Source organism: Girardinichthys multiradiatus, chromosome 11, assembly GCF_021462225.1.
Source record: "Girardinichthys multiradiatus isolate DD_20200921_A chromosome 11, DD_fGirMul_XY1, whole genome shotgun sequence".
Lineage (NCBI taxonomy): Eukaryota > Metazoa > Chordata > Actinopteri > Cyprinodontiformes > Goodeidae > Girardinichthys > Girardinichthys multiradiatus.
In genome coordinates, this window is record NC_061804.1 from 25113467 (window position 1) to 25255572 (window position 142106).

The 142106-nt window shown below is 40.2% G+C and overlaps 9 protein-coding genes across 12 annotated transcripts; 8 read left to right on the forward strand and 1 right to left on the reverse strand.

Moving 5' to 3' along the window:
- Nucleotides 1–26475: 26475 nt before the first annotated feature.
- On the reverse strand, nucleotides 26476–48748 carry slc47a1 (solute carrier family 47 member 1). Its single transcript, XM_047380102.1, has 17 exons — nucleotides 48483–48748; nucleotides 48061–48162; nucleotides 42573–42641; nucleotides 42347–42495; nucleotides 41921–41963; nucleotides 38980–39024; nucleotides 38662–38759; nucleotides 37927–38024; nucleotides 37304–37417; nucleotides 34597–34664; nucleotides 34296–34404; nucleotides 33370–33445; nucleotides 33217–33286; nucleotides 33001–33133; nucleotides 30624–30718; nucleotides 28020–28124; nucleotides 26476–27904 (listed from the first exon to the last, which is right to left on the reverse strand). Exons 1-17 carry the CDS (start codon nucleotides 48693–48695, stop codon nucleotides 27530–27532), a joined length of 1962 nt encoding a protein of 653 aa, XP_047236058.1. The 5' UTR covers nucleotides 48696–48748; the 3' UTR covers nucleotides 26476–27529.
- Nucleotides 48749–55813: 7065 nt separating this feature from the next.
- On the forward strand, nucleotides 55814–62573 carry tmigd1 (transmembrane and immunoglobulin domain containing 1). Of its 2 annotated transcripts, XM_047378365.1 has the most exons (7): nucleotides 55878–55966; nucleotides 56746–56810; nucleotides 57044–57130; nucleotides 57226–57510; nucleotides 61060–61347; nucleotides 61490–61593; nucleotides 61678–62573. In XM_047378365.1, exons 3-7 carry the CDS (start codon nucleotides 57067–57069, stop codon nucleotides 61687–61689), a joined length of 753 nt encoding a protein of 250 aa, XP_047234321.1. In that variant the 5' UTR covers nucleotides 55878–55966; nucleotides 56746–56810; nucleotides 57044–57066; the 3' UTR covers nucleotides 61690–62573. The 2 variants fall into 2 exon arrangements, with proteins under 2 accessions (XP_047234320.1, XP_047234321.1); XM_047378364.1 differs by lacking the exon at nucleotides 56746–56810 and having other exon boundaries at nucleotides 55814–55966.
- Nucleotides 62574–67293: 4720 nt separating this feature from the next.
- On the forward strand, nucleotides 67294–72342 carry LOC124876476. Of its 3 annotated transcripts, XM_047379299.1 has the most exons (7): nucleotides 67332–67418; nucleotides 68241–68411; nucleotides 68533–68845; nucleotides 68939–69240; nucleotides 69358–69453; nucleotides 69992–70030; nucleotides 71427–72342. In XM_047379299.1, exons 3-6 carry the CDS (start codon nucleotides 68552–68554, stop codon nucleotides 70020–70022), a joined length of 723 nt encoding a protein of 240 aa, XP_047235255.1. In that variant the 5' UTR covers nucleotides 67332–67418; nucleotides 68241–68411; nucleotides 68533–68551; the 3' UTR covers nucleotides 70023–70030; nucleotides 71427–72342. The 3 variants fall into 3 exon arrangements, with proteins under 3 accessions (XP_047235254.1, XP_047235255.1, XP_047235253.1); XM_047379297.1 differs by lacking the exon at nucleotides 69992–70030 and having other exon boundaries at nucleotides 67336–67418; XM_047379298.1 differs by lacking the exons at nucleotides 68241–68411; nucleotides 69992–70030 and having other exon boundaries at nucleotides 67294–67418.
- Nucleotides 72343–73605: 1263 nt separating this feature from the next.
- Nucleotides 73606–81956, forward strand: cct8 (chaperonin containing TCP1, subunit 8 (theta)). The gene is made up of 15 exons (XM_047378316.1): nucleotides 73606–73763; nucleotides 74804–74894; nucleotides 74999–75078; nucleotides 75185–75334; nucleotides 76706–76886; nucleotides 76987–77048; nucleotides 77134–77271; nucleotides 78409–78587; nucleotides 79740–79806; nucleotides 79883–79970; nucleotides 80066–80181; nucleotides 80282–80353; nucleotides 80448–80612; nucleotides 80696–80815; nucleotides 81685–81956. The coding sequence occupies exons 1-15, from the start codon at nucleotides 73704–73706 to the stop codon at nucleotides 81754–81756; spliced, it is 1641 nt and encodes a 546-aa protein (XP_047234272.1). The 5' UTR covers nucleotides 73606–73703; the 3' UTR covers nucleotides 81757–81956.
- A 2916-nt stretch (nucleotides 81957–84872) lies between these two features.
- Nucleotides 84873–101025, forward strand: rskrb (ribosomal protein S6 kinase related b). Its single transcript, XM_047378815.1, has 13 exons — nucleotides 84873–85314; nucleotides 89365–89670; nucleotides 89759–89842; nucleotides 92328–92396; nucleotides 92860–92929; nucleotides 93611–93718; nucleotides 94460–94500; nucleotides 97290–97317; nucleotides 97558–97647; nucleotides 97791–97879; nucleotides 98080–98190; nucleotides 98470–98583; nucleotides 98657–101025. The coding sequence occupies exons 1-13, from the start codon at nucleotides 85285–85287 to the stop codon at nucleotides 98879–98881; spliced, it is 1365 nt and encodes a 454-aa protein (XP_047234771.1). The 5' UTR covers nucleotides 84873–85284; the 3' UTR covers nucleotides 98882–101025.
- A 2133-nt stretch (nucleotides 101026–103158) lies between these two features.
- aldocb (aldolase C, fructose-bisphosphate, b) lies at nucleotides 103159–112810 on the forward strand. The gene is made up of 9 exons (XM_047378814.1): nucleotides 103159–103315; nucleotides 108603–108719; nucleotides 109574–109785; nucleotides 110076–110130; nucleotides 110231–110391; nucleotides 110841–110924; nucleotides 111012–111186; nucleotides 111425–111624; nucleotides 111718–112810. Exons 2-9 carry the CDS (start codon nucleotides 108608–108610, stop codon nucleotides 111808–111810), a joined length of 1092 nt encoding a protein of 363 aa, XP_047234770.1. The 5' UTR covers nucleotides 103159–103315; nucleotides 108603–108607; the 3' UTR covers nucleotides 111811–112810.
- Nucleotides 112811–114836: 2026 nt separating this feature from the next.
- pigs (phosphatidylinositol glycan anchor biosynthesis, class S) lies at nucleotides 114837–123213 on the forward strand. Its single transcript, XM_047378359.1, has 12 exons — nucleotides 114837–115102; nucleotides 116597–116736; nucleotides 116820–116931; nucleotides 117032–117121; nucleotides 117234–117325; nucleotides 117595–117835; nucleotides 117940–118082; nucleotides 119680–119794; nucleotides 119881–120026; nucleotides 120219–120319; nucleotides 122347–122557; nucleotides 122675–123213. The coding sequence occupies exons 1-12, from the start codon at nucleotides 115084–115086 to the stop codon at nucleotides 122951–122953; spliced, it is 1689 nt and encodes a 562-aa protein (XP_047234315.1). The 5' UTR covers nucleotides 114837–115083; the 3' UTR covers nucleotides 122954–123213.
- A 4251-nt stretch (nucleotides 123214–127464) lies between these two features.
- On the forward strand, nucleotides 127465–130928 carry srsf1b (serine and arginine rich splicing factor 1b). The gene is made up of 4 exons (XM_047379514.1): nucleotides 127465–127883; nucleotides 129557–129759; nucleotides 129843–130015; nucleotides 130438–130928. The coding sequence occupies exons 1-4, from the start codon at nucleotides 127693–127695 to the stop codon at nucleotides 130618–130620; spliced, it is 750 nt and encodes a 249-aa protein (XP_047235470.1). The 5' UTR covers nucleotides 127465–127692; the 3' UTR covers nucleotides 130621–130928.
- A 6712-nt stretch (nucleotides 130929–137640) lies between these two features.
- On the forward strand, nucleotides 137641–139183 carry dynll2b (dynein, light chain, LC8-type 2b). Its single transcript, XM_047379515.1, has 3 exons — nucleotides 137641–137797; nucleotides 138216–138360; nucleotides 138450–139183. Exons 2-3 carry the CDS (start codon nucleotides 138229–138231, stop codon nucleotides 138585–138587), a joined length of 270 nt encoding a protein of 89 aa, XP_047235471.1. The 5' UTR covers nucleotides 137641–137797; nucleotides 138216–138228; the 3' UTR covers nucleotides 138588–139183.
- The last annotated feature ends 2923 nt before the right edge of the window (nucleotides 139184–142106 follow it).

A 142106-nucleotide genomic window follows, 5' to 3' on the forward strand; every position in this document is an offset into this window, starting at 1 on the left:
ATGTGGGGTTCCTATACAACTTACATTACAAAATTCCATAATTTTCCGAAATCAAATTTCCTGATTTTAAATACTTCCAGCTTGTTGGGTCTTATTATCTCTGTTTAGCTCAAACCTTAACACAACATATTGTTTAAGGGTCTTTTGTGCTGTGCTTTTGGCAGTAGGGCTGACTTAGACTTTTTAAAATGGACTAGATTACCCTGCATTAAATAAATAATTTGTGATATGTTATATTGTTATTTTAAAATAGAAGTTTCAGTCCCTTATTTGGTAAGTAAATGACACCCTGTTTAGGTTAAAACCCTGATGCAAGTATCACCCTTTTGTTTGGATATTTTATTTATTTTATGTTTATCTATGGGTTCTCTGTCAGGGATTTCAAAAGCAGAAATGATCAGTGATTTGTAAGAAAACTCAACCTGCTATGGTAAATCAAAGAATAAAAAACACCTTGTTTTATATTCTCGTGGATTATAAAACTATATTATTATATATTGTATGGAGATATTTTTTTATCTTCTAGATTAATTTTTAGTTGAAAGAGAAGAAATGGGTGACTTTAGATTGTGCTTTTTGTAATCTGTTAGGAAAAAAGGTCATTTATTTGTACAGCATATTTCCTTTTGTTATGACAATAAAGAATTTTAAAAAACAAAAACATATTTCAGTGCTTTCTGCTTTCATGTTTACCTTTAAATATATACATTGAAATGATTCAGACAAAAGGCCCACTTTTTGCTTAATTTCCCTTCCTCTCACGTCCAGACACATTTACCCTCCATGTGCACCAATTACACCCTAAGAGGTAGCAAGCCTCACGCTTAAACAATAGGACCAATCAGTTGTCCTCTTTGGCTCTCCCACTAGCCTTGCGTGCCCCTTTACTACACTCTATTTTTCAACCGAGAGTGCAGGGAGGATAATTTTGCAAACAACAGCATTGGAGAGTGGGGGAGAATGGCAGAGGGAATAAGAGGCATAAAGAGATAAAGACAGAGAGGGAAGGAGTCACAGTGGATTGGCCTGGTCACAGAAAGGCAAATCTGACAATTTAGCAATGAATGCAGATTTTTGCTCCTCAATAAACCCTACACATAGATTATTCAGAGGTGTGAAAAAGGTAGAATAAGAAGTGAAACATCTATTTAGATGACCATGCTACACAGAGCCCAATAGAGATTCCTGCTTTTGCATCTTTGGAAATGTATTACAGAATATTATATTTTCATATAACAAAATCGGGTATGAAAAATGTCTCAAGTAATTAAGCTGATTTTTATAAACCCAGATTTTTTCTGTTTTCCCTACTAGTAATTTACTTACATTTTAAAAATTTATTTCATCAATGATCAATTCAAAACAAGAATAAAAGTTTGTAAAACAAACCTTTGAGGGCTGGTTTTACAAAAAAAAATACGAGGGTTAATTATGTGCATTTTATCTACAGTTTTTATTTCTAGGTTTACATGTTTTTATATTAATTCTGGAGGGGGGTTCTCCCCAGCAGTTTTCCAGGTCTTTCAATTTAACGCCTATTTCCCCTCTCATTCATGTCCGCTATCATGAGTCGTCAGCAGCCACATCCCGAGGGAGGGAAATCCCAGCTGTCACTAAATAACTTTTCAGATCACACCAATGAAGCTAATGTCCATGGACGCCAAAGGCCGGGGAGTCCATTTAACAGCCACTTAATGCATGAGCACACAAGTGGCGCACAAGCACACATGAACGTGCACACACACTGACTCAGCCACGCAGTGCATTGCGGATTACCCCAACCAGGCTAATGATCTCCTCAATGGGACAACTGGGACTCTTCTGAGACTGTCTTCAGTCTGATGTCCCACTGGGAGCCTAGGAGAGCCTCCGGGGTAATAACAATGTAAATTCTGTGTGTGTGTGTGTGTGTGTGTGTGTGTGTGTGTGTGTGTGTGTGTGTGTGTTTTATCCTGTCTGGATTTGCAGTTCCCAAGATTAGGTTAATCTACTATTGTCCTTTTTGCCCAGGAAGGTTTTAGATTTGATGGCTTTAAAATCTTTGTTCATCAATTATCAGTGATTTAAAAAAAACACAGAACAACTCAATTGTGTGTTACATCTGGGTATTTTTATTTCAAAATATGACATATGTTTATTGTTTGAGCACTTCAATAAAGAAAAAAAGTAATGTAAAAACCCTAGACTTGGGGATCACTGAAATATGCAGTAAGATTAAATCAGCTTCTTTTAATTTCTCTAAGAAAGCTGACAGAGATATTTTAACAGCACCTGTTCTGCTAGGAATACATGTTTTTCAAATTAAATCAAACATTTAGCGCAAACGTTCAGAATCAGACTGGACAACAGAGAATACAATTGGGGGGGAAGGGAGCAACCGAGAAAGACGGATGGGCTAAATGGATGGGTGATGGATGGCAGTTTAAGGCAGAATAAAAGCAGAAAATTAGGTGGCATCCTCGGCTCCTTTTTTATTCTCCATTCTGCCTTTGTTTCAGCCCATGGCCCTCATCATCACCCCTCATCATCGTAATTGTTTAGCTCTCCCTTTCTTTATCTCTCTGTGTCACCAGCCTCTCGTCCCACCCCTTTTCTGTGGACCCCGCCACTTCAATCAGATTGCAACATGACATTATGGCTCATTACACCTGGGCTAAAAGCATTTGCTGCTCGTGGACAACCTTTTACTTTGTGACAAAGAAGCAATAATAATTCTCAAAAAAAAATAAAGATGCAAATGTTTGGTTTGCCTTTTCATTTCCTTTCATCTGTGCAACTAACCAGGCAGAATTACACATAGCCGAGTATCGGGTATTGTGTTCTGGAGTTGCGTGCTCGTGACACCTACAGGACAGCACTAATGGATAGCAAGAGGTTCGGTGCTGGGAAAAATAGAAACAGAGAACAGGAATCATAGGAGAGGCAGAAGTAGAAAGAGAGGCAGCAGAAAAACATTGTGGTCATCTGCAGTGCGATGAGTCACCTGTAGGCAATACACACACTCACAAGCCCAAAAAAAGAGCTGCCACAGCTGTATAGCTACTATGCCACATTATCTCATGGACTGCATCCACTGAAAACATTATACACTCAAATCGGAAACAGAAATTGGAGTAAACCGATGGAGTCTAAAAAAAGAATAGTAGATTGATCATTTGACCTTTCACAGCATCTCTGGTGAAACAAAAATGTTTGCCAGATGACTAACTGGTATCAAAGAGCAAAACTTAGTATTTGTATGATTTACTCCTGGAGTGATGTTTTTGCTATCTAATTAGTGGAAACAAAATATGTGGGTGAAATCACCCGTCTGCATCATGTATACGTGTTTTCCTCTCCATTCTTTCCATTTTTCTCCTTTAAGGTAGAAGCTAAAGATAGTCTGATAAGCTGTGTTTCAAAGCATTCTTTCAATTAAGGCATAAGCAAAAGCACAAACAGTAGATTTATGTCAAAGAAAGTTACCAGTACTTTGTTTTTCTGTGATTTATAATGCCCTTTAGAAGAGATTTAGACCAATGCTTTGAAAATAGTTAAGTGACATAATAATACGTGGAAATTGTGTGTTTTTTTATTTCCTGAATAATTTATGGATAAAACCTTTAATGCATCAGGATGGAAGATGTGTAGCAATACATACAGTTCACGGGACAAGGCAAGATTTTTATAATTTCTTGGGAAAAACTTTGTTTTTGTTGTCACAGCTACAGCAAAGTTTTTGCATATTGCAAAATGTGTTTTAAACAATGCCTGTTCAGTGTTCAATTATCCAGTTCAGTCAAATCATTTATATTTTGATTTAGGGATGATAAGATGCAGTCCAGACTCCCTTTTGTTTCTCCCAATAGGAAGCTGGACTTTTCCTTTGGTAGGAGCTAATTGTTCACCAGTTTCTACATGCTCAAACTTGCAAATTGTATGTAGTTTGCCAAACTGTCGCCATTTTTATTTCTACTTAGCACCTAAAATGCCGCCAAAGACATGATTGAGAAGTGGTGGAGGCTCCGTCAATGCTTCAGTAACCAAGTTTTGTCGACCTTCCCAGCTAGCAGTCTTTTCTTCAACAGGGCCACTCAAGAATTACATTATTTCATAGTTTAAAATAAGAGTCTCAAGCAGAAATACAACAGGATTTTAAAGCTCAAAGCACTCATGTTCATATCCGGACGCACTATGCACAGCAACGGGATATTGCTCACATGAAAGAGTACTCTGACGTAGCACAGATCTCCTAACTTCCATATAAGAAGCTTGAGGTCACCAACTGGTTTGTTAACTTTCATTTTTAAAACCCCAGTTTAGCATTCATTATCATCTTAAAAATACACAGGAAAGAAGCAAAAACACAGTAATTGACGCACCAAACTGGCAGAATAAAAGAAGAAGAAGGTAAGATTATTCAATTATTTTCATGTAAAAATGTTTCTGGTGTACTGGTCGTCTTAGATACATAGAGTCAAAACATAACGATGGGGGGGAAGGAGTAAATGTAGTCATCAATCGTTTTGATTCTCCCTGCGTTTAACTCACACCTCCTTCTCCCCCCACCTACCCCGCCCTCCATCTCGCTCTTTTCATGCCTCATCACTAACTCCCCCCACTCCGCCCCATCGTCACACTCTCTCCCCCTTCACAGTTACCCCCACCCATTTCCATATTCCTCAATGAGAATAGCGACTAATTCACCCTGTTTGCGTTAATAGTAGCTGCTTGCGCTGCTTCTGAACAGCGGCAAAAAAAAAAAGAAAGAAAAAACCCAAATCTTTTGAGGAGGAGTTGCTCTCGTGTTGCTATCGCCTGCTGCCTCCTTCGCTCCCTCCTGTGTGAATGCGATCACAGCTGCATCTTATGAAGCATTTCATTTAGGCAACATTTTAGTTAAGTGATTTATGCAAGTTTCAGGAGACGGGGAACATTCAGGTGAGAAAGACTGCAGAGAAGCAATTAGCCTTTTCACTGTGTAGCCAGGGCAACAGCGGCATTGACACACGTTCTGATTATTAATATTTCCCTGCCACTTAATGGGCTAGAAACTTTACAATGTTAAGAAAGAAAGCAATGGAAGACAAGTTGAGAATGTTCCTGCGCGGATGTCTTTGTCATCAGCACAGGAGCTGGTTCTCTGATATTTTTACATTTTCTCATTGCGACCTTCAGGAGCTGAGTCCGACCAAATATCCGGCAAAACTCTGTTTAAACACCAAGTGTGAGACACAGACAAACATCCACATTGGTACTAATCCTGGACTTGCCCCTGTACCATGTTGTAAAGCTGTTTCAGTTCAACTCTTTCCACTCACATTTATACTACAATAAACTTAGCTATGCTTAAAGAACACATTTTAAAACAAGTATATATCATATTGTTTATTCATCATGTTTTACAGCTTATCTGATTAAACCAGATAAGCTTTATTATTAGTTTTATTAGTGAAATTTTACATTGAAAAAATGTAAAACGAGGATGAATCACATGTTGCTCAATCATGCTAAAGGGACTGACTTATTACCTCTGCCCCTTTTCCGTTAGTACCTACTCAGCGTGGTTTGTCTTGGGTCAGTTTTACTCTACACGGTTTGGTTCATTTTCCACTACAGTTGAGTACCGTCTCAATGGGGGTGGATCGTCAATAGCAAAGCAGCCCCACAGTCCAAAAAAGTTACGTGATGTGACTTTTGAAGTTACGTGTATGCGCAATAATGTGCATTGTTATACACTGTCTACTCAAAAGATGAGAAGAAGAAGAAAATAACAAAGGAGTTTCTCACCAAAAAGTGCAGTGTTTGTATCATTGCTGCACCAGCATGAGAAATTAATGATTTTTACAGGGTAAAAATATATTAAATAATATTATTATTTTAGTATAGGTATGAATAATTATTTTTTTTCTGTTTTCAATAAAACATAAACTTTTGAACAGTTTTTAAAAAAACTTACATTTTGTTTATTTTTACACCTCTATGCACACACACACACTCACAACATTATGATTATATCTAAAAGAGAGTATTATGTGGAGGATATTTACAAAACAAATTAGTTTACATTTGGTTTTAATGATCAGATCAATAATGTTTTTATCCTTCTGTAGATCTGTGCCTTGACACAAATTCATGAGGTGTTTGTTGACAATTATCTCAAACGTAGAACCTTTATCTGACGTACACTGTTGGAATAATTGAATATAGATTTATCTTATATTTTCTCCTATTCTTTAACTTGACTATTTGATCTCATAACCTTTCATTATGTTTGTGTGAGTAAAGGATGTGTGAGTTGTCTGCAGGCAAAGGTCATAAATGGTGCTGAACTAGCAGAGAAGGAAGCAGTCCAGTTGAGGAAGTCATAACGATGAAGGCTGATTACACTCAACAAAAGGCACAACTGGCCCTGGAAGCTGAAAGGGGACTGTGGAAATGTGTTGTTAATGTATAAAGCTGTTTCTGACCTGTTTACGATGCAGCTGTTGTTTCCCATCCTTTAGAGAACAATGTTTTTTGTAAATAGGGTGCGGAGAGATGTTGTTCAGAGCGGTGCGAGATCTGTAACTGAGCACATCTGACCGTTCTCCTCGCAAAGCGAGTAAAAAACTAATACTTTGTCTCTCTTTTCTTTTTGTGATGTTAATATTGTTAGGTTGGTTAAACCTGACACTTTATCTGACGTACACCTTGATCCATATGGCCCTATGTAAAAGATTCCTGCCTAATTAAAAAACAGCAAACATGTGGAGTGCCTTTGTATTGTAGAATCATCTCAACAGCCATCAAAGCTAAAAACCATCGTAAAAGAAGGTAAACATTTTATCATGCATCATGTATGATTTACTGCACGAGCCAACCAGTGTATCAAAGGAAACTAAATATCAGAATTACAACTATGTTTGGAGCAAAGGTCCTGATGGCTTTTAGAGAAAAAACATCAAAATCACAAAAAAGCTGGCATACAATGTTTACATACCCTGTTAGATTTTCTGTATCATGAATCACTTAGGTAGTCAAAAGTAGAACAAACCAGAGGATGAAAACAGACTCAACACACAGGATATAGACGGTAAGTGAGGTTTATTTCTAGGGTAGGCTTGCCTAGGAAACTAAGTTGGAGTAGTCCAGGAACCAGGGGAGGAGGCCGGAATCCAGGAATCCAAGGAGAGAGTGCTGATGGTGAGTATATTTACAGTGCAGTCCTTAGGAGGGAATATTACCAGGTGCAGGCAGGCAGGCAGGCAGGCAGGCAGGCAGATAGGCAGGTCGACAGGTAGCCGGGCAGGTAGGCAGGCAGACAGTCCACATAACAGAGGTTATGTTCCAGCAAAGGCCTGTACCAGCAGCTGCCTTAAGAAGCCCCGTGAGCTCATCAGGAGATGAGTTGCAGCTGCTGATAACGAGCTGCCAGAACCAACCAGGAGGAGAGGAGCTGAGATCCTACATTCTGTTCCCAACAGATGCCTGATAAAAGATACAGATAAGATCACATCTTGACCAAACAATTTATCTGATGTATTTTCTTGACAAAACTTAAAAATTTTCAAAGAACCTATGTGTTTAGCATCAAACTTGAACTGAGGTGTGACAAAGAAATTTTGCAGAGTTATAGAGTTGCACCAGGTGGCAAGTTTATTTCTGCACAATATCTGCTCATTTTATAAAGTTACATTTAAGATCTTTGTAACAGCATCAAAATTTCAAATTGAAGACCCAGTTAAATAACAGAAAATATCTTTGTCATTTCAATCTTTCTTTTAGGGTCCTATCAAACATGAGGCCCAAAATCCTTAGATATAATTTGCTTTAAATATATAGTGTCTTGCAATAATATTCCTATTTCTTTAACTTTTTCATATTTTGTCATATTACAACTAAAAGCATATTGATTCATAATTGTAAGGTGAAAGGAAACCGGTGCATGGATTAAAAATCTTCACAATTAAAAATCTGAAAGTGTAGCATGCATATGTATGAAGGCCAATGAAGTCTGATGACAGTAAATAAAACATCAACCTTAATTGTTTTCAGTAGTCAGCCAAGTCTTCAGGCAATTCTGCCTGTGTGGTTTAATCACTGTATCAACCCAGCTGTTCTGTGAAAGCCTCACAGGTTTGTTTGGAACATTAATAAAAACAAACATTATGACTATCATCGTGAAGACAAAGGAACGCAGCAGACAGGTCAGTAATAAAGTTGTAGAGTTTAAAATATCCAAGGGAGCACTGTTCAATCCATACTACAAACATGTATAGAATATGGCACAGCTGCAAAACCTACCAAGACATGGCTGGCCAGCAAAACTGACAGGCCAAGAAAGGAGAACAGTACTCATAGAAGCAGCCAAGAGACCCATGGTGACTCTAGAAGGGCTGCGGAGATCCACAGCTGTTGATAGGACAGCTATTAGTAGTGCCTTCCACAAATCTGGCTTTTATGGAAAAGTGTCAAATTGCTGAAAAAAGGAATAACATGTCCCGTTTGTGGTTTACCTTAAGTCATGTAGGGAACACAATAAATTGGTAGAAGATGATGCTTTGGTCAGATGAGACCAAAATTCTACTTTTTGGCCTAATTGCAAAACCCTGAACACACCATCCCCATAGACATACATGGTGGGGGTAGCATCATGCAGTGAGATGCTTTTTTGCAACAGAGACAGGGAAGCTGGCCAGGGTTGATGGGAAGATGGATGGAGATAAATACATGGCATTGCTAGAAGAACACAATTTAAAGCAAGCCAAAATGGTAAAACACATAGCCAAAACTACAGTCAAATGAAATACTTTATCTGGTCAAGTGGAAAACATGCTTTAAACTGAAGATGTAATGAAAAAATGTGTCTTGAATGAATAAAGTTTTAAAGTTTAAGAGTCGCTCTTCCAACTCAATTCGTACACATGTATGCTACAACTGGAAAAGTTCTATGTGCAAATTTCTATAGGTAAACTGTTGTTTACACACAAAGGCCAAAGGAACTCGGCTCAGAGTGACAGATCATGCAAAATAATTTGACAAGAAATCCCTTTGTTTCCAGTCTGTTTACGAAGCCAGATTTAGCGTGACTGCTTTCACCAGTCTTCACATCATCGGCAGATCGATTCAAAAGGCTGCCTCTTCAGCCGTTCAAATCCACTGACGGTTTGAGAACATGATACGCCGCCGGTGAGGCCAGGTGCCGCCCGCTCTCTTTCCACAGCTCTCACGTCAGAGACGACGTCTCCCGCTTCACATCCATGGATGAAATTGAAAAAAAAGAAGCCCCGGAGGGTGAAGCTGAAAGTGAGAGAAAGAGGTCTGCCTTTTCTCCAAGGTGAACCAGCTGCCAGAGTCAATGAGCCTCTTCAGCCTGTGAGCCAACAAAAGCACGGAGTCACTTCCAACCATGAATTTGTCATCAACCCCCCACCTCCAAACTCACTAAACAACCACCAAACAAAAACACACATTAAACAGCTTAATGAAACACTTTTCACGGACTCATTAAAGATGTCCTCAAAAACCTGCTTGCTTCTGATTCTACAATGTTTTTTTATTCTATCCTGTGCTTCCTTTCTCATCCCTCAGTGGGCAGTCTCCATTGGCGCTGTCTGTTTGTATTTACTGCCGGGAAACCGACTCGGCACTTCTTTAGAGGTGTTACGGAAAGGACAGTGTGTCATGAGAATCCGAGCAGCATAGCGTCGCACTGTTTTGGACACCAGATGACTCACGGAAGACAAACCAGGGCTGGTGGCATTTGAGAGAGGACTCATCCATTGCATTAGGATGATGCTGTTAAATCAACAGCGCAATCATAATGTGTTCCTGCAGTGCCTGTTTTAGCAGGTCAGACATGAAATTGATTAAGGCATCGTCCAACCTAATTACGGGGAGAGGCTCCTTCACCTCCACATGTCGTGACTGTAATTTGTTATGTTTTTTATTCTCTCTCTTCATAAAAGATGATGAAAATCCCCAAAACGCTAGGGGAGTGCAGCATCAATGTGACTGTTTCATGTAATTTCTATATGACTCACCAGACTCACCACTCAAACATCACATCATGAAAAGAGCAAATTCTCGCCTGCTTTAGTCATGGCTAAATTACTTTTCATCTGGGCTGTCACTTCTTTTTGTAAGACATGTCTGTGCTTCAATTATTGGGTTCTTTAACAAAGTCTAAGAGTCAAGTGAAATGCTTGACAGTGTGTGTTGATTTATAGAGAAAATATCGTCACAAAATATGTTAGACTGACAGACCCCACCCCTGTCATACACCCTCCACGGCCTAATTGAGGTTTTTTACCACTATTCAAAATAATGGCTCTCACTAGAGTTCTCTTTCATAGCTGCCTTAGGGTTTTTTTTGTCCATATGACAAAAAGAAAATTACACAAGATTGCCCCTTATACAAGGAGGGGCAGCTTTAAATGCTTTGATTTTGTTTTTCACTCTCAGGTCACAGACACGTGAATGTCAAGTATATGCAGCTGAATTCATCCCTGCCTTTTTTGCTTCCATGTATCCACCTCTGTCTTCTCTTTGTGTCTCGCTGGCTTGCACTAACAACCCTTTACACACACACGTGTGCTGCCGACGTAGCACTGTCTGCGCATCCAGCGCGTGCCATGCGTGACGGCCCGTGACGTACCCTGTCACATGTTGTCAGGTTTTAGCACTGTGGATTTTTTGGGGGTTTTATGTTATCGTCAGTGGGCATCGTCGTCGTCGTCGTCGCTATCAGCTGGAGCAGACGTGGCGGGCTCCTCTGCGTCATTGTTCACTCCGAAACCTCTAAAACTCTCGCCAGTAGAGCTACCAATAGAAACCAATTGGGTAGGGAAGAAGGGGAAGGGTTGTGTTGGGAAGAGGACATCAAAATGACTCTGCTGCTCTTTTAGTTGTGTCTCTTCTCATGTATACCACCCATTCTCTTCACTCTAACCTCTGTATTAAATGCTGACTTCTTTTGTTTCATCCACTCTTTCTTTTTTCATCTCGCTCAATCTTTCTGCGTGACATCGCCCTGTCCTTTTCCATTCTCCGGCTCCACCATTATCTAAACCGCCTATCTCCTTATCTTTTGCCTCAATTCCTATCTCTCGTCGTGAGGAAGAATTTTATGTCCGAGGGAGACAGATAAACCCGCTACTACCATCAAAAGAAGAAAAGCTTAGAACCACAAAATGAAAAAGCCTTCCCTATGCACACAGTCACCCCCTGCACCCCTTCATCGCCACAGCCTTCTACCCTAATCCTAATCACACCATAACCGCTGTCATCAGCCCTTATCTCCCTCCACCAAATCTGCTCTGACTCAAAACAATTTCCTCTCATTTGCAATTTTTTTTTACACCACCCGCACCCCCCTACCTTAGAGAGCATCATCAGCCCTCCTATCTCCCTCAAAGAAAAACCCATATTCCTCAAAAGCCCCTAACATCACTCCCATCCAGCACAAACCACAAAAATGCAAGGGGGGGGGGGGGGGGGGGGGTTGCATGTTGCAAGGGTTGCCATTACAGAGTTACGCATATGTAAGCGGTGACTTGCCAGTGTCATCCAGCGGGGTGCATGAAGAACTGCAGTGTGACGTCACGGCGCACGCCAGCCATGATGGTTGGTGGAGCATATTTTACGTGTGTGATACTGTGTGTGCAGTTGGGATGGGGGCGATTTGAGAAATACAATTTGGTTGGTAGGAAGACCCGTTAGGCCTTTCTGCATCACTGAGCCGGGAAAATGAATGAGAGCCAACATTTAGTGCCACCGCCCTCCCCCTCCACCCCTTCATCGCCTGCTTCTCTCTGTAAATTTCTCTCCTTTTTTTCTGTGCTTTAATTCTCTTTTCCTCCAACCAAGGCAAAAAGGAGCAATTTAATCTATAAAAATTAACAGCGTTTGACAAGATGCTCTTCAGTCTTTTGAAGGAGACCCCCTAACTGTGTTTTGATGACTGAACCCAGCAGAAGGGGGAGCAAATATTCATTAAATGTTTGATGAACTGATAGAAAATCCATTCAAAGTTCAATGAAGCAGCCTGGTGTGCCAAAAATTTTAAGTGTTTTGATTTTGATCAGGTACAAAAACAGCACCACCCACTGGGAGAGTTTTATACGGGAGAGACACAGAGAGAAAGAGGAGCACTTCACCACGTGAAGCATGAAGTGTTACTATGGCAGAGCAGAACGCAATCTGTACAACATGACGGCTCAACGGGAAACAAGTGTGTGCATGTGTGATGCTTTAAAGGTGACAGGTTGTACAGAAAGAAAAAAATGAGTGTTCCTGAGTGGGAAACATGACATGAGTTTCTTCTGCTGTCTCTGCAGTCAGTGAATGCATTGCTGGATTTCACAAAGCTGTTAATCCCGAACAAATTAGTTAAAAGGCTTTTTGTTTAATAAGACCACTGACTTTGTACCACAGATGGAGTAGTAGAAGCATCATGTTGTAACCTTCATCTTCATTCCTATTAACCTGACTGTACAGTTTGTTTTAGGATTTTGTCATTTACAATACCTTTCAAAAGCATTCAAACATCTTGAACTTTTTCACATTTTGTCACATTACAGCTTCAAACTTCAGTGTTTTATTTGGGATTTTCTGTTATATTCCTTCAAAAAATAGTACATAATTATGATGACAGCAGATCTTTTTAAATTTTTACAAATAGATAAATTCCGGTGCAACTAACTGTTTTCAAAAATCTCTAAGTAACATGACAGTAACATTTCAGAGAACTTAAATGTAGGGTAAGGTTATGTTTGAATCTCCAGTTTTAAACACCACATGGAGCTTTGTTTAGTCCATCATCCAAAAATCGAAGTATATGACATGACTGCAAACCTATGATGACGTGGCTGTCCAGCTAAACTGGGTAACCAGATAGTTCCAGTTAAAGTAGTAAAGGGGCTCAGTGGGTTTTGTCTCTTATGGCGCAGAGGGCGCATTAATCAGAGCAGAACCAAAGAAGCTGATGGTAACTCTGGAAAAGCTGCAATGATTCACAGTTCAGATGGGAGAATCTGTCAACAGAAGAACTATACGTTGTGCACTCCACATATATGGCTTTTACAGAAGAGAGGGCAAAGAAGAAAGTCATAAATTCTTGCGTGCATTTTGCAAGCCATGTAGGTGACAAACATAAGGAAGAAGATGCTCTGATCAACATTAAACACTATCCGTGAGATAAATCTGATTTTGTTCGTCACTCTCAGTACACCATCCTCATAGTGCAACACAGTGGTGGCAGCATCAGGCTGTGCGGTGCCTTTTTTCAACAGAGGAGAAAACTAGTAAGAGTTGAAGATAAGATGGAGTTAATACAGGGCAACCCAGGAAGAGAAGCTGTTAGAGGCTACAAAAGACTTGAGACTGGGGTGGTTCACTTTCCAACAGGTCAACAAAATAAAATTAACTTTCACCTAACATTTGTTCTGTTTTTCAGTTTTATTTTATAAATTGGCTTCATAGTAACATATTGCAAGGTGAAAGCTCTTCTGATCATACATTCAGTTTGTTAGTCATTGATATTTATAATCTGACTTAAAAGTATTTCATATGAGCATTTATAAACCCTTAAAAATGTGACACCTATTTGACATTTGGCACAGTTTCTGTCAGAAGCAAGAAGCTTCTTTAGGCGCTGTAGCAGCACAACTGCCTGCTGTCCATTCTCAAAGTCTCGGTTATTGATTATCCTGCTGTTAATTAGATATTGATCCCTCCCAGCTTTCCTCTGTGTGTCTGATGGGAGATTTTAGCGTAAAATCATAATTTAGTATGGCAGTAATTCTTAATTTGTGCCGAACCTCATCTGAGAATGAAAGATTTAGAGAGCGAAAACAAGTGGAGGAGTGAATAGACGTACTGAAACAGACAAATCACCTTCTCTGCTGCTCTGAGTGTTGACTCATACTGCAGATCCTGCCTCACGAGCATCGAGCTCGGAGCTAAGAGAATGAAACGCAACTTTTATTGATATTTATACTTTGGCTGCTCGGAGAATCAGGAATCTCTGTCTGTTGCAGATGTTTGAAGATGACCCCTGCCAAAGGTAATCAGGTACCAGGAGAATCCACACGACGGACACTAGAAGGAAACTGGAAGAACACACGGTAATTTTCTTGAACCTTATACCTAATTTCAGAGGCTAGATGTCACATTAAGGGGCGAGGGGGGTATGTGTAACATTCCAACATTGAGTTCTGGTCTGGCTGAGCCTTAAACTCACCAGTAGATGATCATCAGTCTTTGCCACCAGCTGGAGACCATCAGAATTTTTCAGCCAATCGGGAGCTGAGCGGGAGAGTCAAGTCACCACCACACACACATACATACACCAACTGGAATCCCAACAATTGTGGGGATAACAAAATGAATCAATGTGAATGGTACAAATTAAAGCAATAGATGTCTTGCATTCACTTTTGCGGCTTGGGAACGGCCTGGATTGCAGGTTCCTCGTTAATCTATTTTTTATTTTAAAAACGTTTAAATTGCAAACGTCATTATTTTTCTGTCATTTTGTTGAAAATAAAACAGAGCATTTCAACTAAAAAAGAGCTTGTCAGTGATCTGATTGAATGACTTGAAGGCATAAGGCATAATTAATTTTTCATTTGTTCTTGAAGAAGCCATATGGAGGTTTATAGAAGAACAAATTATTTTAATTAAATGAATTCCTCACAAATAATCTTAATTTTCTAGACATGCTTTTGAATAACTGGCAGATGTTTTTGACAAAAGCTCAGTGCTTCGCAGGTGCCCTATTGGTATTTAATTTTTCACTGATTACTATTCATTGCACAAATTGACGAATTAATAGATGACGGCATTTAGACTACTTTGTGCAGACATTTAAAAGCAGAAGCACTTGTCAGAAACCTTCTGGAGCAATATTTTTTTATTAAAAAAATGAGACTTAATGAAAGAGTCTTAGAAACAAAGACTCTACGGCGAAGCCAGAGCACCCGCACATCAGCTGCCACTGCAAATAAGAGAGCTTTCTTCTCAAATAACCTCTATTTAATGATCATATCTATGAGATAATTTTACTTGTAGTCTCAAGATAGTGACTTTTTCTAACATTCCTGTTGAACTGCCTGTTTATTTAAAGCCATAGGCAGCTACAAAAATACGAGGTCATTCATATTAATCCCTTTATTTCCTTTATATCCGTAATTATTTATTCCACAGTTCAGTGTTTAATGTTCATCGTGTCAATGAAGTTTTTAATGGGAAATAGTTTTAACCTGTCAAATGATTACATGTGTTAAAATGTGCACGACAACTGTTTGGAGATAACATTTTAGTTAAGGAGGACCTATAAGTTCTCAGATGACACACAGGAAGAAATCTCTCTGAACTTCAGACTCCCTTTTTCTCATTGCCCTGGATAATATGGTGCAACTCCCACATAGCCCAAAGGTCTGTTCCAGATTGCTTTATTGGCCCTTGTTTATGTGGTCTGGATGGAAGAGCCAAGTTCAGAAGAAAGCTTTCATCCCAGTCAGAAGCCAGACCCAACCGAAACAACAAGGACTGATGCCTCTGTGGACTGGTGTTGCAATATTTGTTTGTTTAGTTTTTGAATAAGGCTTCACGTCATGCAAATTAAAATTTTTTCATTCAGATAGGTGTTTAAGGCTCCAGAAGCTTTTCCTGACCATGCACTCATCGCATAAATAATTTGGTTCAGAATCTAAAGTTAGGATTCAGCAGCCAGCCAAACCAGCATAAAAGACACAATCTACAGGTACATCTAAAAACATTTGAATATTGTGAAAACCTTCAATATTATTTGTTACTCATTTCAGATATTGAAACTCATATATTATATAGATTCATCACACATGGAGTTAAAAAAAAATTTCTCACAATTTTAGCTTACAGATAATGAAAAACAAAAATTCAGTTTGTCAGAAAAATCATAGTATTACATAAGATTAATAGAAGCTTGGTTGGGCTTCCTTTTGCATAAATTACTGTATTGATGCAGCGTAGCATGGAGATGATCAGCCTGTGGTTCTGCTGAGGTGTTTGTTTTCTCCTTTATCCCTGGTAATACATTTCTTACATTGCCTTTAGGATACTCCTTTTGAAGCTCCCCCAAATTCTTAAATGGATTTTGCTTCTAATACCTGTCACCTGTGCCCTCTTTCGTACTACATTTTTTTCTTCCACTCAACTTTCTATGAATATGCTTTATTACAGCACCCTGTAAACAACCAGCTTCTTTAGCATTAAAGAAGCTTTTGTGGCTTACCCTCCTTGTGGAGGTTGTCAATGACTGTCTTCTGGACATCTGTCCATCTGTCCTACTGACCCAGACTGAGAGACAATTTAGAGGCTCAGGAAACCTTTGCAGGTTTTGAGTTAATTAGCTAATTAAGGTGTGACACCACGAGTTTCCGATATTTAACTTTTTCCCAATATTCAAATTTTCTGAGATACTAACTTTTATGTTTCCTTATCTGTATGCCATAAATCATTAGAATTGTCAGAAAAAAAGGTTTATAACATTTCACTCAATGTGTCATAAATCCATATAATATGAGTTTCAGTTTCTGAAATGAGTGACATAAATGACGGCCATGGAATGACAAAAAAGTGCTTTCCTGTGTCAACATGTGACCAAAGAGATGACAGTAAGGGAGCCACGTTTCTGTGGAGATGCAGCATTGGTCCTTTGAACTGAAGACAGCAGCACTTGTTGGATCCAAGTGGTCCATTCCCCTTGTCCCATATAGATGCTGAAGTGAAAGGGGGCAAATTCTCTGGCAGACAACCATTCATAACTTCATTTAAAACCAAAGGAAATCAAAATTAATAATAGCTTCATAGTAAAATCATAACTGTGATCCCCAGTTAGAGCCTCAGAAATGATCTTCTTCTTGTCACATGATAATTAAACAGACACCTGATAAGTTGCAGGGTTTAATGGACTTTGTTCTAACTCTCTTTTGTGTCATTTACAATTGCTTGTTCATGTGTTTATTCTTTCTTTTATTAGTTAGTTCCGTTTAGTTTTTTTTATATTTTAGGAGTAAGTAATTAATGAATATTAAATTATATTTCTCCATATAACCTTTACTATACTGTTACAAGTTTTTTTTTTCATTTAATATATATCATAAAAAGAAATATCCCCTTCTTCCTTTAAGACTGTGTTTGTTAAAAACTTAATGAAAGGGCGTGATTCATGTTTCAAAGGTCATTCTATTGATAAGACATGAGACTTAGCAGGGAGTTAAGTTATGAATGTTAAAGCATTTAAAACAGCTGAAGTTTTTACGTATTTCACATTATAATTTAGTCCTGTGTGATTCTCTAAACACACTGTCTCTCTTGCTGGGTTGCTCTTATTAACATTTGCCCTGTTAGCTCGATCAAAGTGGAAGAATGCAGGTTGCCAGATGAACCTTTTCACAATATCAGTGCATCATATTCACACAATACTGCAGATTGGCTTCATTGCTAATCTTACATCAAGTAAATCAGAGTGAACTGTTTTAAGCTTATTTAGAATTTTCTCCTTTCTGGTTACCATAAAGACTCTGAGTTGCCTGCGTCGATCTTTATGGCGGCTCCGGGACTCAATTCAGCTTCTTGGCTTTGAACGTGTCTTTTTTTGTATCTGCATCCATACAGGCTCCACAGAACGGTTGCCGAGCAGCATTATCAGTCTAATTAACCCCATTTAGCTGGGTTTAATTTTGTAGCCTGCCTTCATTTGCCAGCTGCTGAAGAATATCTTCAGAATCAGGTGCAATTCAGGAGTAAAAAAAGTGGCTGCAGGTTTATCGAGGGCGGGATTGCTTTGTGTATTTTGTTAACCATTGTTGAAGCATCTTGTGGCCAATGCCAACAAAGGTATTGGTTGAAAATACTGCAGGTATGATTTAAATCCCAGTCGGTATTCTGGTTCTGGGAATTCTGTGACACCACTTTCATTGGCCGTCTTTTGTTTGCCTTTATCCACTCCAGAAAGCAAATCATTTATGCAGCTAAACTTCAACAGATGTTGTCAGTTTAGTCCTTATTCATAAATAAAATAGATATAGTGAATCAAACTGAAACCGGTTAGCAGTTGTGCCATAAGCAGTCAATGTGCTTTAATGTGTATCCTGAAATGACTTTTAAAGATAATATTTAGTTTGTTCTAAAAGAGGCCGGTTCAACTGATAATGTCTGAGTTTTCATTAGGTTCGGAAAAGTACTTTGTAGTAATTAATTTTGCCTTGAACATGTATACAAACAACTAACATACAAATAAAAAAGAATTTATACGTAAACTAAGAATTTACTTTATAATATATAACACCTTGTATAACACTCGTACTCGTACTCGTCGTCTTCCGCTTATCCGGGACCGGGTCGCAGGGGCAGCAGACTCAGCAGAGACGCCCGGACGTCCCTCTCCCCAGACACCTCCTCCAGCTCCTTCAGGGGGAGCCCAAGGCGTTCCCAGGCCAGCCGAGAGACATAGTCCCTCCAGCGTGTCCTTGGCCGTCCCCTGGACCTCCTCCCGGTGGGACGTGCCTGGAACACCTCCAGAGGAAGGCGTCCAGGAGGCATCCGGTATAGATGCCCGAGCCACCTCAACTGGCTCCTCTCAATGTGGAGGAGCAGCGGCTCTACTCCGAGCCCCTCCCGTATGGCCGAGCTCCTCACCCTATCTCTAAGGGAGTGCCCGGCCACCCTACGGAGGAACCTCATTCCAGCCGCTTGTATCCGGGATCTCGTTCTTTCGGTCATAACCCAAAGTTCATGGCTATAGGTGAGTGTCGGAACATAGACCGACCGGTAAATTGAGAGCTTCGCTTTTCGGCTCAGCTCTCACTTCACCACAACAGAACCGGCACAGTGCCCCCATTCCTGCGGCAGCCGCACCGATCCATCTGTCAACCTCCCGCTCCATTCTTCCCTCGCTCGTGAACAAGACCCCGAGATACTTGAACTCCTCCATTTTAGGCAGGAACTCCCCTCCAACCTGAAGAGGACAAGCCACCCTTTTCCGGTCAAGAACCATGGCCTCGGACTTGGAGGAGCTGGTCCTCATCCCAGCCGCTTCACACTTGGCTGCGAACTGCCCCAGCGCATGCTGTAGGCTTAATGATGGCCACTCGTTTTTCTTTACTTAGCTGCTTTTTCTAACAGTCTATTCAGTAGGACTATCAGCTGTGTACTGTATCCACCTCCTGCACAACACAACTGATGGTCCCAACCCCACTTATAAGGCTTGAAATCCCACTTAATAAACCTGACAGGGCACACCTGTGAAGTGAAAACCATTTCAGGTGACGACCTCTTGAAGCTCATCAACAGAATGCCAAGAGTGTGTGGAGCAGTAATCAAAGCAAAAGGTGGCTACTTTGAAGAACCTAGAATATAAGACATATTTTCAGTTGTTTCACACTTTTTTGTTCAGTATATAATTCCACATGTGTTAATTCATAGTTTTAATGCCTTCAGTGTGAAGCTACAATATTCAAAGTCATGAAAATAAAGACAACTCTTTGAATGAGAAGTTGTGTCCAAACGTTTGGTCTGCACTGTATATATATATGTACATGTATATATGTATATATGTACTGTATATATACTGTGTATATATATATATATATATTGTTTTGTGACCATTTAAAGCCAAAATAAAACTAAATGATATAATTAATAAATTACACAGGTCTAGTTCTTTAGTATGGACATCGGCAGGTTACTGGTATCAAGGAACAGCTCCTACCTGTGACCGGCCAGTTGGAAACTGGATAGATGTATGTGTTTTAGTTTCTGATAATAAAACTTGTGTTTTCTGCTCCTCTAATCTGAATTAGACACTAGTATCGAACCTACAGCAGATGAGCATTTCACAGCTGTTTGGTTTTGCATTCATACAGCTTTAGGTGTGGCAGAGGACCCTGTCTTTATTTGTCATCCATCATTAAATTCACACTGAATGATGTCTCCTCTGCTCTTCAGAGACAGCTGCTTAGTAAAACGGTGCTACAGCATTGTTACATGTGCCTTTTAAAAGCATCTTTCAGTTTGTCATGTCTGGTTAAAGCACCTTCTATTCTAGAGTAAAATAAAGTCAGGTTTTCATTTTAAACATTAGTCATAATGTATATAAAATGAAGAAATAAATGAAAATATAAAATATACTTTGTCTTTTCATGTGGACATTTTTTGTGATCTTGGGACAAGACATTAATTGTCTTTTTATAAAAAATTTGAAGGAAAGCCATAATTAAAAACAGCATTATTATATGTTGAATTCCTGCTACAGTGCATTTTTGCATGCATGCTTTCATCATCAGGACACAAAGGCAGTTTTTTCCTCTTTGATTTGTTTTTTTTCCTTTGATCTTTGTTGCCAAATTTGATTCTAATGAAATGTTGGTGTGCTCTCACTGCAACGCACCGGATGAAAACATATCCTACAGAGCAGATCAACCACCTGTTCCTCTGCCAGAGCTGATAACTAGCTTGCTAGGGCTTATCAGCAATGAGCAGGGTATAAATAAAGAATTTGACCTGGTTAACCATGAAAAATGTGTCTAATGTTTTTCTAAATGAATGGGTTTGTTGCTTGACTTTAAAAAAATGACTAATGCCATTTCTGTTTCTAAACAATAAACAGTACAAGACAATTAGGCCTAGGCCGAATGATGTAGAATACCACAGATTGAAAAAGTTCCACTTTTAAAACTTAAGTCAAGATCTCAAAAAGCAATATAACATGTCCCTACCTAAAGAAAGACATGAAAAGATGGGAAAAATGGCTAATTTCAGACTCCAGGGAACCACAGTAATGGCCATTGTCCACAAATGGACAAAACACAAAACACTGATAACCCTTCCCAGGATTGGCCAGCCTGCCAAAATTATTTCAAGAGTCCATATAGACTCACCCAGGAGGTCAAAAGGAACTGGACACACTTGCTTCAGCTAACATATTTGGTATTCAACAATAAGAAAAAAACAGCAAAAAGGGAATTCATAGGCCAGTTTCAAGATGAAAACCCTATAGACCTAAAAGCACACAAATGACTGTCTCATCTTTGTTAAATAAATATTTTGATGATCCTCAAGACTTTAAGAAAATATGCTGTTGATTTAAGAGGCCAAAGTTGAACATTACAGAAGTTACATTTGTCATAAAGCTAACATAGGAGAAGCAGAAATAGAATACCTTACTGACAGTCAAACATGTTGTTAGTAGCATGATGGTATTGGGCAACTTTGCTTCTTCAAGGTTTGGACGACTTGCTGTCATTGATAAAACCATGAATTCAGCTCTCAACCAGAAAATCCTGATTAAGAATCCCCAGCCATCTATTTGGTATGCAACAAGTCAGTGATCCAAAACACACCAGCAAGTCCACTTCTGAATTGCTCAAAAAACATAAAATGAAGGTTTTGGAGTGGCCTAGTAAAAGTCCAAATTTAAATCTGATTGAGATGCTGCAACATGATCAAAATTTCTCCACGGCATAATGAAACACTGATTTCCAATCATAAACTCTTGAACGTAACCAACTAGTTATTCAGTTTGGAGGGCAGGTACTTATTTACATAGGGCTAGATTGGTAACTTATTTAATAGATGAAGTTGTCACTTGAAAACTGCATTTGTATTTATTAAGGTTTTCTTGCCTGATATTAAAATCTGTTTGGTCATCTGAAACATTTAAGCGTGACAAAAAGCGGAAAAATAGAAAAAATCTGTACTCGTACTCGTCGTACTCTTCGTCTTCCGCTTATCCGGGACCGGATCGCAGGGGCAGCAGACTCAGCAGAGACACCCAGACATCCCTCTCCCCAGACACCTCCTCCAGCTGAGAGACATAGTCCCTGCAGCGTGTCCTGGGTCGTCCCCTGGGCCTCCTCCCGGTGGGACATGCCTGGAACACCTCCTGAGGAAGGCGTCCAGGAGGCATCCGATATAGATGCCCGAGCCACCTCAACTGGCTCCTCTCGATGTCGAGGAGCAGCGGCTCTACTCCGAGCCCCTCCTGGATGGCCGAGCTCCTCACCCTATCTCTAAGGGAGTGCCCTGCAACCCTACGGAGGAAGCTCATTTCAGCCGCTTGTATCCGGGATCTCGTTCTTTCGGTCATAACCCAAAGTTCATGGCTATAGGTGAGGGTAGGAACATAGACCGACCGGTAAATTGAGAGCTTCGCTTTTCGGCTCAGCTCTCTCTTCACCACAACAGAACCGGCACAGTGCCCCCATTCCCGCAGCAGCCGCACCGAGCCCCAGCGCATGCTGTAGGTCTTGGCTAGAGGTGGCCAGTAGGACCATGTAATCTGCAAAAAGAAGAGATAAAATCCACTGTTCCCCAAACCAGGTCCCTCCGGCCCTTGGCTGCGCCTAGAAATCATGTCCATAAAAGTTATAAACAGGTCCGGTGACAAAGGGCAGCCCTGTCGGAGTCCAACATGCACCGGGAACAGGTACCGGCAATGCGGACCAAACTCCTGCTCTGCTTATACAGAGACCGGATGGCCCTTAATAAAGGGCCCCCGATTCCATACTCCTGGAGCATCCCCCACAGGGCACCACGAAGGACACAGTCGAATGCTTTCTCCAGGTCCTTAAAACTCATGTGGACCGCTTGGGCAAACTCACATGAACCCTCGAGCCCCCTGTAGAGGGTATAGAGCTGGTCCAGTGTTCCACGGCTGGGACAAAAACCACACTGCTCCTCCCAAGTCGAAGTCAGCAGCTTCCCGCTGTACAAAAGTGTTGGCGAAGCACTACTTCCCTCTAATGAGGCGCCAGACGGAATGCCAGAATCACTTCGAGGCCAACCAGTAGTCCATCTCCATGGCCTCACCGAATTCCTCCCAGGGCCGTGGCACGCTTGGCCTCGCGCTTCCCGTCAGCTGCCTCAGGAGTCCCACATGCCAACCACAGCCGACAGCCGCCAGGCGCCACGACAGGCACCGCAGACCTTACGGCCACAGCTACGGGCAACAGCATCGACAATAGATGCGGAGAACATGGTCCACTCAGACTCTGTCTCTGACAGGTGGGAGTTGAATACGTCCCTGGCCGAGGGCTCTGCCAGACATCGCCAGCAGACCCTCACTATGCACTTGGGCCAAGTCTGTCCGGCCAAGTCTTTCCGGCTTTCTCCTCTTCCAGCAGCTCCAACTCACTACCAGGTGGTGATCAGTGGACAGCTCAGCCCCTCTCTTCACCCGAGTGTCCAAAACATGCGGCCGAAGGTCTGACATTAAGACAACAAAGTCGATCTTTGACGTCCTGCCTAGGGTGTCCTGGTGTCAAGGGCAGTGTTGGACACCCTTATGCTTGAACACTGTGTTCATTATGGACAATCCATGACTAGCACAGAAGTCCAATAACGAAACACCACTCGGATTCAGATCGGGGAAGCCATTCCTCCCGATCACACCTCTCCAGGTGTCACTGTTGTTTCCCATGAGGGCGTTGAAGTCCCCCAGCAGAATAATGGAGTCCCCGAGAGGGACACTATCCAGCACCCCCGACAGGGACGCCAAGAGGGCCAGGTACTCTGCACTACCACTCGGCCTGTAGGCTGAAATGATAGTCAGAGACCTCTCCCCAACCCGAAGGCGCAGGGATGCGACCCTCTCATCCACTGGGGTAAACCCCAACACGAGACGGCTGAGCTGGGGGGTGACAAGCAAACCCACCCCAGCCCGCCACCTCTCCCTGTACCACCTCTCCCTGTAGGCCACTCCAGAGTAGAAGAGAGTCCATTCCCTCTCGGGGAGATGGGTTCCAGAGTCCACACTGTGTGTGGAGGTGAGCCCGAGTATTTCTAGTCAATATCTCTCGACCTCCCGCACAAGCTCAGGCTCCTTCCCCCACAGTGAGGTGACATTCCATGTCCATAGAGCCAGCCTAAGCATCCGGGGATCGGGCTGCCGAGATCTCCACCTTCGTCTGCTGCCCAATCCTCTTTGCACCAGTCCCTCACGGTTCCCCCTGCAGGTTGTGGGCCCACTGGGGAATGGCCTCGCGTCTCTCCTTCGGGCTTGGCCCGGCCGGGTCCCGCGAGGAGCAACCCAGCCACCAGGCGCTCTCTGACGGGTCCCGACCCCAGGCCTGGCTTCAGGGTGGGACCCCAGCTCCGCCATACTGGGCGACGTCACGTGCCTCAATTGTATAGTCCTCATGAGGGTGTCTTGAACCGCTCTTTGTCTGACTCGTCACCTAGAGCCTGTTTGCCATGGGAGACCCTACCAGGGGCATTTAAGCCCCAGACAACATAGCCTCTAGGGTCATTCAGGCACTCAAACCCCTCCACCACGTTGAGGTGGCGGTTCAAGAAAAAAATCTCTAAGGAGACAAATACTCCATCATTGCACAATGCTGTCACCTGGTACAAAAAATTTTTAAAAATGTAATTGACCTCAGCCTAATATCTTCATTTTGTTTTGTCCCTTCACTTGCACTGAGTGTTACCAGGTATGAAAACTAGCACAGTTGTCTCAGCTAGTATTTGCACTTGCCAACATGGATGATCTGCTTCTTTATATGGTGCACATCTAGCTACATGTAAGTAAAGTACATATAATATAGTATAGTCCTGTCATGTTGAAAATAGTGGACAGCAAGGTTTCACTTTAGAGGATGTTGTTCTTTCAGAATGCTTACTAACTATATTACATTCTAATAGGTTGTGACAGGTATCCATAAAGTCCTTGACTGTACAGTATAAAGCCGGTTTCTACTGGAGACATTTTACTTGGAGCAGATACTTCTTTGTTTTAGTCCAATCAAATGCATATTAGTTTATTATTATTCAACATGTAAATCAGATTGGATTCATACATGGACACATTTTGCTCATCAGCGGAAATCTTGCCAGAGACTCCTCACAGAGACTGCAATCTTGGCCCGCCTACCTCTAGAGACTGCAATCAGTAACACGCTGTGGCATCATTAACAAGCGAAAAGAGGGAAAAATCCTTTGTCTTAATGTTATTGCAAAAAGTTATGGTGTACCGTGGTAGCTTATGAAATAATTTACCTCGTTTGTTGTCATTTTGTTGGGAAGTAATACACCGAAGTCATATAAGACCCTCTTCAGTTTGCTTATCGCGGGGGAGTTGGAGTTGCCATCGTACACCTGCTTCAACAATCCCACTGTCATCTGGACAATGCCAGCAGCACTGTGAAGATCATGTTCTTTGATTTCTCCAGTGCATTTAACACAATTCAACCTGATTTGCTTTGTCAGAAACTCCAGAAGACTCAGGTGGAGGCCTCAAGAATCTCCTGGATCAAAGACTACCTGACAAACAGACCACAGTTTGTGAGACTGAACGGTTGTGAGTCTAACCAGGTAGTCAGCAGCACAGGAGCACAGGAGGACTGTACTCTCACCATTCCTTTTCACTCTGTACACCTCAGACTTCCAGTACAAGACAGACTCCTGTCATCTGCAGAAATACTCGGATGATTCTGCAGTCGTGGAGTGGATCAGAGATGGACAAGAAGATGAGTACAGGGAGCTGGTGGACCACTTTGTGGCATGGTGTGGAAACAATCATCTCATCTTGAACATGAATAAAACAAAGGAGATGATTGTAGATTTTAAGAGAAACAGGAATAAGTCAAAAACTATTTCTATCATGGGAGAAGAAGTGGAGGTGGTGGAGGAGTATAAATACCTCGATGTTCACCTGGACAACAGACTAGAGTGGAGATGCAACTGTGAAGCTGTCTACAAGAAGGGACAGAGCAGACTGTACTTCTTGAGGAAGCTTAGGTCCTTCAGTGTTTGCAGCAAGATGCTGCATATCTTCTGTAAGTCTGCTGTGGAGAGTGATCTCTTCTGCCATCATCTGCTGGGGTAGAAGCATCAGAGCCAGGGACCTAAAAAAGCTCAACAAGCTAATAAAGAAGGCTGGCTCTGTTCTGGGGACTCATCTAGAACCTCTGGAGATCATTATGCACAGAAGGATTCTTCATGAAATGAAGAACATTATAGAGAACCCTGAGCATCCTCTTCATCAGACTGTCCTACAACAACAGAGTGTCTTCAGTCAGAGGCTTCTTCAGATGTGCTGTAAGACGGAGCGCTACAGGAGATCCTTCCTGTCCACAGCCATCAGCATCTACAACTGCTCTTTGAAGAAACCTTCATAATGAGCTACAACAACATTTAATTTCCCTTTGGGATTAATAAAGTATTTCTGAATTGAACTGAATTGAAATATAGCATGTGCTTATGTTATTTCCTAATTGTAAAGTAAATAGCTGAAATTCAGTTTTCATCTAAAAATAGAGCTCATTTTTCATGTCTGTGTACTATAGATGTCATGACGCTTGTATTTATTGTACTTTCTGCTGATTCTTATCCAAAAACTGCCACTATTTAAAAAAAAATAATGACATACTCTCATATTTACCTGACTGTAGTAGTTCACCATACCAAATTTTCTAGCTTCATTATATTTATTGATTATGTACATAAAACATACATGAAATCACAGTATTATACTATGTTTGTTTTATTAATCTAGTCAAGAGAAAACACAGGGAAAATTTGTAATGACAGAAAAAATACAACAATTATTTACCACTTATTCAGGTTTATGTATTTACATCTGTTCATGTAAATTTTGTACAATATAGATATTTACAATCAATGTTTAGTTTGTTAAAACATGAAAAATTTATTTAAGGGTCAGTCAGTAAGAAAAAGCTTTTACCACACTGGGCAATGTAAAAATAGATCAAAAAAGAATATGCCAATATCAATGCCAGTGAGGTCCAAAAGTGCCAAAATTCAAAAAATAAATAAATCATTAAATGAATACGTACTACATGATTTAATATTTTAAATGAAAAGCTAATTTATTAATAAAAAAACAATTATTTAAGTATTTATTTAGTCACTTTATGCTCCCAAGCTTTATTTATCTGTCAGCCTTACCCCTCAAAGTGAGGGCTAACACTACTTAGTGTGCAGGTTAACCAATGAGAAGTTAACAGTATTGTAGTCAAGACCACCTTACCTGAGTCAAAAGCAAAACATTTTTAAGGCCATTGCTAGAAGCATAATAATTTAGTTGTTCCTGCAAACATAAAAACAAAATTTGAGTTTTCAGGTTTTCAAAGTTAAAACTTGTTTCAACTTAAATGCAGCCAGGGGTTTTACACTAAGTTGTAGGGAAAAAAGGATGTCGCAGCTGTGGTGTTTAGCTGTATTGAGAAAAAAATCCTGTGACCGAGTAAAAATGCAGTTAAGACTAGATTTAAACAAAGACTGAAAAAGTGATTTCATCGCACTAGATGTTGGGGTCTGTTTGATGAGCCACTTTGTCAGTTTGAACTTTTTTATGGTGAACTTCACCACATAACTCCAGAGAAGCTGAAAACAATGCATAGGATTTTAATATGTAAAAACTTCATTTTTACTATACAATAATAGAATTATGAAGTTATTTAGTTATGAAGTTATTAAGTATATGAAGTTATTAAGACATTTGTTAACATGGAGCCAGTGCAACAACCACATGCAGTCAGCAGGTGTCTCCATTTCAAGTAGCTTACAAGCTTGTGGTCACGCTTAGTGCATTTAGTGGTGTAGGAGTGGAGAAATTAACCAAATTCAAGGTGAAGTTGGCCACACTCTGGGCATGGGGTTCTGGTACAGGAAAAGCAATCTGGAACGCAACTCCTGTGATCAAAATAAGAATTGAAAACAGCAACGTTAGTCCCCGACGCATAATCAGCTGAGAGGTGGAGAGCTTCTCTGCAGCTTTGTTGCCAGAAGATTCTTTGCTCTTTTCAGCGTCTCTCTCAGTTACTGCAGGATTTGTGTTGTTTTCCTCCGATTCATTACCCCTTTTCAGCTCCTGATCTTGGGTATTAACACGGCTGTAGCCCTCTGTTCTGAAAGCTGTTTCACTCTTTTCCTGGGCCTTTAGAGTAAATAAATAAAAAACAACATTGAAAAGGTAAGGCGAAGTCTGTGTAGCATTGTTCATAGACTGTATAAGGTAACTCAAGGGGCTTGACAGAAAAATGTGTACTTACCAATTCTGGGCTGTCAATGACATCCGGTAAGATCGCCTCACTTAGAACAGTACTAACAGGACGCACTGGGGCCACAACTACAGTTTTCCCAGCTCGCCTTTGAGCCTAAAGTATGTTGATGAGACATTCAGTTATACCACAAAGATTCATGTAAATTTGTCATTTACAGTAAACAATGCAGAAAATAATAAAAGAACTAGTTACAAAAACTGTAGTTTTATGCAAAACAACTTAGATGGCAGGAGTGAGTGTATGGGCAGTTAGTTTTTCTTTTTATACACATTTTGAATAACAAGATATTTACAAGGGGCTGGTCGTTTCACCCCTTTTGCCATTTCATGCCTTTGCACTTTTGGTACATCAATTTCAACCAGCCAAAGGCATTTTATCCCAGCTTTGATAACTGAGGATCTAGTGTAATTTCCGGTAATCTGCTCTAAATCTAGGGTGAAGAAATGTGGTTTTGTAACAAAATATTGGTTTTGTGTAAATATTATCTATCATAAGAGTAATTATTTTGGTTTGACTAATTTAGGTTTGACAATCTCTCTAGTAACCATTAACAATTTTTGTGCACCTTTCAACCACAAGAGCAACCTCTTTCAAGAGAGGAGACACAGCTACAGTCAGGTTTTGAACTTGATGTTCTTGCTATTAATTGTGATCATTTCACAGCGCTTACACTGTGAAACTGAATTATTATCACAAAATGAATCCTGTGAGGTGTGTCCCAGAGAAAATTAAAACTCACAGAGAAGCCGTAGCAGTGCCTCATTTAAAAATAATCTATTAAGTATTTTATATGCACCCCAAATTGTAAATGGTTTAAGACCCTAAAACATTATTTTGACTGAACAATTTATTTCTCCTATTCCCACCACTATACACAGACATCGATTTTTTAAAATCTATTACTAATAAATGTAACAGAAGATATTACATTAATAAAACTGTTTTTAACCAGATATGACTGAATTATAATATTGAAAAAATTAACATTGCAGTGCTTTGGTCCTGTAGATCCACAACACTCCACCTTTAAGTTCCTGGTAAATGAAAAGGTTTTGAGTTTCTTTGGTTTTCTTGGGTAAATTTTCACCCAGTTGTTTTAGTTTTTACCCTGATAAATGCAGCAGAAAGGAAATGCGGGAGGTTTATATTAGTACCAGGAAAACTACCCTGGTTCCAACAATTCCCTTCATGTGGAAAATGTAGCTTCAGACAGAGGAACAGAGAGAAACAAAACACAGACAGCTCTAAGCTTTTCTCTGGCTGAATAAGTACCGAACCTGATCAACTCGCTGGATTTGGTTGCAGTTAATCCTTTTGTTTGTACAGTTTGTTACCGTCATCTAATTTTTGTGTAAAGTTCCTGCAAAGTTTTGTATTATTTTCCCTCAATGACACATGCTCAGCATCCTCAGTGACTTTCTTCAAGCATATCATCAAGTTCTGTATCCAAAGATAGGAGCCTCTGGAACCAGAACCACCGAGCAAAAACACAAGGGAGTTCAAAGGATGCTGACCCACACAAGGAAAACCTCTTTCCTGTTTTATTCATTATTTTCTGCGTTAGTTCCAGGACATTTCTGAAACTTGCCTTTTCTTCTTTGTCTCATACAATTTTTTCTGACAAATTACTGTTAGACCTACAATCTAAGCTATGAAACCTTCTCTTTAAACTCCACAGAGACCAAGTAAAGTTTTGATAACACTTAAACCTTTAATCAGCTTACATAAGATTTTGAATTACAATTTCTTATTTCAAATGTCTGTAGAACTAGTGATAAAACTTGTGTCATTTTGTTTGTGCCTATTTAGCATCAATAAAACATAAACAAAATTGATCTTAGAGTCATTAATAATAGACACAGTTGTTGATTACGTGTAATAATTTTGATTATTAAAATCTTAATCTGAATAAATATCTCCTAGCTGAAATCATTCCCTGGGGTGGGTAAAGGACTTGTCCTTCAGACAAATATGTTACAAACTATGAGACTGAATATATTTATGTACATTGATATAGTTTAATGAAGCAAATCAATCTAATACATCTTAAATATTTATAATTGGCCAAAAATTAGCTGAAACACAATCAGTGTATACTTGGTGTAAAAAAGCCTTAAAAATGAATTGAAGTATATGTGAGATTTAAACATTTTTATGACTATTTAGCTTCATAATTAAACACAAAATACCTATGAAAAAAGGTATAAACTAACTATTATATATGGTATAAATAAATAATGAGAGAACTAAACTGATATGCAATGGCTTAAGTAAATGGGTATGTATTTGTTTGTTTATTTGGAAGTAGCAAGGGTAAAATGGCAATGTGTTGGTGCAAATAAGCACATGCAAACTCACCCAAAGCTTTAGAACAATTCAGATAATGACAAGAAAACTTAGCACTGCATAAAAAGCAGTCAATATGAATAGATAAACAACAGAAAAATTATGCTTTGGTCCAAAAGGCATAAATGGAGAGCCAAAATATCCGAATGTGGTTTGACCTCATAATATATATTTTATTATCATATTTAATCCACCTCTCATTTGGAAAGTTTTAGAAGTTTATAGAGAAAGAAGAGAATATTTCACCTTATGCGTCACTTTTTTCCAGTCGGCTTTAAAGATCAAAACAAGGAAGAAACTCGTCTGAACGAAAACACAAATTAGGAGACCGAGCCACAACCCTGAAAAGAAGCACACAGATTTTCATACATGATAAATTATTACCAGGTTCTTGTAAGGTTTTCAGTTAACATAAACAAACCACAAAATCACAGTTCATACAGAATACCATGTGTTCTAGAAGATACTTAAATTAGATATTTAGATTTTAGTAAAGGAAAGCAGGTCAACTGAATTTCATTTCAGTCTGCTGAAATATTTTAATTTTAAATCAAACTGAAATACTGATCAGGTCACAATTATGTCTACTACTTGCGCCTATTTTTGGATATACTTAAAGTAACAGAGCAATCAATAAGCATACAGATACACTTAACTTCAAATCCATCGCTTTAAAAAGCATTTTCCTTTAGTTAGAAAATTAAAGCAGAAAGTGTGAGATATATGTCCAAATTACTTTCCCAGCACGAGTCATTAATGTCCTAATTGCTTACTAAAGGAAATATTGGCAGAGGCTATAATCGTCTTGTTTCACAAAGTCAGAGAAGTGAAGCTCCTCAGTGCAGGCACACTTTAAGCAGACAGCAACGAGCTCCCCTGTGGCAGGGGGTAAATTGTAGACTGCAGGGAAGAGAACTGATGAATGGTTGGAAGAGTGGCGGATGGACTCGATGGGCTTTGCAAATCACTTTGAGTTTAAATACGGACGTTCAACAGAATTTCCAAATTATTTCTAAAACGGTGGTCATTAAGTATACAAGAACTAATAATGGTAAAGGGAAAGCTTCCCTCTGGGGTGTCTTCAGGAGGATCTAGGCCAACATACTAATTAATAAAAGCTGAATTTATGAGAACCTTTAGTGTGACAGCTGCAGAGTCATGCTCAAACTCTCAATAACTGTTTCTGCCAGGGTAACAGTACCATTAAGTAAGCACAGAACAGTTTAGTCTGACCTTTTAAAGCATTGGACTGTTTGCTTTATAAGTTCAATCCTAACAATAATGCTTGCCTAATTTGCTAAATATTTGATAAAATTATCAAAGCTATACCGAGCTCAATAAAGCTGCTTGTATCTATGATCTCACTCTTTTAGTCAGGATCCATATCTAATGATCGTAGCTAAAGACTGTAAAGTAGATGGACCAGTAAATCAGCAGCTCTGCCTTTCAGCTCAGCTCTTTCTTTGTCCCAATAGACAGGGGTGACACCCTCATCACTGCAAATAAACAAATGTTTTTGCTTGAGGCAGAGACTCCCCTGACACAGAAGGAAGATTCTAGCTTTTTCCAGTTGAGAACCCTGTCCTCAGGCTTCACACTCATCTGTGATCTGCACTGACAGGCACTGAATTGATTGGCTTGAAGATGCCAGAAGAACAATACAATTATGACCTAGTTTTGGAGAACCTAGAAGGTTGAACCCGGAAGTGTGTAAGTGCGGCAACTGGACAGTTTATTGTGCCCCTTTCCATTAGTACCTAATCAATTTAGATTGGGCCGGGCCAGTAAAATGGTTTAATTCATTTTCCATTACAGTTGAGTGCAATCTCAAGGGGGGCGGGATCGTTCATAGGAAGGTGGTCCCACGGTCCGAAGCGATGTGATAGAGACACAAAAATCACAAGAAGAGCCTAGACTGCTGCTACATTTACGGCTGTCATCAGACTTAGAGTGAAAGAAGAGAGCCAGAGAAGGCTCTGGGCAACCCGAAGGAGACCCAAAGTACTGTGGATAAGTACAGAAGAAAGACGGAAACCATGCCACATCAAACGGAAGGATATGAACTAGAGGAAGGTAAGCAAACACTACCTAATGCTGGCTTGCTATAATAGTGCTCATGTACACAATAAGCCTAACATAAAACGATTTAGCAGTTAAAAGTTACTGAAATATGCTTTGACTGGTGACACTGCCCCAGTGTCAGTGGCCAACATTCTTCTGAAGCCGAGTTTTTTTAGTGTGACTCGGAATGGTTGGAACCACAAGCGAGCAGTTACTAGAAATAGTACATTAAACCGTTACTAATGGAAAACCTGAAAAAGCAAGTTGAACGGTAAGGAACTGCTCTAAGTAGGAACTAGTGGAAAAGGGAGCCTAAAGGGCCCATGCAAAGCACACAGCAACTTCTTCACCAAAGGGAAAAAATACCTGGACAAGAACATATGCAGACTGAAAAACTAAAAGGAAATCAGGTAGAAGGGTTAAGTTGCAAACTCTAATGTAAACAGACTTCAACAATAAATCACGCATTTTACTGAAGAGCTTAAATAAAAATCTTTGTTAGGTGTTGATATAGCCTGCAAATTTGTCATGAATATAAAAAAAATTATTATGAATACAATACCTAATATTCTAAGCTGGGCAGCAAACATTAGTGCTATTCCTACAGGTAGGCCGATGAAGTAGTAAAACACCAGGTTTGATAGGGCAGCGATTTTCTGCATCCCACATCCGACAAGAATTCCTGAGCAGACACACTGATGGGTCCCAAAAAGACATGAAAAGACTTATTGATACAAAAATTTAACCTTCAGTGTAAAATAATTTAAAAAAAACATACCAAAACTGCATCAAGGAACTGAAGAAATGTGTAAACTGTCAGGTTTTCTGAAACGAGCCGCACAATGTTCCTGCATGAGACATGGTGAGATCATGAAAACAGAACTGCCTTTAAACAGCATGGGAATTAATGTGTTTGTGTGTGAAGACTCACTCGTCTGAGGTAAATATGTAGCCAATGACGGACTTACAGCCAGCAAGGATGAATCCCTGGAACACAGCGAGTACTCCTGCAGCACGAAGAAAAGAGATGACACTACAAATTATATGGTTTGAGACTGGTGTAAAAAAACGCACAGTTAAACACGCAGTTATCAGAACCACAGCAGTTCTTAAACCAGTGTCCAGTTAACAAAATTGTGCCTCAGAGTTGATTTTGATTTTAGACATTGCCTTACAAAAACATAATTTCAAGCTTGGTCTTTTCCACATTTTGTCCACCACAAACTAACATGCATGTCACTGATGTTTATTGTGACAGAGCAACACAAAGTAACCTAATGGTGAAGTGGGAAGAAAAGAATCACATTGTAAGAGTACCTCTTGCTGCAGGCTGCAATACCTCAGGTAGTGGAATTTGTTGGCAGGACAATTATTTGTCACACCAGCAAATCCAACCTTTACGGAAGATTCACAATGTAAAAGCAATGAGAAGTCCAGTTTGTAGTTTGCCACAGTCCTTGGATGGGACGCACAAGCATGTGAAAGAAGGTACTTTGGTGTGATGAAACCAACTTTGAACATTTTGTTTTACATGCAACATGTTATGCGTGACAGAAAACTAAGACTACACATCACCCTGAATGCACCACAGGGAAATATGGTGGTGCCAGCATAATGCTGTGGGGATGATTTTGTACACCAGAGACAGAGGAAACTGGTCAGAGTTGTTGTGAAGATGGATGGGGCTAAATACAGGACAATCCTGGAAGAAAACCAAGCATTTGTTACAAAAATGTTTTGCTGCAAAACACTTGTGACCATAGTGAAGGTTCACCTTTCAGCAGGACAACTACAAACATAAAACCAGACCTATTAATTAAGTTTTAGAAAACATGTATACAGTATGTATCTTCATACCTGATAGAACGAGAGCAACCTTGCAGGTGACTATCGCTCTGGATGTGTTGCCGGCCCCCAGAGCGTTCCCAACACGTACACAGGCTGCAGCGTGGATACCTAAAGGAAACTGCAAGAAGACATAGATTATTTAGGCCATGTTATGTTTTTAAATGAGACCTCGTTCTCAAACACTTTACCTTGTAAAAACAAAGGTCAATGAAAAATAATTATTGATGTAAGTAGGTATTTATACGGTCCAAGGAACAAACATATTTCCAAACTTATTCAATCATTTTGACACCTTTCTAATATTGCATACCATGTATGTTATGGCTCCTATTTCGACCATCACATGCTGGGCAGCCAGATCAACTTCTCCAAGCACACCTGAAAGAAAATATAATATTTTGGGTTTGTACGTACTAGTTTGAGCAAGAACAAATCAGCAGTTATTACTGGAGCGGTGCGAGAAGGATACAGTACATGATGACAAGTTGCATTCAGCTTTATTAATAAATAAAATGAAATAACTAATATTAATTGCAGTTACAGATACTAACCCATGTTTTTATACACCTAAATAGATAGGTGAATAAGTCCAAAAGAGTCTATAGACATATTCTGTATTATTAAAAATCAGCGTATATTAGGCTTTAAACCTTTTCCAATTGGAATTAGCAAGTACCTGCCGTCTGAGGTTTTTTGTCTTTGTTTTGGTGTGATTGATCAAATCAGTCATGCATCCTGTCGCCTTCTAGTTGTGTCATAGCTTGGCCTTACTCTGTTTACTAGAATGCCTGTGTGTGCATGTATCTGCAAACGTATATTTGTGTAATTGTCCCACTCTTCGGTGCAATTGAATGTTCAGGTTTTACTCCACAGAATAACATTCTCTTCAGTTAAAAGACTTCAGCAAAGAGAAAACGTGGGTTGGTCCTATCCAGAATATAAAACATTATCATATTTCTTTTATGGTACACTGCATTACTTTTTTGTCACATCTACTCTGACCCGAGCTTACTAGGTTCTTTTCTGTGGTTTCCGTTTTACAGAAGATTATCAGTAGTACATTGCCACCTACCTTAAACCCTGATAAAAATGACTGCAAACTTCTACTTCAGTGGTTCCTGACCTGTTTTACTGAGAGCTCACTTTCCTGCATCAACAAAACGTGTGTACCTCCCCATCACTGTGTCGGACATATGTACAATACGTACAAACAAACAAATAGAAATCTTTGCAAATTAATCTGATTTTATTGATAATACTAACATCTATTTTTTAATCTGTAAAAGAATCAGATATGGGATTTGGAGACATGTCCAGAATAGTTTTTGTGGTGATAATAAGCTGCATTACCCTACATGCCTTTTTTCCAATACCCTTCTGAAAACTCTTTTCTCCCTCAAAAACACCCTGGAATCTCATCACAGTGGAGGGATTTTATGTCCTCAGTATCATTTGAGAAGCACCCTCTGTCTAAAGCCTTCAGCCTGTTGATGAACGAGTCCAACTCCAAATCCTCAGTCTTTGCTTCCACCAGGGAAGGCATGACTGCAGGATTGAGGAGATCTTTGAAGTACTCCTTCCATCGCCCAATAATGTCCCTCATCAAGGTCAGCAGCTCCCCACCCCTACTGTAAACATTGTTGACGAAGCACTGCATCGGTCTCCTAAGGCACTGGACAGTTTGCCAGAATTGCATCGAGGCCAACCGGTAGGCCTCACCAAACTCCTCCCATGTCCGGTTTTTGTATCTGATACTTCCCGTGCCGCGGTACACTTAACCTCACAGTACCTGTCAGGTGTCTCAGGAGTCCCACAAGCCAACCAGAGCCGATAGGACTCCTCATTCAGCTTGACGGCATTCCCTAATTTGCCAGTGTCCACCACCAAGTTTGGTGTTCAAAAGCAGATGCTTAAACTGGCTCTAGAGATGTGGAATATCACCTCGCTGAGGGGGATGGAGCCTTAGCTTGTGAGGGAGGTTGAGAGATATTGCCCAGAAATAGTTTGGCTCACCTCCATGCACAGCGTGGGCTCTGGAACCGAGTTCCTTGAGAGAGATTGGACTCTCTTCTACTCTGGAGTGGCCCACGTGGATAGGCAGCGGCCTGGGGTTGGTTGGCTTGTCACCCCCAACTCAGTCGTCTCATGTTGCGATTTCCCCCGGTAGATGAGAGGGTCGCATTCCTGCCGCTTCAGGTCAGGGATAGGTCTCTGACTGTTGTCTGCCTGGTCAGTGCCCCTCTCGGGGTCTCCGTCATTCTTACAGAGGACTTCAACGCCCACCTGGGAAACCACACTGACACCTGGAGGGATGTGATTTGGAGGAATGGCTTCCCCGATCTGAACCCGAGTGGTGTTTCGTTACCGGACTTCTGTAACAGTCACAGATTGTCCATAATGAACACCATGTTCAAGCATAAGGGTGTTCATCAGTGCATTTGGCACCAGGATTACCTACGCAGAAGGTCCTGACTTTGTAGTTGTGTCTTCGGACCTTCACTGCATGTCTTGGACACTCGGATGAAGAGAGGGGCAAAGCTGTCCACAATCACCACCTGGTGGTGAGTTGGATCCGCTGCAAAAGGGGAAGCCAGACAGAATTGGCAGGCCAAAGTGTATAGTGAGGGTCTGCTGGGAACGTCTGGCGGAGCCCTCAGCTAGGGATGTATTCAGCTCTCACCTTCGGGAGAGCTTTGACCAGATTACGGGGGAGGTCAGGGACATAGACTCCGAGTGGACCATGTTGTCCATGTCTATTGTCGTTTCTGCCGCCCGTAGCTGTGACCGTAAGGTCTGCTGTGCCATTCATGGTGGCAATCCCCGAACCCGGTTATTATTTTCCAATATGTGCAAAACATGTTGACAGTCTCTTTGGCATCAAAGCCCCCCAAGTTGAAAATCACTGTTCCATGCCAGGAAACCAAACAATTCAAAGTCTAAGCTCTACCAAGTCTGCCAAGTAGATTGGTCAAATATCCAATCAGAATTATGATGCAACAATGATGAAAAATACAAACCTGCAAGAAAACCTCCAACCTCCCAGACCCACCACTCAAAACAGATCATGAATGCGCTGGGAACAGCCAGCTTCATGAAGGAACCCCAGCCCTGCAGACATTCGGTGGACCAGCCTGCAAAGAGTTTTATCCAGAATCTTAGTACAAAACTGCTTAAATGCAAAATACCACTAACACACAGGAACATCTGTAATATTTTTAATCTATCAGAAATGTATATTTTTCTTGTATCTTCATTAAACACAGAGTGGTACAGTATATTTCAAGCCTTTATTTTGTTTTTTATTAGTTTTGATGATTGTGGCTTATAGCTAATGAAATCTCCAAAATTAAATTTAATAAAAAAGTAATTTTTGATAGATAAATCCTGTTGTTGTTACACTACAGACAGTAATGTGGAAAACTGCTAACTCCACAATTGTCCAACAGACAGTCAAAGACACCCTCCATAAGGAGGGAACACCTGAATGAGGGAGCATCCGAAACAACTCCCCCAAAGTGCATTATTAATTTCCCTATCTGTGAAATTGATCTACATGTTTCACTTTTTAAAGTAAATTAATTGGATTAAAAATATATTTGGTGACAGACTAATTTATTGAAGTAACCCAAGTAGATCTCACCTCCCCATGTCCGCTGATGGAGCTTCTTCCATCTGATATAGCCAAACAATAGAAGGCAAATGATGATCTGAGAGAGGCTGTTGGCAACTGCTGACCCACTGCAAACAAACACGCAACAGAACAGATTTGTTTCTTAACCTGGTTTACTGCAGACAGTTAAAAGCTGTAATATTACAAGTGTATCTCTGCAAAATCATACAGAGGGAAAACATCCACTGTGCTTTGCACATAATGCAACGGTAAAAATCTTTCAATAGGCCCTGACAGTTAGCAGGTGTTCCTGCTTGATATGGAGCAAGACAGGAGGGGAGATACATGACCCAAACAGGGAGGCCAGAATGGTCAAATTGCTCATGAATCAAATGTTTGTCCAGCTGGAATCTGGACTGAGCTGTAGCATTTCTTTCTTCTCTGTCTTTGCCCTATTCTGACCCTTTCTCTCTAAATAAAGTTAAAAAATAATAAACCTCAGAAAACTGCTGACTTAGTGTGCAGAAAAAACAAATTACCCATGAAGAATAAATGATGAGGTAAAATGCAGAAAAAAGGGCTCTGACATGCTTCTCTTTGTTCTCTTGAATGCATAAGCACAATATTTTCTTTTCTCTGTGACTTTCCGCTCTATTGATGCTACTGATTATATTTTATCTGTTCTGTCACTTGAGGCTTGATACTATATCAGTCAATACAAAGTTCATCAAAATTTCAAAGGCAGGAAATGCCTGGCACACTTACATTACACCCAGCTTCAGCACAGAAATAAGGAGATAGTTGATCCCCAAGTTGAAAATGTTGGCCACTGCAGCCGTATACATCTGAGGTAGAATGATCCCCTGACAGACAAAAAACACATTGAATTCATAATAAGAAACCTGCCTTCAGAGGCAAATTTCAAACACTGGTTTGTTATTAAGTCTAAAACAGAAATGAAAAGTACTGAACTGATATTGATACTGTCAAACTAGTTTTTTTTCCCCTTTGAATGTTTACACAACAGTAAAATTATTGAGATGTAATTTCACAGATCAGAAGAATACTCGTACATAAACTTACCTGGTTTTGTAGATAAGAAACTTGCAGCTGATGTAAGAACATTGCCTGTTACACAAAGAGCCAAAGGTCAGTGTTTGTAAAACAAATCAGGATGGCATATCCCCTGAGATACAATATTCTTTTTTTAAATTGTGTTTATTAAAATAAAATAAAACATTACAATTCTGGGATTACACTGGGCCTTATGATTTTCAAATGTCTTTTTTAATGATATATGTGTACAGTAACTAGTTTTCTAAAAGGAAAATGTTAATAATGCTCCCATATTAGTGTGTTTTAATGCCATGTATCCTGATAGGAGACAGATGTGGACAAATTTGATGAGATCTCAGGTAAGGATGGGTAAAAAGCCTTAAAATAAATTGATCTTTCATCACAGTAGCATAACCTCAAATAAAGAGCACAATACTTTACTTTTTTACGTTGTTAGAGACCCATTTTGTCTAGCCACTGTAAAAAAAAAGACCCTAAAGCTTGCTGTTAAATATTGTCAGCAAAGAGCTGAATCTTAGGGTCACCAAATCTCCAACACAACCATTATCTACATGTCAACTGGTTGTGATGGGAGACATGCCAGGAAATATAAGTGATTATCATGATTTTTAATATTGAGATTTTTATTCAAAATATGGTGGCCTCTGCCAGGGAACTGAAAACTGATCACCAATGGGTCTTTCAGCAGGGTAACGATCCAAAGCCACAAAAATGGTTCACTATAAGCAAAACTGAGCTTCTTCTTCTCTTGAACTGGAACTGGAACTTAGGTCAGATAAGACTAAGATTGAGCTGTCCAAATGGGTTTAGCATAAAACAAAAAAAAATGAATATGTGAAAAAACCCAGTACCCAAGTACAGTGGAGAATCCATTATGCTGTGGGCCTGCTTCTCTTCTTTCTCAGAAAACCTAGGAGTGCATTGAAACACCTATATTTAAAACAAAAATATGATTGCCCCTTCAAAGAACTGAAAATGGGTCATCATTTGGTTTATTAAAATGATAATTTTCCAACACACATGGCCAAATTAACACAGAAATACTACACCAGAAACAAAATCAACCTTCTTCCATTGCTATCTAAGTCACTTGACCTAAATGCTACAGAAAACTCATGGGGTGTGCAGAAGAGATGAGAGCACAAGAGAGGACATTGGACTCTGTATGATCTCCAGAAGGATCATACATCCCTCTCTCTTGGCAAAAGAAGGCTTTACAACATATTGATACCAAATGTGCAGATATTTGGGCAGCCTATGATTTTGTTACAAACATTAATTTCCTAACACAGTTTTATCCTCTTAACCAGGGGTACCATTAAATATGTCAGAGTCTGCGCCCCACTTTTTGTTGGCATCCTTACATCTTTCCTTGTTGGAAGTTGAAACATTCCTGTTTGCTACTATTACGAAGACAAACTTATAAAGGTCTCCCAATGTTGGATGCTAAAAACCTGAAGATCAGCACAGCAAAATGGTGTTACCTTTTGTTTTCTTAGTTATACCTGACGAAATACATACAGTATAAATAAAATGCGATGGATATGAGAAAAAACACGATTTTGATGCTACAAGACAGTGGTCCAAACTGGGCCTGGTTACAGGTACATTACACTTGAAATGGAGAAGGACAACTCTCTGCAACCCAACTTCAGAAAAGAACAACATTTAGGAAAAAAGTGTGCAGTTACGTTTTATTTTATGATTTTTTTCTTGGACTGGGTGTGATATGCTCACTCATACAGGTTAATGGGGCCTCCAGTTTGCAGCACATTTTTTAAATAAGGCAAGATCAGTTGTTAAAAAGCTTTAAATTCATAGATGGCAAAAAGAGCTCGGGATTCCGTCTCTCTGGTACTTTGTAGAAAGTCTGCCACGATAATAGTTTAGCCCCCAGCATCAGCTTTTAAGTGAAAGCTGTGTTTCTTTTCCATCTCAGTGTGCATTTGAATAATTGCATTTACACTTTGACTGGATTATCTTAATTCATTAGAAACATGAATGAAATGATAAAGAGAAAAGACAAAATTATCATTCCAGCAAATTCCAAACTATTCTAAGCTGTCATTTTTGAAAGAAAGCCACGAAAGATAACATTTGCCACATGCTATGGATGAGACACAGGAAAGGTGGAAGAAGGTGCTCTGTCCAGATGAAACCAAAGTTGAACTTTCATCATGTTGAACACATCTTCCAGACTGTGAAACATGGTGGTAGCATCTTCATGCTGTGGAGATGCTTTTTGTTAGCATGAACAGAGAACCTGGTCAGTGTTGATGGCAAGATGGATAGAACAAAATACAGGGCAATCTGATAACAAAACCTGTTAGAGGCTTTAAAAGATTTCAAAATAAGGTGAAGTTCCCTTTTAGGGGGACAGGCATAGTATAATGTTAAGGTACCAGAATGGTCCAGTCAAACCCCAGACCTATATCTAATTTTAAATCTTTGGCAAGATTTGATCGTTTATGATCATAGACACACTCTAACCAATCTGACTGAGCTAAAGCTATTTTGCAAAAAAGATTGAGTAGAAATGTAATTATCCAGATGTGCAAAGCTAATAGATGTGCAAGTCCCCGGACTGACTTGCACCTGTCTTAGCAGTGAAAGGTGCAAATGCTTTTGAAAGATCTTCACTTGTTAAAAACTCTTGAAAACCATGCCTCCTTTTCTCTCCACTTTGCAATTATGCAACCCTTTCTGTTGGTCTGTCACACATATCCGTCTCTCCAAAAAACACACAATGAAGTTTATGGTTTAAACAAAATGTGGAAAAAGTTCACGTTGTGAAACTTTTGCTACCCACTGTAAATGCCAAATGTCGCAGAACTGCCTCTTCTAGTGCCTCCATTGAATTGTTTTACTTATTAAAAAAACTACTTTTAAAATGTGGATTTATGGTGGATATAAATACAAGTAGATGAGTTTAGTTTATTGTACTCACTGGAACAGCAGGAAGAAACGTCATCACATATAGATTGGCTATTCTGAAATATTGCAAAAGAAAAAATACTTTTTTTAAAAGTTCCAAAAACAGAAATACTTTTGACTTTTTGTACACTATTTCTGCAGTACCAAAACTATGTTTTCAAATCTATCCTTCATTGTGTTTGTATATGCAATAAATGAGCATAGCACCCATTGAATTAAAGATAGAAATCTGCACTTGGGGTCATACTAGATTTAATACGCTAATAAAATTGAAAGCTGAACAACAGAACATATAAAGATAATGTATCCGTCAGCTCTACTGATAAGGATCCCAGCCTTGGCTTTAAAGATTAAGATAAGCCTTCTAGCATTGATTTTCTAAACCACAGATTCTCCCAAGCACATTTTAAAGACAGTACATCAGAAATGTATGGTATACCGAGCTACTTCATGCTCTTGGTGGAGTAGGAGCAGTAAATTGTGAGAGTTGATGAGGAGAGCCCAACAGGGCAGGCAAAACAGTAGTAGGATCAGGGTGCTTTTCTGTAGAATAACTCCCACACGTTTCATGTTCCTGCTGCCATACGTCTGGAGAACAGAGACATCTCAGCACATTGTTTGAGACACACAATAACAGCAATTTACAGATGGAGCACTTCAGTCACCTGAGAAATGAGGGTGTCACAAGCCATCGTAAGGCCATAGCCTGTTGCAGTTGTGGTCACATTGATGGTCTGATAGCAGGAGACAAAAGCAGTGGGTTAGAACTTAGTTATGAAATGTTAGACAACTAACCTACCAATTCTTCAACTTTCAGATTTTGAATACTATTATTATATATGTAGGTTCCAAAATAAGTTGTTTTGTTATCTACTTTACAAGGTCAGTTTCATCTTAATACCGATTACTCAGGGATGCTTCCAGAAAGTTTTCTAAAAGGTGGTCGGATGGGGCCAAATAAGGACTTAAGGAAGTTTTTTATGCATTTAAGGCTGAGTGGCTGGGGTGGGTGGAGACGTAGGGGGTTAGCATATCTATAGGGGTTAACATCGCCACTTCAGTTGGTTGCGCAACCACAACTGCTACAGTTAACCCCAACATCATTAATATCCCTGTAAGATTTAGATTCAAAATAATTTTCATTCTTCCTTTAAATTTGTTTCTGATAGGAAATGAGAAAGGCATCTCCCAAAAAATAAAGTAATCTAGACAGGATATCATTTTTGCAAAACTGGCATGTCTAAAATTATTCATACCCTTCTCAATAATTATTAGCATCACAGGATTCCACCCTTTCCTGTTACTGACCAGCTTTTTGAGGATGATTCCCCTGATTTTGTGACAGTTTATGAGAAATGATAAGATTCAAAGACTTGAAAGGTCTCCATGCCATAACTCTACTTTTTAGCTCACTCCACAGGTTCTCTGTCAGATTTAAGTCTGGACTCTGGCTGGGTCACTCCAACATGTTAACATTACTTTCGTCTGAAGAAACATGTTGATAAGATTAAAAGATTAGTTTAAATCTTATCCCAGATGTATGAATAAGTTCAGGCTTAACTGCATCTGAAATGTGTGTATCCATCCCCAGGCTGACAGAAGCCATTGTCTTATATGTCTAGTACAAAAGGGCACACAAGCAAGGTTAATGACTGGAGATTTATGTGAAACATTCAACAGACCAGTGAGAGGCAGACACTAGTACATCTACTGATAAACCAGGACAAATCGTGTTTGCCTTTAACTATTTTAATTTTATCACTTTTATTGCTGTCTTGCTGCAGCATGTTTCAAGGTTTCAGACCATTCTAAGCGTCTTTATGTGTAATAAGTCACGTTCAGCCTCTGACACATCGTATTCTATACATCTGACATGCAAATACTCGGACACCAGGAAACCCAACAGTGTTCGGGATCTTTACCTGGAAACACGGGCACGTGAACAAAAACACTACACATCAACCACTTAATCAACAGCAGCACTGCAAGAAGTTTCAGTCCCTAATTCAGTCGCTAAAAACTAAAATTTAATTAGTCCTCAAGTACAGCACTAATGTAAACAAATTGGTCTGCCTGTGTTGCCCATTAGCTATTAGGAAGAAGAAGAAGAGTTTGAGTTAAAAACGCCTTATTTAGGGTTGTCATCATATCATTTCATTACCAAACAATGCACAGAAAGTAAACATATCCAGTTGACCAAACCAATCAAATCTACAACCCTGATCTATCAAATTTATTTCAGTTTTTATACAACTGAGAACAGGTTTATTATATATGCCAGGTTGTTAAGGACATCCAGAAACGGATTTGATAAAATATTGTATTTTATCCCCCTAAAGAAAAAGTTTCGTTTAAAAGGTACAGTGTTTTAGCAGGGTAACGGGGACCGTAATGATAACTGTAATGAAATACTTTTATCTGTTTCTTCTCTAATACACATGATGTACATGGAAGCTCATGTTTTGTCACGTTTTCTCTGGAAGTATTGTTAATGTTTTGGAGTGTCCTGGCCAGAGTCCTGTCTTGAATCTGTGAGAGAATCTGGGGAGAAAGTTACAGATTAGGGTGATGGCTATGAGCTCTGGCAACCTAGACTTGGAGCTCACCACCAAAGATAAATTATCAAAATACCAGTGGAAACGTACAACCCCAATTCCAGTTAAGTTGGGACATTGTGTAAAACAGAAATAGAAACAGAATACAATAATTTGCAAATCCTGGTCAACCTATATGCAGTTAAAGACACTACAAAGACAAGCTTTTAATTTTCAAATTAATAAACTTGATTGTTGTTTTTTTTGTAAATATTCACTCATTTTGAATTTGATGCTTGCCACACGTTCCGCTGGGACAGGGGCATGTTTACCACTGTGTTACATCACCTTTCCTTTTAACGTCACTCGACAAGCGTTTAAAAACTGAGGACACTAATTGTTGAAGCTTTATAGGTGGAATTCTTTCCTATTCTTGCTTGAGGTACAACTACAATTACTCAACAGTCTGGGGTCTTTGTTGTTGTATTTTGCGTTTCATAATGTGCCACACATTTTCGGTGGGGGAGACAGGTCTGGACTGCAGGCAGGCCAGTCTACTACCTGAATGATTTCACTATGAAGCCACACTGTTGCAACATGTGCAGAATGTGGCTTGGCATTCTCATGTTGAAATAAGCAGGAATGTCCCTAAAAACACTGTGTTGCCTGGGTGCCAGCATAGGTTGCCTTTCAACAATAATGGTGCCTTCACAGATGTGCAAGTTACTCATGCCATGGGTGCTACACACATACCCATACCATCACAGATGCTAGCTTTTAAACTTTGCTCTGTAACAATCTGGATAGTCCTTTTCCTCTTTGGCCCGGAGGACATATGATACATGATTTCCAAAAACAATTTGAGATGTGGACTCATCAGACCATAGACTCCTTTTTCACTTTATGTCAGTCCATGTCAGATGAACTCAGGCCCAGACAAGCCGGTGGCATTTCTGGACGTTGTTGATATATGGCTTAGGATTTGCATGGTAGAGTTTTAAAGTGCACTTGTAGATGTAGCGACAAACTGTGTTAACTGACAATAGTTTTGTGAAGTGCTCCTGAACTCATGTGGTAATATCCATTACAGAATGTTTGTTTTTAATGCAGTGCTTCCTGAGGGTTCAAAGGTGAGAGGAATACAGTGTTGATTTCCAGCTTTGCTGCTTAAGTGCATAGATTTCTCTAAATTCTTTCGATGATATTTTGGATTCTAAATGATGAAATCCCTACATTCCTTGCAATTGTACGTTGAGAAACATTGTTCTTAAACTGTTGGGCTATTTGCCCATGTGGTTGTTCACAAAGTGGTGAACCTCGCCGCATCCTTGCTTGTGAACAACTAGACCTTTTGGGGATTCTCCTTTTATACCCAATGTGACACTCACCTGTTTCCACCTGTGAAATGTTCCAAAGAGGTTTTTTGTTTTTTGAGCATCCCTCGGCCATCCCAGTCTTTAGTTGCCCCTGTCCCAGATTTTGTGGATGGCGTTGCAAGCATCAAATTAAAATCAGTGAACATTTGCAAAAAACAATAAAGTTTATCAGTTTGAATATTAAATATATTTTCTTTGTAGTGTCTTTAATTGAAAATAGGTTGAACAGGATTTGCAAATCATTGTATTCTGTTTTTCTTTACATTTTACACAACTTCACTGGAATTGGGGTGGTACAAAAATCTGGTCAGTAAGTGCTTTAATGCCGATAAAATTTTTCCATTGATTATTGTTTTAAGATCTTTGGAACAACACCCTTCTCATTACCCATGAGAAGCAAACATCTTGGCTGAATTAAAATAATACTGCCAGGTGTTTGAATAATTTTGGGCTTAACTGTATAGTCTTCCTATCGAAATCTGCCTTGAGGCTTTGTGGCCATAAATCGTAAAATGAATTTTGTTAACAAGTCTTTTCACATATATATCAGTCACAACGTCATGCCCACCTGCCTAATAGTGTGTTGGTCTCCCTTTTGCTGCGAAAGTAGCTCTAACCCCCTTTGAGAGGTGGACTCCACCACACCCCCAAAGGTGTCCTGCGGTATCTGGCACCAAGATGTTAGCAGCTGATCATTTAAGTCCGGCAAGTTGTAAATGGGGCCCCAACAGATTAGACTTGTTTGTTGAGCATATCCTACTTATGATCCATTGGACTGAGATCTTTTATCCACACCTCAAACTTGTTGTTCTCCTCAAACTATTCCTGAACAATGTTTGCTCTGTGGCAGGGTGCTTTATCTTCAGAAAATTATTTTCTCTTCCTAGAAGCTACACCTGACTTGACTCTGTGTCTACCTGTGACACCTTTCTGGACAGGGGAATCGTCCGAGCTTCTGCTGGCAACAACTTAATGCTCACCCTCTACCGATGATCCACATAGCCCTGTCTTTTAGTGTTTAACCCTTTCTCTCTCCTAGACATGGAAATTGACTGAGCTTTTACTGTAAGTAATTATATGTGCTTTCTTTCAGACTCCAACCTTGAAAACTGGATCAAAGTTCATCTTCTCAACTGTCTTTCTCTCCTAGATGAAGCCACTAAAAAGCAATAACTATTAATGTTTTACTTTTCCTTCCCATAGAAAGTACTCCTGGATCAGTGCTTCTTTGTTCTTTTTGTGTCTCTGCTCTGTTTTCTCAAACCCCCAGTCGGTCGTGGCAGATGGCCGCTCACACTGAGCCTGGTTCTGCTGGAGGTTTCTTCCTGTTAAAAGGGAGTTTTTCCTCTCCGCTGTCACTACATGCATGCTCAGTATGAGGGATTGCTGCAAAGTCAACGCCAGTGACTGTCCACTGTCTCTACATGCTCATCCAGGAGGAGGGAATGCTGCAAGTCACTGACTGGATGCAATCTGCTGGGTTTCCTTAGATAGAAAAACTTTTTATCCAATTTGAATAAAAAGCTAACTCCAACTGCACTGTTCAATTGTTAGGATTAATTGGAATGTATGTACCTGACTGTTGTGAAGTGCCTTGAGACAACATGTGTTGTAAATTGGCGCTATATAAATAAAACTGAATTGAATTGAAAGAGAACCTTCAAAATGTTTCCATTTTTTGCAACAATGATTAAGGAGGTGGTACATGTTGAAGTGACACAGCCTACCACTGGCTTGCCTTTTATTCATAATGCATTCCTGTGTCATATGCTCTGCAGGTAGATGTTATTGGGCTATATCACAGTTGTTTATGGCTACACCTAAAATGGATTTTTCTATAGTAAACCTAAGTATTTATTAAACTTTGGCATATTGGTAAAAACTCAAAACGAAAAGAAAATGCCTCATATAATGACCGTACTCTCTCATAGATGTAGAAAAACAAGCTAGCACAGGGTAGCATTCAAGTAATAACTGCCACGGGCCAGGAAATCATCATGGCTTGCATTAGAAGTCCCATTATGTCATACAATAAGACATACAATTAAATTTTCTACTTTACACCACTGGAAACAAAAACAAGAATCCCTTCTGTAATTCATCATTTTCTAAGCTGCATTTGGTGACATGTAAAAATCCACACACCAATAATTCAAATCCCTTTCATAGTTTCTAATCTCCTAACACACACACACTCATGTATACACATGGCATTGGTAATCTGCAAAAGAACAATTTCATACTGCTGAGGCAAGGGCATATCCAGCAAGCTCTGCATTTCCAATGTGACCACAGAATATGGTGATGACAAATGGCAGGAGGAAGTTCAGAATCCGGGACAGCAGCTGCGGAAACAGAGTTTAGGCTAATTTAGTTATTGCCACTAACTGCATCCAGGCAACTAAAAAGTAAAAAAGTTAGAAAGCAGTGCTGTGAAATCAGCAACCAAAGGCTAATTTGTTTCTATAAGATAAGCATGGGGCGTTTTTACTTACTGCACACTCAAAATATTCATTACATTATTGCATTATTACCCTGGGTTAAGCACAGCACATTAAACAGTAAATCTGTAGTACCACAAAAAGTGCAAGAAAACGTCCAATTGAAGCACTTTGCAAAATAAAGATTGCTCCCACAATCAACACTTTAGCTTCATTCTACTCACCAGTGGGCCTGTGAGTCGTAAGACATGATAAAGTTCTACTCTGTAGGCCAGTGGCAGCAAGCGATTTACACATGCACACCGAAACAGTTTAGAGCTGGCAAATTTTGCCCCCTCATCCACAGGAGGCGCTTCCATCTTGGCAACATGAACCTCAGCAACGGGCTCTGCACCCGGCAAGGGGAGTCCAGGTTCCAGAGAGCCCGGCCTCTCCATTCAAGCACAGGGAAAGAAGACAGGAGAGGAAAGAAAAGTTACAGAGGGAGGAACGGAGGGAGAGAGGGCAATGGCAAGTAGGGGGAGGGGGGGTGCAGGAGAGTTAGCCCATGTGAACTAAGAGACACAGCGGCGGTACTTTTTTGTTATTGATTGTATAGCTTTGTTTGAAGGAGGAATAAACTAGAATGAGAAAGCAGAGAGAGTTAATGGGATGTACAAAGTCATGATGGATGTACTGTTCATTTTCCCGACAGGCAAACAGGAATGATGACAAAAAAGAGGCTGGCAAGCCAAGTGAACTCTGTGCCAGCCCACAGGGTTTACACCACTGACTGGCAGAGGGGTCAAATCAGGGCCATTGAAGGTGGGTTGTTGTTGGGGAGCAATGAACAGTGGATGAATGTTTGAGCTGGATGCACACAGTGAGAGAGCAACTACTTTCAAAGTGCATGTTTTGGTGTGTGGGTCTTTGTGAATGGTCTTTGAGCCCTCTGTAGTAATCTGATGAGGAATGCCGGTTTGTTGCTCGTATGCAAGGAGCTCCAATGGCCGAAAACTCTATGGGTTTTAAAAAATTGCAAGCTAAATCATGTTTGTGTTTGTGTGAGTATTGGCATACTTTTTCCTCTGTTTTTTTCTCTTTCTTTTATTTTTTGCACACGCATTAGGCACTGATCTTATCTGACTCTGACTGTACTTTGGCCCTCACCTAGATGCCCATGTTATCCCTCCTCCTATAACGTCAACACAAAGAAATAGTCACATGCGCACACAAACCTGCTCTTATCCATGTTTGATGACAGGGCTCGGCAACTTGATAGAAACATTTAAAGGTAACTTTAAAAGATGCTCAGGGAATGGGTAAACTAGTTGATTCAATCATGGAATGCTGATTGTGGATGTGAGTGTAGAAATGTGCAGCAAATAGATTACAAATCACTATCAAATAGCTATAGTGTGGGTGTGTGTGTGTGTGTGTGTGTGTGTGTGTGTGTGTGTGTGTGTGTGTGTGTGTGTGAAAGGGACTTGCAGTATGTGCATAGGTTTCAAGCATGCAAGTAGTGCAGTTTAACATATAGAAGGACCATTCATATGTGTTGAAATGCAGCTGATCTTTGACCTTTGATGAATATAATGATTTCCTGAAAATAGAAATGTAGAGTTTGTTATGGCATAAGAGAGCACATGAGCAATCAACAGTTAAGTTTGAAGTAGAAAATATTCATTAACTGAGCATACATGCTCTGCCACCTCAAAACGAAGGGTTTGGGACTTTTATTAAAAAGAGAAAAAACAATGTGAGCAGTGAGACCTTTAATAAGTTCTAGCTTTGAATTAAATTGGAAAAAAACATACAAGTTGAATTTTTATCTCTATATATGTCAGTCATGCCTATTGGGAGTCCAGATATATATGTGTTTCTCTATTTTTAGTACCATATCTGCTTGGAAATAGAAGTACCGTAAGAATCTGTTCCACAGTTGGTGGATGCTTCTCCCTGGTGGGTAAGCCAGAAAAAGCTCAATGAAACGTTTAAAACAGCCCTCATAAAAGAGCCCTTCAATCCTGTGTTTTATATAGAAGAGATAATGAAGGCAGATTGCAATATTTTATGGTTCTGTTTAAGTGAAAATAACACAAGGGCAATAAAATAAAGTTGAGACTTGAGGGATTTTGTTGTAAGTAAATTCTCATTTTTGTTTTTATCCTCTAGCACATTTGATTTTCCACTACTTTTAAAAAGGTATCAATATGCAGAAAAACATCTTGCTGTTAATGAAGTTAAACAACAACAAGTCAGTTAAGTAATAGGCCTTGGAGGGATTTTCAGGAGTGAATCAGGTAAACAGCAAAACAATTTATATAATTTCTGAAGATTTAAACTAATTTAATTCACTCTAATTGTGAGTGTGAATCTTGAATTAACAAATCTTAGTCACTGATTCCTTTAGGATGATAGTTTGTCATTTCCGGCAAAGGTGTTCCTGCAAATAATCATTACCCAGTTAAGGCAATTCAGCAAACTGACACTGCTGGGAAGATGTTGTTAGGTCACCTCCTGCTCTGCTCAAGCAGTTTTAGTTTGCAACAAAACAGGTAAAACAGGCATGTATACTTGGCTGTAAATCTTTGCAGTTTATATTCATTTCAGTCTTGGCTGATTGATTATTGTCTTTGTGTTGGTCTTTACTAGATAAAAGAGAACAAAGACAATGCTCTCCCTCAGGGAGTCCTCCTAGAATGAAGAAAAAGTTGGAGGGAAAACTAGAAAAGGAAAGCGAACTTGAAGGTTCCATCACCATGAACTATCATTAAAAAATTCATAGAATCTTAAAAAACATCCTAACTAAAATATAAGGCTAAGATAGTAATTCTATAAAGTTTTATTGTGATAAAGATTTTTGAGAAATTACAAAAAAAATAAATAAAAAAAATAACAAGAATAAAACATGATAGCATCAGAACTGAGTTCCACTAGTGAATTTAGTGTAAAACAGCTTTAGCAAAAATTATGCACTTATTGCAAATAAAACTCACTTTTTTGCACTGGGAAATGCACTGAAGTTTCACAATAAGTAAAAGTGTATTTAGCATGGACGAACACATAAAAACAAAACAATTTTATCTTATGAATTGTGTACAGTAACAGTCCCTGTCATTAAAAGGAGCCTTATTTTGATGCAATAACAATAATTTTGGTAGGGTTCATTTTGCATTAGGATATTCAGCACCTTATTTACATGTTAGAAATCACAACATATGTATTCATGATATATTTATCAAATTGTACATTTAAAATAAGATAAGAAAGAGGGAGTGTATTCCCATTTGCACTGTTTTGCACTCAGTGCTGCACTAAGTGGCCCCTTTATTAATTACAGCTGATCAATTGGTGGTTAACACATGTAGCGAATCAGAAACCCAATAATTAAATGCATTCAGTCACATGGATGCCACTCAGTGCATTCTGGCATCTACAGTGCCTTGCGAAAGTACTCGGCCCCCTTGAACTGGTCAACCTCTTGCCACATTTCAGGCTTCAAACATAAAGATATACAATTCTAATTTTTTGTGAAGAATCAACAACAAGTGGGACACAATGGTGAAGTGGAATGAAATTTATTGGATGTGTCAAACGTTTTTAACAAATAAAAAACTGAAAAGTGGGCGTGCAATATTATCCGGCCCCTTAACTTTCAGTGCAGTAAACTCACTCCAGAAGTTCAGTGAGGATCTCTGAATGATCCAATGTTGTCCCAAATGACTGATGATGATAAATAGAATCCACCTGTGTGTAATCAAGTCTCCATATAAATGCACCTGCTCTGTGATAGTCTCAGGGTTCTGTTCAAAGCGCAGAGAGCATCATGAAGACCAAGGAACACACCAGTCAAGTCCGAGATACTGTTGTGGAGAAGTTTAAAGCCGGATTTGGATACAAAAAGATTTCCCAAGCTTTAAACATCCCAAGGAGAACTGTGCAAGCAATCATATTGAAATGGAAGGAGTATCAGATCACTGCAAATCTACCAAGACCAGGCCGTCCCTCTAAACTTTCATCTCGAACAAGGAGAAGACTGATCAGAGATGCAGCCAAGAGGCCCATGATCACTCTGGATGAACTGCAGAGATCTACAGCTGAGGTGGGAGAGTCTGTCCATAGGACAACAATCAGTCGTACACTGCACAAATCTAGCCTTTATGGAAGAGTGGCAAGAAGAAAGCCATTTCTCAAAGATATCCATAAAAAGTCTTGTTTAAAGTTTGCCACAAGCCACCTGGGAGACACACCAAACATGTAGAAGAAGGTGCTCTGGTCAGATGAAACCAATATTGAACTGTTTGCCACAATGCAAAACGATGTTTGGCGTAAAGGCAACACAGCTCATCACCCTGAACACACCATCCCCACTGTCAAACATGGTGGTGGCAGCATCATGGTTTGGGCCTGCTTTTCATCAGCAGGGACAGGGAAGATGGTCAAAATTGATGGGAAGATGGATGGGGCCAAATACAGGACCATTCTGGAAGAAAACCTGTTGGAGTCTGCAAGAGACCTGAGACTGGGACGGAGATTTATCTTCCAACAAGACAATGATCCAAAACATAAAGCCAAATCTACAATGGAATGGTTCACAAATAAACGTATCCAGGTGTTGGAATGGCCAAGTCAAAGTCCAGACCTGAATCTAATCGAGAATCCGTGGAAAGAGCTGAAGACTGTTGTTCACGAACGCTCTCCATCCAACCTCACTGAGCTCCAGCTGTTTTGCAAGGAAGAATTTCAGTCTCTCGATGTGCAAAACTGATAGAGACAAACCCCAAGCGACTTGCAGCTGTGATTGCAGCAAAGGGTGGCGCTACAAAGTATTAACGCAAGGGGGCCGAATAATATTGCATGCCCCACTTTTCAGTTTTTTATTTGTTAAAAAAGTTTTACACATCCAATAAATTTTATTCCACTTCACGATTGTGTCCCACTTGTTGTTGATTCTTCACAAAAAATTTGAATTTTATATCTTTATGTTTGAAGCCTGAAATGTGGTAAGAGGTTGAAAGGTTCAAGGGGGCCGAATACTTTCGCAAGGCACTGTGTCTAAATTTCTTCATTCAGAGGATTTGCTGAAATTCAAAGTGAGCATCAGAATGGGGCAAGAAAGTTGATTTAGGTTAGTTTGAAAGTGCCATGTTAGCTGGTGCCAGATGTGCTGGCTGCTGTATTTCAGAAACTGATCTGTAAGAACTTGCACACTTTGATTTACAGAAAATTGTGTCAAAAAGAGGCCTGCACTGTGTTGCTCAGCGATGGGCTGGCGACCTGCCCAGGGTGTACTCCGCCTCTTGCCTCTCGAGGAAAATGGGCAGACTGGTTCTATATGACAGACAAGCAACAGCAGCTCCAAGTCCTACTTGATACAACCAATGTTTGCAAAATGCTTTCTCTGCATGAACAACATGAGAAACCTTGAAGCAGATCAGATGCAGCAGCAGAAGAGAACGCTGGGTACAAGTTAGCAAAGGACAAGTAACTGAGGCTACAGTTCGCAATGAGTCACTGAAATTGCACATTAACAAAGTAGGAAAAAAGGTTTCCTGGTCTGAGGAGTCTCAATTTCAGCTGCAGCATTCTGATTGTAGGGTAAGGATTGGCTTGAACAAGAAAGCATTGCTTATTGGTGCCTATATCAGGGGATATTTTCTTAGCAAACTTTGGGTACTTTAGTGACAACTGAGCATGAGTTAAATGCCACAGCTGCTGACCCTTTCCATCCCTTTTTGACCATGGTGTATCTATTTTCTTTTCGAAACTTTCTGCAAAAAAATCGAATCATCTCAAACTGGTCTTCTGAAAATGAGAATGAGTTCACTTTACTTCAGTGGCCTCCATAGTCACCAGATCTCAATCCAAAAGAGCACCGGATGATGTGAAATGGGAGATGCGCATTACAGATGTGCAGCCAACAAATCTGCAGGACTTATGTGATGCTGCCATCATGTCAGTATGGACCAAAATCTCTGAGGAATGCTCTTGACATCTTGTTAAAATAAACGCAGTTCTTATAGACTTGAGGTAAAACCACCCGTTTAAGTATGGTCTTACTTTATAGTATGATGAAATATAGCTCTTTTAATGCTGTTTTGCTATTGTTTCTATTGATCTAAAAGGATCCTGAAATGTAAAAGTGTAGGCAATTGTGGCTCTCAAAAGCCTCCACTTGGCTACTTTTGATACTGAGAGGTATAAGTTTACCACATAAATGTATTGTCCAGATACTATCACATAAACCGCTTTGCAAAGTATTCATATTAAGTCCAGATTGCAGTTTGCCACTAGCCATGTAGGGACACAGCAAACATGAGGAAGAAGATGCTCTGGTCAAATGATACCACTTTTTATTAATATAAATCACCGCCTACTGTCATGCCTGTTCTTGTGTTTTTGTTGCCGTAATTATGGTCTCTCTTGGCTTCCCCATCGGGTGTCTCCCTGAACCTGTCATGATATGTTTCACCTGGTTTTGCAATTACCTGTCCCCTATTTAAGTGTCTAGGTTTCCACCCATCTTTGCTAGTTTGTCTCGACTTGTGTCAGCATTCCAGGGTTTTTTTTCTTTGTCCTGTCTTGAACCTTGGATTTTTGACCTTTGCCTCGTATGGTGAACAACCCTTTCTGGATCTCAGACTATTGTTATAGACTCTTTTATCCAGTAATAAATACCAAGTCTGTACATTGGATTCTTTTCTGTGTCCCTGTCACCCACACGGTGAAATGTGGTGGTGGTAGCATCATGATATGGTGACCCTTTTTCTGAGCAGGGATTGGGAAGTTGGCCAGGAATACAGGACAATCAGAAGACCTATTAGAGTCTACAAAACACTTGGGGGACAGGCTCACCTTCCAGCAGGACAACTGCTATATTATAAAATGACCTGGTACAAAAACAAGACCTGAAGCTAATAGAGAATTTGTGAAATACTTAATATTTGATATTCAAAGTTGCTCTCCATTTAATCTGATCAAGCATTTATTAATTTTTCTGGCCCCACATATATATCAGAATTGTCTAGGTGTTGCATAATGCCAGGCCAGGGACACTGCACTGTCCACTGATCTGTTGACGCTGTTGGCAAATTGAAGCAAAACCACTGATCTTAGCTCACTAATCTTAGTTTACAACAAATTATCTGAGTTTAACAAGAAAACAAGGAATCAAACAACAAATAATAATTCTCCATACATTCAGACATAACTCCTAAGTCCTTGTTCTATTGTTCAGAGGGTTTAAAAAACGTCCCTCACAATTTCTGTAGATTCATTTTATTTTTAGCAGAAATTATAATAAAAGAAAGAAACATTTTGTTGTCTCGTGTTTTTTTTTAGTTTTTCTAAATGGAATCTATGAGGAAACATCAAAGCCGTAAAAACAGATATAAAGAGTCTCATAAAATGTAGAATTTCAGTCCTCTATCCACACCCAACAGCTTTTATGCGACTGTAATGACTATTGCCAATAAAAATATTTCTTGTGTCTGCACATTATAACAGCATCAATAAAGAGAGGAATGAAATAAAACCAGGGTGGAAGGACTGTGAGGGTATTGACAGGAATGGGTAAATAGAACCGAGAAGTTATAAAGGCGTCTTGAGGGGTATTTAAGAGCTGCTGAGGATTCAGACTGCATTTAATTTTTTCATGTTCACACACACACACTGATCAAGGCAGGGAAGGCTTGGTCATGATAAAATAAGAAACAGAAACTTTCAGGTGAGTAAATCTTTTTTAACCAAAAGCTTCCATAAAGTTTAGGAGACTGCAAATGTATTTTAAATGCTTTTAGTTGGGTTTTTTCACTTTATTTAATGAATAAAGTCTCAGTGTGATTGAAAACACTTGTTATGTAAGTAGTAGTAATGCCAAGGATCTAGCATCTTACACAGAATTTCTTTTAAAAAGGTAATATTTTTTGAAAAAACTGGCATCGGTGCAAAAACTAAACAAGTTTGTTATTTATTGAATAATTTTCTGTTTAAAAGAATGAAGGACATTGAAATTAACCTCTTTGTAAAGATTGGATGTTCTCCAATCAGGTCAATATAAAACTGATGTAGTGGCAGTTGTGGTCTTTGTTTGCTCACATGCTTTGACGAAATTGGTGGAGAAGTCCTCACATAAAAAAAATAAGGAGATATAGCTATTTATTTTTATATACTATACTCCATGTATGTACATTTGCCTATTGTCAGGTACTGCATTGTTTAAGTTACATAAATTTCTTATGATTAAAACAAAATCTTTTTATCATGTGATTGCCTGAGTATACACACTAAAGGTAAAGAAAGAAAATAGTTGCCTAAAACGTTTAAAAAGGTATTTGTCATTCTTAGTAAATAACCTTCGCCAAATATTATTTAAAAAATTATCAATGATTTCATTAATAAAGACAATGGGAAAATATCCTTTTAGCAGTTTTTTCATCGGAACGTTTGTGTAGAAATTGCATTGTAGAATTCAGTTATTCACATTAAGTCCTTTTATGTCTTCAGGCTGCAGATTATGCACTTAAGGTTTTTTTAAAGGGGCATCTCTACTCTCTCTCAAGTTTCATTTGGTAAGAGCAGAGACAGAATTGCTCTTTATATTGTAAACGTTGCTGATCTCCTCCCTAGAGTCTTTACTGACATATGATCAGATTAGAATCACCAATCAATATAAGCCAAACATATTTAGACTGGCAAAGGAATCATGACCAGCAGTTTTTATTAATGTGCCAAACCTAATATATTACAATTTGAAACACATTGTTTGGGTGTTTTAATGAGTATCCTTTATTTATTAATTCAGGTTAATCTACAAAGACCATAAAAATGAAGCTGATGTTCAGTATCTCTCTTTTCCTTTTGCTGCCCTACTGTACACGTCAAACATCAGGTAAGCTGTTCTAGTCACCTCTTTACACTACATAAAATCTTTGTTCCTTCCCTACTTTTGCGTCAAGCTCCTCCTTTGTGTTTCTTCTTCCCAAGACGTCATAATTGAGTCCACTCCTGCATCAAGCATTGGAGGTGTAATTCAGACGGAGCTTGAGAAGACGGTGTTTCTGGTCTGTACTCTTGAAAGTGGCACTCACGACGATAAGGAGTTGGTGTGGCTGAGGAATGAAGCTGCTGTTGATCTGAAGGATGGAAACAAGGAGAATCGCAGCAGTGTGTGCATCAGTCCTGTCATCATTGAGGATGAGGGTGCTACTTTCACTTGTCACCTGAAAAGCAACGCCTCCAACAAAGCGTCTGTCACCCTCAATGTCACATGTGAGTCCCATTAAAGGATGTTTATACTAAACTAATAATACGGAGGCTTCAGTCATCGACGAAGCAGTCCCGGGTTCGGGTCCCAGCCTCAGCGACATATGTTGCATGGCTGACCCCTCTCTCCACCCCGTTTCCTGGCTGCTTGTTTTCAGAAAATAAAGTTTTGCAAGAAAATCTTTAAAAATAATAATAATCTTAAGGTGTACTTAACAATAGCTAATGTCAGAAGTTCATAGGTTGAGATGATTTTATTATCATTCTAAAGTATGAAATGAATTAATAGTACTAACTATGGCAAACGTTAGTTAAATATTATTAGCATGGTCTTCTTCATAAAACTATTAATTTCTGTAATCAGCTTAGTTTTTTTATCTATGGAAAATCAGACACTTTAGTGTGGATTTCTAAGTGAATTCCATCAGGAGTGATATCCTCTGGGCGTGGAGGTGGCACAGGGGTTAAGCATGTGACTCCTGTACAGACGCCTTGGTCCTCGTTGCAGCTATCATGGGTTAGAGTCCTGGCCCGTTAACAGTTACTGCAGGTCCTCCTCCTCTCTCCACCCCATTTCCTGTCAGCTTACCTTTGAAAAAACTGAGAAAAATAAAGGAAACTAGTGCCAAAAAAAAACAAAGACTAATATGCTCTCCATGCGTTTTGGCTATATTCAGTATTAATCAGGCCAATAACCATTTCCTGTTTTTCTCTAAGTTGAACCTGCTAAATCAAGTGTAGTTTTTCTAAGAACTATACTAGAATACACAAAATAAAAAAATGTGCTGCAGGTTCAGTGATTTAAGTGGTAGTTTTAAATCTAAGAGAAAAAGAAGAAATTAAAAGAATCTATTCATCAAAGCATATATCTCTAACCTTTATCTGATCTGGACAGGTTCTGCTGCAGCAAAGCCCAAACTATAACACTTCCTCCATAACACTTCACAGCTTCTTTTTGTAGAATGCTGTTTTTGACTTATTCCAAACATGCTTTCTGTTCTGACATCCAAGTTATTTCATTTTATATTCATCTGTCCAAAGAACATTATTCCAGAACTCCTTGTCTTTGTCTATGATCTCTCTGGAAAACTTTAGTCTGGTCTTCATATTGCTATCATGTCATTTAACACTGCATTGGGTCACTTTGTTTTCAGTTTAAAGTAGAATCAGAAAAGTCTATTCTGAAAACCATAATACAGGTCCTTCTCAAAATATTAGCATATTGTGATAAAGTTCATTATTTTCCATAATGTCATGATGAAAATGTAACATTCATATATTTTAGATTCATGGCACACTAACTGAAATATTTCAGGTCTTTTATTGTCTTAATACGGATGATTTTGGCATACAGCTCATGAAAACCCAAAATTCCTATCTCACAAAATTAGCATATCATTAAAAGGGTCTCTAAACGAGCTATGAACCTCATCATCTGAATCAACGAGTTAACTCTAAACACCTGCAAAAGATTCCTGAGGCCTTTAAAACTCCCAGCCTGGTTCATCACTCAAAACCCCAATCATGGGTAAGACTGCCGACCTGACTGCTGTCCAGAAGGCCACTATTGACACCCTCAAGCAAGAGGGTAAGACACAGAAAGAAATTTCTGAACGAATAGGCTGTTCCCAGAGTGCTGTATCAAGGCACCTCAGTGGGAAGTCTGTGGGAAGGAAAAAGTGTGGCAGAAAATGCTGCACAACGAGAAGAGGTGACCGGACCCTGAGGAAGATTGTGGAGAAGGGCCGATTCCAGACCTTGGGGGACCTGCGGAAGCAGTGGACTGAGTCTGGAGTAGAAACATCCAGAGGCACCGTGCACAGGCGTGTGCAGGAAATGGGCTACAGGTGCCGCATTCCCCAGACCTGGGCTACAGAGAAGCAGCACTGGACTGTTGCTCAGTGGTCCAAAGTACTTTTTTCGGATGAAAGCAAATTCTGCATGTCATTCGGAAATCAAGATGCCAGAGTCTGGAGGAAGACTGGGGAGAGGGAAATGCCAAAATGCCAGAAGTCTAGTGTCAAGTACCAACAGTCAGTGATGGTCTGGGGTGCCGTGTCAGCTGCTGGTGTTGGTCCACTGTGTTTTATCAAGGGCAGGGTCAATGCAGCTAGCTATCAGGAGATTTTGGAGCACTTCATGCTTCCATCTGCTGAAAAGCTTTATGGAGATGAAGATTTCATTTTTCAGCACGACCTGGCACCTGCTCACAGTGTCAAAACCACTGGTAAATGGTTTACTGACCATGGTATCACTGTGCTCAATTGGCCTGCCAACTCTCCTGACCTGAACCCCATAGAGAATCTGTGGGATATTGTGAAGAGAACGTTGAGAGACTCAAGACCCAACACTCTGGATGAGCTAAAGGCCGCTATCGAAGCATCCTGGGCCTCCATAAGACCTCAGCAGTGCCACAGGCTGATTGCCTCCATGCCACGCCGCATTGAAGCAGTCATTTCTGCAAAAGGATTCCCGACCAAGCATTGAGTGCATAACTGTACATGATTATTTGAAGATTGACGTTTTTTGTATTCAAAACACTTTTCTTTTATTGGTCGGATGAAATATGCTAATTTTGTGAGATAGGAATTTTGGGTTTTCATGAGCTGTATGCCAAAATCATCCGTATTAAGACAATAAAAGACCTGAAATATTTCAGTTAGTGTGCAATGAATCTAAAATATATGAATGTTAAATTTTCATCATTACATTATGGAAAATAATGAACTTTATCACAACATGCTAATATTTTGAGAAGGACCTGTATGATGGCAGCCCTTTATGCAACTGGATAAACATCCCAATGCTTTTGATCCTTTGGTGTTTTTTGTTGGGTTTGGTTCTCATTTGTGAGAGTTTTCATTATTCCTCTGTTTGTTATTATGTTACTTATTCTTGTCATGATCTATTCATTTCTCTGTGTTGTTTAGTGTCAATTAGTTCTTTCCTTGTTAGTTTGGTCTCTTAGTTTATTCCTGTGTTCTAATTCCGGTGTATTGTAGTTATTCCCCTTAGACTGTTATTTGTCTTTTCCTCTTGATTTAGTGCTTCTATGTGTCTCGGTTCAGCTCAACTCCTATTAATCAGTCTCCCTCCCTCAGCTGCTCTGCCTGCTTTCTGCCTTATCTGATCCACATATCCCACAGAATACTCAAACTTGCATTCTGGTAACGGTATTTAAGCTCACCTGTTGTCATTGCTCCCCACCTGGATCCTTCCTTGTCACTCATCCTGTCTATATGCCTGTGACTCTCCCAGTGTTCACTGTCCTTTTCTCCTTGTGCCTTCCTGTAAGTTTTCTTTGTTCATCAATAAATCATTATGTTCATCCAACGCTCCTGTCTGCACCTAGAATCCTAGAACCATGAAGTCTGTAGCTAATTCTCGGGATGGCATGATCAGAAGTTTATTTCAGTCAGAACCACTCTGGCCACGTAGCACATTATTTTAAAGCAGAAAGAAAGCTGTAAGAAAATTTATTCTGTATATAAAATATGTTAAACCTGGTCATTTGAAAAATGTTTGCATCATTATGTTTTTTCTAATTTTCCTCAGATCACACAGACATCTCTGGTTTAGAGGAGGTTACAGTAGAAGACGGGGAATCTCTGGTCCTGCAATGTCACATGAGGGCCAACCCCATGGTCACGTCGGTGACGTGGAAACTAAATGGAAGCCTAGTGGATCTATTAACAAGTAGCTTCATCATAACCAGTGACGGCATTACCAGCAAGCTACAGATCAACAAAGTGGAGAGAAGCCTGCATGAAGGCCTGTACCAGTGCACAGCAACCTCTCCCGTCTATGGAGAACGTAGCAAGTCTTTCCAACTCACTGTCACAGGTCTGTTTCCCCGCTGAGCTCTTTAAATGTTTACAGAAGCTTTATCTTTGAGTTTAATGCTTTTCTTGTGCGTAATCTACATATAAAATATCCCACTCAGGGGTGTCAGGGATAATCTAATGAAATTCGTCTTTGTCAACAGAAAAGACCCTGAAGTTCCCACTTATGCCGATGATAGCAGGGCTGGTGGTGGTGTGCCTCACGGCTCTTCTTGCCATAATTTCACGATGGAGGAAAATTGCACGGGTAACACACACAGAGCAAATGCAAACATTACTAATCAGATTCTTACTGCACAGGTTTCTCAAGGCTATCATTCTCTTTCAACAGTGCTGCAAATAAGTGATCCAAAAGAACCCGGTCTTCTGCATTTTGATCAAGTGAGACCAACCATGGAGGCATCATATTGCTGTACAGTGCAAGAAACTCTGATTACCAATTTTTTTGTTATTTCATTTCTTTCATTTTTGGACTTTTCACAAAGCCAGATCATCAATAAAATGAAAACCTATAGTAGTATTTTCTCAAAGATCGAACCTGTAAGTCAGTGATGGTGTTATGTTATGTTTTTAAAGGGGCAAATTTTAATAGATCAAGACCAGATTTGTTATTGTTTTTCCTTCATTCTTCTCTTTTCATTCATGCTACAAGCACTGTGTTGTTATTGCTTCTTGTTTCTGGAGAAACAGTTCAATAAGCACTTTTACTGTGATAAATATTGAGATAAACTTCATAGTCTGACAAAATGTGCAAGCTTTTGTATTAGCAGTTAGGTTTATATAATGAGAGATTTCACAATTGTTCAACAAGACATTAAATAATGCAATATATGTTGTATAATATTAAAATAAATATAATGTAAATAGTTAAGACAGAAAAACAAAATTCAGAATGAAATTATGTTTGGAGTCAAATTTTGGTTTGAGATAAAACATTTTCCCAATCTTGTTTTTTTGTTATAGAAATAAAGATAAAGTTTTAATGTTGGCAACATTGTAATATCACATTCACAATTTGAGCTGTTTTTTAAGGTTGATAGAGTATAATCAAGAGACATACAACTTTTTACAAAATGTCGTTGTTAAAAATTCCTATGAACTATTACATTTGTGTAAAATGCTGGCAAAATGTTTTGCATACATTATTAAAGTCCATTAATTTAACATATAACCATTCAAAGTAAACAGGCTGATAATAAATGATAATAAATGTAATTGTATAATGTATAGGTATAATTATTATTATTATTATTACACTGATCCATTTTTTTCTCTCAAGTATAGGCCAGAAAAAGTGGCTGTCAAGAAAGCATGATATTAGCTACAAGACGAAAGTGAGAAGCTCTGTGATCGCTCAGGTTACTATTTTTAGGCTTCATATAGTGTGATAATATCTGCTGCTTTTAATCCAACCAGAATATTATATTTTGATGTCTTGTAAAGTATAATCTTGAAAATCTAATTTTTAATCCCGGTGTCCACTTGTCCACTGAACTTTAGCTCCTGACTCAACAATACAGCCCAGGCTTGTTAAAATCATGTTATACATTTACTCTTAATGGGACAAAAGGACGGGGATTATGAGGTTGTGTGGTTCAAGGTCTGGATCTTTGTGTTCTTGCCCATCAACAAACTCTCAGGAAGGTCACACGAAACAATGCAAACACAGAATGTACTGCTCTCATATCATCTACATCTGTTGATCATATAAACAAAATTGAGACAAATTTGCTGTGAGACTTTTGTGAACAATGACGAATCTGATTATTTTATAATTTAATAAAACTATGAGTTGAAAAAGGAATCTCCAGTCGGAAAGCCTCAGGAGCTGCAGCGGCTGCTAAAAGCCATGTTTAAAAGCAGCACCATAGTAGAGAAATTCAACATTATGTGCAAGAAGATTGTATATATTCACTGATATGAAGTGTGAAAATTGTGTAAATTAATAATACAATATCTTGTAAGTTATTATAAAGAAAAAGGTTAAGTAGTAGTAGATTGTACTCGTACTCGTACTCGTCGTCTTCCGCTTATCCGGGACCGGGTCGCGGGGGCTGCAGACTCAGCAGACGCCCAGACGTCCCTCTCTCCAGACACCTCCTCCAGTTCTTCCAGGGGGAGCCCAAGGCGTTCCCAGGCCAGCCGAGAGACATAGTCCCTCCATCGTGTCCTGGGCCGTCCCCTGGCCCTCCTCCCGGTGGGACGTGCCTGGAACACCTCCCGGGGAAGGCGTCCAGGAGGCATCCGGTATAGATGCCCGAGCCACCTCAACTGGCTCCTCTCGATGTGGAGGAGCAGCGGCTCTACTCCGAGCCCCTCCCGGATGGCCGAACTCCTCACCCTATCTCTAAGGGAGTGCCCGGCCACCCTACGGAGGAAGCTCATTTCAGCCGCTTGTATCCGGGATCTCGTTCCTTCGGTCATGACCCAAAGTTCATGGCCATAGGTGAGGGTAGGAACGTAGACCGACCGGTAAATTGAGAGCTTTGCTTTTCGGCTCAGCTCTCTCTTCACCACAACGGACCGGCACAGCGCCCCCATTACTGTGGCAGCCGCACCGATCCGTTTGTCAATCTCCTGCTCCATTCTTCCCTCACTCGTGAACAAGACCCCGAGATACTTAAACTCCTCCACTTGAGGCAGGAACTCCCCTCCAACCTGAAGAGGACAAGCCACCCTTTTCCAGTCGAGTACCATGGCCTCGGACTTGGAGGAGCTGATCTTCATCCCAGCCGCTTCACACTCGGCTGTGAACCGCCACAGCGCATGCTGTAGGTCTTGGCTAGATGGGGCCAGCAGGACCACGTCATCCGCAAAAAGAAGAGACAAAATCCACTGGTCCCCGAACCAGAACCACCTCCGGCCCTTGGCTGCGTATAGAAATCCTGTCCATAAAAGTTATGAACAGGACCGGTGACAAAGGGCAGCCCTGCCGGAGTCCAACATGCACCGGGAACAGGTCCGACTTAGTGCCGGCAATGCGGACCAAACTCCTGCTCCGCTCGTACAGGGACCGGATGGCCCCTAATAAAGGGCCCCCGATTCCATACTCCTGGAGCACCCCCCACAGGGCATCACGAGGGACACAGTCGAATGCCTTCTCCAGGTCCACAAAACACTTGTGAACCGGTTGGGCAAACTCCCATGAACCCTCGAGTACCCTGTAGAGGGTATAGAGCTGGTCCAGTGTTCCACGGCCGGGACGAAAACCACACTGCTCCTCCTGAAGCCGAGGTTTGACTATCGGTCGGACTCTCCTCTCCAATACCCTGGCGTAGGCCTTACCAGGGAGGCTGAGGAGTGTGATCCCCCTGTAGCTGGAACACACCCTCCGGTCCCCCTTCTTATGAAGGGGGACCACCACCCCAGTCTACCAGTCCAGAGGCACTGTCCCCGACCGCCACGCAATGTTGAAGAGGCGTGTCAACCATGACAGCTCTACAACATCCAGAGACTTGAGGTACTCAGGGCGGATCTCATCCAACCACGAAGCCTTGCCTCCACAGAGCTTTTTAACCACCTCTGTGACTTCAGCCTGGGTGATGAAAGATTCCAACCCCGAGTCCCCAGCCTCTGTTTCCACCACGGAATGCGTGATGGCAGGATTGAGGAGATCCTCGAAGTACTCCTTCCACCGCCTGATAATGTCCTCAGTCGAGGTCAGCAGTCTCCCGCCCCCACTATAAACAGTGTTGGCGAAGCACTGCTTCCCCCTCCTGAGGCGCCGGACGGTTTGCCAGAATCGCTTCGAGGCCAACCGGTAGTCCTTCTCCATGGCCTCACCGAACTCCTCCCAGGCCCGAGTTTTTGCCTCTGCCACAGCCCGGGCCACAGCACGCTTGGCCTCACGGTACTCGTCAGCCGCCTCAGGAGTCCCACAAGCCAACCACAGCCGATAGGACTCCTTCTTCAGCTTGACAGCATCCCTTACTGCCGGTGTCCACCACCAGGTTCTGGGATTGCCGCCGCGACAGGCACCGCAGACCTTACGGCCACAGCTACGGGCAGCAGCATCGACAATAGATGCGGAGAACATGGTCCACTCGGACTCTATGTCTCCAACATCCCCCGGGATCTGGTCGAAGCTCTCCCGGAGGTGGAAGTTGAATACATCCCTGGCCGAGGGCTCCGCCAGGCGTTCCCAGCAGACCCTCACTGTGCACTTGGGCCTGCCAAGTCTGTCCGGCTTTCTCCTCCTCCAGCGGATCCAACTCACCACCAGGTGGTGATCAGTGGACAGCTCAGCCCCTCTCTTCACCCGAGTGTCCAAAACATGCGGCCGAAGGTCTGATGATACGACATCAAAGTCGATCATCGACCTCCTGCCTAGGGTGTCCTGGTGCCAAGTGCACTGATGGACACCCTTATGTTTGAACATGGTGTTCGTTATGGACAATCCGTGACTAGCACAGAAGTCCAATAACAAAACACCACTCGGATTCAGATCGGGGAGGCCATTCCTCCCGATCACGCCTTACCAGGTGTCACTGTCGTTCCCCACGTAGGCGTTGAAGTCCCCCAGCAGAATAATGGAGTCCCCGGGAGGGGCACTATCCAGCACCCCCGACAGGGACGCCAAGAAGGCCGGTTACTCTGCACTACCACTTGGCCCGTAGGCTGAAATGATAGTCAGAGACCTCTCCCCAACCCGAAGGCGCAGGGTACGACCCTCTCATCCACTGGGATAAACCCCAACACGAGACGGCTGAGCTGGGGGGCAACAAGCAAACCCACACCAGCCCGCCGCCTCTCCCCGTGGGCCACTCCAGAGTAGAAGAGAGTCCAACCCCTCTCAAGGAGATGGGTTCCAGAGCCCACGCTGTGCGTGGAGGCGAGCCCGACTATTTCTAGTCGATATCTCTTGACTTCCCGCACAAGCTCAGGCTCCTTCCCCCCCAGCGAGGTGACATTCCACGTCCCTAGAGCCAGCCTAAGCATCCGGGGATCGGGCCGCTGTGGTCTCCACCTTCGTCCGCCACCCAATCCTCTTTGCACCGGTCCCTCACGGTTCCCCCTGCAGGTGGTGGGCCCACTGGGGGATGGCCTCGCGTCTCTCGTTCGGGTTGGCCTGGCCGGGTCCCGCGAGGAGCAACCCGGCCACCAGGCGCTCTCCGACGAGTCCCGACCCCAGGCCTGGCTCCAGGGTGGGACCCCGGCTCCGCTGTACCGGGCGACGTCACGTGCCTCGATATTTTGTTCTTCATGAGGGATTCTTGAACCACTCTTTGTCTGACCCATCACCTAGAGCCTGTTTGCCATGGGAGACCCTACCAGGGGCATTTAGGCCCCAGACAACATAGCCTCTAGGATCATTTGAGCACTCAAACCCCTCCACCATGTTAAGGTGGCGGTTCAAGGAGGGGAGTAGTAGATTGTTTGCGTTTTCATATATCTATGAAGTCTTTGAATTTTAAAAATAACAATCTTAGTATTCAAGAAATTTCACATGCATATTTGCAAAAATATTATTTCTATGATGAAACTTGCTTCCATCCATAAAATATTAGTTTGTGGTCAACAACCCCAATACATTACAAACTTCTGTTAAATTATTAAAACTAGGATAATTCAAGTAAAAACAAAATGGACTAACCAGTTGCACTGTTTTTACATAACAACCTCTCTAAATTAAAAAGAAACAGATTCTGTTAACTTAAATATGTCACTGTAGCTAATATAAGTAGAATAACAGCAGAAAAAACAGCATAAAACAGTAAAAGCATAAAATAATTTAAAAAAAAGATAAATCAAAATGATTACAAAAAGGGGTGTGGAGGCTATGTTAACAATTATCTTTATGTAAGCACTCAAAAATTGTCTCATAGCAATGGAAGATATGTCAAAAACTAGTTAAGATCCACATAAAATACTAGAATTATGTCCCTTTTTTAAAGATTTTACAACACAACCGTCTATAAAACGTAACACGCGTTACGTCACCGTCTTGCGTGGAGAGCGTGGTGATGTGGTTACGCTGTGGTCCACCGCCAAATTCAAATTGTGAGGAAAAACTGGGAGAAAGGGAGCAGCTGCAACAGAGGAAAGACGATTCTCTCACGTATCCGTTTGCGGGTGAGATATTTACGCAGCGGGAATGCGTGTTTCTTATTTTAAAGGCTTTTTAAGAGGTGGCTCTTATCGGAGAAGGTTGAGTTATTATTTACTTAGCTAGCAATGTTTTCACGACACAAACCTCTCTAAAGTTAATGGCTCTATATTTTTTCTAAGTTTGAGGCACCGTTGCTACGACATGTAAAACCTCTGTAACATTTTACACGAAGAAGAGCGTTATTATTTGCTCTGGTGACGTCTGGAAAGCGTTTATTCTCGGCTGCAGTTAAACAGGGCAGGGCAGCCTGCACGGCAACACACACACACACACACACACACATTATCCTGAAACAACAAAGGAAACTGAGCTTTCACTAACATGAATGTCGCTGCTTGATTGTGAAGGTTGTTACGGGTCATTTTTCACACTTTTTGGCAGTAGATAGCCTCTCTTTGAATTCTCCCTTTTAAAAGGAAACGACACAAAAATAAATTATTGTTAATGATGACTATAAATAAAATCAGAATAATAGCATTAAAATAGACTGTCTTTAAAATCTAATTGTTAACATCTTTTTCTAAAAATAGTCGACTGAAAATTCTTGTTTATACCCGAACCATCAGTTGACAAAAATAATCAAAGAGAAATCAGTATTTCTAATTGAATTCCTTTAAAAACTTCTAATGTTCGTATTTGCACACAGTTTATATTTATTTGGCTTTGTTTGCATGTTGGTGCTGCATTCAAAGTAATGCAGCACTGCCCCTTGCTCACCTGTTGCTGCACACTCCCAGTCAGCTGGCTGAATGAAAGCCTTGCTCATTTTTTCCTTTGGTTGCCAGGATGACAAATCTGGCTTTTTGGAAATTATTCTTGGTGTGAAAAACACCTTGCGAGTGGCATGTTTGTTAATCACCCAACTTCAGACTGGCTGCCTGAACCGATAACCTGACTTATTAAGAAAGATGCAACAATCTGCTTTTTCTGACCATTACCGATTTCTAGTTTTTGATGTAAGTATTTATTGTTTTACCTTGTTAATTGATCCAAGTTATGCTTAGAGCTAAAAGTGTTGGCCAGAAAACAAGTTGTTGGTTTTAGATTTTTTTCAACATATTTTGCGGTTTGATTTAGTTCTACAGGCAGTACAGTCATGGATGGGCTTGGAAGAGCTGTGGTTGGGGTCTGGCGGGCGCACACAACCCTGGATGAATCTGATGGAGCAGAGAGCTCCCCAGAAGTACCTGATCGTTTCCGTAAGATGCGCTCCTCATCCTCGCTCGGCTCTCTGCGGATGTCCTTGCGGAACCGGCTGCCGCTGCGCACCGTTCAGGCAAACTCCCTCCCGGAGACTTCAGCCTCAGAAATCCAGAAGGACCATCCCAAACCCAATGTGGCCCGCAAGCTCTCTCGCAGCGCCAGGAACTCGATCAGCGGAATGTGTCAGGTGAATGTTTGGATCAGAGATTGCCAGTCTGTCCTCCAGTGTATGTTCTTCAATTATGCCGTGAAGTTAAATGGGTTTGTCTTATTTCCTCAGAGGTTTCAAAGGACTAGAGAGTTTTCACGTGAGGAGTGTTTGGTGGCCACCCCTGGTCGAGATGCAGAATTTGCAGGTGCATCATCTTCTTGCACTCCACGTCGTACTCCTCGTCGAGCTGCAACACCCAGACGCACCCCTAGATCTGCTGCCAAACCCAGCCGCAGTCCGGGGTCTAGAGAACGGAAGACCCCTGAAGCGTTTGTACATAGGGTGAAAACAGCTAGAGGCAGGAGGCAGCTGGTCCGAATGGCTGCTTTGCGAAGTCCCTTTTCTTCTCCCAACACAGAGAACCAAAGACTGTGAGTTACATTACCAGTTATATACTTTTTTTTTTTTTTTTTGTGGAGCGCTTTGTTAGTTAGTCCTGATTTTATAAAAATTTTTCTGTGCTTGTGTATTTTTATTGCTACATTTAGAACATTTGACAAGGATTTGGAGTCAGTTTCCAGTGGAATCAGAAGGCTGAAATATCTGTCCAAGGCTTTTGATGACATAATTCGAAGAGAAGATAGGTAAAGTTAAGGTTTGCTTAAATGTGTTTTTATGTTTTGTTTTGGGGGGTTTTTCTTGGCAAGTGCTCTCTTAATGATATAGTGAAGAACAGTTTACAGTATTTTGTAGTCAAGATTTGATAAAGAAAATGTCTTTGTCTTCATGGATAATTTGATTATCCACGATTATCTAATATGTCCCCTCCCATCTGAAGAGCCCAGTGCACATTGTGGGTCTCCAGACTTCCTCCCCTACGCCCGCCGCCCCCCTTGACATTCTTCCCGCCTCAGTCTGAAAGCTTGTCTTCTGGTATTCGGATTTAGGGGGGGGGTTGAAGCCAGATGAAATGACAAAAATGTGGGTGCCTTTTTTGCATCACTTCCTGTGTTGACATTCAAAATCCAACGGCAGCGGCAGAACCACAAACAATCAGATACAATGTTAAAGGCGGAGACGCATATGAACAGTGATCTTGTATAATATCTGTTAAGGATGCATGCGGCCAGTGGTGATCCTCACTGTAAGGAAATGCCTATTTAGAAGTTTATTTCTCTACAGGGAGCTCAGATGTCCCCTGATTGTGGAATAGGACCAAAGGTAAATCAACTTCTGGAAAGAAGTTTAGCCACACATGGAAAGCTGTACTCTTTGTTGCTAACTTCAGCATGAAAATGCATGACAGAGCTCCTTCCCCACACACGCCTATATGCCTGGCATCACAAACAAAGCTTTGAAAATCTAACAATTCTAACAGTTTTGCATTTAATGAATAACTCACGGTTCAAGCAGAAGATGTTTTTCTTGTCAGTCTGACTTTTATTTTCCTCTTTCGTTTTCCGTGTATGCAGTTATACTCACAGGTTTCAAAAGAGCCTTTAGGAACTTGATGTTATTAAAACTCCTGATGAAAGATGAAAGTTGGCAATATAGAAAATCCAGCATGTGTTGCAATGTGAAAATCAGAAAGATTTTTTTTTAGCTATTAATAAAAACAGTTTTACACTAAATATTTAATGACAGTTTAATACTTTTCAAATGTATTAATTTTAAGTATTTGGGGATATACAGTGCCACTCACAAGTTTAAAAAAGGTTAATACAGGTGGATACATTGGTTTTTATAGTGGATTTTCTCCAATTCAAACTGGGTCAAAGTTATTCATACGAGCTTAAATATGTTCATCCATCCCCCCTAATATTTAGTTAAATTCCCTTTAGCAAGTTTTGCCTTTACCACATGCAACCTCCTGACATACTGCAGACTTAACATTTGACCCCTGTTCTTTAATGTGATGATTTCCTTGCACAGACTAACTAACTCATACATTTTTAGTATAATTGAGGTAACGGTCTTCTAAAAGCGTATTGTAACCCTGTTTATCAACTCCAAAATACGGTTGGAAGTGTGGGTGTTTTTGGGTGGGTGGGTGGGGGGTCTTACCACTGATAAGACATTTAGAGGAGTCGGGGTGAAGCATTCCAACTTCACTGTACCAATGGTCATGTATGGTGGTGGTAGCATCATGCTGTGGGAGCGTTTTGATGTCCGTATTAATAGTGCCGTGCACAAAGCGGCTATAATAAAATGGAGAACTACCTTGTATTTCATCTTAATCTAAAACCAAAAGCTTGAGAACAATGATCTCAAACAAACATCAAAACTGGTTTTGGAACAGATGGAGCATTCCTAGCAATAATCTTTTAGGAAACCTTGGCCCCAAATATACAGGATGTTTTTGGAAAATGCTTAGAGGACGGGTCAATGCCAAGAATAACTTTCCATTCTGAAAAATAGGGGGGTCAAATATTCAGCTTTAAGTTTGTGCGTACTAATTCTTGTTTTTCAAATTCACTGAAGTTTTATAACAATTCCCCCCTGCAAAAGTAAACGACATTCATGTCGATAATAGGTGTGTGTACAGTTTTGTGTACATAGATTTAACAATCCATACATTAAACTAATATTCTGCTGCCTGTTTTTGTGTTCTGAACAGGCCTGGGTCAAGCAACTGTCCTGGAGGGGCAATGATGAGAAAGTTGGACCCTCGCGGTAAACTCAGTCGGTCAAACTTCACACGTCGAGCATCGCACCTCTCAAACACATTTGGAGGATGGGCTAACACAGCTGTGAACACTATTCGGAAACCCAACTGAACTACACGAGTACAAGTGTGTGTTAAGTGTAGGACCTTCTGTAGCCATGTTTTAAACGTTTCATTGTGGATTCACTGTTACCTGTACAGAGACTTTTCTATAGCTGCTTGTTTCTGTGTGTTATGTGTATGTTTAGCATTATTTGTGAGTCTTGTGTTTATATGTCTCAGGTTAGCTCTGTGTGGGTTGAACATCCTCATAACTACCAAAGGGAGTCCATCTTTCCTGATGAAACAATATTTTTAGTTACATATTTTAAATAGTTCAAAGAAATGCTGCACTATAGTCAGATTATAGCTATAAAACTAACAGTAAGAGGACAGGTTGTTTTTCCTTACTTTACTTTATGTATGCAAAAATCCTAACCTTTTTATACCATTTTCTTTATTTTCTTTTTAATAAACCAAATTTGATATCATGCTTTTTTTATATATAGTCTGGGTAGTATTTAAATGGGCACTTTCTAGCAGAGGTTGTTGCTTGCAATGGTCTGTGAATGATTCATGCACCAATACAGTACACATAAATCATCCGATAATGTGATGGGAGGGTTAAAGGCTCATTACCAGATGACGGAAGCGATGATGATGTTATGATGAAGAATCCAGCAAGTTATTAGTGTAGCGACAGCCTCAAATGAAGCAAAATGTTCTTTTCTTTCTTTCTTTGCTATGCTTCCTATTTCTGGCTTAACGGGGGAAATGGGAGAGGCTGTGCCTAAATGTGAAACAATAAAAACTATGCTAGCCAACAATACATCTAGTCTCCTTTTGTTCTTTGTTTTTGCTTCAAATCACATGTAACGTTCGCCGTGTAACCTAAAACAATACTTGGCATTTATTTACATGGTACTGGTATCATTGGAAGCAAGTCCCCAGTACTTCAGAGATACGTCTTGGGTTCAAGTTCTCTTTTTTTTTTTCTCTCTCTCTACCTACACAGATGAATACATTTAAACATTTTGGATTAGAAACAAAGGGCTTGACTTTGGTTGACATGACATAAAGAATGAAGGACTTTCACCCCAGTTAACCACCTTTTTTGCAACACTTTTTATGCAATTATTTACTAGAAATCCTGAGGTGATACCTTTTTATAAAAGCACCTTTCACTTTAGTCAGCAGCAAGCCTTTTGGAATGTCTTCATCTGTTCTGAACATCTAGAGACTGATGTTTCTACCTATTCTTTTCAAGATATCTCCAGCTCAGTCAGATTAGATGGAAAACCGCAAGTCTTTCCAGACATATACAATTGCATGTCTGGACTTTGACTGGGCCATTTTAAAATATTTTTATGCATTTGATTTAAACCATTCTAGCTGTTCTTCTGGAAGGTGGGCCCTGTCGGAAGTCTTGCAAAAAATTACAATGTCTTGAGACTTTCTTTCAAAAGCTGGAATTATAGTTGTCCTGTCAACTGCTTCTCCATCTAAGCTGCAGATGTCTGCAGCTCCTCCGGGGTTACTTTTGCTATTTTGGCTGCTTCTATGATCAATGCTCTCTTTGCCCAGCTCGTCAGTTGAGGAGAAAAGACATGTATTGGGAGGTCTGCAGTTGTGCCATACACTTTTCATTTATACATGGTGGATTGAACAGTGTTCTGTGATATGTTCAAACCCTTTTCCCTGAACTGTCTGTGGTGTTCCACTGTCTTCCTGGTGCTGTTTTTTTTTTTTTTTTCCACTAACATTTTCTAGCAAACCTTATAATTGTGAGGTGACAAAATGTGAAAAAGATCAAGTGGTGTGAATAACACACAGAAGTGTAAATGATGACAGTATTTACTGGACGTAGTGCAGTAAATAGTTTAAAATACTTCATTTAAAGATGCTTTCAGAAAATGCTGCAGCACTGTTATGCCAAGCAGTAAAATGTCTAAGTTATCAGTAAGGTCACGATCAGTGGTTAAAAGAAGAGCATTTCTAATAGTAAAGTACTGCCCTCATGTGGTGTATCCTGGTCAGATCAGCTGAAAGAAGAACCGCTCCGTTTGTCCCACGTTGGTACCCGTACGTTTCAGGTTGCACCTCCTCCGTCTCTCCGGCTTTGTACCCCGAGCTGAAAACACGCTGCGGACACCTTCTCTAGGATACCGGGGCTGCAATACATCGGAAAAAATGGCTCTCCACGTCCCCAAACCCCCGGGGTTCGCCCAGATGTTAAAGGATGGCGCAAAGGTCAGAATAAATAGGCAAATAGACCTATTGGCGCACTTTAAACAGGGCGAATTGTAAATTAGCGTGCTAGCTAATGTTAGCCATGAGTTAGCATGTTCATTCACAGTCATGTGGGAGCTTTCTAGAAAGAAGCAGGCCGCTGGAGGAAAGCGGTCCCGCAGCTGTAATAATGCACACAATTCGGTTTTTTAGCGCCTTCAGTGACATTTCCCGATCAGCGTACATGTCAGCATCTACGTCTGTTGGTTATGACGATGTTCCAGTAATAAATGATTGTGAAGCTGCAGTCACACCCAGTTAGCCTACAGTTAGCTGTCACCACTGAGAGTCTGATGCTGACAACCCTTCATGTCTCATACATACATGTTGTATTAGGGCTGAAGCAATTAATCGGATTAATAGATTATTGAAATAATCGTCCACTAATAGTAATGGAATAATCGTTAACTGGAGCATGCAGGCTCCAAAACATGGCATTTAATGAAAGAATTCAATCAGAACAGTAATTAGGCAGAAATTGTAAAAGAAAATGGATGCATTTCGCATTTAAGATGAGAAACCTTCTTTGTCTGTAAAAATGCTCTATCCAGAACTCTTCAAGTGGCATAGTTTTAGCTTCCTGGTACAAATCCTGTAAACAAAATCTCCTATTAAGCACCTTCTGCTATCTGATTATTAATCGATTAATCAAAAAAATAATACTTTCTAGGTAGATAGATCTAAAAACTTGAGATACTTTTAAAAATGTGTATATAGTAACCCTTAAAAAGTTTAAGAGTTACTAATTTTAAAACTGAATGTGACTAAGTAACACAAAGTAAGTTAAATATCCAATCTTCATCAGTTTAATCAATAATCTGTTAAACATACAAATAATAAAACCCAACTAGCTAAGTGTTAAATGTTTTTTGAAAGGAAACATGTTCTGTAAATTCATAGTAAATGTAACAGAATTTGTTTTATTAATATAACTGAAAATTCTTAAACTTTATATTAATGGAGCCGTTTAAAAAATGTATTATTTTCTTATGTCGATACAGCACTTTTCAGGACTTGAAGAGGCAGTCTATCGTAACATCAGAGCTTGCAAGGAGCTTTCTCAGACCACACGCACTGCATATGGACCCAATGGTAAGCATATTCCTCTAACAAGAGTATATTCAAAGACATTAGCAATACAATTCCAAAATTAAATTCAAAGGCAATTATTAAACTGTCAATATGGTGTTTTCCAGGTATGAATAAAATGGTTATCAACCACCTGGAGAAGTTGTTTGTCACCAATGATGCAGCAACCATCCTCAGAGAACTTGAGGTGAAGAATCTGTTCTAAACATCATCTCCTGTCTGCTGAAAATCTACTCAATAATTGATAAATGTGCAAATGTATGTGTCTCTTTCTATGCACCGTTTTTGTTCAGGTGCAACATCCAGCAGCCAAAATGATAGTGATGGCATCCCACATGCAGGAGCAGGAAGTAGGAGACGGCACCAACTTGGTGCTGGTGTTCGCTGGAGCTCTGCTGGAGCTGGCTGAAGAGCTGCTGAGGATGGGCTTGTCTGTGTCAGAGGTGATCAGATGTAGCTGTTGAACATTTGTAGTTGGTGAGATGGCATACCATTGGGCGGCTGTATGAGAGTTAATGTGGGAAACTAAAAACCGATGGAAGTTTATTGGCTCTGGCTTATAGATGTATTCCTGACAGGTGACTTAGAATATTAAATTTGAAACATTATATTAAACAGTGTTAATCACATTTACTGGCAGCCCTGGTAAAGATGTGTGAACAAAATACTTAATGTTTACTGTCATTGCAGTAGCATAATCTAGCACTGACAAAATATTGAAAAAAACCAAGCCTTAATTTTAATACATTTATTTAGAGTAGAAAAAACATTAATGTTTTTACTAGTTTGATGCCACATGTATTGGTACCCATGTTGTGAATATTTCGTATTCTTGGAGTCTTCTCCTATAACATTTCACAATTTTGGGGAGCTTACAAAGAGAGATCTTAGAGCATTTCTCCATCCCCTGCAATTCTAAGTCAGGGTGGCCTACTCCAATCCTTAGGAGCCAGTGTTCTGCCTGTTTTAGATGTGTTCCTGCTCCAACACAGAGGAATGTATGGCCGAATTACCTCCTCAGCATGCAATCAAGTTCTGCAGAGTCTTTGCAATGAACCATCTATTTGATTCAGATGTGTTGAAGCCGGGGAACATTTAAAACATGCAGGGCACCAGGTCTTGAGGACCAAGGTTGGTCTTGGACCTATCTTCTCTTGGAACTGGGATGTCCCTGAAAGAAGATTGATTTTGCGTCTGGTGAACCATTTCTGTGTTGATTTTCCCCTTTTTTTGTATCATTGTGATGACCCATTTTCAGTTTACTGACAGAGGTAACTGGATTTCTATTTCAAATCTCTTGGTATGACAAAGAGTTTATAATGCCATGGAAAAAAATAATATTTATTTAAATAAAAATTAAGTAAATTAAATGTATGAGTATATTATGAATTTAAACAGCTGGAGGTTTGGAGAAGCTCAAAGCAGTCTTTGATAATAATTTAAGTAACTGTATATTAATTATTTTCAACTTGGGTCTTAGGGCCCTTAGAAGAGAAACGGGTATCAAGAAACTCTGATCAACATAAAAAAGGAAAGTTTAAAAAAAAAAGTAAAAAGCTTCAGATGCATTAATTTATTAGCAACTATAAGAGGTACCATAAATTGTGCCGCCAATGGTTTTGTATTTAACATGTTTATATCCTCACTCAGTGACCTGTACTCTAACAAAAGATGAGATTTTCAGTGTGAGATGTCAAACGTTCTTTTCCCCATCCGTACCTGGAATGCCAACAAATGTGGCCAGCTTTGAATGTTCCCCAAAAGAAAGCACATGAAGCCCCACTTCATCATTATACATTTTCCTCTGGCCTCAGATCATTGATGGTTATGAGAAGGCATGTAAAAAAACCCTGGAGATCCTGCAAGACTGCATATGTTCCTCTGCCAAAAACCTCCACGACATAAACGAGGCCACGGCTCTCATCCGCACGGCGGTCATGAGTAAACAGTACGGGAACGAAGACTTCCTCGCCAACCTCATCGCTCAGGCCTGTGGTGAGTTAGCAACCTAGACTACCTTAACGAGGATTAGCTCGTCTTTCAAAACGTGTGTAGATAACAGTGTCTAACCTTCTCTGTTTGGTTTGTTCTTTAGTGTCCATTTACCCAGAGTCCGGCAATTTCAATGTTGATAACGTCAGAGTGTGCAAGATTATGGTGAGGAGTTGATCTTGTTTAATGCTGGTTCTTTTAAGGTTTGTAGTTATTTTCTCGCAAGTATTTGAATGTTTTGTCTATTTAGGGTTGTGGGGTGACGGCATCCACCGTGCTTCATGGCATGGTCTTTAAGAAGGAGGTAGAGGGAGACGTTACATCTGTTAAAGACGCCAAGATCGCAGTGTTCTCCTGCCCCTTCGACTGCATGGTGACGGAGACCAAGGTAACAAGGACTTATAAAATCAGCGTTTCCGCTATTTGCTGTTGTCATTATTTTCCTTTTTTTTTGTTTTTTTGTTGCTGTCTTTGTGATGTTGTTTCCCTGCTTCCACCTGCCATCGCCTCACCTACTCCTTACAATCGTCCCGGGCTGTTTCATTTGCTTGCCTGATGTACCACCTATTAAAACTGTCAATTATGCAAAAGGACCAGTAACTTACTTTCTGCCTTTTGTAGCTCAAATTTGACCTGACCTGCTGGGCCAAATCTATTTCTTTTTAAATTGTTTCCCTAAAAATATCAGTACAGTATTGCTGCAACACTGTATAGCTATTGTATGTAATTTAGGATAATTTGAGTCTTTATAAAGGATTTATAACTTTACTGTTTTAGAATAATGACAACACAAATAACTGCTGTTTTTTTTCCTCTGAAATGGCATTACAGAGCAAAGTGAATAAGTAAGATCAATAGGTTTTCAAATTAAGCTTATTTAACATTACAGTAAGACAAATCAACAACCTTTACACATAAATTTATTAATAATGGGTTTTATCCTCATCCTGCTTTAGCAGGGGAACACAGCAGCATGTAAACCCCAACAACTGATCTAAATATGTGCCTGTAGCACAGGGAAAACGTGGGTATCTTTACGTAATGTCCCTGACCCACGTAAGGTTCCATAATAGTCTTAATATTCATTAGTTTAACAGGTTAAATAAATAAATCAAATATTCCAAGACTTTTTTCCAAATTCAACATTAAATCCATCTTTCAATGAATACTACAGTTTCTTTGCACATGAAGAGTGGGACTAAGATTCCTCAGGAACCTTGCCAGAAGCTGGTGTCTTGCTTATGATAATTAATGGTGTTGGAAAATACATTATCTTGCCGGTACTTATACGGCAGAATGAATGATGAACGGATTTCATGAAGTTGCTTCAGTGTCATTCCCGTGTCCTTTATTTTGGTTCAGTCACAGAGCTTCAATTTACTAAAATATTTTATGTCAAAGCTCCGTCGTTCGTTGTGAGCCTCATCTTTGGATTTCCGTCAGAGTAAAAAGAGGCATTTTATTTGTTTAAATCCTACTGAAGCTTTCCAGTTGGTTGCTAACATCAGGGCTGTGTTTTCCTCAGGGCACCGTGTTGATAAATAATGCACAGGAACTCCTGAACTTCAGTAAGGGGGAAGAGGACTTGATGGAGGCTCAGGTGAAGGCTATCAAAGAAGCTGGAGCCAACGTGGTGGTTACCGGTGGCAAAGTGGCCGACATGGCTCTGCACTACGCCAACAAGTACAAGCTGATGGTGGTCAGGTAAGAACATGAGCTCAGGTAATCGAATCGGATTTACAGTCAAAGAAAGAATTTACAGATAGGGTGAAAACAAACTACACCGTCTTTTTATTTAGGGTTTTACGTGGGGCTGCAACGAATGATTATTTTGCTAATGGATTAATCTGTCGACTTTTTTTTAAATTAATAATCGGATAACAAAAGAAGCTTAATAGATTTATTTACAGAATTTGAACCAGGTAAAGCTAAAGCTATGTCACTTGAACAGTTCTGGATAAAGCATATTTACAGACAAAGAAGGTTTTTAACTTGAATGCAAACTGGATATATTTTTTGGACAATTTTGGCCTAATTACTGCTCTTGGTGAGTTGTTCTTTCAGCAAATGGCTTGTTGTAGAGTCTGTATAATCCAGTTAATGATTATTCAATTACTAAAATGGTTAAAAATTATTTCAATAATTCATTAATTGTTTATGCCCTACATATTGGGTCATAGTGTAAAGGGTTCTGGACTTTTCCATTTCTCGAACAATCATGTGATTTAACGGGGAAGTCGCAGCAGCAAGATGCTGCTAATTAAATGCACTAATTAACTAAACAGCAGCTAGTGGGACCAGACCTCTTACCATAATGTTATTACTAATAAAGCTGTTTTTAGAAGTAGACAACTTTTAAGACTGTTGCCTGCTCTCAATGTTAATTATTGAAGCTCAGGACAGCACAATTAGAAAAAGGCCCAATGTTAAAAGAATAAACCAGCAGGACTTCAGTTTGCAAAGTTGCTGAATAAATCACTAAACTTCTGTAATTTGTTCCAGTTTTTCTTCGGACAAACTGGAACAAATTAGAGAGGTTTGGTCCTAATGCGAGGTGTCATGTTTGCTGAAAACCAAACACAACATATTAACACAAACACCTCATATCAGCTGTTAAGCACGGTGGTGGAGGGATGATGATCTGAGCTTGTTTGTCCTTCAGTTGTTGAGATGACCAAGAACATCTCAGACTCCCAAACCAGGTTTTTAATGGTAAAATGATCCCAAACACAACAGAACAGCTAAAAGGAAAAATATAGAGGTGTTTCAATGGCTAAGACTAGGCCATTCATCTTAGGAGAGAGCTATTGACTGTATTTTCATGTGTGAAGTTTTAACACTAAATCTTTCCTTCAGGCTAAACTCCAAGTGGGACCTCAGGAGGTTATGCAAGACTGTGGGAGCTGTGGCTCTGCCCAAAATGGTTTGTGAACCCGTGTTTTACCATCATCAGATATGAGAATTGTAACTAAACTGACCTTAATGTGGTGCACTCCTAGATGGCTCCGACTCCAGATGAGATTGGTCACTGTGACAACGTTTACCTAACAGAGGTGGGAGACACTCAGGTGGTGGTCTTCAAACATGGCAAGTCGCTTTTTACTCAATTCTCATTTTCAAACTTGATTTATCCTTCAAGAGATTTTCATGCATGACTTATTGTTTGGTGTGTTTTTCAACAGAGAAGGAAGACGGCACCATCTCGACCGTGGTCATCAGAGGCTCCACTGACAACCTGATGGATGACATTGAGAGGGCTGTGGATGATGGTGTCAATACCTTCAAGGTTCTGGTCAGGGTAAGTTACATATGTAATATAAAGGCCCGTGTACTTATAGTATTAACAAAGCTCCGTCTGCACAGCTGCTACAGTTTCTCCCATTTTCTCCCATCTCCAGGACAAACGACTGGTTCCTGGAGGAGGAGCCACAGAGATTGAGCTGGCCAAACAGATCACCTCATTTGGAGAGGTATTAGAGATTTGATTTCTGCTTTTTGTCCTTTGATTTCCACACCATCTCTACCTGATGAATTACCTGTCTCCTTTCTCGTCTCTTCCTGTAGTCCTGCCCTGGATTGGACCAGTATGCCATTAAAAAGTTTGCTGAAGCCTTCGAGACATTGCCGCGTGCCCTGGCTGAGAACTCCGGAGTGAAGGGGAACGAGCTCCTCTCTAAACTGTATTCTGCGCACCACGAGGGAAACAAAAACATCGGCTTTGACATCGAGGTTAGTAGACGGAGATGAAATTATTTTTCCAGTAATTTTACCGGTTGAAGCATCAGATGGTGTGGGTGTCATGCTCTCTGCAGGGAGATGGACCGGCTGTGAAGGACATGCTTGAGGCCGGCATTCTGGACCCCTACCTGGTGAAACACTGGGCCATCAGGCTAGCCACCAATGCTGCCATAACAGTGCTGAGAGTGGATCAGGTCTGTATAAAAACACTTCACGCTACATATGAACAATATAAGAGTTATTGTAGTTGATATTGAAAGCAACTGCTTTCTAACCTCACTTAGTTAGAAAATAGATGAGTTTATGGAAGGTGTTTACTTTTATATGGGTCTTCCTCCAGTCTACGTGGTAATAGCCAGATTTTATACAAACATATATGTATATGATCCAGATCATCATGGCTAAGGCTGCGGGGGGACCCAAAGCTCCCAAGCAGAGAGGCCACTGGGACAAAGACGGTTGGGATGAAGAGCCTGATCATTTTGAAATCCACCATTAGAGGGCGTACTCGCAAACCGCTCTGTCAGTAGGTCTTCGAATGTGTGTAAAATGTACCGTAAAACGTACTCGCACACAGAACACAGACGTTGCAAGATGTTTGGACTGTCACTACTAATGTTGAATTTCACACAAATACATTTATTAGAGATTCAGCTTTTTCCAAGTGTGCCTATAAATAACAACACTAGGTTTGCCACTGTGTGAACTTGCACAAAAAGGTGAATGGCGTGATTGCATGCTGCATGCACTTTACTGGAAACAGTGCAGGATAGTGTAGTACTTTGCGTAATTCTGTTTTTATTACATTTGGAAAATATTTTTGAGATGCTCGGTTGATAGAAATTAGAGATTTTTGCTGTATAAATATTAGCACTTGGGCTATATCTGACCATAGGAGTAAAGCCACATGTTCCTTTTAGGAACATAATAATCTTACAAGGACACATAGCAGACCTGCTTTGACAACTTTCCTTGAGACATTTCAGCAGCTGCATGGACCTCAGTGCTTTAATTTCCTTTTGGGTAAAGATTTACATTTCATTATATATTTTTTCTTCTTCAGATCATCATGGCCAAACCAGCAGGTGGTCCCAAAGCTCCCCGGGGCAACAAGGACTTTGATGATGATGACTGAACCTAAAGCTTCTCATGTGATGTTCCTGTTGCATTCACAAATCTTTTCTACTTGTTTATTTAAAGCTCAACTGTTTGGTTTGTTTTGTAGACAACCTCTGGTTGCATTGATCAACAACATATGTGAAAGAAGAAAGTACAGATGGCTTTGTTTGCTTTTTATGTTCTTAGGTCCCAAATAAAAGGCACTTGTGCTGTTAATGGCTGGTTGGACTTTCTTCATTTTGTGGTTTTCTTTTTATGCACAATATGTTTTTATTTTTTAACAATCTAATAATTCACTGAACAAAATCCTACCCCAAATACTCCAGAGGAGAGATCTATAAACTAGAAACATAAAATGGTACAGATATGTATATATATTTAACATTAAATGCGCTAACATGTTGGTAACATGTTGTGTTTTTTTTTTTTTTTTTTTTTACCCATATGCTATTCACATCCAATTTCTTATGGCAGTCTGAGGGACCCAATTCCAGTTTATTTCATCTCCAGGAAAATCAAAATTGTGCAGCTTCTATATGTGGTACTAAATCGGATGCGTATCCGATGGTTTTCAAAGCTTCCGCTGTCTGAACGGTATTGTCACATTTAATCCGACTTTGACATCATTGTCCTGGCTCCGACTGCGGATCCACACACACTTCTCTACAGAAGTAGCAGTCACTGCCCTACAAAATGCCATGGTAAATACAGGGGTTGGACAAAGAAACTGAAACACCTGTCATTTTAGTGTGGGAGGTTTCATGGCTAAATTGGACCAGCCTGGTAGCCAGTCTTCATTGATCGCACATTACACCAGTAAGAGAAGAATATGAAGGTTCAATTAGCAGGTTAAGAGCACAGTTTTGCTCAAAATATTGAAATGCACACAACATTATGGGTGACATACCAGAGTTCAAAAGAGGACAAATTGTTGGTGCACGTCTTGCTGGCGCATCTGTGACCAAGACAGCAAGTTTTTGTGATGTATCAAGAGCCACGGTATCCAGGGTAATGTCAGCATACCACCAAGAAGGACGAACCACATCCAACAGGATTAAATGTGGACCCAAGAGGAAGCTGTCTGAAAGGGATGTTCGGGTTCTAACCTGGATTGTATCTAAAAAACATAAAACCACGGCTGCCCAAATCACAGCAGAATTAAATGTGCACCTCAACTCTCCTGTTTCCACCAGAACTGTCCGTCAGGAGCTCCACAGGGTCAATATACACGGCGGGGCTGCTATAGCCAAACCTTTGGTCACTCATGCCAATGCTAAACGTCGGTTTCAATGGTGCAAGGAGCGCAAATCTTGGGCTGTGGACAATGTGAAACATGTATTGTTCTCTGATGAGTCCACCTTTACTGCTTTCCCCACATCCGGGAGAGTTACGGTGTGGAGAAGCCCCAAAGAAGCGTACCACCCAGACTGTTGCATGCCCAGAGTGAAGCATGGGGGTGGATCAGTGATGGTTTGGGCTGCCATATCATGGCATTCCCTTGGCCCAATACTTGTGCTAGATGGGCGCGTCACTGCCAAGGACTACCGAACCATTCTTGAGGACCATGTGCATCCAATGGTTCAAACATTGTATCCTGAAGGCGGTGCCGTGTATCAGGATGACAATGCACCAATACACACAGCAAGACTGGTGAAAGATTGGTTTGATGAACATGAAAGTGAAGTTGAACATCTCCCATGGCCTGCACAGTCACCAGATCTAAATATTGAGCCACTTTAGGGTGTTTTGGAGGAGCGAGTCCAGAAACGTTTTCCTCCACCAGTATCACATAGTGATCTGGCCACTATCCTGCAAGAAGAATGGCTTAAAATCCCTCTGACCACTGTGCTGGACTTGTATATGTCATTCCCAAGACAAAGTGACGCTGTATTGGCCGCAAAAGTAGGCCCTACACCATACTAATAAATTATTGTGGTCTAAAACCAGGTGTTTCAGTTTCATTGTCCAACCCCTGTAGTTGTCTCCTTTTCCTTACCTTTTTTCATCTTGTTAGGATGTGGTGATATTGTCTGTTCCCATTGCTCAACAGCTTAAAGAATTACACCTAGACACCAACATCCATTTTTCCTTCTGTAAGCGGTGTGCTGCTGTGCGACGTCAAAATTCCTCTCAGCATGCAAGTCGATTTGGGGTTGTAAACAGTTCAGACCGAAGTCTGATGGTGGTCGCACTTAAATAGTTTGAACAACCATGCAAAAGAACAAGCTGATCAGCAAAAAAATATGAATTTAGCATCAAGACCTGCTGTGTGAATGTAGCGTTTTTCATTTTTTTACTCTACAACCCCAAATTTTTATGCAAAACAGGGCTTAACTGCATATAGGAAGAAAAACAAATTGTATTTAATCAACTCCCAAAGCCCTGTTGAAGAAAAGCATTTCCACAGCATGATCCTGCCAGCACCATGTTTTACAGTGGTGATGGTGTATTCAACGTGATGTGCAGTGTAATGCTACTCAGTGGTTTGTATGTTTGCCAGAATGTTCAATTTTGTTCTCCTTTGACCATCTTCCACATGCTTGCTATGTCCCATACGTTTAAAAACTGTAAATGGGTCTTCCTATAACTTCTGTCCACTCTTCCATAAACACCAGATTTGTAGAGTTCACATTTTCCCACCAGACAGTGCAGCTTGAGCTTGGGGTTGACTGTTAAAACCTTAAAACCTATTCCTGCTTTAAACTTCAAAACTTTGTGTTCATTGAGCTTTATGATGCTGCTTTTTCACTAATGCTCTAACAAATCTGAAGCCTTCAGGTTTGCAAAATGAACTTGTTCAGGGTTTCTTATTACATTTATTTTAGGTATGTACATGGCTTGGTAACTTTTACTCATGTTTGTATTTACTTAAATGTTTTAAATAATCGGATTATCATGTTATGAGTTGACTTGGCAAAATAGGTTAGCTTTGGTTTTACCGGATTTTACTTGATGGTATCAGACTAAATGGGGTGTAATGCATTTTCCTTTAATGCTACCCTGTGGGTTTACCTTTTGCAAGCTAAAACTAGACGATTCTGCAAGCACCGGCTTATTTTTAGAGGGTATCTCACAAGGTTCCACTGAATGCTTTCTTTGTTTACTTATATGTTCGTGGATTTCTGGTAATCATAATTATGTGAAAAGGATTCAGATGCATGGAAGAAGCAGGTGTAGAAAATGGATGGATGATTCAGAAGAATTTAGATGGATAGTTTTAATTACACCCTAGCAGCAGAGGGAGCTAAACTCACTGAGTGGGCGGATTTGCTCTGTCGTTGCCCACATTCGGGATTAACTTGTTTTTATGTCGCCATATCGCTCATATTTTTACATCGGTAGGCCAGATGACTTGATGATTTTGAGAAATATCGCTTTGCTTCTGTAGGCCATTCATTTGAGCCTTCTGTGTGCGTTGGACTTGGGAAATGAGACGTGGATGTCCTGCGGCGCAGATTGAGAGGCTGGTTGAGGAGCAGCACTGGAGTCGCACTGACCGAGCGTACATCGCTGATGTCCCGTCACGCTGATAATAAGAATAATAATGGGGGCAGACGGAAGTAAAAACAGGAAGGTGAGTGAAATGAAACTCCTGGTTGCTAAGGTGTGACGCTCTACGTGGTTCCCTGTTTCTATGACGATGGTTTGGTGTCCAGGATACCAAGACGGTTCCTGTTCAGCCAAGAACGGCCGCATTAACCTTGTTTTAAATCGGCGTACTAAACTAAAGTATAACATTTTTGGTTAAGGGTTAACCCCCATTATCGATTACATTTTGTTACAGTGTTTTTCCCCATAGTATCAAGCTTTTACCTTGAAGGTAAAAAAAATAAAAAAATTTGCTGATAAAAATATTGATACATTAGGTCTGCTGCACCCTGTCTCTCTAATGCACTATGATGTGGCAGTAAATGTGTTTTAGATGTGTTCCCTATTTTAACTTAACCAAAAACAGCCTGAGATCTGTGCTCAATGGTGTAAATGAATAACAGTACTAGTTTGGATACATTAAATAAAAAATAAAATAAAAAAACAGTTGTAATACTGTATGCAAATAAAATTACAGTAATTACTGTAAATCACTTACAGTAGTGATTGTAATATTCCAAATTAAACTGCCAATATTACTGTAAGTAATTACAAAAACCCGGTCTCCCCATCTTGGCCTATTTATGACCTCTTAACTTTCTTGTTTGAATCAGAAACAGTCTTAAATGCTTTTAAGCCAGTAAAATGGAGGGAAAATCTCTCTTTTTTTCCCTATGTGTATTGCAAATCTAAACAGACACCGCAAGACAACCAGACCTGTTTGTTTAGGCTCAACAGCTCACTGGATTTCTTCACTAATAACCAAGGTGCACAGCAATGTTGCTAAGATAAGACTTTGAGGTTGAAAGCAAAATAAAGATGAAGCAGGACTAAAATCCCAGTTTACCTTGAGATAACCTGTATGCTGTGCTAAGTTTTGATCTGGAGCAACTTATATAAACCACAAAATGCAGTGAATAGAGCTCTGAATAAGCAAACATAAATTTTTCCTAAATTAAATACAAGATTATGGAAAAATATGAATCTTGTTACGTTTTCATTTTTAAAAAAAAGGCCTGTTAAGAACTAGAACTTGTGATAAGCATTTTAAACAACAATGGTGGACGATAACAGGGTCTTTGGCTAAAACTAGCCCTACAAATATAGACCAAATAATGCAACTGGAGTTTGCAAGGGTGTACAGCATTTTCCAAACAATTTAGAATCTCGAATATTTGGATACATTTACTTTTGGGCTATGAAAATTAGTCAGACCACTGCTGAAGCAACATTTTGTTTAAAGACAAAGAAAACATGGATGTCAAAATAAAAAAAGAAGTATGGCAATGGTCTGGGTTGGCGCTCAGTCCTCAATAAATGACACAGATTGTAATGTGTAAAAGCAGGATAACATCAGGAGCTATTACAAAAAAGTGCGCTGTAGGGCCACAGTTATTAATTGTTGTCAAAAAGCTCAAATTTAGACTGATGAGGCTCTGAACTCCACCCAGAGAGAATCTGGTGATGACAACTACACTGCCTGGCCAAAAAAAAGTCGCCACCCAAAAAAAAAAAAAAGGACATTCACTAATATTTCATGTGACCGCCTTTAGCTTTGACTACAGCATGCATTCCTTGTGGCAATGTTTCCATAAGCTTCTGCAATGTCAAAAGATTTAGTTCCATCCAGTGTTGCATTAATTTTACATCACTATCTTGTATTGATGATGAGAGAGTCTGACCGCTGCGCAAAGCCTTCTCCAGCACATCCCAAAGATTCTCTATGGGGTTAAAGACTGGACTTTGTGGTGGCCAATCCATGTATGAGAATGATGTCTCATGCTCCCTGAACCACTCTTTCACAATTTCAGCCCGATGAATCCTGGGATTGTGACCTTGGAATATGCCCGTGTCGTTAGGGAAGAAGAAAATTGATGGAATAACCTGGTCATTCAGTACAGACCCATGCAATAAATTGGGATATTTTGGAAAAGTTCATTTGTTTCAGTAACTTAGATCATTAAGTGACACACATTATATAGATTAACTGCACACAAACTGACATTTTCAAGCCTTTATCTCTGTTCATTATGAGGATGCTTGCAGCTAATGAAAATGTGACATTTAAGATTAAGAATATTACATCAGATGAATAAAAAAAAAAGTTTTTAAATACACAAACATGGGCTTTTTGAAAGGTATGTTTTATACCCGGTTAAAGGTTGTTATTTGCAAAAAATACCCGTAAGCTGACAAGCAATCCTCGTTGGAATACATATTGTAATTTTTTGAATATGACTGTATATGCAGGTGGTCAACTGACCTCATTCTTTGGGCACATAATGTTGCTGACCCTAGACCTGACCCACTGCAGCAACCCCATATCATAGCAATGCCCCCACAGGGTTTTTACAGTAAGAACAAGACATGACTGGCACATCACTTCACCTGCCTCTTTTGTTACCCTGATACGCCCATCATTCTGGAACAGGGTAAATCTGGACTAATCAGACCACACAACCTTCTTGCAGTCCTCCAGAATCCAGTCTTTATGCTTCCTAGCAAACTGTAGCCTTTTTTCCCATCAGCCTTACTGATCAGTGGTTTTCTCACGGGTACACAGCTGTTCAGTCCCAATCCCTTGAGTTCCCTTTGCATTGTGCGTATGGAAATGCTCTTACTTTCACTAACATACCCTTGAGTTCTACTGTTGTTTATCTTCGATTTGATTAGGCCAAGTGTTTAAGAGATCGTGATCACGATCATTCAGGATTTGTTTCCCCAAAACATTTCTCCCTCAAAGACGATGGGTCCCCACTATCCTTCCAGTTTTTAATAATGCGTTGGACAATTCTCAAACCAGGTTTAGTGTTTCTGCAATCTCCTTAGCTGTTTTCTCTGCTTGATTCATGCCAATGATTTGACCCTTCTGAAACAGACTGATATCTTTTCCATGACCACAGGATGTGTCTTTCGACATTGTTGTTTAAGAAATGAGAAGCTTCTCATTACATCAGCTGGGGTTAAATAACTTGTCGCCAGCTAAAAGATATATATAAGTCCAGGTGGCAACTTTGTTTTTGGCCAGGCAGTGTATTAACCGTGCCCTCCACAAATCTGGCTTTTATGGAACAGTTGCAATAAGTCCGATATTATTGAAAGAAAGCTAAAACCAAAAGAAGAATCATTTACACTTTGTGTATGGGACAGAGATCAGAGGTTCACCTTTCACTAGAACAATGACCCTAAACCTACAGCAATGAAATGATCAAAGCATATTCACGTGTTAGGATAGCTTTGTCACAGTCAACACAATATCAGAATCTGTGACTCTGAAAAGACTCTGAAAATGGATATTCAAACATGCTCCCCATCCAATCTGTCTGATCTTGAGCTATTTTGCAAAGAAGCATGGGAACAAATTTCAGTCTCTAGACATGCAAAGCTGGTAAATATATACCCAGTAGATTTACAGCTCTATTTGCAGCGATGGGTGGTCCTACAAAGTACTGACTCTGACCAATTTTTATTTGTAAAATTTTTGAAGAACCATGTTTCTTTTTCTTCCACATCACAATTATGCAGTAGTTTGCATTGGTCTATCACATAAGGTTTCAACAAAATACATTCAAATTCATGATTGTAAAATGTGGAAAAACATCGCAAGGCACTTAATAACACCCTGATAGGTTGTTGTAACAATATAAAGATAATGAAACTGTGTAAATGGTGCTCAAGTTGAAAGTATGCTGTTATCCATGTATTGTGCAGCTCAGCTGTAAGTAGATATAAAGCAGTTCTTAAGAAAATCTCCTTCTTTAGATAGAAAAAGGAAACAATTTAAAGACTTTTCTTTAATGTCTAGGAGCTCTTTCCACATCACCTTGAGGGAGAAAAAAGCTTTTAGTTATTGCATGCCTTCCTTGATAAGTGCTAATAGTCATTCTTGGATACAACAGGTAAAGAAAAAACATTGTTTTTCAGTTTAACAAATGAGAGTAAAACTGTGTCCTCTTATATTGTTCACTTACTTCATTCAGAAGATGTAGCACCTACTAAATTTTGTGTCTGTCTCCATCCACGTCCCTGATCCCAGCTTCTGCGCTATCAGAGGGCCTCAGGGGAGGTGGAGGATGAGCACATCCCGTCTGGGTGGCGAGGTCTCCTCTCCAGCATGAGCCTGTCTATCCCAGCAGGCCTCTGTCGCCTGGCACCGCCTGCCCTGCATCTGGGTCAGCGTCGAATGCTCCAAGGCAAGGCCCCCGAGGTCCCGGAGCACGTCCTGAGGTTGGCAGGAGTCGGTCCGGGCAAGTTGAGAGCAGAGTGGAGCCTGCCAGGGTTCGTTACCATGTTCCTGCCTGAATTCCCTCAGAGATCGGTGCCTGGGCACGAGCACTTTCAGGTAAAAAAAAAGCTGTTCCAAAACTGTCACTTTTCAGAAAGTCTGTCTTTTATGTCTTTCTGGATCTTTACTCTTTTTTTCTGATAAGGTGCTGGGTTACATTGCCAAAGGTTCATTTGGACCAATTCTGAAAGTGAAGGACAAGGCCAGACAGAAAACATATGCTGTTAAAGTAAGTCTGCTACCTGAATCTTATATTTCAATTTGTTTATTTAGCTTATTTTGGCCATGAAGTAACACTCAATTTTTGTCCTAATTTAGAATTATGCACAGTTAGCATAGGTTATGATTTATTATTTATAAACACTATTTTGCCAATTGCTTGTAGTGACTATAATATTTTATATTGCAATGATAATGCAAATGTACTGTGTTAATTCAGACAAACTGTTTTATATTCTTGCTCATTGGTACAGATTTTCTTTTTCTATAGACTTGTACAAATTGATATTCATAAATCACATGTTTCTTTTTTATGGCCCATCACTTAATACCTTCTGTCTGAAACGCTCTTTCATACCTTAGTCTTTTTAGTGTGTTTAACATGTCCAGTGCCTCCTGAAATTATTCAGACGAACTGAACCTTTAGACATTTTGTCATGTTACAACAAAACATTTCACTGCTTTTCATTCTTATTTTATGTGATAAACCTACACAAACAGTTATTTTTGACATATAATAATCTACATGTGCATTTGTATTTCGACCCGTTTAGTCTGATGCCCCGAAATAAAATCCAGCACAACCTGCTGTCACTGAAGGCCCCGTAATTACTAACTAGGATCCACCTGTGTGCAATATAATCTAATTAAAAATTACTACGTTTCGGGAAGGCCTCAAAGGTTTGTTAAAGAACATTAGTGACCAAACAGTATCATGAAAACCTAGGAACCCAGCAAATGTTCAAAGCTCAAATGGTTTGGTATTTAAAAAAAATCCCAAACTTTAAACATGTTATGGATCATTAGATGTTCAATCCATCATTTGAAAATGGAAGGAGTATGAGACCACTGTAAACCTGACAAGACATGGCCATCCACCTAAACTGACAGGCCAGAGAAGAGCGGCAAGAAAAAAGCCATTATGAAAAAATCCATAACAAGTCCAGTTGGAGGTTTGGAACAAAGCATTTAGGGGACGTTTAAAAATGTAGAAGAAGGTCCGCTGTCCAGAAGAGGCCTAAAATTCATTCCTCAGTGAACACCGAGGTATTTATACTCCTCCACCACCTTCACTTCTTCTCCCATGATGGAAATACTGTTTGACCTATTCTTGTTTCTTTTAAAATCTACAATCATCTCCTTTGTTTTATTCACGTTCAATATGAGATGATTGTTTCCACACCATGCCACAGTCCCCTGTGGTGCTCCTGTGCTGCTGACTACCTGGTTAGACTCACAACCCTTCAGTCTCACAAACTGTGGTCTGTTTGTCAGGTAGTCTTTGATCCAGGAGATTGTTGAGGCCTCCACCTGAGTCTTCTGGAGTTTCTGACAAAGCAAATCAGGTTGGATTGTATTAAATGCACTGGAGAAATCAAAGAACATGATCCTCACAGTGCTGCTGGCTTTGTCCAGATGACAGTGGGTTTGTTGAAGCAGGTGTATGATGGCATCTTCAACTCCAACTCCACAGCGATAAGCAAACTGAAGGGGGTCCTGATAGTTTATTGTTTGCTTACTCAGGTGGGCCAACAGGAGTCTCTCTAGGACCTTCATGATGTGAGATGTCAGGGCAACAGGTCTATAGTCATTGAGGACTGATGGGTGAGTTTTATTTGGCACTGGAACAAGACAGGAGTTCTTCCACAACACTGGAACCTTCTTCTGGTCCAGGCTAAGGTTGAAAAGGTGCTGCAGAATCCCACAGAGCTGCTCTGCACAGGCCTTCAGGACTCTAGGGCTGACATGATCTGGACCTGCAGCCTTATTCCGGTTCAATCTTTCCAGTTGTCTCTTCACCTGACTTCTTGAGACACACAGGTGGAAGGGGGAAGCAAAAGGAGCATCAGCATCTTCTGATATGGCTGAGGGTAAACATGTAGAAGCAGAAGGGTCCATGGCTGAGGTGGAAGATAAAACATTTGAGGTGTGACAGAAAGGCTGTGGGTCAAAGGAGGGTGGGATGCCTCTTTGGCTGTGAGCCGGAGAGGAGGATGCTGAGCTTGTTTCTGAACTGAATGTGTTCAGTTCATTTGTCCCTTACTGACATCCATATCTTCCTTCTGCTTGAAGCCTGTGATCTTCTTCATCGTCTTGGAGCCTTGTCAAAGTCCAGACCTAAACCCTAATCGGAATTTTTGGTGAAACTTGAAAATTGATGTTTACATATTCTCTCTATCCAATCAGACTGATCTTCACCTATTTTAAGTCTAAAAATGCAGAAAGCTTTTAGAGATATACCCAAAAGACTTCCAGCTTTTTCTTGGGGTAGCATTTTCCTTCCACTTTACAAGCATGCACTGCTTTGTGTTGCACTATAGCATGATGTTCCAGTAAAATGCATTGGCGTTTGTGGTTTTGACTAAGTTAAATGTGACAACATTTAAGGGGTGTAAAGACTTTTTATGGCATTTCAAGTTACTGCCCAATTGTCATGTAACATAAACTTTAGTTTTATCTATTTTGCTCAGCATGTTGTTTTTGTCCACCAATAGGTTATACCTAAATCGGAGATTTTAAGACTGGCGGTTTTGGAGCAATCAAAAGAGGAAGTTATAGTTCAGGTGAGCACTGCCTCTGAAGGTCTTTAAAAATATTCTTATTTTGCTTTGCTGCAATAATGTTTAAATAAATGCATGATTGAATATTTCATATAACAATAGATTTCAAAATATAAATATTTGTAATAAAATAAAGTAAAATAACATTTTTTAAGCAGGTGTGCAGTCGGTATCTCATATTTAGTAACCTGTGAGTTTTTAGGCTGAAATGTTTTGAATATAATAGTTCAAGAAATGTTGTTTGGTGCCATTTACTTGCATTATAGTTTCATGTTTGTCTCCCAGACTTGCTGAGGTTTTGAGTTATTTCACACACATGCGCACACACACACACACATGTACACACACACACATACACACACACACAAACACAAAAGAAAGTGATGTGAAAACTAAACAACAAAGCAACTGAACCCTCAGGATTGAGCTTTTTCAGGAATTTAATTTTTGACCTTTGCCCCCGCAGAGTCAGGTCCGTCACCCATTTGTCCTCGACCTCCAGGACTGCTGGCAGACTCAGCGCCACCTTTACATTAGTGAGTCAGCCAGCTAGCAGTGACCCACTCGTACTCAGATACACAACCCAAGAACCCCTCACTTTACCTTCTGTCACCTCTGCTTTAGTGATTTTAATTAGGATCTCCCCACAATCCCAAACCCAGCAACCAGAGCATAATAACTAAAGTGCTGTTGTTCAGGTCTTTAAATTCTGGATTGCACCTAAGCTCCCAACCCTTCCAACCCTCACCATACCAGTTCTGCAGCCACAGTGTGCAACTGTGTTGCTGTGTGGCAGTTTTTCCTTTCCCTCCAGAGCATTTATCCCTTTTTGCAGAATTATTCACTGACTCAGAAAGTGTGACCCATTTAGTTTGCCTCCCCACCCCCTGGTAAAAGACAACTTCAGTTCGACGAAAACACATGCCACAGTCAAAAGGGAAGGCTCCGCTGCATGCTTTAAACCAGAATCCTCTGAATAAAAAGCGTAGCCATGCTGCTACTTGTTAAATAGCAACAGCACAATGGTATTATGAAAACCAGAAGAGCCTCTCCTTGATTTCTTTTTAAAAATATATTTTGTTGTTCTTCGCTTGAGCTCAAGTTTCCCCTCTCTAAGTTTTTTACCAGTGGTTTTCCCTTCCTCTGCCCCTCTTCAGTGCGTCTCACATGTCCCACGGCATTAGAGGCTCTTGTTAAAACCTGTTCTGCTTCAACAGTGTGTGACTACTGCAGCACAGGGGACCTCTACACCTACTGGCAGATGATTGGTCAGTTCTCAGAGAAAACCGTGCAAATATTTGCAGCAGAGTTGGGATGTGCACTCGGTTTGTATGCTACATATTAATATAAACATGTTTGTTTTACTGTCAGGAAGGTGCACTGATTTATAAGTCAGTTAAACTTTTTGTTAAAACGGATAACGTAAAGCATTAAAAATAGATGGTGTCTTTAAACTGAAGAATGCTATTACTCAGTGAGACATGCTGTAAAAAATTAGTAGTGGAACTAAAACACTGGGAAAGTTTTATTCTGGTAACAAGCACCTTAAGGTACCTTTTCAAGTAGTTGTTTGTTGTTTTTTTTTTTTCCATAGAACGTTATTTTTTTAACTTTCTCTTATACGCAATCGTTTAGAAGAATGATAATACTTATCATAAATTAAGAAGAGGCTAGAGCCAGAGTATATATGAAGCATAAAGGGGGGAAAGATTTGCTAAGAAAATGCTAACATTATAATATTTGGTTTATTGTGCTTTAAAAAAATCTTATGCTAAATCTTTAGAACCCTCTTTTAGCAAAATCTAAACTGAGCATATTTCTAAACAATCACATTCATCAGTTTCTATGACTGCTGTCTGGACCCCATTTAACTGATGATTCTAAACAAGGCTTACATTATTTAAAGATTTCTGAACATTTTTTGAATTTTTCCAATGTATTAACTGTTAAAAGTGGTTTAATAAAACTGAACTGCTACAGGATCTCCTACAGATTAGAAGCACACATCATTATAGACAGTAACCTTGTTGTTGTCCTTGTATTTTTTCTTAATGTTTGTTTCACAGGGTTTTTGCATGACTTTGGGATCATCCACAGAGATGTAAAGGTAAGACAATCAAGGAGGTGACACTTCTTACTTCTTTTAACATGTGCAATAATATTGCAAAACACTGGGCAAATCATTTTGAACCTTACACAAGGTGTTTTATGCAACATGACTAATTGTAGGAAAACAACAAATTGTGCTGCACATTTTAGAAAGAAAAGCAATACTTTCTACCATTAGTTTGTCTTCAGGAGGGAGAGAGTTTTTTCTCACCTCCCAATCTTTTTCTAGAAATGCATGTTCCACTTTTAAAGTTTCAGTTGTGAACTAGTCTGGCCTTGGTTTGCTTCATTCATTATCTTAGTGAATTGCTGTTCAGAGCTTATTAAGCATTATTTTGTATTGTTCTGACTTGACCTTGCAGTCTGAATACTCTGTCATTAGTGTTTTGAACAGATGTATCTACTACCTTAAAATATGTTCCAAAAAGCCTATTTCTTTATTTTATAACTTTTTTCCTGTTTTTTTGTATGTTAAAGCAACATTATATGCAATTACTGTATGCATTGATGGGTGTTTCCTGTCCTGATGGCCTAGACAAACAGTACGGTGGGTGCGGTTGCCTTACAGTGTCAGTGACAATGGTTTTCTCTACAAAATGAAGAAATTTAGACACAGTGCCTTGCGAAAGTACTCGGCCCCCTTGAACTGGTCAACCTCTTGCCACATTTCAGGCTTCAAACATAAAGATATAAAATTCTATTTTTTTTGTGAAGAATCAACAACAAGTGGGACACAATCGTGAAGTGGAATGAAATTTATTGGATGTGTCAAACCTTTATAACAAATAAAAAACTGAAAAGTGGGGCATGCAATATTATTCGGCCCCCTTGTGTTAATACTTTGTAGCGCCATCCTTTGCTGCAATTACATCTGCAAGTCGCTTGGGGTTTGTCTCTATCAGTTTTGCACATCAAGAGACTGAAATTCTTGCTCATTCTTCCTTGCAAAACAGCTGGAGCTCAGTGAGGTTGGATGGAGAGCGTTCGTGAACAGCAGTCTTCAGCGCTTTCCACAGATTCTCGATTGGATTCAGGTCTGGACTTTGACTTGGCCATTCCAACACCTGGATACGTTTATTTGTGAACCATTCCATTGTAGATTTGGCTTTATGTTTTGGATCAGACTCCAACAGGTTTTCTTCCAGAATGGTCCTGTATTTGGCCCCATCCATCTTCCCATCAATTTTGACCATCTTCCCTGTCCCTCCTGACGAAAAGCTTGCCCAAACCATGATGCTGCCACCACCATGTTTGACAGTGGGGATGGTGTGTTCAGGGTGATGAGCTGTGTTGCTTTTACGCCAAACATATCGTTTTGCATTGTGGCCAAACTGTTCGATTTTGGTTTCATCTGACCAGAGCACCTTCTTCCACATGTTTGGTGTGTCTCCCAGGTGGCTTGTGGCAAACTTTAAACGAGACTTTTTATGGATATCTTTGAGAAATGGCTTTCTTCTTGCCACTCTTAAATAAAGGCAAGATTTGTGCAGTGTACGACTGATTGTTGTCCTATGGACAGACTATCCCACCTCAGCTGTAGATCTCTGCAGTTCATCCAGAGTGATCATGGACCTCTTGGCTGCATCTCTGATCAGTCTTCTCCTTGTTCGAGATGAAAGTTTAGAGGGACGGCCTGGTCTTGGTAGATTTGCAGTGGTCTGATACTCCTTCCATTTCAATATGATTGCTTGCACAGTGCTCCTTGGGATGTTTAAAGCTTTTTGTATCCAAATCCGGCTTTAAACTTCTCCACAACAGTATCTCGGACCTGACTGGTGTGTTCCTTGGTCTTCATGATGCTCTTTGTGCTTTGAACAGAACCCTGAGACTATCACAGAGCAGGTGCATTTATACGGAGACTTGATTACACACAGGTGGATTCTATTTATTATCATCAGTCATTTGGGACAACATTGGATCAGAGGTTGACCAGTTCAAGGGGGCCGAGTACTTTCGCAAGGCACTGTATTTCTCCTGGAGCACTATTGACTTTATCAAAGTAATGGCTCAACATGCTGCATCTGGTTCAGAGCAAAACAGCTACAGACAGTGATGACAAATGTCAGAGAAGAACAGATGGAGGGAACTGGGGAAATGACAAAAATCATTACAATAATGACAAAAAAAACAAAAATACTAAAGCTGAATTGAATGTATTTGAATTAATTTGATTTAGATAATACAAATAATAAAATAAGATATTTCTGTACCCACAACAATATTAGTCCTAAAATAAAAATCTCAGCATCTTGTGTGCAATCTTAAAAGTTAGATGTAAAATATGTCTGTAAAGTACAGATTTATGTAAGTAATTCTGATCCACTGGAATCTGAGTTTTGGATAAATTTGATATTCTAACTATAAAGTTTTGTAAGTTATTTGTTTTGCTGACCAATAAAATGTTGTCCTGTGAATTAAAAGACAATCACATTTGGACTGATGTGTTTGATGTCTTTGGATTTTTTTTTTATTATTACACAACACGCAAAACTGAAAATGGGCTTCTGAAAATTTGAGAAATTTAGTTCAAATACAAAAAAAAAACTCACATAATTAGCTGGATATAAAAAATATTGTGAATTCAAAGTCTTTTTTAACATTCAGAATTGCTTCTTTTTATTATTTTGTCATTATCAGGCTTTGTGTGATTTCCTTTTAGTTATTTGTGGTTTATTCTTTCTCCTCTGTGTCATTTTAATTCTGGGGCTTATTATATGACAGATCCTGTATGTATTTATTTATCAATACAAGTAGACACTCATTTAGATTTTCTTACCTTACTTTCAGATGGAAAACATTCTACTGACAGACAACGGTAAGTGAAACAATCACCAGCAAAGAGCGGCATACCTCAAAAAACTCAGCACAAAAGCTACCACAGAGCCTCTTTACTGTCAAGCTCTCAATTCACGTTTCATACTTTTTACGATGAAATCGCAATTTATTAGAATAGAATGTTTACAATGTCCTTGTCTTAACTGCTTTAGTATGCTGAATGTTTTTAGAGAATCATTAGAAATGCTTATAATGATGCTGAGAAAATGGTCCTTTTTAGGCCACCTCCGCTTGGCTGACTTTGGTTTGTCCCGTCGCCTGGAGAGAGGAGGAAGAGCCTTCACCATCTGTGGAACCATCCAGTACATGGGTGAGGAAAAACTGCCAGAGCTGCGGATGCTGTAATGCATTAATGCACCAATAGTTTGAGGGTTGTTTTTAAATTTTCTCTGTTCTGAGGTAAAGATGTGAATGTAAAAAAACTTCTGTGTTTCTCCTTTTTCTGCTCTGCAGCTCCAGAGGTGCTGAGCGGTGGACCCTACAACCATGCAGCCGATTGGTGGTCGCTGGGAATTCTGCTTTTCTCATTGGCTACTGGGAAGGTGAGCTGTTAATTCCCATGAGTCTTGCATGATATGCAAGTCATACCTACAGGTAGACATTTGGGGACAACTGAGCCTAAAGTAGGCTATAAAAACAGAAACGTTCTGGTTTGGGCGTCATGTAAGAGCTTTGTAAAAGTTAAATGGATTAAATAAACAAACTATATTCTTAAAATATGTCTCTTTATGTTCCTCTACAGTTCCCTGTGCCTCCAGAACCCGACCACTGCAGTATGCTGAGGAAAGTAAGGTGTTTTCCTTATGAAATGCCACTCAGCCTCACTTCATCGCTCTCCATGTTAATAACAGAGGTACTTCCTCAGTGTGTAGACATGCAAAAGTCCCTTCAAAAACTGTGTGCAAGTGGACCTAGAAGAATTGATGGTGTTTTGAAGGCAAAGGGTGGTCACACCAAATATTGATTTGATTTAGATTTATCTTTTGTTCATTCACTGCATTTTGTTGATAGATGAAAGTAAATGATTAATACTTACATTTTTTGAAAGCATTCTTTGTTTACAGCATTTTTTCACACCTATCACATCATAGTCTGACTAATTTAAAGCATCATGATACTTTTTTTTTTCCAGCTTTTGTGCAAAAATCCCCTGCGCCGCCTGAGGACCCTGGAGCGTTTCAAACGTCAAACGTTCTTCTTTGGAACATCTTTTGACCTCGACCTCCTTCAGCGTCAGCCTGTGGAGGTAACCTCCAAACGCCTTGCAGGAAGCTCAGTTGTTTTCTTGCTAATCTGAAGGAACTTTTCTTCTCCTTCAGGTGATCCTGGAGCTGAGAGAGAGACCAGACCGTGCTGCCAAAGCTCGACGGGGCCTCACTTTGTCCCTTCTGCCTCTCAAGGGCTTCGACTTTGACTCAATGCTCAGCCCTGCCGCCACGCCGGACACACTGCTGGACGGATACACACGCACAGCTGTGCCGCTGCCTGGCCCCTCGCTGCAGCCCCCTCAAGAAAAAGCTCCACGCAGGGAAGTCTTTGTATGACAGACTTTATGTCTGGTTGCAGTGTGGACAGGAAAGGCCAACAAGTTGTGCACAGAGAGCATCTGACTTATTTTATACAACAAATAAGAGATTAAAAGTAAAGGATTTAGGTACAAAGCCCAATGTCCCCATATTTACTGTTCCTTGCAAAAGTATCAATACAACTTGAACTTTTTTACATTTTGTCACATTGTAGCCTCAAAACAGAAATTTATGAGATAGATCAACTCAAATTATTGCATAATTGTAAAATGGAAGCACAAATATACACGGTTTCAAATCTTTTAAAAGTAAAAATCTTCAAAGTTTGTTATTCATTTATATTCAGCCAACATAATAATATAAAATAAAGTTTGTGGTTGTAACATGATGCAATGTAAATGATTCAAGCCTAACGAGTACTTTTTATTTTATTTAACATGTCCACCTTTTTACACTTAACATCTCTTTAGTTGTATTTGTTCACTAGTTGTGTGCCATTACCCATTTAATTAAACACCAAGATTCTTCTCCCGGCTGGGCTGGCAGTACATTGTGTTTTAAAGATAATTCAACCCTACACTGAAATGTCAAACAAATACAACTTAGATAGAGCTACTAGACTAACTTGATTTGTTGTAAAACCCAACCAAACTCCTTAAGAATGAAGAGCAGATTTTTGAACCTTTGCCTTTATTTGTTATGTTGAGTGATCATGAATCCATTTTTTAAACAATTGGACAAAAGAAACTCTGTCCTGCCTGTAGATTTAGCTGCAGGAGGAACTTCTCCCCTGCTCTCAGTGTGAAGCATTCAACACAGCCTTAGCGTCTGATGAGCATGCTTGCAGCTCTGCATTTATTGCTCACAACCTGTGACTCAGGGGTGCATTAGCTGGTTTTATTATTTAGCTTCATTTTTCGCACCAAGTCAGACTCTAAAACAGTGATTTAAATATGTGCTAAACAGCTCTTTGAGCTTCATTTAATGCTTTTATAAATACGAAGGCTATTTTTTATTGCATTTTCCACACTAAAAAAATGTTTCAATATTTTATGATTTTATAAATGATGCACTGATGTTTACCCAGAAAGCTTCACACGCACAAGTCTGAGCTTACATTTTGGATCATAAATTGCTTGTGTACATATTTATAAATATTTAAGCATATTCCACTTTATAAAAATGAAATGGACATTTTGGAGAGTATTTCCTCGTGTTATGATGTCTTTTTGCTGTAAAAATGTAGCACAAACAAGATGAAGAGTTCTGAAGATTTCTTTTGTCTTTTTTGTGTGATGAAATGATTTTGTTTGGCTAACTTTCCCCAACATTGTGCCACATTATTGCATCACGTGTTTGCTGAGTTAAGAAATCACATTCTGCATTTACTTTGTTGAGTTACTCAACACACTTTACTCGCAGATTGACATTTAAAAGCTTAAAATAAGCAGAAATAATATGTGTCTATTTGAAGAGCCCATTCTTATATTTTTCTGGAAAGCTTTAGTAATACTTTTCAGCCATCTATGCAAACACAGTCAGTCAGTCAGTCATTTTCTACCACTTATTCCATAGTGGGTCGCGGAGAAGCTGGTGCCTATCTCCAGCAGTCTATGGGCGAGAGGCGGGGTACATCCTGGACAGGTCGCCAGTCCATCACAAGGCAACACACAAACAACCACGCACACTCACTCACAAACCTAAGGGCAATTTAGAGTGACCAATTAACCTAACAGGCATGTCTTTGGACTGTTGGAGAAAGTACTTCTAATAACATGGGCAAATGCTTTTACCAGCATTCATTGTGATTATTATTATTATCATTGTTATTATTATCAATATTGTGGAGGACACTCTAAGCCCTATCTGCTTTAGATTTAATCCGTTGACTTTCGTAATTAAAAAAAAATCGAATTTACACATAAAAATAAAAAATTGTTGTTTGCTCTTAACAGTACCGATTATATTTGATTAAGTATTTATTAAACATCTTTTCTAAAAGAACATGCATATTTGATGTTTACATGTCTAAAACCAGTCCAGTATTTTGGCTACAAAATACTTTGTCTAGATACAAAACACACTCAATGTCCCACTTGGAAGATGCTTGTTGTAAGCCAAAATAAAGCTACGATTCCATTTTGTCACATTTCAACCACAAACTTCAATGTGTTTTCTTCTGTTTTTAGTGTGGAAACCGACACAAAGTGGGACATTATTGTGAAATGGAGGGAAAATGATTGACAATTTTCAAATGAAAATATGAAATTTTTTAAAAGTGAAGTGTGCATTTGTATTCAGCTTGCATGAGTGAATACTTTGCTAAACTAATTTTGCTGCATCTACAACCTCAGATAATTTAAGGACTGTCTCAACCAGCTTTGCACATCTGTACTAAAATTTTTATGCTAGTTCTTTAAAAAAATAAAGCTACTGTCTGTAACCATCAGTTTTAAAGTCCTTTTATAGTTTCTCAATTGGATTGAAGCTTGGGACTTTGTTAGGGCATCTCTAACACATGAAAATCCTTTTGTTCTAGACCATTCCATTGTAGCTCTGCTCTGCATGTTTAGTGTTGTCCTGCTGGAAGGTGAACCTCCATCCGAGTTTGAAGTACTTTGCAGGTTTTCTTCAAGGACCATCCTGTATTTAGCTCCATTTATCTTTCAATCATCCAGGTATACCAGCTTCCCTGTCCTTGAAGAGAAATCTCCCCATAGTATGATGCTGCCACCACCATACTTCCCTGTGGATGTGGTGTGTCCATGGTGATGTGCAGTGTTAGTTTTCCACCACACATATGGATTAGCATATGGGCTTAAAAGTTCACCTTTGGCCTCATCTGACCAGAGCACGTTCTTCCAGATGTTTGCCAACTTGTTGCAGACTACAAACAGCCAGAGTTTCTTACAACAGTGGTTGGAATTATTTAGACCAATAGTTGTCCCGTGAACATATTCTCCTACCTCTGTTGTTGATCTCTGCAGCTCCTCGCGAGCTACCGTAGGGTTTCTGGGGCTGCTTCTCCGATAAATGCTCATTTTTATAGCCCGTCAGTTTAGATGGACCTTCATGTCTAGGTAGGTTTGCAGCTGTGCCGTACTCTTCCCATTTTCACATGGTGAATTGAACAGTGCTCAGAGAAATGTTCAAAGATTGGTATATTTTTTAATTACAAACCCCACTTTAAAATATCCACAACTTCATTGATTTTTGATATAAAATTTGCTGCTGGCATCAAATATAAAAATAAACAATAAATAATTCTTGCAATAGTATTTAAACCTCTAGAACTTTATTGCATCCACAAATTTCAATGTATTTCCTTTGGAATATACATTGAAGTAGTGCAAAATGGTGAGGTGGAGGGAAATTATATGATTTTCCAAGTGTTTTAGGAATAAATACCTGTAAAAATAACAATGTGGCATGTATATATATTTAGGCTTACTAAGTTAATACATTGAAGGACCGCTTTTTGTTGCAATTACAGCCGCTAGTCTTTTGGGGTATTTCTATGCGCATCTCATCTAGTGATGTTTCAGATATCCATTGCAAAATAGCTGAATTTTCCCTGCCTCTGTTCAGAATCAGCATCCCCCACATATGTTGCTGCCACCACCATGTATCACCCTGTTCATGGTGATGTGCTGTGTTAGTTCTTCTCCACACATCGCTATTGGCATATAGCCTAAAAAGTTTTATTATGGTCTAAACTGACTAAAGAACCCTCTTTCATATGTTTTCTGTGTCCTCAACATGGCTGGTGGTAAACTTTATACTGGACTTTCTATGGTTTCAATAATCCCTTTCATCTTGCCGCTCTCCCAAAAAGCCCTCGTTTGTAGATTGCATATATGTGGTTGTCCTATAGTTGTCCTCAAAGCAGCTTATTTTACCTGAAATTTGGATCTCTTCAGTTCCTCCAGAGTTACTACATTTTAGTCTCCCTTCCTATTTGGTGTTGACTGATCTCATAACATCCCATTAAAAACATATAAATTTGTCACGTTACATTGTCCCCACTGGCTTATGATTTATAAGTTTTTATTACCTGTTCTTCTAACATTCTTTCCTATAATTCACCTGCATTCATTCTGTAAATGTTTCGCATTATTTGGCCAGATACTCTGCCTTTATTGAACTATTTTTATATACAGTCCATGTGTATTTTATTAGAAGCCCGTTTTATTATTTCAGATTAAAATTAGGCAGCCAGTGTGGAAAAGATGCACAATCATGCTGCGTTGTTCTCCCTCTAGATGATGATTTCGGCGCATGCGCGTTAGAGGTAGTTTTGCTTCATCACATGACGCAGGGGTATTGGCTCCTCCCCCGGCTGGAAAGGCTTTGTAAAGGGTCACGTTGCGCGGCAGCAGAGAAACAGAAGACGGTTTCGCATCTCTGACATACAGCTCACCTACTCTGTGTCCTGAAGATATCCACCAACAGGTAAGAAGCTACTTTAGACTGAGAGTTATGACATCTCTACATTGTAACTGTTTTAGGTCGGACCGCTGTAACTAAAACGGCAGAATTGATGCTGAGGGGAATGTGATGCTGCGCTACAGAACCTCAAGCTAACGTTGTCCTCCTAGCTTGTTAGCCACAAATTATGCCTACCGTTACTATGACGCGTGTCTCTTATGTTGTGCGCTAGTTACCTAAAAACAGCCTTGAGCTCTCAAGCCTATTTAACACAATTTTGCCCAAGTTGCGCATTTTGAGAATCAACGAAGTACGCAACAGGAAGGGCGTTAAACCTTTGACCTTCAAGGATGGAAGTGAAGGAGAGGGGCCCGGTTCTCTCGGTTTCTGTATTAAGTTAACGTACCAGGGGCATGAAGTTTGAACGTTGATGACACATTTTGAGTAAAAAAACGTGGTTGGCGGCTGTGGAAGGTGATGGGGGAGGGTGATGATGAAGTCGTTTCCTGTCAGAGTGTATCTGTTCAAGTGCACGTAGACCTCTGATGTGACGAAGGCGGGGCGGGGCGGGCATACGCCATTATAACCGCAAGGACATACATATGTAAAAGATGCTTAACAACTAAAGAAAAATCCAAGTATTCTATCACAAAAAACAAACTTAATTCATATCATTTTACATATTTAATGTTTACTAATGTTAAAGAAATATTGTGTGTGTGTCTACGCCATTCTTTATTATTTATTTTGTATTTTCAAGAACGCCATTGGTCGCTCACAGGCCATACCCGTTGCTATTTTTGTTGCTAAGCAACATCCCAGCCTTCAATGGCTGGACTTACTGTTTCCCAGTCCCTAATATAGTTCTTTAAATTCTTAAATCTTAATCCACTTCCTTGCATCTCAGAATTGTGTAACATCAGATGCATTCAACCTGCCATACTGAATGAAAGTAGATATAAGGCAGACTATGTTTAACATGAAAATGTTGCTTTTGTATAACCTGCACATTTTCACAAGTGTCAACCTCTCTTTGAACTGCACCATGCGTCATAGTCTTCACATCTGCTGTAGGCTCCTGTATCAGTGAGCAATGGGCAGTGCTCCGGCTAATGCTGCTGGATCAAAGCCTGAAGATGGAAACAGCCCAAATAAAGGAACGTGCATCAGCTCCAAGGCCAGCAGCCTGTCTGGTAAAAACGCAGCACAGCAAACAAGCAAGCAGGCTTTTTGTTTTAAGCCATGCTGACTAGTGCTGCTCAGCAGGAGCCATTTCACCTCTATAGCTTGCAACCTTGAGGCAACAACAAATCAGGGTAAGCCTCTGGGGGGCGTAATGATGCAGGCAGTACAGCAAAACATAGATCCAATTTCCCTTCAACTGTGCCATCCTCTCCCAAGTTGCTTATTATGAAAAGTAATATATTCATATGTGCAATTCAAGCCTTATTTAATTTGATGCCAGCGCACCCAGTCCCTGCTTACAGCCTTATAATGCAAGGCAATATAGTTTGCAAGCCTGAAGTATGTTGTAGTTCAAAGCTTGCTGTAACGTGTTCTGTTGGCAATTATATTTAATAATTTGTGGTCTTTGGCTACCTTTTGGATGGTGCTTTGCAAGTTAAAAATGAATGCATCAGACATGTAATGGTTCAGTGTCAGGAAGTAATAAATGCTATTGTGTCCATCTGTTAAGTTTTGATTATACCCAATAAAGTGATTCTTTAACACGTTAACTGTGAATGGTACAAATTTTGTAGGGGTCAACTTTTTCAATTAGCTAAATCATGTGAAGGTCTTGGTTGTATTTCACACCTTGTGTGTAATTACCATACATTTTGGAATTCAGTGATCAAACTGGCATATCCTGATACTTTCTGAAGGGATTCCTTATGACGCAGCAGGGAGTTGGCCAGTAATCTTGATGTCGCAATGCAGACATGGTGTTTGTCTGGTTGAGGCAAGCCACAGTGCAACAGGCTGGAGTGAAAATTAGCGACGTGACCAGGAAAAAGTCAAGCTGCTAAAAAAATAATCTCAGCTTCTCTCGAGTAAATACCTTGTGCAAAACTATTTCAAAATACCTTCTTTTGAAAATGCCTATGAATGACATGATGGCAAAGGTCACTATTTAAATCGTGTACTGCAGCAGTGTGCATTTTGTAAGTACAGTGAGTTTTCAAAGATTCATGTACTCATTTTCCCTTCTAAGGTACCCTTCAGCAAGCATAGGAGCACTTCATTCTTATAAGTTTAACCAACCACCAAAGATTATTTAAAAGATTAAAATCAATCAAAAACATCACCTGAGTAGGTATTTAAGGTTAATGAGTTATGTTGTGTGTTTTAACCCCCTGGCCAATCAGCCTTTTAAATGCAAAAACATATTTATATTATGATGTAGGAAAAATAAACAATGGGGGGATTCATTTAGTAGCATTTTAGAATTAAAGTAACAAGAAAGAAATATGGATTTGCCCTATCAAGTAAATCTTTAATCCCATCAGTTAAACATTTTTTTTTGTAGTATTAGTTTGTCCTCCTTTGGCATTTCCCTTCTTTGCTACAGGAACCGTAGCCACGTTTGAAACTTGTGTAATCAAAATTTCAAGTTAGGTTTTTCTGTCCTGTCTTATAGCAGTCCACGTTTTAAAACGTTCGATGTCTCACAGGGACCTTCTTGCATGTTTTGGCTGCTGGTTCCATTAAGACCAGTTCCATTTTAGGGAATGTTTTGTGGGCACACCATCGCTGGGCTCAGCAGCCAGTTACGATAACTTTGATTTCACTGCACACACTGGGTGTGTGGAACAGTTATCTTCATATTTCCCTTTCATGCCCCCCAAATGCATCGAGTGTTTTCTTGAGACAATATAAGAGCAGATGTTAAAATAAAGACGTCAGTGTTTCCTGCAGCTTTACCTATAGGGGTATTACAGTGAGCAAAGTCATTTGCATCTAGTTGTCCTCTGCCTCGTCGCTTTAGTAGAGTGAACTGTTGATGTTCAGTTATTTTGGTCAGTAATATCAGAAATAAATGGAAGCACAGTGGCAATGAGAGTAGGCAACAAAGGGAACATGATAAAATCAATTTTTAGCTACCCTTCAGTGACTTTTAGCAAAGGATATACCAATACACATATTTATGTAAATATCCCCCATTATCCTATGTTGGAGACCTTCCAGATTTCTACTGCATTCATTAAGCAATAGACGGGGTCAAATCTGGTCAGGTAGATTTTACTTTTTCTATTTTTAATTGAATACTAACCCAAGACATGATCCCATAAAGGAGCTTAAAGTCTGAACTATATTTGGAAAATTGTTTCTTAAAACTGCTGAAGTTTCCAACTGATCTGCTCACCCGTGTCTGAGCCTGGGATGGTTGGTTGTGACAACACTAGGAGTAGGTAAATGAAATTATCCTTTCCTCGGTGAATTATAGCATACTGAGGTGTTTCAGTTTATTGTCCTTTCAGACAGTGGAGGTCCACTGTCTGTTGTTCATACATAAATTAATAAAAAAGCTGGATAAAAGATGTGGATGAATATTAGAATAGGCACCAATAACAGTTTTTCATTAGTTTCATTTGGCTGATCATGTTTGATCTCCAAGCTGTGCTGCCTCTGACACATGATCAGCTTCAATCCTTCTTCCTCCAGGTCTCCTGTCCTCTTTCAATATAAATGTCACCTGAAACCATATCAATGTGTGCACAAGGTTTAACAAATACTCTTTCTTTTTACTTGCTCATGGCTTAAAAAAGAAGGTAGATTATGCATGGATTTTGCAATGTTTTTTTTGTTTGTTTTGTTTTCCGTTGAAAACCCGAACACACTGCAACCCAAGCCAGTATAAATGCATTGTTAAGGCACGCAGGCGTCTCACAAAAGATAGCCGATATCTGCGGAGCATGACTTTTTGTCTGGCTAACAGAACACTGAAATACACACATAATGTCTTTAGGTTTCTATAAACTGTTATCAAGTGTAAATATTTCATTCAGTTGACTGGAGATGTGTGCATGTAGTGCAGACCGCTGATCAGATGTCTCATTACAGCTTTCAGACCCGGCCTGATTCAATTTCACCTCCCTGCAGAATTTGGTTAACTGTTGTGAACTCTTCCTGCTGAGAGAACTGTCTGTGCTCCTTAAATGATGTTATCCCATAGCTTTAATCTTAGGATTAACAGGGGACGTGGCCCTCGGTGTCCTGTCACAGCAAACCAGCCTCAGTTAAAAACTGGCTAGCAGACAAAGTAACCCACTGTTACTTTGTCTTTTATTTAGTTTGTGTTTTTAGGAAAATACAAACTAGAAAAGGCTGTATTTCTAATCATTTTAGCCCAACCTTCTCAATATGTCTTACTCTTTCTAAACAAACATCATTCTCATCATTCTGGAGCTCACTGCAGATAAACCTCTGGTCCTCTTTTTGGCCTTTTAATCCGTTGCTGATCCAAAATGGTAACAGCATTTTACTTGGGCAGCTGTGAACAAAACTATAATCAGTGAGGCCTTTGCAATTGGTGCAGTCAGCCAGATCGACAAGCCAGAGCATGTCCTCATTCTGCACGTGTGGAGTGGAAATTTCCAACTATTACATGGATTTATTTTGCATTAACGGTGCAAAAAGGGAATTGTAGTCACAAAAAACAGTGGCAATAGATGTGGGGGTTAAAATGTTGGAAGCACACCACATTAATCAAGGCGATTAAATATAAGGCATATGTAGGTTTAAGGAATGGAAAAACCTGCAATGGCGTTAACGGAAAAAAGAACAGAAATGTTCCTATGGGAGACGAAAGCGAGTCGTGCTGCATCCAGACGTGCAGCTGAAATGTCGCCTGGCAGCAGAGTCTGTGAAAGCGTTCTATAACCCCCACCCCCCTCAGCCTGTTGTGATTCAGATGCACGCGGTGGGGGTTAGAGTTGCGTAACTGCTTACTTACTGCAGAGTGGAGAAGGGAATGATCTGGAGGGAAGACTGAGGATGATTGTTGCCACCAAAACGGACCAATCCTAAACTATCAGCATGGTCAATTAGGAAAGGGCACAAATTTATTGTTATAGTGTAAAAGAAGAGCATTTCCTTTCCTGCAGGAAGCAGTTTGCTGCATTTGGATTCATCATATCTTTGCACATGCTTTATCACTGGATTGTGTGAAATTCAGTATTTTCAGTGACATCTTGCTAGAGTTTTGTCATTCTTCTCCAAATCCTTATTGCAGACAATAGAAGGGCATAAAAAGGGGCCAGAGGTGGGTGGTCAGACAACGCTAAAATGTCGTTCTCTGGTTCTCTTTCAGCCACCATGACTCACCAGTACCCCGCACTGACTGCTGAGCAGAAGAAGGAGCTGCAGGACATCGCTCAAAGGATAGTAGCCCCAGGAAAAGGCATCCTGGCTGCCGATGAGTCCACCGGTATGTTTAAGATATCCTGTTGATTTTTGCCTACCCCAAAAGATAAATGTAATCTATGCTTCAAAAATTGTTTATAACAAAACTAGCAAATGTAAGAGACGGATGAAGACCATTTTGGGCAAAATAGAAGTTTACTTTAGAGCTGAAACAACTAATCGATTAAAATCGATTATTAAAATAGTTGTCAACTAATTTAGTCATCGATTAGTTGCTTTGTAATCACGTTTTGCCGTATGCGGTCATTTTTTAACACAATCTGTTACATTTGTGGCCAATGTGTGGCAGTAATGGGCCACCGAACGCTGTGATCTACTGTTAGAGCAGTAGAAGAAGAAATCAGCTAATAGTTGGCCTTGTTTTGCATGACATTCCACGCGCATTAATCTATACACGGCACAAACGCATTTGCACTGAGCAAGATGGCGGAGCACGAAAAGTTATGGAAGAAAAGGGGGACAAACGAGAAAACAGAAGAAAAAACAACACAAACAAAGACATCTAAAGCATGGGAGCACTTCACCCTAGATGCAGTAAAAAGAGGAGTGACCTGCAAAAACGATCTGGCATGGCACGGAAGCATGACTTCACATGAACATCTGAGACGAAAGCATGTTGGAGTTGAAGCGGCGCGGTGAAAAAAATATGCCTAATAAGAAACTAAATACTTTTAATGTTAATTTGGTGTTGCAGAGGTGGGTGCTGCTTTGTTAATGACAGTAACTGTAAATATAAAAACCGATTAATCGTAAAAATAATCGACAGATTAGTCGATTATTAAAACAATCGTTAGTTGCAGACGTACATTTGTGTGCAGGCATGGGGTGAATTACTTTTCATATTTGTGTCAATTTCAGGCAGCATGGCGAAACGCCTGAACCCAATTGGGGTTGAGAACACTGAGGAGAACAGGCGTCGCTACCGCCAGCTGCTTTTCACCGCCGACCAGCGCGTCGACAGCTGTATCGGAGGTGTCATCTTCTTCCATGAAACCCTCTACCAGAAAACCGACGATGGCACCCCTTTTGCTCAGCTCATCAAAGACCGCGGCATTGTTGTTGGCATCAAGGTATGCGGCGCAGAGTCGGTCCGAGATGAGACACGTCAGACTAAAACGCAGTGCTCTTAAACCTGGTGCAGAAAGTTCAACCTTCTTTGGTTGAGCTTTATAACAGTCCCATAGTTTGGCAGGTAAAACTGGAAACTATGCACAGACCTTATGTTGGCATGTGTACACAGAACATACCATCAGTTTAGGTTGTAAGGATAAATGGCCCTATAGAGCTTTCATGTATGTTCAGGAAAGGGAGAAATTTATCACATTTTTGGTTAATGGCAATTTCTTTTTATCTGTTTTAGGTTGACAAAGGTGTTGTGCCCCTTGCTGGAACAAATGGAGAGACCACCACCCAGGGTAAGCCAAAACTGAAGAAAATGTCTGTCTAAAAAAGCTTCACAAACTTTAAAAAGTCAGAGCGTAGCCGTAACTCTGGATTGTTGTGTGTGGGGAGCAGGTTTGGACGGGCTCAGTGAGCGCTGTGCTCAGTACAAGAAGGACGGCGCAGACTTCGCCAAGTGGCGTAGTGTGCTGAAGATCAGCGAGACTACACCATCTCAGCTGGCCATCTTGGAGAATGCGAATGTACTGGCACGATACGCAAGCATCTGCCAGCAGGTTGGTGCAAAATCGTGGATATTTTAATTTCTGGTTAGACACAAATCTTTAGACACTTCTAAACAACTTGTACGGTTGGACTTTGCCTTGCAAATGTGTTTTTCTCCCCTGAACCTTTTTAAGATTTTGTCACAAAGCAACCCCCAACTATAATTATGTGTATGTGGTAGACCCAACAGAAAGAAGCGACTGAAAAACTTTACATGGTTTTCAAAATGCCTTTTAACTAATGATCTCAAATGTGGCGTGCATTTGTTAGGAAAACCAAACAATGTTTTTTTTATTTGCAATACAATACTGCACAAGACCTAGTTTAAAGCCACTAATGCTAGAGGATGCTGTTGTGAGAATTATGAAAATGTATCAGTTTGGGTGTCTGTGCTTCATAAGCAAGTTGGTAGGTGGCTGTAAGAATCTTGGGTATTTTACATTCATATTTTGCCTTCCAGAATGGCATTGTCCCAATTGTGGAGCCAGAGATCCTCCCTGATGGGGAGCACGACTTGAAGCGTTGCCAGTACATCACAGAGAAGGTAAAGTATGAGGAATTATCACAAACTGCTCTCTACACAGAGGGTACTTTTCTAATCTAATGGTGTACTCCTCATTCCTGCTTTTAGGTCCTTGCTGCAGTATACAAGGCTCTGTCAGACCACCATGTGTACCTGGAGGGAACATTGCTGAAACCCAACATGGTCACGCCTGGACACTCCTGTCCCACCAAGTTCTCTGGCGAGGAAATCGCCATGGCTACCGTCACTGCCCTGCGCCGCACTGTACCTCCAGCAGTTACAGGTTAGACAGACATGGAAATAAGAGAATTTAGTAGTTTAAGGCTCACAAAACATTCATGCTTAAGTGTATTAAAATTCAATGCTATGCAAATTAATAAAGGAACCTTTACCACCTTTTTAAATATCTTTAAAATAAGATGTGTGACCTTGCGTTTAAGGAATAAAAATTTTAGTTTGTGATAATCTCTGAAATCCACAGGCAGCTAAATTTTATTTTATATTTTTTTCCACCCACACAGGTGTGACATTCTTGTCTGGTGGCCAGTCTGAGGAGGAGGCCACCGTGAACCTGAATGCCATCAACACCTGCCCTCTCGTCAAGCCATGGGCCCTGACCTTCTCCTACGGCCGTGCCCTGCAGGCCTCCGCCCTGAACGCATGGAAAGGAGAACTGAGCAACGAGAAAGCTGCCACTGAGGAATTCATCAAGCGTGCCCAGGTCAGTCAAAACGCCACCCGTCGGAAGCACCCACATGTGAAATCCTTTTGTCTTTTACACTAAGCCTTTTTGTTTCCCTTCTGTCTTCTCCAGGCTAACGGGCTGGCTGCTCTCGGAAAGTACAAGACCTCTGGAAGTGCTGGCGCCGCTGCTAAATCCCTCTATGTGGCTAACCATGCTTATTAAACATTCAACGACCACGTTCAGCTGTGGCCTAGATCTAGTCTTAATATCTGCTCTGCTAATTCCCCTCACTGCTCCATCAGTTACTGGCCTGTGCTGTCTAGTGTACTTTGTTAAGAGTTATTAACATTACATTATTAGATGTCTATTTAAAATTATATGTAAAATTGCAATACTAAAGGGAACAGGCTTTTATTGTTTTTATTTCAACAAACAAATCCAGACAGTTTTGAGACAATGACTGAAGTGTTGAATTTCATGTTTAGCTGTTGTTAGATTCTGAGGTTATCTCAGAATAAAATCCAGAGAGTCTATCAGTATTCCTTTCATGCTTCTTCATAAGTGCTCCTCTCTCCACATCCGGTTCTTTCTCCACGTCGTCCCTCTCGCGTCAGCTCCCCGGCAGTTCAGATCAGCACGTGCACGTCTGTGTTTCGCTTCCGTCAGAACACAGCGTTGGCCCCTCGTTTTAAATGCTGTACTAACATTCACACTAACTGTGGGACCAACCAAACAATAGTGGCATCAGTACATCCGATTAAGGGCAAAACGAGAAGCTGAGCACCATGAAATCAATATGTTAAACTGAGTTGATCTGGTGTAGTTCATTGGTGGCTCCAGCAGAGGTCACTAGACACGGAGTACTGTAATAACCCGCTGCACACTGATAACCTTGTTTTGTTTCTTGTGCTCTTTATTACCATTATCAACAAAAACAACCATCACGTGTGTCTTCTCAGTGTAACATTAGCTTTGAATTACACTCAGTAAATAACGTATTTAGTTGTGTGAAGGTGTCGATATGTGATTACTGTTTTCCCCCTGCCTGCCCCACGGGAAGATCAGATGGATCTCTATTGATGCAGACATAACATGGACCAACACATGAGGTCAGCAGCGCAGAAACAGTCACAGCTTTATTGGATTAATGTGGTGTTTGTTATGTTCTTGAAACAATCAGTGTGTCAAATAGTGGAGAAATAAACTAAAATACACATTGAAACCAAACGTCTCTTGTTTTTTTGTAAAACAAACTGAGGTCTGCTGTAATCACATGTTCTATGTGTTGCTAATTTAAATTGGCAGTTTTCTGGTTGTATTCAAATAAAGTGAGTGTTTTAAACTTCTTACAAGTTGAATAATCTTCAGCCCACCTTGTAGTGGGTTGGACCAGCAGCAGTTGAGTGTTGTGGAGTTGATGGCATATTGGTGGGGTGGGGGATTGACCCTGATATGAATTAAACCAACTCTAACAGGCAGGTTGTAAAATTAATACAACTAGGCCATAGCCTCAAAAACTGTAGTCTTCCACTGAAAATTTGCTTTATCAGAATATACAAACTGGCACCTGGCCACAATAAACATATCAAACAATTTTGTAGAATCAGCACATTCCTCACTAGCAAAGGCCTCCAGTTCATTAATGTTCTCAGGTTTGTCTGCTGCAACCACCTCCTCCAAATCCCACCAGAGACTTCCCAATACAGTTCAAGTCACGTGAATATGATGGCCTCTCTAGTGTCTTCCAGGAAATCTGAAACCAGGCCTTGTTGGACTGTTTGATATGTTTGGGACCAATATCCTGTTTGAAGATTTAGTGAAGCTGAAGCTTCATTACAGGCAGCATTACATTTCTCACAGGAGTTTGATATTTGATTGAAACCATCTGAACCCTCACATGCTACAGGTCTGAAGGTCCAGACAAAGCAAAGTATCACTGAGTTGCCACCATGCTTCACAGTAGCCATGATCTTTTTCTCAGAATATCTTCATTCTTCTTCCTCCAGACATGCAGGTGATCCATGGGCCCAGAATGTTCCAGTTGTGATTCATCGCTCCACAGAACAGAATCCCAAAACCTGTTTGGCTTATAGTCGTGAGGAAATTGGCACTGATTTTTCTTGTGCTTGTGGGTCAGTAGTGGTGTATGGCTTGGAGTTCAGGCAGAGAAACCTTCAGTGTTTTATATGTACCTTATAGTGGTTTGGGATCTCTGACATTTTTAGAAAAAAGTTTTTTGACCACATTCCCAACATACAATGACATCCTATCATCAACAGGCCACATATTTAGGGTGTTCTAGCTCAAGCACACCTGATGAGACTAATGAAACCCTTGAGTATTTACATCAGATGTTAGACCACATCTGATGATGTAAATGTGTGCTCTTATAAAGACATCTATTCAGGAAATTGAGTAATTATGAGACCGCAGTAGTCATGGAAAGTAGGGTTTAGTGCTGAATTTCAATCAAATCAATATAATATCTGTTTAACTGAAAAAACGGTATTGTAAGAATTTGTTTATTAAAAACACCTGAGCCATTTTAATTTTTCCAATTATCCTAATTTGCAACATGGTTTGAATAATTTGAGATGCACCTGTCGATATAACTATCTTTTACTCTATAACATAACTTCAAGCTGTTTCTGCTCAAATTTTAGATTTATTCTAGAAGTCCAACAGAGAGCTTATAACATCACTTGCTGGTGTGCATGTGAAAGTACTTTATTAGTACCTTTTTAGTTATTAGTCTCTTTTGTAAAACCACTGTTTTTACAAAACTTTAACTCCCTCTAAACCTGTTTTGGTACAGAGGGAGTTCTGAGCTTCACTTAGTATATTTGTCTTGCTCTGAGTTGTTTTATGAGTAAACAAAGATATTAATGAACAATTCAGACTATATTTAAATTGCTAAAATTATGTGGATTTTGTATGTTTTAGTCTCCATACAATCTATTAGTTTTCTTTAGTTACTGTAAATAAGAAATTACGCATCAGAGTTTGTCAAATGGTTCTTTTACATATTAAATAATTCAAACTTAAAAATAAACAGAATTTTTCCCATATGTTTCCTCATTAAAATAATATATTACTTCTGGTAAATTGAGGAAAAATTAATTGGTCAACCTGCTCAACAATCCTTGTAAAATGTGGAGATTTGGCATTCGCCAACCAGTAGGGGGAGCTGGGGTGCGATATGTCGCACATTGTCTACGTGCTTAATATGCTCACCATGATTGCCGGGAATCAGCGCTCATTCTTCCCTTTTAGTTTTCCTTCTTCTGAGTTCCTTTTCTTTTTTTATTAGCAATGATTTGGATAATTTCAAAATGTGAAAAAAAGATTTGCTTTCATTTTGAAAGTGTATCACTGTATAAAGATATAGTTAACGACTTCGTTTCAAAGTAAACCGCCTAATGTAAGTGTAGCCTCGGTCATGTGACATCGCACTGTAAGCTTTTCACTGAACAAACGCACCCTTCATTGACAGAAATGGCCACCGCGGAAGTGGGTGAGTTGATTCATTAGCAAATTCAGTTTTTTTTTTTTTTTTTTTGCTTGCTTCAAAGTGTATTACTTACTCCTTTGTTTGAATATTTTATAAGATATTTAACGCCTTCTACTGCATGTTTAGAACCATCTCAACGTAGTTGTTTCATTAATTGTTCTGAACCTGTAAGCTAACAACTAGCTTGCCTCAGCTGCATCTGGACGCTGCCTGAAACACCTTCAGGTTTTTTGTACTATATATCTGTACTTTTCTAATGCTTATAACGCCACGACTCCATCCCATTACATTTTTTTTTAGGATGCGTAGTGTACATCTTTTCTCCATGACTATAATGATTTTGAAAAGAGTCGTTGTTTTTTTTTTTTTTTTAAATCACATCATTCAGAAAAGCAGACGAGTTAAGGATAAAGTACCAAATTAACTCGAATCAAATACGTGGTTAGAATCCTAAAACATTGGCAACGTAATACAGGGCATGTACCAATTTTTGCTTGTAGGCTGGGTTTTTAAACTATTGTGAATAAAATATAATGAACGAAAATGTTTGCAATCCCTTTACTTTGTTAGTATTTTTTTTATTATTATCGGCTGAAGTCGAGGACTTAGAAATAATACGCTAGTTTTAAAATATCTATCATTTTTTCCTTTGTCACATAGTCAGGCTTTATAATCTTTTTTAAGTAAATGTCTTTACGGTTTTTATTTGTATAGTTTTTTCTGTGCAATTAGTTTATTCACTACTACTTTTTTGTTCAGTCACCCAACTCTGATTTATAAAATATTCAGACAAAAAGTACCTAAATTAGATGATCCATTGAAGCGTGGTCCTTCTCTCAGGTCCTCTGTCAGGTTTTGCAGAATTCTTTCTTTCTTTGTTCAGTTTTGATGGCTTGACTCTTCTTTAGTCTCTAAAGTTTCATTAAAGTTTCATTTGTGTAGTTTCATTTATATCAGTTTATTAACGTGGTGCCAATTCACAACAAATGGCTCAGACAGGTCCAGTTAATAAATATACCGTGACCAGAAATGCAGTGCGACCACTGGGCCGAGAATGAAGGAAGCCAAAGATAAAATCAAATTGGACAAGATCTTTACTGTAAAAGATAGCCAGCAAGTTTGACTCCTAGATAGGAGATAAAGAGTTTATTAGAGGTTTTTAAAATGCAAATATTTTTTTTATTTTATTATATCTTTTAGCTTTTTTATCATTTTAGGCTTCAGTAATTTATTTCAATTTTTTTTTTGTACTGCTCTAACTAAAGAAAATTTTACCCTTTTTATAAATGACAAATATCATTTCATATCTCCTTATTGAGATGAGTTCAATCAATCAATCCAGACAAACTTTTATATGTCTTCCTTTCTTTCAAAAGATACCTCAAAATAAAAATAAAAAAAGAAAACATCCCAGGAGCCCTGAATTTCCAGGTCTAATGATGCATGACTGGTATTAATGTTACTCCACTTTCTTAACTGCACTTGTGTTTCTCTCAGAGCGCAGACGAGGACAGCTTGCCGCACTGTCCATAGCAGCAGTGGTCATCATCGTGGGAGTCCCTCTGTGGTGGAAAACCACCGAAACCTACCGTGCCTGGTTACCTGTCAGTCAGATTAGAGAACTGGCAAAGCTGCAGGTTTGTTTGTAGCTATAATCACTACCTTGTGTATTGATTCACCTATCTTTCACATGTCTTACTCTCTGTTTCCTATTTCTCAGATGCAGTTGAGTGCCGATGTGGAGGTGGTATTTGCCCGTGGAACCGTGACACCAGAGCAGCAGAAGAAGGTGCCTCTGACAAAGACCCAGGAGGAGGATCATGAAGTAGACGGTGACTGTTTAAAAAATATATTTCATAGGTTCATAATCATTAATTTTATACCTGGTAGCCTGCACACTTCTCTTGTTGTCTTTAATTCTCTTGTTTCCAGAGGGTACAACCTTGAAGTACAGGTATGAGACAAAGTATCGCACAGCTACGATCATGGAGGAGGACGCGCTGAACAAGCCTACAGCAGCAGGTGAGTTTTGTGTAGAGTCCATCTATCTGTTCATCTCTTGTTAACATTTTACTTTCTCACTCAAAGCACAGGTGGTCACATGTAGCATGTGCCTTTTTGTTTTCTTTTGTAGAGGCAGATCTAGCTCTGCACATGCTCAGTGAGAGTCCATGTGGTTCTTTGGTCATATATGTGATCCCTGAGTCATCCTCACTGCTGCATGAGGTTAAAACTCCTCACACTTTTACATTTATTTCATGCTCATTCAAATACAGTCTTGTTCGCAATGTACATTCTAAAAAGTGTAACAAAATCAGGTCGGAAACAAATGTAAAAGTTAGGTTTGGTTATTATTGACAAGTTAGTGATTTTAAAAATAGCAAATGTCGATTAATTTCTTTAATTGCTTTTGAACCTAACATATGCTCATTTACATTTCAGCTACAAATGTTAATACTAAGCGAATAAATCATATCATATAATTAAACTCCCAGGATGTAAAGGTGTACGTCGGTCAGCGGCGGACTGCGTTGCTTCGTGTTGTTGCCCAGATGAGAACAGCTAAGACGTTTGAGCAGCTGCTAGATCGCCTGCAGCCACACATCATACAGGTGCTGAGAATGATGTCTTTCAGCCGTGCCGACATCACCGCCGCCCTCAGCGACAGAGTCCGTTTCCACCCAGGCAGCAAAGAGAGCGTTGCTGACAGTATGAGAGCCTTCAAATCCAGTCCAGGTTGGTTAATTTAGTCAACAAGTGCCTCAATGCAATCTCTCCTGCAGCCTGTGTGTGTGTCAACTCATTCCATCTGTTCTCTGATTATCCTTTGTTCCTTTTAGGTTATGAGATAACATTCAGCTTGTTAAACCCCGACCCAAAGTCTCACCGGCTGCACTGGGACATCAAGGGTGCTGCACAGACCTACATACAGCCTTTACTTATGAAAATGTCCCCTGTGGCTAACTTTAGCATTGACTCTCAGGTATTTGTGTTGGCAGTGTGCTGTGTCTTGCAAAAGTATTCAGACCCCTTGAACTCACACTAATTTCATTTATTGATACACCAGCAGAAAGTAGCTCATAACTGTGAATTTGAAAAATTGATACATGGTTTTCCACATTTTGAACAACAAATCTGAAATGTGTGAAATGCAGATGTAGCAGTCCCCTTTAATCTGATATCCTTAAAAACATCCAATGTTATCCAATAGTTATTATTATGAAGACCAAATGCGTGTTTAAAACCAGGTCAGGGATAAAGTTGTAGAGAAGTTTATTAAGCAATGTCCCAAACTCTGGACATCTCATGGAGATTTCTCTCAAACCCCCAGTCGGTCGTGTCAGATGGCCTCTCACACTGAGCCTGGTTCTGCTGGAGGTTTCTTCCTGTTAAAAGGGAGTTTTTCCTCTCCACTGTCGCTACATGCATGCTCAGTATGAGGGATTGCTGCAAAGTCAACGCCAGTGACTGTCCACTGTCTCTACATGCTCATCCGGGAGGAGTGAATGCTGCAAGTCACTGACTGGATGCAATCTGCTGGGTTTCCTTAGATAGAAAAACTTTTTAACCAGTTTGAATAAATAACTGAATCTGACTGCACTGTTCAGTGGTTAGAATAGTTGAGACTTAATCAGAAAATCAACCAAGAAACCTATGCTAACCTATGCTGAAATCTATGCGGAGATCCATGGCTCAGATAGTAAAATCTGATGACAGCACAACTTTTATTTATGTTCTCCAAAATTTGTCTCTCTTTGGAAGAGTGATGAGAAGAAAGGCTTCATATGGCTTCCCAGTTGCAGTTTCTCACAAGCTATGTAGGGGTCAGAGCAGACATGGAAAAGGTTGCTCTGGTCAAATGAGACCAACATTAATCACTGCACATCAGCCTGAACACAACGTCTCCAAGGTGAATCATGGTGGTGGCACTCTCATGCTTTTGGGATGCTTTTTTTCAGTAGACAGGTAGGCAATTCAGTTGATGCAAAGATGGTTGGAGTACAGTACAGTGCACACCTGGAAGAAAACGTGGTAAAGGCAGCAAAAGACAAAAGCGGTGCGAAGCTTCACCTTTCAACATCTTAACCACCCTCAACATACAACCAGGACTACGTTTAGATCAAAGCATAGCCACGTGCTGGAATATCCCAGTCAGGTTCCAAAATAAATCCACATAGAGAATCTGTGACAAGACTTGAAAATCAATATTTGTAGCTGATCTCCATCCAGTTGGAGTTTTGAGTTATTTTTCTAAACATTTCCGTCATTAGTTGTACAAAGTTGGTAGAGACATACCCCAAAAGAGTTGCAGCTGTAATTGCATTAAGAGGTGGGTCTAAAGCATTTTCATCAGAGAGGCACAAAACAAATTTTTTCATTTGTAATAAAAAATTTTAAAACATTGTGTCCATCTGGTTCCCAGCTCAATGCTACAAATGTTAGCCTGTCACATAAAATTCTCATTTCATAAAATGAAATAAATAAAATTGACGAGTTGAAGTTGTATGAATACTTTCTCATGGCACCCTTGTCTGCTCAAAGTGCAAGACAAGTATTTAGTTTTTGTACCCTCTTTACAGACCTTGCACTATGCCATGCTTGGTGTCAACCCACGCTTTGATAGCAGCCGCAGTGCCTACACGCTCAATGCCGACAGCCTTGCACATGTCATCAACCCGGTGGAGGCCAGACTTGGTAAAAACAAAAAATGTACTAACAAAATGAGAATATTGTGATTTTTCTTAATAACAGGCAGATATATATATATTTTTTATTTTCAGGCTCTAATGCTGCATCTTCCAACCCAGTGTTGAATTTTCTTCTGTATGTCCCCGACTCCCACCATTCACCTCTTTACATCCAAGATCACCACAAGCAGGAGGTGCCCTCCAATGCATTTCACTCTCCACGCTGGGGTGGAATCATGGTGATCTTAAAGTCTCAACCTGATGGCTGGACATTCTCTCTTAAATAAAATTGCAATAAAATATTCAGATAGGGCCAAATCGATTTTAACTTCTTGTGTTAATTCAAGTCATTGTTGGTTTCCTGCACATTGACCTTAAACTCTAGATGTGTTTTGAACTGTCTCAGTGAAAATGTTTACTTGTGTTTGTAGGTTTATAATGTAGACAGTTCCTATGGGCCAGAGGCAGAGCTCCCTGTTGACATAAACATCAACATGGCTAAAGTCATGGGCGTTTTCCTCGCCCAGCTTCGGTAAGTGTTGACCTACGTTCTTTTTTTGTCACACCTAAATGTTACAGATCATTAAACAAATCGTTTTACTAGTGAATACAAAAAGCAATTTTCAGATGATGATTTCATTCATTAAGGGAAAAGGCTATCCAAACCAGTCTGGCACCATGTGAAAAAGTAATTTTCTCCCTAAACCAAATAACTAGTTGTGCCACCCGAAGCAGACATGACTGACCTTGAGGGTATGTGATAACTAGGAACATGACCGCTAAGGAATTTTGACCCACTACTCTTTGCAGAAATGTTTTAATCCAGCCATGTTAAGGGGTTTTTGAGTATGAACGGCATGCTTAAGGTCTTATTACAGTATCTAAACTGGATTAAGTCCTAAACTTCAACTCTTTTTTTTTTTTTTTTTTTTGTCATTCAAAGGTCAGTCAGTCATTTTCTACCGCTTATTCCATAGTGGGTCGCGGGGGAGCTGGTGCCTATCTCCAGCAGTCTATGGGCGAGAGGCAGGGTTCACCCTGGACAGGTCGCCAGTCCATCGCAGGGCAACACACAAACAACCATGCACACACTCATTCATACACCTAAGGGCAATTTAGAGAGACCAATTAACCTAACAGGCATGTCTTTGGACTGTGGGAGGAAGCCAGAGTACCCGGTGAGAACCCACTCATGCACAGGGAGAACATGCAAACTCCATGCAGAAAGACCCCAGGCCAGGAATTGAACCCAGGACCTTCTTGCTGCAAGGCAACAGTGCTACCAACTGCGCCACCGTGCAGCCTCATTCAAAGGTGCTTTGGTTCATTGTCCTCCTGTCCTCTACTAATGGCTGGACATTCTCCTGCAGGATTTTGTGGTAGAGGGCAAAATTCATCATCCCATCAATAATGACAAGTCGTCCAGGTCTTTGAGGGAGCAAAGGAACCCCAAACCCCCCATTACCACTACCATGTTTGACTGTCAAACTGTTAGTTTAGTTCCCGGATCCAAGCGGCCGAAATGAGCTTCCTCCGGAGGGTGGCTGGAGTCGGTCTTAGCGAGAGGAGCTCCATCATCCGGGAGGAGGTCAAAGGTAGAGCTGCTGATTCTCTGAATTTGAAAGAAGTCAGTCAAGGTGGTTCGGGCAACTGATCAGGATGCCCCCTGGTTACCTCCCTTTGGAGGTTTTCTGGGCACGTCCCACTGGAAGGAGATCCTGGGGAAGACCCAGAATGGGCTGGACGATGTTGCTTCCAAAATATTTTTCCTAAATTCTTGAGGATCATCAAGATGTTTTTTGGCAAATGTGAGATAGGCATTGGGGCAACTGTGGCTCAGCTGGTAGGAGTTTGTCCTGCAACCGGTGGCTTGCCGGTTCGAACCCCTGCTCTTTCCGTCTCAGTTGTTGTTGTGTTAGATCCTGCAGGGCTTTAGATGTAGTTCTGGGTTCCATTGTGACCTCCTGGTTGAATTATCAAGGTGCTCTTGGTGTAACTTTAGGTTGACCGGCTTTTCTCTGACACTGCTACATGTTTTTTCCAGTGGTGGATGATGGTTCTTTGGTTTGCTGGCGTTTCAAAGTCTTAGAAGTGGCTTTATAACTCTCTCCAGACTGATGGACGTCACAGACTTTTCTACTGGTTTGGAAATGTTTTAGATGATGTTCCTTTTCTTAGACCTTTCAGCGATCAGACCGGTTTTATTAAAATTGGTATATCTGCAGGTCAGGTAATAATCAGGCCTGGGTTTGGTTTGTGAAATTGAGCTCAGCTTTTTAAAAGAATTTTGTTAAATCACAGTGAGTTCAAGATTTTAGAAAAGGGGAAAATACATCATTTTACACAGAGCCTGGTTGGTATGGATAGCATTTTCCCCTTAATGAATAAAATCATTGTTAGAAAACTGCTTTTTGTATTTATTCAATTTATCTTTATCCAATATTAAAGTTTGATCTGAGACATTTAAGTCTAACATAAAAAGCGAAAACAGAAGAAATCTGTCCTTTTTCACAGCATCATTTCTACAAGGTAACTTCTCAGAGCTTTTTTCTCGGTCAGGCTGTTGCTGGGTGTCCAGTCATCACCCCCTCCCCCTGGGTTCCTGGTGGCACCGTGCGGCAGTACAGGACTAGCTGACTGGGAGCTGGACCGTCTCATGTGGAGCCGCTCAGTGGAAAATATAGCCACAGCAACCACAACAATCACCTCTCTTGCACAACTGCTGGACCAGATAGGCAACATTGTTATTAACGACAACATTGCCGAACAGGTATAATATCATTTGCTGTATTAAAATCGTTTACTTTACTTTAACAAGGAGATACATGTTATCTGCCTTTTAATTGCCGATGTTTCCTAACCTGTTATTCCTGTCTCTGTCCACCAGGTGTCCAATGCTGTGACGTCTCTGCAGCTGGCTGTTGCAGAGCTAGATGCAGGAAACCTCGGGTTTGCCCTGCAGTTCAGTAAAGAAGCTATCCTGGCTTCAGAAAAGGCCTTTTTTGATCCATCACTCCTCCATCTGCTCTACTTTCCTGATGACCAGAAGTTTGCTATTTACATACCTCTCTTCCTGCCGATGTGTGTGCCTATTCTGCTGTCTCTGCTCAAAATAGCTTCTGAGGCTAGACAGAAACGCAGAGAAAAGCAAGCAAAGAAGGACTGACAGATGGGTGAAGGTGATGTAATTAGGGGGAAAAACATGTTATGGAAAAACTGTTTTGTTGGATGCCTGCCAGTGTTGTTGTTTGGGGCTATTCTGTTTGAAATTAGGATGGGTGTTGTTGCAAGATTTTTTTTAATGACTATTGGAACTGTTGCTGTACAGTTGAAGGCTTGAATTCTTTTGAATGTGTATAACTTTTATATAAAAACTCAACTTTCTATTGTAAATTATTAAGAATTAAAGTCTACAGCTGTAAATCACTTTTTTAGTCATTATTTTCTCAATCAAACCTTATTTAGAGTACGTTTTATACAGGCAAGTGTAACAAAATGTTAAAAGGACTGATAAAACCATTATAGACACATTAAACAGAATCAAACTAAGGAGAGATGGATGAAATCAATATTTCTGATTATTAGATCATAAATCAGCTTTAGGCTATAAGGAACTGTGGAAATATAATCATGTAGATTAGCGAGGAAACACTAGTGATGGATATTTATATAGAGAGATATCTCTATTTCTATATAAATATATTTATATAGATATTTCAAAGATATATATATATATATATATATATATATATATATATATATTCCTACCACCTGAGCTGTGGCTCATTACCGATTACAGGACGAACTCCTACCACATAGGAGAGTTTGTCCTGTAATCGGTGGGTTGCCGGTTCCAACCCCCACTCTGTCCGTCTCAGTCGTGTCCTTGGGCAAGACACTTCACCCAACTTGCCTGCTGATGGTGGTCAGACGGCTCGGTGGCACCTGTGTATGGCAGCCTCACTTCCATAAGTCTGACCCAGGGCAGCTGTGGCTACAAAGTAGCTCACCACTGTCAGTGTATGAATGGGTGAATGACTGATTGTAGTAAAAATAAAGGGAACACTTAAACAACACAATAAAACTCCAAGTAAATCAAACTTCTGTGAAATTAAACTGTCCACTTAGGAAGCAACACTGATTGACAATCAATTTCACAGCTGTTGTGCAAATGGAAAAGACAACAGGGGGAAATCTTTGGCGATTATCAAGACACACTCAATAAAGGAGTGGTTCTGCAGGTGGGGACCACAGACCACTTCTCAGTACTTATGCTTTCTGGCTGAGATTTTGGTCACTTTTGAATGTTGGTGGTGCTTTCACACTTGTGGTAGCATGAGACGGACTCTACAACCCACACAAGTGGCTCAGGTAGTGCAGCTCATCCAGGATGGCACATCAATGCAAGCTGTGGCAAGAAGGTTTGCTGTGTCTGTCAGCGTAGTGTCCAGAGCCTGGAGGCGCTACCAGGAGACAGGCCAGGACACCAGGAGACGTGGAGGAGGCTGTAGGAGGGCAACAACCCAGCAGCAGGACCGCTACCTCCACCTTTGTGCAAGGAGGAACAGGAGGAGCACTGCCAGAGCCCTGCAAAATGACCTCCAGCAGGCCACAAATGTGAATGTGTCTGCACAAACAGTTAGAAACTGACTCCATGAGGATGGTATGAGGGCCCGACATCCACAAATGGGGGTTCTGCTCACAGCCCAACACCGTGCAGGACGCTTGGCATTTGTCAGAGAACACCAGAATTGGCAAATTTGCCACTGGCGCCCTGAGCTCTTCACAGATGAAAGCAGGTTCACACTGAGCAGATGTGACAGACGTGACAGAGTCTGGAGACACCGTGGAGAGCGATCTGCTGCCTGAAACATCCTTCAGCATGACCGGTTTGGCAGTGGGTCAGTAATGGTGTGGGGTGGCATTTCTTTGGAGGGCCGCATGGCCCTCCATGTGCTCACCAGAGGTAGCCTGACTGCCATTAGGTACCGAGATGAGATCCTCAGACCCCTTGTGAGACCATATGCTGGTGTGGTTGGCCCTGGGTTCCTCCTAATGCAGGACAATGCTAGACCTCATGTGGCTGGAGTGTGTCAGCAGTTCCTGCAAGATGAAGACATTGAAGCTATGGACTGGCCCGCCCGTTCCCCAGACCTGAATCCGATCAGAGCACATCTGGGACATCATGTCTCACTCCATCCACCAACGTCACGATGCACCACAGACTGTCCAGGAGTTGGTGGATGCTTTAGTCCAGGTCTGGGAGGAGATCCCTCAGGAGACCATCCACCGTCTCATCAGGAGCATGCCCAGGTGTTGTAGGGAGGTCATACAGGCACGTGGAGGCCACACAACCTCATTTTGACTTGTTTTAAGGACATTACATCAAAGTTGGATCAGCCTATAGTGTGTTTTTCCACTTTAATTTTGTGTGTGACTCCAAATCCAGGCCTCCATTGGTTAATAAATTTAATTTCCATTGATGATTTTTGTGTGATTTTGTTGTCAGCATTTTCAACTTTGTACAGAACGAAGTATTCAATGAGAATATTTCATTCATTAAGATCTAGGATGTGTTATTTGAGTGTTCCCCTTATTTTTTTGAGCAGTGTATATATATATATATCTATATCTATAGATATATATCTATATATATAAAATACGCTGCTCAAGCCAGCGCATGTCCAGGCCCGTCTGAAGTTTGCCAATGACCATCTGGATGATCCAGAGGAGGAATGGGAGAAGGTCATGTGGTCTGATGAGATAAAAATAAGGATGAGTACAACCCCAAGTACACCATCTCTACCGTGAAGCATGGAGGTGGACAAATCATTCTTTGGGGATGCTTTTCTGCAAAGGGGACAGCATGGATGGGGCCATGTATCTGGAGATCTTAGCCAACAACCTCCTTCCCTCAGTAAGGGATTGAAGATGGGTCTTCCAGCACGACAACAACCCAAAGCACACAGCCAGGGCAACTAAGGAGTGGCTCTGTAAGAAGCATCTCAATGTCCTGGAGGGGCCCAGCCAGTCTCCAGATCTAAACCCAATTGAAAATCTTTGGAGGGAGCTGAAAGTCTCTATTGCCCAGCGACAGCCCTGAAACCTGAAGGATCTGGAGAAGATCTGAATGGAGGAGTGTTTTTCTGATGTATCAAATACTTATGTCATGCAATATAATGCAAATATTTACTTAAAAATCACACAATGTGATTTTATGGATTTTAGTTTTAGATCCTGTCACTCACAGTTGAGGAGTACCTAAAATAAAAATTAAAGACTACATGCTTTGCAAGTGGGAAAACCTGCAAAAATGGCAGTGTATAAATTACTTGTTCTCCTCAGTGTGTACCTCTGAGCTTCCTCCTACAGGTCCTTCTCAAAATATTAGCATATTGTGATAAAGTTCATTATTTTCCATAATGTCATGATGAAAATTTAACATTCAAATATTTTAGATTCATTGCACACTAACTGAAATATTTCAGGTCTTTTATTGTCTTAATACGGATGATTGTGACCCTTTTAATGATATGCTAATTTTGTGAGATAGGAATTTTGGGTTTTCATGAGCTGTATGCCAAAATCATCCGTATTAAGACAATAAAAGACCTGAAATATTTCAGTTAGTGTGCAATGAATCTAAAATATATGAATGTTAAATTTTCATCATGACATTATGGAAAATAATGAACTTTATCACAATATGCTAATTTTTTGAGAAGGACCTGTAGACCTTTGTGCCTGCAGGAGGTGCTCTTCAGCCGACCTGAGGGGCCAAGAAGGTAAGAAGCTGAAAGAGGTAGAATGGGGCAAGATCATTAAAACATTTAAAAATTAAAGAATTTTAAAACGAACTTTAAAATGCAATGGCAGCCAGCAGAGAGGCAAGAACTGGGATTATGTGTTGTTTTATTTGTACCAGTTAAAAAACGTGCAGCAGTGTTTTGAACCAGCCACAGGCAAGGACTGACTTTCTCCAGCACAAACTTGTTTAAAATATGCTGTCAAGCGTCCCAAATCAACAATAGTGGACTCAGGGGCCTCTTGGTCTGTCAAGGCTGTACGCTTTTTTTCTGCCATGGCTTTTCCTTCCACTTAATTTTCCATTAATATTCTTGAAAACAGAATTCTTTGAACAGCCAGCGTCTTTCGTAATGGCCTATTGATGCTTAAACTGTTGAGGGGGTCAGTGGCTGTTTTCTGAACAACTGTCAAGTCATCCGTCTTCTGCATAAGTGTGTAGGCTATAAAGTTACATTTGTGTATTAAAGATATTTTTAGTGGTCTTGTATGATATTTAAAATTTTCTTTTAGCTGTAAGCCTTAATCAAAAAACAAAGAAAGGATGGAAAACATTACTTTGTGTGCCCTACTTTTTCAATTGAATCGCTGAAATAAATTCTGATATTATAAATCAATATTATTAATAACATAAATTTAGTCGGACTTCTGTTGTAATAACATGTAGGTAACGGATTATAAACAGAATATTTTTCCCGTTTTTTTTTTTTTTTTTTTTATAACATTTTCACATGTTGAAATATTTAAAATTAAGAAAATAAAGCCATACATCTCACGTAGCTCCTTCGGAGCCAAATGACTGAATTAAAAACAGCCACTGCTTGCAGCATTCAGAGCTCAATAAACCCATTCAACTACAATACGGAAGTCCAGTAGCTGAACGGTGGCTTAAAGGTGATTACGTGAACCAGCGTCACTGCAAGGCGCTAAGTTCGCCATTAAAGTTGGAGCAGCAGCCGTTGCACGAGGCGGTAAGGAGCATCGCAGCATTTCCGTTCTTTTCACCCGAAGTTTCCCGCCTCTGTTATGAGATAGCTCTACCGTAGCCTTTTGTTCACTAGCTCTTCAGTTTGCAGTACGGTTAGCTCGCATTGCGCTAACATGTCTGGAGGATTCGCCCGAGGACCTACGGGGAGCAACGACTGTCGGATATACGTGGGGAATCTTCCCCCAGACATCCGCTCCAAAGACGTCGAAGACTTGTTTTATAAATACGGATCTGTCCGTGATATTGATCTGAAGAACCGCAGAGGAGGACCACCGTTTGCCTTCGTTCAATTCGAGGACCCGAGGTGAGCAGCGGGATCCCCCGTCAAGTTTTAGCGTTAGCTCCACTGTTAGCCAGCTGCTAAACCCAAGTTACTTTAAATCTTACCTGCTTCAAAGGTTCATATGCGCTCAGCTGCCAGTTTAAGCCCCCGTAAGCATATACTATGTTTTTCAAAACACTTTAACATTTTTCTTTATAGTGGTTTTATTATGTTGCGAGCGAGGTGTCGGTTTGCTAACATGTGGCAGGATTGAGGCCTACTTAATGAACAAGCTCTTAACACACCTAAATACAAGTCGTCATGGTTACAAATAAACCTACCATGTGGATATATATATATATATATATTTTTTTTATTTCTATTGTAAACAGTCTGCGTCTTTTTAAAGATTAGCTTTGATATGTCTGCAAAGTAGTCCCAGCTTTTGAAAGTGAGACCGTGCTCTTCAACACAAGTCATGTGAAAAAAAAAAAATACGAAAGGCTGTTTTTGGACTGATGGACACTGTAATATCAGTTTTGCAAATTATCAAAAATTTAAATAATATAGGTAAAACCGAAAATTTACATAAAAAAATACAAATGATTAATAAACTGAAACTTTCTTGTAAGCAGAAAAATTACGCACAAACGTCTTACATCTGGTGGAATATTTGGAGCATTGGTACTCTGGATTTCTGAGAGATATTTACTCTTTTTAAACCTCAAACTTTTAGTTTGGGGTACGCCTGAACACCAAACACCAAGGTAAGCTTGGAAGAGCTGTTTGAGGCCTTCAGAAAGAAGGTTGTAACAAGTTAAGGGTCTGGTAAGTGATTTTCAAAGATATCCACTGTACCAACATAGTCTTCAAGTGGAAGACATTGGACTTCAAACATGCATAAGCCTGGATATCCAAGCAGTGTACCCTGATAGCAGGCCGCATGATGCTAAAAGAAGTCTCCCAAACCCATATAATGTCAAGGTGGGACTTAGAGCAGGCTCTTGCTGCTGTTGATATGAAAGTGCACATCGGTACAATTGGATAAAGCCTGCAGAAACATTACTTGGGGGGTGTGCAAAGAGGAACCTTTTTACTTTTCCAACAGGTACCTATTTACTGCTCTGTATATGCCAACTCTTTTCATTGTCTTCAGGGGCAGTTGGATTAGGAGTAGGGGTGTACCAATGGCAGTTATCTGCCCAATTACCGATCTTTAAAAAGCCTGATCTGCCGATTCCGCTTTTGACAGATACCAATTTCTTTTCTTTTCATAATAGGCACTGTCAGGTTTTATAAGGTTACAATACACCTTCAATGTTACAATTTATTAATTATTTTTTAACAACAAAAAAAATCAGTTCCTTTAGTCTTTAATTTTCAGACCTTTGCGGAGGTAGATGGTTCAGCGCATAAGATCGGGTTTCATATGCAAATATTGGTCAGTCACTCAAAATTAAGGAAATCGGGGCTGATTTAAGAAGGTGCAAAAGTAGCTCTGACCTATGTGGTGTCTGAGGGTGACCTGAAGTCCGCACTGTTTGCTACCACCGCTTCAAAGGGATGTCAAACGTTGGTATTAAAGGGTATTTAATGAACACAACTGAAGATAGGGTAAAGAACGTTACACATCAGTTATTCTGTGTTTTTGTTTTTATGGTGAAGATCTTAGTCTTTGCATCTTTTTTAGAGTTATTGATTGTTGTACTTTGCAGGGATGCCGAGGATGCTGTGTATGGGAGAGATGGTTATGATTATGATGGCTATCGTCTGCGTGTGGAGTTTCCAAGAAGTGGAAGGGGAGGGGGAGGAGGAGGAGGAGGCGGCGGTGGCGGCGGTGGAGGCGGGGGCATGGGACCATCAAGGAATCGCTATGGTCCCCCATCCCGGCGCTCAGAAAACAGAGTGGTTGTGTCAGGTGGGTAAAGTCTTCATCTTTTGCACAGGTTAGGCCTTTGTCTTAAATGTTTTGCACCTCACCCTTTTTGTTTTGTGTGTCAGGTCTTCCCCAAAGCGGGAGCTGGCAGGACCTAAAGGACCACATGCGAGAGGCAGGTGATGTATGTTATGCGGATGTGTTCCGCGATGGCACTGGAGTAGTGGAGTTTGTGCGCAAAGAAGATATGACTTACGCTGTGCGTAAATTGGATAACACCAAGTTTCGTTCTCATGAGGTACGTAGTGGGTCAGAGCAGAAAGCTTTGTAACTGAGGAGGGTCTCTTGGACTACAGTTTGAAGTTTGCTCATTTAAATGAAGATGCGGGATTGAGGGTGACAGATACCCAACAGTAAGTAAAGCTAAATATCAAGTGTTCCTGCATAAAATTAGCATTAAAAAAATATATATTTTTATGTAAATGTTTGACTATTTGCAGGTTGAGATTATTGATTGATCCACATTTTCAGATTACAGCCACATTAGGAGAATAATTGGCCTTTTTAGCTTACATAGTTATTATTAACAGCAGGAGTTCATCTGTCTGATCTCGGGGAAGAATGACATTTGACCTGAAACCAATGTGACATGGTTTTTCTGGGGTCTACATGAGCCCGGTTGTGCATTTTATAGATGATAACAGATGCGTTTGTGTTTAGGGAGAGACTGCCTACATCCGTGTGAAGATGGATGGCAATCGCAGTCCCAGCTACGGCCGCTCTCGCAGCCGCAGCAGAAGCCGGAGCAAGAGCCGATCCCGCAGCTACTCCCCGCGTCGCAGCAGAGGATCCCCACACTACTCACCCCGGCGCTCCCGTTCCCGCTCTCGTTCTCGCACTTAGATCTGCCTAAACTGAAGCAACGGTGTACCTCAGAGCCAGAGAGGAGGCGGTCACATTTAAAATCCAGTGTTTCCCCCCCAGGATCGTATCTCATCTGTGTACAGTGTGTTGTGTGTTTCACCCACCTCTCCTTCTGCTATTTTTATTTTTTACTTTTTTGCAGACCCGAAGGTCTCCCCATACTCCCCAGTTTGGCTCCCTCTTCCTTTCTCCCTTCAATTTCAGCTATCCATCCTCCTCTCGTCCATACATTTTTTTTTTTTTTCTCACTGAATGCTTTTTTTTTTTTTTTTTTTTCTGTTTGCCATCATCTTTGACTTCTCCCCAGCATATACAACTGTCCTTTGACCTTCTTGTGTGTTTCTCTGTAGAATTCAGAGGAACAGAACAGGATAGGATGGGAAGAGAGGAAACAGTTCATTTTAGGATAAACAGGAGGAGGAGGAGTCAAATGTGGCACCAATGGTATGATGGCTGTGCCTTGTCGACTGTGAAATCTACACTTAAGGCTTTTGTGACTCTTTTCCTTTAAAACACTCGGTTTACAATTAAGTACTGCTGTTGAATATTTCAGTAATGTTTGCTGTAAACTGTTGTATTTGGGGACCCTAAAAAAATTGTTTTTTTTGTTGTTTTTTTGCTTATCTTTTTGTAGTCATTGATTTGATTATAGATGATTTTCCTTTTTTATCTCTAAGTAAACTCCCTGTTAGCTGAATTATTGATATTTTTAAAATGTTTTCCAAAGGTGTGATTCTAACTCACCTCCTTCTCTTTGGTTCTGCTGGTATTCTGAAGGTGTGGACTGGGCTCATTGTCTCCCCATTCCGGAGCTGGATCAGGATTCAGGATCAGATAAGGATCAGGATAATGATTAAGCTTCAGGATGGATACATGGAGCACGACCCTGGCCCTATCCACCTTACCCCAGCTAACCGGAAACCTCGTAGTAAAAGATATTAATCAAACTGATTTGGCTTTCGAATTCTCAAAATCATTTATTCACGTTTGGTTTGGGACCTCAGAGATGCAGTTACTGGCAGCGCAGTGAGGAGACCATTATTTTTCAAATTTTTGCTTCTTTTCCATTTCTTTTAATTATAAAAAGAAGAGCAAAGCTTGGATAGCATCCAGTAGGAGGGCTTGGAGGTGCAGGATGGACCCACACACGTAAGGAGAGTGGTAAATTGTGGGGAACATTTGTCAGGGGCGAGGGAGGTTAAAAGGGAATGTGACTTTTCTTAGGTCTTTTCCAAAGATGGATGATTTCTGATTTTCTTGAATATAATCTTCAGTATTTCACTACTTTATTCTCTTTTAATAAAAACATTCAGTAAGTGATTTTGTTTCTTTTATTCATTTCTTGTACTTGTCCGTCAGACAGGTTACACATCACTTGTACAGTGTTTCTGTGTAATCTGTTTTTAAAGATCTGTAGCTTTGGTATCAAGGTGTTGAACAAGTTTTTCCTTCATATGGATCTTCCTATGTTTACATGAAATGGCTAATTACACATTTAACTTTTTTTTTTTTTTTTCATTTTGGTAATTTTGTTATAAATCAGATTACATGTAGCAGATATTGCTAACAAATGTCTCAAGGCACTTTATGAAACAAATATTCACTTACTATTCAGTCATAGGATCTAAGTGGTTTTAAAATGGAGTTCAAATGTATCCAATACAGGTCCTTCTAAAAAAATTAGCATATTGTGATAAAGTTCATTATTTTCCATAATGTCATGATGAAAATTTAACATTCATATATTTTAGATTCATTGCACGCTAACTGAAATATTTCAGGTCTTTTATTGTCTTAATACGGATGATTTTGGCATACAGCTCATGAAAACCCAAAATTCCTATCTCACAAAATTAGCATATCATTAAAAGGGTCTCTAAACGAGCTATGAACCTAATCATCTGAATCAACGAGTTAACTCTAAACACCTGCAAAAGATTCCTGAGGCCTTTAAAACTCCCAGCCTGGTTCATCACTCAAAACCCCAATCATGGGTAAGACTGCAGACCTGACTGCTGTCCAGAAGGCCACTATTGACACCCTCAAGCAAGAGGGTAAGACACAGAAAGAAATTTCTGAACGAATAGGCTGTTCCCAGAGTGCTGTATCAAGGCACCTCAGTGGGAAGTCTGTGGGAAGGAAAAAGTGTGGCAGAAAACGCTGCACAACGAGAAGAAGTGACCGGACCCTGAGGAAGATTGTGGAGAAGGGCCGATTCCAGACCTTGGGGGACCTGCGGAAGCAGTGGACTGAGTCTGGAGTAGAAACATCCAGAGCCACCGTGCACAGGCGTGTGCAGGAAATGGGCTACAGGTGCCGCATTCCCCAGGTCAAGCCACTTTTGAACCAGAAACAGCGGCAGAAGCGCCTGACCTGGGCTACAGAGAAGCAGCACTGGACTGTTGCTCAGTGGTCCAAAGTACTTTTTTCGGATGAAAGCAAATTCTGCATGTCATTCAGAAATCAAGGTGCCAGAGTCTGGAGGAAGACTGGGGAGAAGGAAATGCCAAAATGCTAGAAGTCTGCTGGTGTTGGTCCACTGTGTTTTATCAAGGGCAGGGTCAATGCAGCTAGCTATCAGGAGATTTTGGAGCACTTCATGCTTCCATCTGCTGAAAAGCTTTATGGAGATGAAGATTTCATTTTTCAGCACGACCTGGTACCTGCTCACAGTGCCAAAACCACTGGTAAATGGTTTACTGACCATGGTATCACTGTGCTCAATTGACCTGCCAACTCTCCTGACCTGAACCCCATAGAGAATCTGTGGGATATTGTGAAGAGAACGTTGAGAGACTCAAGACCCAACACTCTGGATGAGCTAAAGGCCGCTATCGAAGCATCCTGGGCCTCCATAAGACCTCAGCAGTGCCACAGGCTGATTGCCTCCATGCCACGCCGCATTGAAGCAGTAATTTCTGCCAAAGGATTCCCGACCAAGTATTGAGTGCATAACTGTACATGATTATTTGAAGGTTGACGTTTTTTGTATTAAAAACACTTTTCTTTTATTGGTCAGATGAAATATGCTAATTTTGTGAGATAGGAATTTTGGGTTTTCATGAGCTGTATGCCAAAATCATCCGTATTAAGACAATAAAAGACCTGAAATATTTCAGTTAGTGTGCAATGAATCTAAAATATATCAATGTTAAATTTTCATCATGACATTATGGAAAATAATGAACTTTATCACAATATGCTAATATTTTGAGAAGGACCTGTATATCCCACTACCATTCAGTCAAATAGTCTGATTCAAATTCAATCCCATACAGTTCACTTCAATCCAAGTGTTATCGTTGTGGACAAAGAGGAGTGTACACTAGGCATCAATTATGACGCAAGTTGTCTTTTTGAGGATTAGTATTAGTTCTGTCAATCCAAGATGTTAAACCTCAGAGGTGGAGGTTTCAGAAAGTAAAAATGAGTTTTTGGCTTTCTTAGGGCAATATCAATACATGCACAATAATTGGTTAAAAAAATGAAAGGTTTTCCATCTCGCCTCTTGACTTTTAAAGAATAAAATTGACAGGTAAATATTTGTTACATTTCCCCCTCAAAAAAATTGTGGCCAATATAGCCACCTTTTCAATTATGGTCACAAGTCTCCCATTCATGGACGCAGTCTGTAATCGGCATTTTTGTGCAGCAGCAGCAGCCACTGATCTTCAGCCAGTGGATCTAAGCAGGTCAAGCGACCACCGTTTGGTGAAAAAAAGTTATTCAGTTTTATTTAAATAGCTCCAATTCACAACACATCGTCTCAAGGCACTTTACAAAGTCAATTCAATCCATACAGATTTCAAATCAGGTACGTTCCAATTAATCCTAACTATTAAACAATGCAGTTGAATTCAGTTTATTCAAACTGGTTAAACGTTTTACTATCTAAGGAAACCCAGCAGATTGTATCGAGTCAGTAACTTGTAGCATTCACTCCTGGATGAGCATGTAGAGACAGTGGACAGTCACTGGCGTTTACTTTGCAGCAATCCCTCATACTGATCACACATGTAGCGACAGTGGAGTGGAAAACTCCAGTAGAACCAGGCTCAGTGTGAACGGCCATCTGCCATGACCGACTGGGGGTTTGAGAGAACAAAAATTAAAACACAGTAATCCAGTAGTTTTTTCTATAGGAAAGAAAAGTGAAACATTAATGGTAATAGCTCTTTTGGTGGCTTCATCTAGGAGAGAAAGAAAGCTAAGCAGCTGAACTCTGAGCCAGTTTTCCAAGTCTAAAGCATGAAAAAGAGCACATAGTCACAGTAAAAGTTCAGCCAGTAGCTATGCCTAGGAGATACAGGGTTAAACACTGAAAGACAGGGCCAAGTGAATCATCTATATAAGGTGAACATTAAGTTGTTCACCATTAAGTTGTTCCAAGCAGAAGCTTGGACGATGCCCCCCCTCCAGGAAGGTGTCCCAGGTAGACACAGAGTCAGACTAGGTGTAGCTTCTAGGAAGAGAAGAGAGAACATAAAGTTAAAAGCTGAAATAACAGCAAATAATACAAAATTGGAGAGTAGTATGAGAATGTAGCAGAGTGAAAGTGGTCGTTATGTCCTCCAGCAGCCTAATGCTATAGCAGCATAACAGAGATAGCTCAGGATAACCTAAGCCACTAACAGCTTTATCAGAAAGGAACGTTTTAAGCCTAGCCTTAAAAGTAGACAGGGTGTCTGCTTCACGGACTAAAACTGGGAGCTGGTTCCACAGGATAGGAGCCTGATAACTAAAGGATCTGCCTCCCATTCTACTTCTAGAGACTCTAGGAACCACCAGTAAACCTGCAGTCTGAGAACGAAGTGCTCTATTAGGAACGTATGGAACAATCAGATCTCTGATGAATGATGGAGCTAGATCATTAAGGGCTTTATATGTGAGGAGGAGAATTTTAAATTCTGTTCTGGATTTAACAGGGAGCCAATGAAGGGAAGCTAAAGTAGGGGAAATATGATCTCTCTTTTTAATTTTCATCAGAACTCCTGCAGTGTTTTGGATCAGCTGAAGGCTTTTAACTGCATTTTGTGGACAAGAATTACAATAATCCAGCCTTGAAGTAACAAATGTAACTAGTTAAAGTAACTAGTTTTTCAGCGTCACTCCTGGATAGAATATTTCTAATTTTGCAATATTCTGGAGATGAATGAAGGGAATCCTAAAAACCTGTTTAATATGAGATTTAAATGACATGTCCTGGTCAAAAATAACACCAAGGTTTTTTTTATTTTATTACCAGAGGTCAGTTTAATGCCATCCACATTAATTGATAGACTAAGCAGAGCTAAATGAAGTTATGACATAAGTTGGTTTCAAAGCAAATTGCAGGTGTGTTTTCCTTCACTGTAAATCTGTTTCAGAAGGGCCCACAATAGGGTTTAGTCCATCCTTTTATTTTTATGGCCTTTAAAAGCTGAACATGTAGTAGACAAAGTGTATGATGGGTCACAATCCGAGGTTTTCTGAAAGACTTTTTCCTCCACCACTGCTTGAAGAACGTGTAGGGAGTTGAATAAGTTAGAGTCCACACTAAAAGTTTAAAAACATAAACTAGTTTATGTTCAATAATAGCCACCCATACCAATTCTCCTCTTCCACCTTGTTGACATCTGAGTAGAAGTGGGGTTCCTTCCCTGTGATTGATTCATCCATAGAACCATCTATCTGGTCAGTCAAGAGTAACTGTCATCCCATTAAACCTTTGAAAAACCGACATTTTAACGTAAGTGTCTTGTCTGGTGTTGATGTTCACCCTCCCTTACCTTGGTTATGACTGCTGAGGACGCCAGGTAGATTGACACAAGTAAAACCTGATAAGATTTTGGCATTTTGGACAAGGAAAACCGCTAATGGAAGAAGATTTCTTGACATCTTTCCTTGGTCATCACATTTTTGGCTACAATTTAATATTCTTACAAGTTTTATTGTTCAAATTCAACATGACAAAAAGTCATGTAAGGTCGAAACAATAAAATAGTGACACGTCCTCCACTTCCCCGCAGCAGTGCCGGTCTGATGGTGTTGAAACTGCTGGAGAAGTCACAGCGCTCCTGGTGGTTTCTAAGTGGGCAAGTACTTGCTGCAGGAGGTAGATCTACTCCAATGTTGGGCCTACAGGCAAACTCCAGCAGGTCCAAGGTGGGGCTCACCACAGTGCTGTGGTGGTCTGTAGTGGGCCGGTTCCTTGGCATGCGTTGTTTTAGTAACCGGAACCGCACAGGAGGTCTTCCACACAACAGGGACCTTCTCCAGACAGACTCAGGGCGTGCATGTGGTTGAGGCCCTCACAGAGCTGGTCTGCCCAGGTCTTCAGCAGCCTGGGACAGATGCCATCTGGTGGTGCAACTTCCTCTGCTTCAGCTGCCTCAGCTCTTACTCGCTTGGACTGATGTGAGGGAGAGGGGCAGTGGGTGGGGGGACTGGAGTAGACTGGTGGTGGTGGTAAGACCATTGTTTATTTGGAAGGTTGATTTTTTAGATATTTCCATTTTTCCACATGATGTTCTTTCCTCATGATGCTGTCTATTTTGTGAAGTGCTCCAGTCCCTTTTGAAGCAAAAACATCAACATCACGATGCCCCCGCCACTGTACTTTCCACTTGGGATGGTGATCTCAGGCTTGCAAGTCTCCCCCTTTTCCTTCTAATGTGTCGATAATAATTATGGCCAGACCGTCGGACATTATTTTGGTAATCTTACTTAAAACAGGATATGCTTAGTCTGATTTAATATCAGAAATAATTAGTGTCTTTTTATGCAGTCTATATACAATTAAACCCTGAATCCCAGTTCGTTTATTTATATCAGTAGCGTGGACTCCTTGTTAACAACAAAAATACTAACAATTTGTTTTAAAAATATTACAGACGAAGTTGCCACTCAAAACATGGCGGACTAGCTGACACGCTGTTTCGACACTGTGAGGCAGCAGGTGAAAGCGGTGCACTCTGGGTGGAAACAAAATGCGGGCCCTTCTCCGCGAGTAGAAAATGACCGTCAGCTGGGCGAAGGCTTAGCATGAGCCAATCAGCGTGAAGAAGAGATGCAGAGGGAGGAGCGGGAGAACCACGCGTCCTTCAATAAATGAAAGAAAAGCTGTGCAGCTTTCCGAAGCGTGCGTCTCTAAACACTGAAACTTCACTCAGAAACGGTAAGAGTTACTCGTATATTACACAGTGTGCGTTGCTATGAATGAGTATACCTCTGCTGGCGCGCAGGAGAAACGGAGAGCTTTGCAGCTTTCCTGCGCCTTTTGAGTAGACACAACCGCATGATCCTCTGTGGAAACCTGACTACAAAGGCTAATGGTGGCTGATGCAAAAATCCTCTCACGCAGAAGCACCAAATATAGATGGATGCACTCCCAATATGGAGTTATATTTGCAGGAGTACTGAATAAAATGCAAAATGTCTCCCATTGTAAAATGCCAGACTGATTTGGCTTGCAAACTGAAGCAAAACATCAATTAAAGGCGTGCTGACAGTTGACACTGGTCTGTAGGCACCAGGAGTGACTGTCGGCATCCTTTATATACAAATGTTTCTAACTTTGACTTTGTCTCCTACAGTCAGGAGTGCAACATGTCTGACAAGAAGGCAGTGATCAAAAATGCAGACATGTCAGATGAAATGCAGCAGGATGCAGTGGACTGTGCCATGCAGGCCATGGAGAAGTACAACATAGAGAAGGATATCGCTGCCTATGTTAAAAAGGTATGTTTCCTCCTTTTAAACTGGATAACTATTACCTGTAAAGGACTCTACTTTAGTGTACTATTCAATATTTCTTGTCCTACCTGCAGGAGTTCGACAAGAAGTACAACCCTACATGGCACTGCATCGTTGGAAGGAACTTCGGCAGCTATGTGACGCATGAAACCAAGCATTTCATTTACTTCTACCTTGGTCAGGTGGCTATTCTGCTGTTCAAGTCAGGCTAAAGCATACACATGTTCCACAACGTGTATGCTGTCTCTTTTCTGCAGACATGCCTACCTCCTGGTATGCTGCTTTCATCTGTCAATTACTTTGTGCCAACTGCAACACAACAATTGGTGATCAGTGCTTTAGTCATGTCTGGAAAGATGATTCTTAGTCCAAGCATTAGGATCACTCTGATGGTGGCCCTTGGTCGGTATTTGTACATCTGACTGTCTCCGTTATAACTCGGTGTTTTGCTTTTCTGCTTTGTGCCGACCTGTCAATTATTTCAGATGAGTTTGTTGTAAAATAACTTATTTTCAGTGCATTAAAATAAGCAACAGAGTTTTTGTTTGAATGCCTATGATTTTCAGTGACAACTACTGGACTAAAGATGCCAGGACTGTTGCTTAAACATAATAAAAGCTGTGAAATGCAGAGAGGTGTAGAGGTTTGTACGTGCTTTACCATTCCTGGTTATGCCTATGAAGACTTGCAGCGTTGCTGCTGCCTATATCTCTGTAAATTCATCAGGTTGCCTGGCATTGTGACGGTTTCTGCAGACTCATCAAAACTGTTGAGCACAAACCTTTGACAATTAAATAGTTCAAATGTCTGTGTTTGCTCTTTTTAATTTTATTGTATTGCATGCCATATTAAGAACAAGCATAATGCCTCCCACGTTATTGACGTAGGTGTCTAATGGTGTGATCAGACCGACTGAATGACGTGACAGGAGTGAGGGATTTACATGTGAGCCCTATGTAGAGGCATGTGCTGGAGCGAAGAATGCAATGCCATTAAGGCAACGCGAAACCCACAATGGACGCAAAGCGAAATTTTCTGGAGTTGAAAAATCTGAACAGTTGCCATACAAGTACAAGGGTACATCTGTTCATGTAGGAAATTATATTTAATTTAATTTACAGATGCATATGTCAGCAAGTCTGATTTCTAGGTTGCCAGTGAGCTGTTATTTAAACTACATAATTATTCAATATGCTACCATGCTACATTCTGTAATATCAGCTCTAGCCTGGTGTATTTTGGTGGTCCTCGTATGTTTAGACACAAAAAGGTTTATTATATTTAGAAGATCTGGATAGTACAACATTTTATACCTTGATAAATAACAAATACATTTAAAAGGAAATTTAGGAACATATTTAGTTTTGAGTTGTCACTGGTTTTTCTGTTGCTATATGATTAACTTATTTGTATTGCAATAGACATTGTATAGTGGCACATAAGCTTAGAAAAAAAGTCTGCACTATAACGCTTCCTGGTTTTTTAAATTGTAAGAGGAAAAATGTATTTTCTTTCCAGTTGACTTGAATTGCAACCTTAAAAAAATTAAATCAATACCACCATGTAGTGATATTTTAAAATGAGCTGAATTGGAAGAGTAAAGGCTCTACAACCATTGCAGAAAAACAAATAAATGAAATATTTCAAGCCTTTATTTTAATTTTGCTGATTATGGCTTGCAGATAATAAAAACCCAAATTCAGTGTCCCAGAAAATGACAAAATTATGACGAAGGAACATTTTGGAAACGTATGGTGTCACACCCTAATCAGGAAATTAACACAAAACCCCTGTAAAGGTTTCCTGAGCCTCTAAATGGGTCTGTAGGGTCCACAATCATGGGTAGACTGCTGACTGGACAACCTCTACAAGGAGAGTAAGCCACCAAAGGTCATTTCTAAAGAAGCTGGTTGATCACAGAGGACTGTATCCAAGTATAATTCATAGAACGTTGAGTGGAAGGAAATGGTGCATTGTCGACAGGGATCATCACAGCCTGGAAAGGATTGTCAAGCAAAATCCATTCAAGAATTTGGAAAAGCTTCACAAGCTGTGTACTGAGGCTGGAGTCCGAGCATAAAGAGCAGTTACACACAGATGATTCCTACACATGGGCTACAAGCATTTTACCTGGGCTAAGAAGAAAAAAAACTGGACTTTTGCTCATTGGTCCAAAGTCTGTTTTTCAGATGAAGGTAACGTTTGCATTTCATTTGGAAATCAAGGTTGCAGAGTCTGGAAAGAGCATGGAGAGGAACAGAATCCATGTTGTTTCAAGTCCAATTTGAAGTTTCCACAGTCAGTACTGATTTGGGGTTCCATGACAGTTTGCCAAATGGATTTAGTTCTGAACTTTGACTGGGCCATTCTAACAAACATCTGGTTTTAACGTAAACCTTTGTCCCTATCTTAAGTCTGTTCCAGCCTCTCACAGGTTTGCTTTGTGTTTTAGTTTTTCTGACCAGTTTCCTTTTTTTTTCTCGCTAAGGAAAGCATACCCACAGCATGATGCTACCACCGCCATGTTTCACCATGGGGAAGGTTTGTGTTCTGGGTGATGTGCGCTGTTAGTTTTTCATCACACATGCCACTTTACGTGAAGCCACTTTACATTTTGGTCTCAACTCAACCAGACCCTATTTATTTCAGGTGTCTGTTTTAGGGGTGCACCGATTGATCGGCCCCAATTTTCTTAATTTTTGGGTGATTGGTGATCGGCTGATACTTTCATGTGAAACCGATCTTATCTACCTCCACAAGGGTAAAAAAAAAAAAAATCACCCACTGTCCCCTTTTGCTCTGCCATGAGAGAGGGCTGACTGATAGACCCGCCCAACATGTCAAGTCTGCATGCACGCAGTTCACCACTGTTGACTATAAAACATTGGAACATTGAAGGTGTGTTGTGACCTTATGACACCTGACAGTGTAACTTATACAGAAAACTGGTGTTGGCCAAAATTGGAATTGGCAGGTCAGGCTTTTTAAAGATCAGTGATTTGCCAGAAAACTGCAATTGGTGCTCCCCGATTGCAGTGTGTGATTTTTAAGGTCTGTGTTCACTACATGGCTTGTGGTAAATCCCCCATTATTTTTGGTCTTCTTCCCACTCTTTAAAAAGGGTCATAACAAGGAGTGCAAGACTTATTCCTTTTGTGTTGATAAATTCTGCCACCTGAGCTTTCCTTGAACTGCTTGTCAGTTTAGATATTATCCTGTATTGGTAGGTTTGCAGTTGTGCCATCTTCTTTCCATTATCATAAACCACATATAATTATCCTTCCACTATGTACTACTTTGTGTTGGTTTACCTAACAAAAAAGAGCAGTTAATAAAACATCTGGTTGGACACAAAAAGCAACAGGGTTACAAATAAACCATTTAGATAGCAGTCCAATAGTGTCATTGCCGATAATACCACTCTGGATTTTACCTGATGCTGTAGTGGATTTATATATTAGAATATATTATTTGTTCTGATATATTATATTAGAACAAATAGAGATAAAACTTTCATTTGTAATTCGGTAACAGTACAGGAGAATATAGAGCAATTTTATAAATTATTTTTAGACACAATTTTTCCCCACATTCTGTCCTGATTTGGAACAACACATGCATCTTGATAAAATCGTTCTTTTATAAGAAAGGTAGAGAAGAAAGGTACGTATTTGGTCTATTCTACACCTTATGGAAGAAGACGGTAACTTTTTATCATATGTTTTTATCAT

What these genes read in the sequence shown, in the direction of transcription:
- slc47a1 (XM_047380102.1), bottom strand. Translation starts at nt 48,695, where the DNA reads ATGGAGAGGCCGGGCTCTCTGGAACCTGGACTCCCCTTGCCGGGTGCA. An exon ending in GGTTGCTCTCGTTCTATCAG is followed by an intron (nt 33,446 to 34,295) that starts GTATGAAGATAC and finishes TTCGTGCTGCAG; the next exon opens with GAGTACTCGCTGTGTTCCAG. An exon ending in TACATATTTACCTCAGACGA is followed by an intron (nt 33,287 to 33,369) that starts GTGAGTCTTCAC and finishes TGTCTCATGCAG; the next exon opens with GAACATTGTGCGGCTCGTTT.
- tmigd1 (XM_047378364.1), top strand. Translation starts at nt 57,067, where the DNA reads ATGAAGCTGATGTTCAGTATCTCTCTTTTCCTTTTGCTGCCCTACTGT. An exon ending in CTGTACACGTCAAACATCAG is followed by an intron (nt 57,131 to 57,225) that starts GTAAGCTGTTCT and finishes CTTCTTCCCAAG; the next exon opens with ACGTCATAATTGAGTCCACT. An exon ending in TGTCACCCTCAATGTCACAT is followed by an intron (nt 57,511 to 61,059) that starts GTGAGTCCCATT and finishes AATTTTCCTCAG; the next exon opens with ATCACACAGACATCTCTGGT.
- LOC124876476 (XM_047379298.1), top strand. Translation starts at nt 68,552, where the DNA reads ATGGATGGGCTTGGAAGAGCTGTGGTTGGGGTCTGGCGGGCGCACACA. An exon ending in CGATCAGCGGAATGTGTCAG is followed by an intron (nt 68,846 to 68,938) that starts GTGAATGTTTGG and finishes TTATTTCCTCAG; the next exon opens with AGGTTTCAAAGGACTAGAGA. An exon ending in ATAATTCGAAGAGAAGATAG is followed by an intron (nt 69,454 to 71,426) that starts GTAAAGTTAAGG and finishes TGTTCTGAACAG; the next exon opens with GCCTGGGTCAAGCAACTGTC.
- cct8 (XM_047378316.1), top strand. Translation starts at nt 73,704, where the DNA reads ATGGCTCTCCACGTCCCCAAACCCCCGGGGTTCGCCCAGATGTTAAAG. An exon ending in CACTGCATATGGACCCAATG is followed by an intron (nt 74,895 to 74,998) that starts GTAAGCATATTC and finishes GGTGTTTTCCAG; the next exon opens with GTATGAATAAAATGGTTATC. An exon ending in CAGTGCTGAGAGTGGATCAG is followed by an intron (nt 80,816 to 81,684) that starts GTCTGTATAAAA and finishes TTTCTTCTTCAG; the next exon opens with ATCATCATGGCCAAACCAGC.
- rskrb (XM_047378815.1), top strand. Translation starts at nt 85,285, where the DNA reads ATGGGGGCAGACGGAAGTAAAAACAGGAAG. An exon ending in AAGAGGAAGTTATAGTTCAG is followed by an intron (nt 92,397 to 92,859) that starts GTGAGCACTGCC and finishes TTGCCCCCGCAG; the next exon opens with AGTCAGGTCCGTCACCCATT. An exon ending in TCATCCACAGAGATGTAAAG is followed by an intron (nt 94,501 to 97,289) that starts GTAAGACAATCA and finishes CCTTACTTTCAG; the next exon opens with ATGGAAAACATTCTACTGAC.
- aldocb (XM_047378814.1), top strand. Translation starts at nt 108,608, where the DNA reads ATGACTCACCAGTACCCCGCACTGACTGCTGAGCAGAAGAAGGAGCTG. An exon ending in GGCTGCCGATGAGTCCACCG is followed by an intron (nt 108,720 to 109,573) that starts GTATGTTTAAGA and finishes TGTCAATTTCAG; the next exon opens with GCAGCATGGCGAAACGCCTG. An exon ending in GCCAGTACATCACAGAGAAG is followed by an intron (nt 110,925 to 111,011) that starts GTAAAGTATGAG and finishes TCCTGCTTTTAG; the next exon opens with GTCCTTGCTGCAGTATACAA.
- pigs (XM_047378359.1), top strand. An exon ending in AGCCTTCAAATCCAGTCCAG is followed by an intron (nt 117,836 to 117,939) that starts GTTGGTTAATTT and finishes TGTTCCTTTTAG; the next exon opens with GTTATGAGATAACATTCAGC. An exon ending in GTTTTCCTCGCCCAGCTTCG is followed by an intron (nt 120,320 to 122,346) that starts GTAAGTGTTGAC and finishes TTTCTCGGTCAG; the next exon opens with GCTGTTGCTGGGTGTCCAGT.
- srsf1b (XM_047379514.1), top strand. Translation starts at nt 127,693, where the DNA reads ATGTCTGGAGGATTCGCCCGAGGACCTACGGGGAGCAACGACTGTCGG. An exon ending in GTTCAATTCGAGGACCCGAG is followed by an intron (nt 127,884 to 129,556) that starts GTGAGCAGCGGG and finishes TGTACTTTGCAG; the next exon opens with GGATGCCGAGGATGCTGTGT. An exon ending in CCAAGTTTCGTTCTCATGAG is followed by an intron (nt 130,016 to 130,437) that starts GTACGTAGTGGG and finishes GTTTGTGTTTAG; the next exon opens with GGAGAGACTGCCTACATCCG.
- dynll2b (XM_047379515.1), top strand. Translation starts at nt 138,229, where the DNA reads ATGTCTGACAAGAAGGCAGTGATCAAAAATGCAGACATGTCAGATGAA. An exon ending in TCGCTGCCTATGTTAAAAAG is followed by an intron (nt 138,361 to 138,449) that starts GTATGTTTCCTC and finishes TCCTACCTGCAG; the next exon opens with GAGTTCGACAAGAAGTACAA.